Source organism: Lissotriton vulgaris, chromosome 1_1 (assembly GCF_964263255.1).
Source record: "Lissotriton vulgaris chromosome 1_1, aLisVul1.2, whole genome shotgun sequence".
Classification (NCBI taxonomy): domain Eukaryota; kingdom Metazoa; phylum Chordata; class Amphibia; order Caudata; family Salamandridae; genus Lissotriton; species Lissotriton vulgaris.
This window is the reverse complement of record NC_141685.1, coordinates 1,525,290,835-1,525,435,013: the sequence shown is the minus strand read 5'-3', so window position 1 is coordinate 1,525,435,013 and position 144,179 is coordinate 1,525,290,835. Positions and strand designations below refer to the sequence as shown.

Sequence of the window (144,179 nt, the reverse complement as noted above, 5' to 3'; positions counted from 1 at the left end):
TATCGAAGGGTGTGATCCCCTTGCCCTGACTAGAAAAGGTGTGTCCCTACTTGTCAGAAGTGCATACCTCTGCCAACTAGAGACAGCCGGTTCTAACACGGGGTATGAAGTTTTCAATTATTAATCAGATGTAGGAATCTGGGACTTGCATACAATATACAAAATGCCTCCACACTCCTTTTCATCCATCCTGATGTGTACACAGCTACTTGACCTGCTGTGACAAGTCCACATAACATATTTTATGTTACCATACCCTTGCTCATAGTAAATTCAGGTCAATTATGCACATGAATGCAAATGCTTTGCATTGTGTTTTGAGATACATCCTGCCCAGTGGCCTTCAATCCATGATTATAATTCTTAAAGTGCTAGTGCATCTAAAATCATAAAGTGCCCTAACCCTACTAAATTGCAGCTGCAATGAAGATCCAAATGTGTACACAAATATATTATACCTAAATACTTTTCCTGATAAAAATTATACTACTGTTTCAGCTGAAAAGAGAGTGCAAATGACCAGAGCATGAGATATAGAGTCCTATAGGCAAGTGAAGAAATCCTCACTTGCATTCAGGGCCAGCGGTACTTTGCAATCTAATTCTAATATGTATTGGGTCTCTAATTTGCGCAAGAGATATTCCTGGCTGCCACCCCTTCTACGTGGCAAGACTGTGTCAATGGCAAAATATTTCAAGAGTTGTATGTCACTGCCATTTTATTCTTTGAAGTGCCTTGCCACTGGATACGCAGCATCATTGTTGGTTATTGCTCACATGAGCTGGAGTATCCGTTTGTGAACCTGCAACTTAGTGCTACCCACATAGCGCAGGCCACACGGACACTCCAGCACATACACTGCGTATTCCGTCTTACAATTAAAAACTTGTGTAATTGCAACTGGTTTCTGTGTGAAGGGGGTGGTATATGTTTTGATGTTGTACCCTTGCTTACACGCTCTACAGCTAGAGCATTTAAAGAACCCTGTTCTGCTACTGAGCCAATTTCTGGGGGTGGTGATCTCAGGGCTACTCTTGACTAAAGCATTACTCATGGACCGTGCTTTCCTATACGTGATACTTGGGGTTGCAGAGATTTGTTGCCCCAAGATAGGATCATTTAAGACTAGTGGCCAGTTTTCATTCACTATCTTTCTCTGAGGCCTGTGCTGTCGATTGAACGTCAGCACCAGCCTTGTGGGCTGGTCAACTGGTTGAGAAAGATTGGCCTCCTTTTTGGGACGGTCAGCCAGTATCTCTTAGCATTGTTGTTTATTGGCTTTGTTAATGGCGGAAGCCACCACACTCTGAGAATATCCTCTGGCCAAGAGCCAGTCCCTGCAAGCTTGCTGGGCCTGTATACAGTCTATTTCCGTACTGCCAATTCTTCTAATCTGCAGCATTTCCCCGTAGGGAATGCTGTTGATCAAATGAGGCGGATGATGACTAGAAGCATGCAGCACCTATGAAGGGATGTCTCTAGCCTATTGTTGGAGGTAAAAGCCTCCACGTCCGGAAAGATTATGCTCTCCTTACTCATTGTTGCTGTAAACTGCAAGTTTATGCTGTTGTTATTCAACTCAGAAATAAAGTCTTGCGTATCATTCTCATTGCCCTTCCACACCAAAAACAGGTCGTCAATGAACCTATACCAACACAGAACATGCCTGAATAGTGTGTCGCTATGTGTTGCCATGAGAACCCGCTCCTCCCACATGCCCATATGGAGACAGGAATAACTGGGAGAAAAGCAGGCCCCCATGGCAACGAGGGAGAGAGAGAGAGAGAGAGAGAGAGAGAGAGAGAGAGAGAGAGAGAGAGAGAGATAATTTATGATTCTACCTATGGAATACAACATTACTGTGCATCCCACAGTGTGACAAGGTAAACATAACTCAAGGCTTAATGCTGTAACTTGGCAACTGGTGTTCAAAACCTGCAGCCCAACCTGCACTAATAGAATATTGTCCAGAACATCATCAATACAAACGGCAAAGTATAAAGTGCAAGTGCATAGAGCAAGCAGGGGTAGGTGGGAATATACTTTAAAATGGCAGTTGAAGGGCATACAGTTTCGAAGGGTCAAGGGCAAAATGAATTCTCTAAAGAACTCAATATACAAGTCTGCAGTGCTAACTGCTCAATGCTTAGTAGCAGCTATATATACATGTTAGCTAAGAATCACAGCTAAAAACAATAGCAAATTGCCAGTTTTTACTAACCTATAATAGGGGCATATTAAAAAAACATATCCTTTACTACTCCCTGTACACTTGAAATCTGTATAAATGGGGCAGAACATTTATAAATACTAGCAAAGCTTTTCCCGTTCCCAACTCTTTTTATTAATCTTCTCTAGCCACATTTGCAGCTTGGGTGGGTCAACAGATTTCCATAGAGCCGTAATAGTTGACCTTGTCAACAGCATTGCAATGTACTACCAATGCAGGGCTGAAAGCGGGCTAACACATAAATGCTTTGAGCAGCGTAGGAAAACAGCATTCACATCCACTGAATAGGATTTCGCCAAAGAATCCCACAACACTTCCAAACCATCTTCCCCAATGTTTTGAACACTGTTGCAATCCCAAATAATATGAATCCAGATGCCTGATTCAGGTCATCAGGGGCATTGATCAGTTATATTAACATTTCATTTATGTAACAAAGCTGGGGCATATAATTGCATTTTACGAAAATTAGGGCTGGGCAAATCCTTGAAGTAAGGGCAGAAGCTTCCAACCACTGGGCCTGACTTAAGTTCACCCCATTCTCATGTGTCCATTTAGTTTGTGTAAATCGGAACTGGGCCTGAAAGTTAGTTCCTTCTAAGTACAAACACTTTACCCTTTGGGTCTGTGTTTTAAAACCTGCACGTAATAAAAGAGCGCCCCAAATAACTAGCGGGTTGTTTTAATTTGCAATGGTTGTTGATCTTTTTTTAATGGATGTAATCTGGAGTCAAGCTATCCAGGCTGATGAAGGCTGATAGCCAGAAACCGGTCCTTGGATGCTTGATTCCGGTCTGGGAAAGACATAGCTTGGTAGTTCGGACTGAACTGTTCCCATGAGGCACAGGGTCAGAGCTGATTTGCATATAGCCAGTGTCTAACCCAGGGTGGTGTGGAGTGAAAAAAAACGATGGATTTAGGCCCAGATCCTTGTACTGCGGTGAATGCATGACATTGTTCTACATTCTGTCCATCAACTGTGTTTTTTGCAATTTTCACCCCGAGTGTGCTGGGTATACTCAGACGTGAGTCCCAGGCTCTCCACACCACTGGAGTCAAGCTATCCAGGCTGATGAAGGCTGATAGCCAGAAACCGGCCCTTGGATGCTTGATTCCGGTCTGGGAAAGACATGGCTTGGTAGTTCGGACTAGACTGTTCCCATGAGGCACAGGGTCAGAGCTGATTTGCATATAGCCAGTGTCTAACCCAGGGTGGTGTGGAGTGCAATAACAATGGATTTAGGCCCATATCCTTGTACTGGGGTGAATGTATGACATTGTTCTACATTCTGTCCATCAACTGTGTTTTTTGCAATTTTCATCCCGAGTGTGCTGGGTATACTCAGACGTGAGTCCCAGGCTCTCCACACCACTGGAGTCAAGCTATCCAGGCTGATGAAGGCTGATAGCCAGAAACCGGTCCTTGGATGCTTGATTCCGGTCTGGGAAAGACATGGCTTGGTAGTTCGGACTGGACTGTTCCCATGAGGCACAGGGTCAGAGCTGATTTGCATATAGCCAGTGTCTAACCCAGGGTGGTGTGGAGTTCAAAAAAACGATGGATTTAGGCCCAGATCCTTGTACTGAGGTAAATGTATGACATTGTTCTACATTCTGTCCATTTACTGTGTTTTTTGCAATTTTGTTATGTGACTGTTCTTCCTTTTATGAATTCTCCTATTCTGTTTTCTAAAAGTTAGCAACTTGTCTTTAGAACTTCCAGCAGATGGCGTGGTGTTCTTAAGTGGAGAATATTCAAAAGTCTTGAAGTTTTTTTTTGTAGAATTATAGCTGGCGAGTTTTTGAAAAGAAACACAGAATAGTGCACTAACTTTATTTCCTCTTTTACTTGTTCTTCCTCTTATTGCAGGTTATGCCATCACAATGCCGGGGTTACCAATGGGCTGGTTCAGGAACAGCTGCAGCCATGGAGAGGATTCACCGCCGTCACTCAACGGTAAGTCTTTTCCACAATGTGGGGATCAGAGAAGTCCAATGAGCTGCTCAGAGATGTCTGGGGGATAGCAGATGTCCTGGGGCCTAGTGAGGAACCTTGGATCGGGGTGAAGTGGGGGAGAGGGTACGATGTTCCAAGAGAGTGGGAGGGAGGAGAAGGATTCTCTTTTGTGGAAATTTACCCAACACCTGTCTGGGGTTTGGCTGAGTATTTATAGGTGAGCAGTTCTTTCTAGAAGGCAGTGTTTCATTATCACGCAATGATTTTGGAAAGTCTCTGACTACAGGCACAGGGATAATTACCAACAGGTGTATAATTGGTGCCACATTATTCACTCTAGAAAGTACCAGACTGGAAAGTCCCTGTATTGGTAGCACTGAATCACCCTGACTACAGGCACATGGATAATTATCAAGTACATGAATAATCACAACAACTGGAAAAAGGTAATCAGTGAAAAGAAGCATGTCAAAACATGTGGAACAAAAACACGAGGCCTTTTAGTCAAACCTAGGGATAATTATAAGCACATGGAACATTGCAAACACGAAGATAGTCTAAAAGTTTGGTAAAACAACAGTGATACCACACTTAGCAAACATACTTGACCTAAGGGGTGTGAGATTGAGGAGCGACTACATGATTTATAAAGCGATAGGTTGTTGAACATATGGTACATGCTTGGATGCAGGAATTACTGGTTGTAACACTTATGTCCCTGGCCACGGGCTCTGCACGGAGGGAGAAGTGTTCTGCCATGTTATTTTTAGGTAGGGGGGTGCAGTGTGATAGTGTTTACTGTAAGGAAAACTGGAACTTCTGCAAAAGTGAGTAGGGTTACCACTGGGAACATTTTCCCTATTGGTTGGAGAAGGAGCACTCACAAGCCCCAGGTATAAATGTGGCACCTATGGTACCTTCTTCAGAACATTATGAACCAGTGGAAGATCGGAAGAAGGATGGCAACTATTATTGAAACCTGTGAGAAAACTCAAAGGGCTTAGTCTGCTCACATTTGTTCTCAAACCTAAGAAGTAAATTTTAAGGGCCAGCTGGCTAACGCCTGTTAAGCCAAAGGGACACAGCAAGTGGCAACAAGCCCTTACCCTTAAGAGCCCTGCTGACCAGTTCCAACTTGACCTACCCTGGGTCCTTCTGGTGTCCTCTGTTGAAGTGAATCGTGACCCCCAAGTGTGGTCCCAGCACACTTGGCTGTGCCAAAGTGTACTCTTCCTAACACTCAGAAAAACTTGGGACTCAGAAAATGTTTGTCTGCAATGTTCTCGGTAGGATTAAAACAAACCCATCAAGTCAATCCGGTGAAGGTGTGTTGCCACTGGGCCAAAGGTTGAGGTTGCTTCTGCTTAGAGTTTTTTATAGCATAAAATCCATTTCAACAGGATGTCGCAGAGAATGTATCCAGCCTCGTGGAGCCCTGTTTGGATACAGCTTGCAGCCTGGCTCCACTGGAGAAACCAGAGCACCCAAAAAAAGTGACTACATCCAAACATAAAATTTTTCTCTGGGCGAAGGCTCCAAAAGTATTTGGCGACGAAGGGTTCATCCTTGGGAGTAAACTTAAAATTTCCCTCACTCTGAGCTTCCCTGACAACAGTCAGTGGCCTCACTTAAATCTCATATGATGGGTATCCGGCCTCATTGATCCCTTCTCAGTCATATCCTGCAGCGTTTCCCGCCTTAGGATTTTTGGCTTCCATTTCAAAGACTAAGTCAGAAAGTAAAACTACCAACTGGGTCACTCCTGGTTTCTATATCTAACCTATCCTCCTTTGCAGTCAGCCTTAAATCACACCTATGTCCCGGTCAGGTGCAACCAGATGACTGCTGTTGGCGCATGATGCTTTTTGGTGCTAGTTTTATCTAGAATTTTTTTTAAATCGTATCACTGGTTTTCCCTATTGAATTCTTGGGTTTTTTGTGTAATTTTATTTTGTTTTACTCAGTTTTTATAAATTTAAGAGGGCTTTTTATTGAGTTGTGTTTTTGACTCTTTAACAGTTTTTTTTTTGTTTTTCTTTTTGGACCTCATACACAGGGCATTCTTGATGGGAAACATACATCCCTTCTCATCTGGCCAACTTGTCCCAACCCTGGCGTTAAGGCCTATGAAAAGTGGAAGATGGAATTCCCTCAAGCCGGTACTGTTTTCTTAATCCACTCCGGTTCACACCACCAGCAAGACCATGTTTTACTTAGGAGACAAAGAGCCAAAAGAACCCAGGCAAAATCATAGGACCACAGTTACTTATTTCGCCAGGCCACTAGGGCCACCCAGATCTTATCGTAGCTCGTACTATCACAGGCCATATCAGATTCACTTGTAAAAATTATATGTTTCAGGCACTCCACAAATGTTAAGGCATTTACAGCTTTCCAGGCCCTGCATATCTCTTGCCTTGCCAGGATTATGACATAAAAGATACATTTGGAGGCATGATCGTTCAGGCGGTAATCTGTTGTAAGGCCAAAGAAAATTGTCCTACGATTAACCTCCACTTGTTGATGGAGCACATCCTCCAGGAATTCTTGTACATCAGTCCAATAGTGGGAAATCCCCGGACAGTCCAAGAAAATATGGAGATCGTCCGCAGGCGGGTGCTTACACCTAGGGCACTCGTATTCTTAGCCCGTCACCTTAGCTAGTTTTCCAGGTGTCCAATATAGCCTATGTGCAGTATAAAGATGATTACTTTTAAGAGCAGCGGGTTTAACCACTGCCTGCAACATAGTGAAGGAATCCACCCAGATGCCCCCGGTATTGTTAGTATTGGCACTAAGGACACTACCCCATAGTTTTTGAAGTTTGGGTTCAATCACTCCCCCAGCTTCAAGAAGGGCCCAATACCAAAAGGAAATCTCCTGTTTCCATCCTCCCCTCCTTGAAACCGAATCAAATTTGGAGCTTACTTCTTCATGGTCCCAGGAGTTCGTTGCCCACCATCCTAACAGCTGATAGTACTTAAATCTAGTGAGTGTGCCACCTGTTATACCCGAGAGGCACTCCCAGCTCAACAGCTGCGATTTCTGGAGATCACCCCAGAGTAGAAAGCCTGCCACCTTCAGTGGCCGGGATAGTTGATCTCTAAGACAGTCAGGGGTGCCCAGGGAGTCCCAGATTGGGACCTGGCATGCATAATAAGGACATTTTAAGACTTTTCCTAATGTAAAGCCAATTCTTCAAAGCAGCACCCAGCATCTTAAGCCTGAATTTCTTGTAAAACTTTGGGTCTCCAAATTTGAAAAGAAAAAACTCTTGCCCCTGAGGGATATCATGTAGTAAAGCCTGAAACAATAAACCCAATGAGGATGCATCCGTCTTGTTAGCCAGAATTCTAAAGTTTTTAAAATGAAATGTGTTACAGTATATAAGTAAATCTGGTAGAGTCAGACCACCCATGTTTAAACTTCTCCTAAGCTTTTTCCAGGAGATTCTAGGGGACTTAGTGTTCCAGATAAAAGAACCAATTTTTCCCTGCATTTTCGCAATATCCGATGCCATAAAAGATAGCGGAATTGAATTAAATAAAAAGGTTATCTTTGGCAGGATAATCATTTTTATCAAGACCACCCTTCCGAAGATGTTTAGACGGAGGCTTGACCACAACAGAACCTACAGACGTCTTTAGAAATCCTAGTCCAGTTGATCTTAGATATATCTTCAGATTTCTGGGCCAAATGGATTCCAAGATCCCAAGATACCTCATTCGAGGCTTGATCCCTTGTGTTTCCACATCTTGATTCCATTTCATAATCTCTGTCTTATCTCTGTTTATTCTGTAACCCGAGATTTCCCCGAAAAGTTTGGCCTGATCTACTAGTCTGGGGATAGCTTCCGTGGGATTGGTTGTGTACATAAGCAGATCATCAGCATATAAAGGAAATTTTAGCTCCAGATCTACAATTTTAAAAGGTTTAATCAGAGAGCTGGACCTAAGCTGACAGACGAAAGGTTTGATGTAAAGATCAAACAATAGAGGTGACAAGGGGCACCCCTGCCTAGTGCCACTGGAGATGGTAACCCAGTCCCTCAGAGCTCTGTTAACTAAAATTTTTGCCTGAGGGCCAGAATAAAGGGACCTGACCACCGTAACAAAATTACAAGGGAAACCAAAACTAGACAGGGATTCCCATAAGTATGATCAGTTCACCTGGTCAAAAGCCTTAGCGGCAAAATGGCAACTAAAGTCAGTGGGAGCTTCTTATCCCTCGCCACATCTATTGCCCCGATAACTTGGAAAGTTAGTTCATTCAACTGCCTACCGGGGATAAAACCCCTTTGGTCCTGATGTATTATTGTTTTAATAATTCTTGCTATCCTCACTGCCAAAACTGCCCGCAAAAATGTTGTAATCTGCATTTAACAGCGAAATTGGTCTGTATGATTACATTTTTAACGGATCTTTGTTGGCTTTCAAGATCAGAGTTACTGTGGCTTTGGACCAGGACTTTGGGACGGCCTCACCCAACAGATATATTCTGTTAAAGAGATTTGTTATCACAGGGACTACCTTATCGAGTATTACGAGATATACCTCAGTCGGGAGCCCATCCGGGCTGGCTACCTTACCCCTGGCCATTTTCTTCAGCTGAATTTTCACCATCTGTTATACTGGAACGCAAAAATGCCCTATCTGCCACAGACAGCTGGGGGAGAACTAACTGTTTTTTTTCATCAGAGAGGGGTCCACAGACACCGGATCTGGCCTGTGGAGGAACATGGCGGCGGGCTAATGCCGGTCGCGGGAGCTCTTGATCAGACCAGGAGTTACCCCGAGCAAATTGACCTTCTTTGGCGTGGATAGACCTGATCCTGGAGGTGAGAGTGGGGGGGTTCTTCTGCACACGCTATTGATGATGCCCAGTTGATTTTTTTCCCTTGTTTTTCTTCTTTTTTCCTCGTCGCTTCGCTTGTGTGTGGTGCGCATCGGGCTTTGAGATCCGGGGGGCTAGATCCGCATGGGAGTAGAGACGGAGGTGGAGGCGGAGCCAGAGGTGCTCGAGTTGTACGGAGGCTATGAAGAGTATTGGGCAAGACTTTGGAGGAAGATCAGGTCAGCGGTGCCAAAAATTGATTTCTGTGCCCCTGAGGGGCAAGGAGCTGCTGCAATACGGTCAGTGGGAGCAGGGAGGGGCCGTATACAGCAGTATCTTCAAAGGCTCATCAGTGTGCCGCCATGAAGGGAGCTGAGTGTTTTTCAGGTCCTGCCCATGGAAAAGGACTCTACTGACACAGGTTTTGAGAGTATAGATACCGTTGCGAAACAATGCCCAGCCACAAGTCGCAGAGCTAGGGGAAAGATAGCAGTTATAGAAGATGGGGTGAGAGAGCGTTTCCTGCCAAGAACAGGTACCAGCTTTGATCCCAGTTAGATCTGCAGAAAAAAGATTTACAGGTTGCCCAGGAGTCAATGGGAGCTGTTGTCCCACTGACTCCTCTGAAAAAGAAAAAAGAAAAAAATACGAAGGTGGGGGAGATTAAAAAACGTAAGACCCTGAAAGATCTCACCCCCCCTAAAAACCATGCCTTCGCTCAAATCCTATTTTAAGATAATGGAGCAAATGGCTATCTCTAAGGGGTGGAAGACTCCCCCTTTATCTTCCTCTATACAGTCTCCCCCCTCTATCTCCATTGAAAATCGGTATTCTCCCTTAACCTGCGACACAGATATTGGAGAGGAGATCTCCCTTACATCAGAGATATCTAATCTCCCGGTTTCATCTGTGCCTACCACCCCGACTCAGTATCCAGATTTAGACCCCGATCCTACTTTTAGTGCTAATATTAACACTTGTACAGTAGTCGGCTCTCCATCAGTCCTATGCTTAACATCGTGTACTGATGTAAAAGGTGGGGAAAAAAATAAACCAAGGCGCTCTTGAATAGCGGACAATCACAGCTGGAGCTGCTGCTACAGTCCCTTAGAGGGGACTTAATTTCTAAATTTGAAATTTCCGAGGCAACCCAGAAAGGAATCCACGAGAAGTGTGAAAATCTGAAACTAAAATGGATGATATCTGCAAGCAAACTGGGGTTTTGGAAACAGAAGTGGCTACACTCTCAGAGGTAGTTCATGGGCATGCAAAATATATAGTGGGGTTAAAGGCGCAGAATAAGTCACTCCAAATGGACATCGAGAGGCTCGAGATTCATGCCAGAAGGAACAATTTAACATTTCTGAAGATTCCGGAAGGGGCAGAGAGTAGGGATGTTAAATCATTCATTTGTAAGCTTCTCAGGGAGGGAATATAAAATGACAGGCTAGATCTAGACCTTGAGAAAGAAATCCAAAGGGTCCACAGAGATCCCTTTAGGCAGCACCCTGATAGGAAAGCTCCTAGGAAAATTTTAGTTAATTTCCACACTTATGCAATCAAGGAGCTGATATTGGGAAGAGCGCTTACTGACACGTCACTCCAATCTGATTCTGTGAAATATCTTATCCGCTCCGATGTGGGCAAAATAATAGTACAAAGGCAATGGGAGCTGGGGTCTAGAATGCCCGAGTTAAGGAGCCTGGGTGCCCATGTCCAGATGAAGTTCCCCGCACTACTGAAGGTGATGTGGAGAAACAAGCTCCACAACGTTACTACCCCCAAGAAGTTGATACATTTATGATCCTAATGAAAGAAAACTCCCACTAAGGGGCTATCTAGTTGGGGGTTAGGCTTGAAGCTGAGATTTTAGCGGAACATTACATGGGGTCCTCACATCTTATATGGTTAAGCATAAGGAGAAAACAAATTATTTAAATAGTGTAGGGAGTTAAATAAAATGCAGATTGGAAAAAAGGGAAGGGAAAGAAAGTTTGTATATAATTATAAGAGGGTTACAGCATGTTAGGTATCATGTTTCACATAAGGGGGGTTTGGTCCTGGTGTCGGGTCAAGGGTGGTCCCAAGTAGGCAACAAGGATCGCCAAAGGAAAGCAGCGTGTGTTCCTCACGAGCGGTTGGGGGAAGGCATGGGGGAAAGGGGTAATTGCGGGAAAATAGAAAAAATTAATCCTCATACAACTGTGAAGAAAGAAAATTACAATAGCCATGTGGGAACAGATGTTAGTCTATGTAAGGGAGTCCTAAGATGAATAGCACTATTAATAAAATAAAGCTAATCAGCTGGAATGTGAATGGGTTAAGAGATCGGAGAAAGATGTCTAGAGTGAGTGAATTTCTTAACAATTGTAAGGCCCATATTTGCTTTTTAGAAGAAACCCACCTAGAAGCACTGGAGTGCAAGTTGGGGTTCGGCAAGCTTAGTTGGGTCAAAGATCTTCTCTATTCCGAACAAAAGGGCAGCACCAGGGGAGTTGCAATAATAATCAGAAGCAATGCAGGGATCAAAGTGGAGAAATTTGAGACGGACTAATCTGGGAGGTGGTTGGTGGCCTCAGTATCAATAGGGGGCTCCCCACTGGTGTGTGCAGTTTACTATAGGCCGAATCAAGATAATCCAGGGGCCCTCCTGAAATTAAAAGCTAGCCTTTCTGGTACAGCAGCACCCATCATCTTAGGGGGAGATTTTAATTTGATATTTGATGAATTATTAGATCGCACCTGAAAAGCAAAATGTACCCCTCCTCGTAAATCACACCTGGAGCTCAGAAATATCATTAAAGAATTCAAACTGTTAGATATTTGGAGAGTCAAAAACGGACGTAAAAGGGATTTTTCCTTTTACAGTCGGAAGTATAGACATCACTCCAGAATTGATTTCTTCCTGCTGGATCAGACCATCTTTTCAGCAGTAGATTCCATCTCATATATTCCAGCTATACTTTCTGATCATTCTGCGGTGGAGTTGTTCGTTAACTTTAAACAAAAAGAATGCCAGAGAAGGTGGACTCTGGATAGATCCCTATTACTGAAGGAGGAGGTCAAGCTGGATCTAGTGACCCATTCAGAGGAATACTTTAGGCATAACTGTGGTACTGCAAATGACCAGGTTGTTTGGGAGGCTTTTAAGGCCGTTTTAAGAGGACTATTAAGTACGATGATGATTCGGGAAAATAAAGCTAGGAGAAGGCTTGAGGAGGAGTGCCTCTGTAATATTAAGGAAAAAGAGCAAGAACTCCAGAGGGCCTCAGTAGCCTATCAGAATATAGTACCACATTTGCAAAGTGAGTTAGATGGACTGCGGGCTGAATTTCAAGCTAGTATGGACAAGACTTTAAAAGAGAGGTGGGATGCTAGTAAGCTCCGAAACTTCTCTTATGGTGAACGATGTGGCTCTCTTCTTGCCTAGAAAACCAGGACAGATAGGGTAGGAAATCAAATTAAAAGTCTTTCTTTGAGTAGTACAGGAACCATTTTGTATGATGATGACCACATTAGGGAGGAGGCCAGAGTATTTATGCAGGATCTGTACAAGGAAGACACTGACTTCACACACCAGTGAGCTAAAGAATGGTTAGACTTTTTAACTGTTATGGTATTTCTAAATGCTTTACACATTTTCTTAAGTTAAGCCTGTCTGCTCTGTGCCATATCTACCATTGGTTGAGCTCAGGTTTAAAATAGCCAAATCATGTGTAATGACCTGATAATTCTGCCAATCACCAGGGCATACTGACCCTATCCCCTCTCGGGACCCAAAAGGATATAACACTTCATAATACTTACCTAAGAAAGGAATAATACTAATAATTACCTAGAATATATATATAGCTATTCCTGAGGAGCTCGCAAACAACGACAACGCAGGCAACAACAATACCAGTGGCGACAACAACGCCAACAACCTGGGAAAAGAACGCAAACAACACCACTCAGTAAAACAACGCAACAAAGCCCACCCAGGTGGAACTGTATAAACAACGCATACCCCTCTTAACAATGCCTCGGGTGGATTACTTATCAGTTTTGGTTTCCCTGGAATAGAGCAGAACATTCCGTTCGTCAATTACCTGCAGGAAGGGAAACTTACCATCCTTCCAATGCTACAGCATTTGGGTCAGAAAGGCCCTGACCTCCCATCTCAAGAAACACAAGCACATAATGATATATTTTGGGGTTTCTTTATCACACAATGATAGTAGGACAAAAGAAAGAAATTACTACTATGTCACGATAGGCCTTCTTCAGATCAATCCCTAAGCAATTGCTAAAATGCAATCAGTATGTACACATACAGAGCTTATATGTAAATAAATGTATGGAACCTGAAAATAAGAGACAATAGTTAGATAAGAACAGTCAATAAATAAGAGTTAGTGGAACACCTCACCAAGTTTCTACACATCCTGTTTCCACTTCGCAAGAGGGGAGTCCGTTTCTCCAGCCGAATCAGGATTCTCTGTTCCACCGTAACAGCTACAAGTCTGTACTGTGATGAGCTACTGGTGGTTGAGACCCAAACACCCCCTTTTGTACAGGTGGAAACCTTGGTCGAAACTTCTAGCAAGCCTCGCCCCCTGTTCCCATCAGATTCCGTACCACTCCACGCCAAGGTCACAGCTTCAGCTAGCTAGGCAAAATTAGAAGGTCCCTAAAATACCTATCACTCCCGCAAGAGAGGGGTGGCCTGGTAGCCCCTAATATCAGATTCTACCAGTGGGCATGCCTAATGAGTCAGATGTCTATATTCTTTGAAACCTCTCCTGATTCCATTCACTCCTCAGATCCCCCATCTATCTTTGAATTACTAGAGGGTAGAGATGCTCATGGGTTGTTGCTAAGCCGAACAGAAAGAGGATACTATAATAGAACTACATATAAAATTATGGATGGAATTTGGAAAACTTTGAAAGCTATCCAAAAGGCATTATTAATTCCTAAAATAAACTATTACACACCAATGTGGGATTCTAATATCTTTCCTCAATTCAGTAGTGATAGGATGGGGGCTATATGGGAACTATGAGGAATTAGAACAATCGGGGACATTTTTGATAAGGGCACAGGGAAATTACTCACTTTCAGTGATATTTAAGTTACATTTGGTATTCCTTCTACCCACGCGTTTAAGTACCTCCAGATTCACCAAACAATGTATGGGATGAGACCACGTATTCATCCAGGTGGTAAAATCAAAATAATTGAGTATTTGCTAGGAGGTGGAGCTCGAATTAAAACAATTTATAAAGCCCTTATAGACTCGATACAAGACGACATGGATAAAGTTGAATCATCATGGATGATGAAATTAGGGGATCCTGATTTTGATTTAGATAGAGCTCTCCAACTAGCGAATAAAGTATTTTGCTCTACCAATTTAAGGGTACAACAATATGAAGTCCTCTTTCATTTGTATTTTACTCCGTCCAAGCTTTTTTAATGGGGCAAAAATGAGGACGATAGGTGTCCAAGATGCCAGGAGGGACCCGCCGACCTAATTCATATATTCTCTCAATGTAAAAAAATGAGGGGAATCTGTGTAGAGATTGAGGAGTTTTTGGAGCTGTTAGGTATCCATGTTAATCTATCCGCTACACGTATGATATCTGGTCTTGGTTATAATCCTGAACTTGAATGGGATAAGGAGGCCTCTGTGTTCACATGCCTAGCAGTCCTTCGGATCCTGGTGGCAGCAGGATGGAAGGATAATACTGCTCCTACTTTTCAAATGTGGCTAGTTAGGCTGCTAGGCATTCACAATATTGAAGCTGCTCTCTATAAAAGAAGGGGAAGAAAGATGAGGGAGTGGGGCCTTTGTGTCTGGGATCCCCTCGCTGCGTGGAGAGAAATCCCTTGAAAGGGTATTAATTGTGTTGGTGTATATATATGAATATATCCTCTAAGATCTATTTTATCTCTTATCCTCATATTAAGCAATCATGTAATGTACTTTTTATGATCCCTCGATCTCTAATCAGTCTCACTTTTGATTTTTGCAGTTGAAATGCTTTTCTATGAATTAATTTATTTAATGCATTGTATATCAGGTATAAGAATGACAAATATTTTTTTTAAAAAGCCTGTCTGCTCTGTGCCATATGTACCATTGGTTGAGCTCAGGTTTAAAATAGCCAAATCATGTGTAATGACCTGATAATTCTGCCAATCACCAGGGCATACTGACCCTATCCCTTCTCGGGACCCAAAAGGATACAACACTTCATAATACTTACCTAAGAAAGGAATAATACTAATAATTACCTAGAATATATATATGGTTATTGCCGAGGAGCTCGCAAACAACGAAAATGCAAGCAACAACAATACCAGTGGTGACAACAACGCAAACAACCCTTGAAAACAACGCAAACAACGCCACTCTGTAAAACAACGCAACAAAGCCTACCCAGGTGGGACTGTATAAACAGCTCATACCCCTCCTAACAATGTTCCGGGGTAGATTACTTATCAGTTTTGGTTTCCCAGGATGAGAGCAGAACATTCCCTTCAACAATTACCTGCAGGAAGGGAAACTTACCATCCTTCCGATGCTACAGCATTTGGGTCAGAAAGGCCCTGACCTCCCATCCCAAGAAACACAAGCAAATGATGATATATTTTGGGGTTTCTTTATTACACAATGATAGAATGGCAAAAGAAAGACATTACTACTATGTCACGATAGGCCTTCTTCAGATCAATCCCTAAGCAATTGCTAACATGCAATCAGTATGTACACATACAGAGCTTATATGTAAATAAATGTATGGAACCTTAAAATAAGAGACAATAGTTAGATAAGAACAGTCAGGAAATAAGAGGTAGTGGAACACCTCACCAAGGGGCTTATTACCAAGTAATAGCGATAATTATCGCTATTGCTTGGTTAGAGACAAAAAATTATCGCTGACCTCCGCCGATTTTTATCGCAGATAAACCTTGGTATTACCAAGGTTTATCGCAAATGCGATAAATATCGGCCGCAATGCATGAATATCGCTGAAAAGTCAGCGATATTCATGCATTACCGAGCTAATGCTCTTAGCCATGTTATCCACCTCCCATTGGATAACATGGCTAAGAACTGCTCAGGGCAGGTGTTAGCTTTTGAAGATATTCGCGCTCAGCGTGAATATCTCCAAAAGTTGGTAATAGGAGATAGCGATGTTAGCGACTGTTTCCAGTCGCTAACATCTTGGCACGCCCACTTTGCATGTCATTAGTGATAAATATCACTGACATGCAAAGCGGGGACCAAGATGGTCGCTATCTCCTACTAGCTGTCGCTAACTGGTGTTAGCGACAGCTAGGTAATAGGGAGATAATTTTATCTCCGCATTCTTGGCTTTTAAAGCCAAAAAAGCGGAGCTAAACCCCCTTGATAATATGCCCTCAAGTTTCTGCACATTCCGTTTCCACTTCCCCAGAGGGGAGTCCGTATCTCCAGCCGAATCAAGATTCTCTGCTCCACCGTAACAGCTACACGTCTGTACTGTGATGAACTACCAGTGGTCGAGACCCAAACACCCTCTTTAGTACAGGTGGAAACGTTGGTCGAAGCTTCTAGCAAGCCTCACCCTCTGTTCCGATCAGATTCCGTACCACTAAACGCCAAGGTCACAGCTTCAGCTAGCTAGGCGTCTGTTATGACTCCGAGGCAGAGCAAGCACATTCCTCCGACAAGAACCGGTTCTTACTAGTAGTGCGAAAAACAAGTGAGAAGTAAAACATGACTCCTCACCCAGAAAGGCTTAGAAGATGGCGACAGCTTAGAAAATGGAGTCGCACAAGCATAGGCCAATATTCCCGCAAAGAGCCCGAATTAGTATGCAAGATGGCATTAGAGTATGCCAAAGCCAATAAGTAAGCCCGGCCTTTAAACAAGATACAGTCAGACACAGAAAGAACATTATTGAGTCCTATTTTACAGCTAATCTATAGTATGCGGGCCTGCATAGCAGTATATTAGAGCAAAATATTCTGAGATGGTAGTGGGCAATGGTCATATTCGAGACAATTATCCCTCAAAATGGCTCAATCACTACATCATGGGATTTTTATGTCAAACCAGGTCACTTTACAGTTTGCCCTTGCATTATTAGCTCACCCCACTTCTCCTGGGTTATGCATCTTGTCTTTAGTTAGCCCGCCTGAAAGGCCTGGGATTCTTTGGATGAGGCTTTGAAAGAATAAAATGATGTTGCAATGGTACTGATGTTTGTCTTCTCTTCTATGCTAATACTATATATCTTTAATTGTCATAAATTGACATTTATTAAATATCATCCCATGACCATACCATTTGGTATTCGCTGGTAATTAACCTTAGAATTCCGGGCGGCAGCTGCTCCAACCCCTTGTGAGTTGTCAATTTCAAAGTTCCATTTATCAACAGAAAATTCAAGAAATACCAGTCATATGCCCAAAACTAATACCTAGGGATGGGTCAGATCCAAAATAGACAGCTAATAAAGAAATAGTATGTTGTAAGTAATTTTATTATACAAAAAGTGTTTCATGCTCATATCATCTATGACCTAGATATATGTGATGCATTTTTTATTAAAGTAATTTTATATCACATCTGTTAGACCTGGCACATTGGCGTGGGTCTGCCTTTCATTTTTTGCTGTTGCCTCATGTGTTTTTGCTGGTTATAGATGCTTTGGGCCCTATGCCACTGCTTTCCAGTGCCACAGTGTAAGTGCTCCCTATGGTAAATTGGTGTATGGATTAGTGACCCCATGATTGGATGATTTGGTCTACTTGTCAGATCCTAGTACAGTGCACCAGGACATGTAAATTCAAATGCTGCTGGTGGGCTTGCAGCACTGGTTGTGCAACCCACAGAAGCAGCCCTGTTAAATATGTCTCAGGTCTGCCATTGCAGAGCCTGTGTGCAGTCTGGCACTGCCCTGCTGACTGGGCAAGTGCACCCACTTTCCAATCCCTAAACCTTCCCTTTTCTTCATATTAGACACCCCTACGGTAGGCCCAAGGGCAGGGTGCATTGTAAGTATAAGATAGGACAAGCCCTGATGTATGTGACATGTTCTAGTAGTGAATTACAGCCATTTTCGTTTTCACTATTGCAAGGCTACCTGTTCCCGATAGGGCATAATGGGCAGTTTGATTATTACATATTATATAAGGCTTGGTGTAATTTGTGAAGTAACGCTATGCGTAGCTAAGCGAGGTGCACTTTGCAGGCTACAAGTAGCACTACAAGAACTGTGTAGTACCCTGTTCGCACTGTGCAAGATGCCATTTTCAATGATTGCACAGTGCGGAGAAACATCCCACGCTTTCCAATAATTGAAAATAGCATCTTGCACAGTGCGAGGTGTAGAGAATCTCGCTGGGAGGTTTGTTTTCCACGCTCGCGATCGGCAACTTGATGTTGCTGATCGGCAACGAGAAAAAAGTCTTGCCGGGTTTCATTTTGCTTGCTACGCGTGTTTGCACTGTGCTACGTGCAGTTCACGTAGTGCGAAGTAGCGCAAACTATGCAAGCGTAGCATAGTACTTTGCCCAGGGTTAATCTTATAATCCTAACTGACTCAGGGAACTAGGTAGAAATTCGAGTTTAGTATGCCTGAACTCAGAATGATAAAATGCATCTTTTAGTGAAGTTGGTTTTAACATTCTGTGTTTGAAAATACAATTTTTAGAAAGTAGGTATTTCCTGGGCTAACTATCCAAGCCTGCCTGTGCTAGGTTGTGTATTCCTTGTCTGGAGTTTGAGTGACAGGGGCTGGGGGATTCCAGGAGACAGGGTGAGTCAGCACAGTGCTGAATAGAGAGATCTACATCTAGATGGGAGGGAGGAGTTGCACCTGGGACCTGAAAAGGGCTGTGCCTTCCCTCCACAATGCTGGCTCCACCTCCTGTGGTGTGTCTGATGTCTCTTTCCTGCACTGTGAAAGGAAAGAAGGAGCGAACTAAACAAAGTGCTCCAGGACTTACCAGAACTGGTTTGGACTAGGCAAAGGCCTCTCTGCCTTCAGAGAACAAAGAGAAACTGTGGATAAAAAGGGGGACCCAGACCCCAGAGAGTTAGATCACTTTTGGGAAACAAGAAGAAACCTTTTCTGAGGAGAGGAATCAGAGAGACTGAGGAGAGACTATCCTTAGGTTTAAGTGCTATGTGGGGGATTGGCCTGTAGTGGTTGCCTGACTGCCAAAGAAAGGAGAGAGGAACTTTGTGTGTACTTTCTGCAACTTGTGAAGGATCTCCAAGGGCTTGAGAAAGAGCGTGCCTCCTGCTGAAGTCTCAGGGACAACAGACTTCAACCACCAGCTCCCCAAGAGTTCTTTGGAAGTGCCTGCAGTTGTGTTGGGCTTTCTGAAGGACTGCGTGTCGCAAGGAGCTGGAAGCACGACTCATGAGGATGAAGCGTATCGCCGCCGCAGCTTCTGCCGTCACATCACTGAAGAAGGGTGTCTCCGCTGTAGCTGTCGCATGGCAGAAGCATCTAGCATCCCCGGAGAAGAGTGTCACCGCCGCAGCCGCTGCCGTTGCTTCACTGAACAAGGATGTCACTGCTGTAGCTGCCACATCGCATCACAGAATCGTCTTGCATCACCGGAGAACATTGCCGCAGCCGCTATCATTGCATCACTGAACAAGGGTGTCGCCCCTGCAGTTGTGACCTCACCGGAGCGTCCCCCATCACCGGAGAAGCGTGTCATAGGGCCTGTCACGGTTCAAAAGAATCGCTGAGTCACCGCACAGCCGTGGGGTGTGCACGCATCTTGTTGCATCAAGACGAAGATGCCATCTTTGTTTACATCACACCAGATCTTTATCTCATCACGGCGCTGCATGCTGCATCGCCACCGAAGTGCAGTGAGAAACCGATGCATCACCGTTCCTACATGTAAGGAACCGACGCATCACCTTCCCTGCAACAGATTTGTTGTATAGCTTTACACATCCAAAGGTACATTGAACTCAAAGTGTTGCATTTTAACATCTAAAGAGAACTAAGCTAATTCTACCATTTTAAGTACAGTATTGAGCATTTTTTTCGTTTGTGGTCTTGTGATAAGTCTATATAAAGAATACCTATTTTTGATATAAAACTTTTGTGTTGTCCATCTAAAGTGTTATTACTTGATTACTGTATGTGTTCACAAATGCTTTACACACTGCCTCTGAGATAAGCCTGTCTGCTTGTGCCAAGCTACCAAGGAGGTGAGTAGGGGTTATTTTAGGAGTGTACCCCCTTACTGTGACTAGATGCAAGGGTCCCTATTTGTCCCTATCTATGCCAACTAGAGACCCCCAAATCTAACAACATCATACTATGACTACATTTGTGTGCCAATTGTGTGAAAAATCTCATTGGTTTGTTGCAATCCTGCCAAGCAAAAGTAAGAGAATTAAACCAAAACTAGAATTATCCTAGTCTTTTCAATACACCATCTTATAATGGTCCAAATGTCATCTTGCATTTTAGACCAAACAATTGAAACAACATATCAATATCTAATCCAATCTAATGGCCATCAAAAGCTGATATAGGTCTATTTTTCTTGCCATCTTGTAATGGCCTAGGATGCCATATGACATGTTCAACAGTCTGCATGCATCGATGAATATTGTGGCCATCAACAAGTGTTTTAAGGTATTTCCAATGCTAGCCTAAAGAAGTAGGCCTCACAGTAGTGAAAAACTAATTTAGCTGTTTGTCACTACCAGGACATGTAAAACTTAAAATTAACTGACCTTCCTTGTAGTTGCAGATCACCCCACCCTTAAGGCTACCTAGGGCCTACCTTAAGGGAAACCTATGTGTATTAAAGGGTGGTTTAAGGCTTGAAACATGGTTTTAAATGTCAAGTCAAAGTGGAAGTAAGCTATACACACAGGCCTTTGCAATGGCAGGCGTGCAACAGGTTTGAAAGGCTGCATGTGTGGGTGGCTATATGCTGCAGGCCCACTAGTAGCATTTAGATTGCAGGCCCTGGGTATATGGTATACCACCTTAAAAGGGACTTATAAAAAGAAAAGAAAATATGGCAATTAGGAATATACCACTGCCACCATGTTTAGGGAGGAAGCACATGCACTTTAGCACTGGTCAAAAGTGGTAACGTGCTCAGAGTCCTATAGCCAACAAAAAGATACAGCAAGAAGTGGAGGTAAGCAGGTACAAATATGGGGGAAGACCACCCTCAGGATGACAGGTCTAACAATAACCATGCACCTCTCATGTAGTGCATGGACACTGCACCTTCCATGCACTGCAAGGCATGAGGTAACTGCTTAAAGCACCTTGTAGTGCATCACACAATCTTAGTACAGCTTAAATCTCTTTTATCAGGGATCTTATTTAAATACTCACCAACTGTGTCAGTTTGCTATAAGTAGTCAATTTTAGGGGCTACTGGAATGGATCTCAATTGTTGGTTAGGACTGTTTCTAAGTGTTTTATCAGCTTTTAAATGTACTTTTTTACTGCTCTTTTTAAGCACTTCTTGTCCTTCACACCTTTCTTGTTTGTGCCCACATTCTCTGGTTAGGCTGACTTGTAAGCCTACCTGCCATTATTCCTTCTGCTTGGTTTTACACTGACAGTGGCCATATTGCTCAGGGTGCTAAATGTGGTGGCGCCAAGTGTAATTTGCAGAGCATCAGGTGACTACTTTAGGCACCCTACAGAGCATCAACACAAGGCTCACCACAGGCAAGCCTCTATGTGCTGTTGGAGCTTCTTTTGTGTGCTGCACTAGCCATGCTGCGTGGTGCACCACCTACTGTCAACCGTACCTGTCTTCTCTTCGGGTAAGCCTGCCTTGCCTCCTACACAGGAGATGCTCTCTCTCAACTCCTGCTATAGACCGGAATCCTCAGTAATGGATATGACTGGCACATTTGCTTCCCATCCTTTCTTACGTATGCCCTACTGCTCCACCTCTTGCATTATGCGCTCAGTCTTTTTGGTCCTTCCAGCTTCAGACCCTCCGCTCCCATTGGTGGTTGAGTCATCGTTTTCGGTTTTAGCAAGAAGACAATCAGCTAATGCTGTTATATTGGATGTATGACGATACAAACTTCTCTATAACAGCGCAGTACGTTACAACGCGGTCCTGACAACGCAAGTCATTACATCGACTTGGGCTGGAGGGTGCTGGTCATAGGAACAGTGTGAATTACTATTCCAACTCCAGTCTACATACAGTAAGGAAGGTGTTGGAGTAGTAATTTACACTATTCCTTAGTCTAGAGTGCCCTCCAGTTCAAGTCGATATAACGACTTGCGTTGTCAAAACTGCGAAGTTACATACTGCATTGTAATTGATGCGTGGTAAAGGATGTGTCCCATGTCAGCCAACAAATAGCTAATTCCACCATATCAAAATACACTCTGTTAACACCTGATCACTGGTCAAACACTCTCTTGAGGTGCATGACCTTTCACTCAGTTATTCATTAGATGTACTCTTCGTTACAGAGTGTTGGAACACAGAGGCTTCACCCCTGACCAATTTAAAGCTATCCATTCTCCTCACCTTGATAGGAAAGGCGGCAGCTTTGCCATTATTTTTAGAAGGTCTTTGAAAAAATTTCCTCTCAGCTTAACTCTTTTCCTTGTGCTGAAGTATTTGAATTTTATAGTCTGATCTCATCATCATTATCTCTTGTGAGCCATCTCTGTTATCAGGCTGCTCTTGCCAGGCACGACTTTGGAAACGTGTTTGCTGACGTTTTTGCTTCCCTTAGTCTTCCTTGGTCCTTCCCTATTAATGGCATTCAGTGAATTTAACATATGAGTGAACACACCCTCTAGTTCGGACTCTGCATTATCTTAACTTACAAAAAATGTTATGGTGTTATGTTAATTAATTTGTAAAGCATGCAAATATCCAAGGGTGTCTTGGCGCCAATTGGGTATGGCAATATAGGCAAGAGGAGAGTACTAGGCACTGAAAAGCCAAGTTTTAGCAGTTTCCTAAAATTCAGCAAGATGAGAGCTGTTTTGATATTTATAGGCAGACCATTTCAGGGTGCTGGGGCTTCAGAGGAGAAGCAACTGTCCCTACAATGATATGAGTCTCTTAAAGCTGGGGCAGGAGGCCATCAAGATATTTTTAGATCGCAATAGGGCCTGCCCATATGGCCAGCCATTGTTTGGACCTCATTTTCACTCCTATTGTTTGATCTTGTGTAATTCATCTTCCCCCTGTGCATCGACTGATCCGTTTTTGGGTCGTTTTCTGCTAACATTTCCCCATGGCTGTGGCTAGGTGTTCTTCTAGGTGTCCTTTATTAGATTGCCTGGTCCACACTATCTGCCAAAGGTTTTACAAATGCTTTTTTTAAAACCGTGTGTTCCTCGTCAATTCACACCTCTATTTTTTAATAAAAAGACTTTACGGATTTGAATGGCTGGATACTGTTAGTGTTAGCCCTAAATACAACCATCCGTTTCTCATCCTCTTCTACCACTGATCTCATCCTACTGCACTCTGGTATACGGTAGAATGCCGGTGGCGCAAAGACTAATCTCTTGCCAACACAGTACCTCTTCAGGACGAACTTTTTTCTTTTTTTTGGTTTGGATTTTCTCAATTTAGCGTCAGGGCGCTTTTTAGGTGATCAGGCACTGTACGAAATGACTAAATACATGAGTTGTGGCAGTCAGCTGAGCTATTGGGCCATACCTGAAAATTTCTTCTACGTGCGTTTCTTTTTAAATTTTGCACAAAAGAGATTGAGCACTAGAAAAGCCCAGAAAGGTGCACACTCGGTTTACTCCCCATGGAGAAGTTCTGGGAGTGAATGAAAAGGCATTGGAAGCCTTTATGTGTTTTGTCAATTCAACAGATGGCTGCATTATTAAAGTGTCACAATGATATATGTTGCAAACACTTCCCGAGCTGTGAACATTGTGACATGAATAAACGAATGCTATTGAGACCTGGTAATTTTCCTTTACTTATACGTATAGTCAGATGTGCACCCACATCTAAGCTTTTAAGCTATCCTTAAGTGTCCTTGAAGTGCTAATTATTTCAAAGATTGCTACTTTTGCCTTCGTATGTTGGTACCGTGCTACAGAGCTCCCAATAAGTGACCTTCGTCACTCATTCGTAAGTGGACGTTAGAATGTTTCATTCATGCTGTATTAGCGCCATTAGATTGCAACATCTGCACTTCACATGTAACAATGCCACCACGGTGGACACAGTCCTAAATTAGCCTCCGAGATCACGTGAAAGCGTGGTATCTTAAAAGCGAGATATATATTTCTTTTACGTTCGCGTGAGGAAGTAGACATTTTTCAGTGTAAGTATTTAGCGGAGCTGCTTCAGCACCCTGGACAGAGCTCTCCGCATTGCCAATGTACGCCGCGCCACCTACCGGTCATAAACTGTAGTGAGCTGCTATAGCTGCACATCCCTCAACGCCGATCTCCAGAGGCACACCGGTCACGAAAGTTGTGAGCTAGTCTAAAAGAAAGCATCACTGCTGCCAATCAGCGCGGAAAGCACTGGGGTTGACAGAAAATCAATACCACCCCGCCATAAAGGAAAACCGGGAGGTGAGTTGTAAAATGAGAGATATAAAACCAAACTGCTCCTCAAGAAAATAACTTGTATGAACGGGAGAGATGCCGTAATCGCCAGTGCTTTGCGGCACACGGTTAGATTACATTTTACGAGTTTATTTCCAAACACCTGTACGTGGCGTACAGGACCCTTGAAAGACCCGAGGGAATGACAGAGCTGTCTTGGTTCAATAGCACTTGTCACTGTATTCATAATAGTTATTTAGATAAAAATAACACGTAGCATCCTGGGCAGATTTCTCACAAAGGGCTTACAAGAGAATACATAGTTCTTCTCGTGTTTGGATTATGAGCTGATGTGCCCTCGTGGACTCTTGGGCTTGGCGGGGCTGGGAGGGAGAGCAGTAAAGGGGCACCATCTATCCAAGACGGCACTGCCCTATTCACGATACTCATTTTTTTAAAGTGCAGGCATTATCTCTTAGACGTATTTGCTCCTGAGAAGTTACGGTATGATCTCATTAACATAATTACCCCTCCCCCACCGAGAAGGACCTGAAGCATACTTGGCAGAAGCTGCCCGTTTAAGCAAGAATACAGGACAGGTGTCCTACTTGAAAGATGTCGATGTCCAGATGCACCTGCTACGTGTGAGGCGTCTCACACGCACACAAGCCCCCCCACGCAAAAGCCCGTAGACGAACGCATCTCTCGGAGACGGGCGTCACTCACTCACGCACTAGGCGCGCCCGGCTCCCGGGTGGAACGAGGCGTAGGCGGGGCGGGCTATTCATTCAGAAGTGGCACGCACCCGTCCCATGACGTCACTCGGCCGCTTATATAGTAAAGGAAAGAGAGGGAGCCCCCTTTATGGTCCAGGCGTGCATGCGGGGTGGAGGCCAGCGCAGCAGCAGCAGTCAGCTCACAGCCCTGTTCACTCCTTCATGGACCTCAGCCTCTAAGAGTCCGGCCATGGCGTCTCTGCGGATCCCCCTCGCGTGCCTGGCGCTCCTGGCGCTGACCTCCTGCGGCACGTGTGCAGGTACTGGGGTGCCGTGCGCTCGTCCGTCAGAGGCTGGGTGGTGCGTCACCAGTGGGTCTCCACTGACAAGGGGACGTCGGTGGGGCTTCTGAAGAAGCGCGGGGTGCTTCTGTTTAAGATGCCGCGAATTTGCCAAACTAATTATATTTAGTTTGAAGGAGACGCGCAGCTGCAATAAACCATCTATAAAAGTACCGAGTTCTACTTATGTCTTCCTGCCCGGGTGGCTTGTCATATCTTTTCTATATCTGTGTAGGTTTTACACTGTCAATGCTGCTGGTTACCTCCACTGCTCAGTTTAGGTTGCGTGGTGCTTCGTGCTCGTCGTGTGTATTGGAAAATGCTCCTCTTCCCAAAAGCCACTGAAATTCGCTTCCTTTCATCTTGTTGAAATAGAGCATATTGGAAGATGTGACCATTTTGTAGCGAGTGAATTCACTTTTCTCATATAGCTCAACAAGTGAACTGGCTGGCCTCTAAGCACAGATCTTTTTTGTTGTTGTTTTTTTTGTTGCTGAAAGGAGATATTGAGTTCAGTGCGATAGAGCGATTTCCACAGGATCCCACCAGGTGGTTAGACACAATACCACTTTTATTCCAACTCCTCTATTGCAAGTAAAAGTGTCTTTGTTGATCCATGCGCTAAGTGATCTCTCATTCACAATGCACAAATAGTGAAATAACCGCATGCCGAACCAGTTACCCTTTTACCGAGAAATACCCAGAAGGACGCCCAGCCTGAGTAAATTACGCATAGACAGCTAAAACACAACTTCCGACAAACCCAGCTTGAAATTCTTACATTTTAAAGTACGCTATGCTGAAAAAACTTGCCTTTGCTTTATAACGATCCAGTTAACGGTCAAGTTACAAGTTAGCAATAGTCTGGGGTTTAGGTTCAGGGCTTGGGGACTGTGTTGTGGACAGGGTATAAAGTTGCTTTTAGGGCTAGAAGACTAAACTAAATGTAGGGTCAAGGCTAGGGATTGCAGTAGAGCTTGCTTTAGGTTAATGGCTAGTGTCAGGCAGACAGTTACTGTTAGGTGTAACTTCTGCACATCTAGTTATTGCCGATCTTAGGGCCAGGTCTAGGGTTAGCTTTAGGGTCAGATTTAAGGGGCCGATTACGATGGCGATCGCGGATTTCCCGCCATCATCCTGATTATTCGCACTGCCAAATTAGGATGGTGGTGGGAATAGGAAAGGCACCGTGGCGGACGTAAAGACCGTCTGCCGCTTTTCCGCCGGTCGACGCGTCGACTGGCGGAAAAAGCGGGTTTAATATGGTGGCGGTGTCTGGAAGACACCGCCATCCATATTATGATGCAGGCTCAGAGGAGCCTTTCCATGGCTGCATTGCCTCCATGGAAAGGCTGGCGGTTCCTGCTCTTGGTGGCCCGCTGCGGGTCCCCAGGGTGTGGGGTGCACATGGTGGGTACCTATTGTACCTCCCTGCTTTTACATGTAAGATGTGGCAGGCACCGCACGGTGCCTGTCACATTGTGCATGTAAAAGCACAACATGTGTATTTTACATTGCGGAAGGTGCTGCTACCAACCCCGCCGGCCGCAATGTAAAATAGACAGGGTGCGCACGCCACACTGGCGGGCGCATCATAATTGAATTGGTGGGACTGCCTCAACTATTGCGGGCGGTCCCTTTAGGAGGTGCGATGGCGGGCGGACGTAATCAGCCCCTAAGTTATGTGTCAGGGCCAAGATTAGAGATATTCTTACGGTTATGGTTAAGCTTAGATTTAATGCTAACATTAGATTTATTTTTAAGATTCAGGGTGAGCTTTAGGCTTCTTAGCGTTGGTTCCTTAAAATAAATGATTTGCCTATTCATTTTTTGTTCCTTTTGGAATCTAATTTTAGGACTAGGGTCCTAGCCATTGCAATCCATCGATCATCTATTTACATCTTGGCATTTTGTTTTTAATATATTTGTTTGTAGACACTACAGTCTAAGTATTTCTAAACCAGCAGTGGTAGGATCAGGCACCGGACAGTGAAGACAAAAATCAGAGAGGGAAAAGCCAATCGGACAGTGGCATGAAAGCAGAACAAGGACCTTGTGCATACTATCCTTGCAGCGTGCTTACAGTGGGCATGCTGTTTTAATGTTCAGTGTCCTTTGTGTGGTATGTTACATAAGCTCATTCTACACCCTTTCATTACCGCGTGTGTGTGAGCTAAGCTGCAAAATGTCCCCATTCTGCATGGTACACCTGGATTCATGGGCTTGGGTGTAATGATAAGGAATATTTTTGTAGCTCCTACCACAAGTTGAATGCTTTCTAAGCATCGAGTCAGAGGTGTAATAATTATCCATCCTAAAGATAGTCCTTTCATCAATCCAGGAGGATAAAAGGTCGATTGAGTCCCGCCAGGTTTCACAGGTGGGTTTTGTAGGTTTCTACGCATGCACTTAGCCGACCGAGCTGCATTGTCAGCAGGTGTTGATGCCTTTGTTGCAGTTTCCAATACTGAGTACAAACACTTTCAATGTCCCTTTAAGTGTTATTTCTACTGGTTTCAAAGTTTAACAAGGTCAGTGTTCTGAGTCATGGACCGCTAGTTTCTAGGCAGGTACTTTAGCCCACTGAGCTGTCTCACCAGTAGGTTTGGATGGCTTATAATTCGACTAACCTAAATGCATTCATTGGGCAAGGTTGGACCAAGCCCTGGGGAGCTTAAACTCTAACTGGGCAATTGAAGGATAGTCACACGACTAAACAGTCTAGCGACAAAGTTGTGGTCTATGAATCTATGGCACTCTCCTGACTCCACACTTGAGTAAACCGTGTGATCCGTTGCAACGGATTTTCTATTCTGCCAGACCTCGAAACACATAGACAGAGCCCCCCCCCCCCCCCCCCGGGTATTAGGCGCTATTTTAAAAAGCTTGGCATGGAAGCTAGGTCAGCACACGTTTAATAGTAAAATAAAATAAAAATTGACACTTTCGTCATCTGCCAGGTTCTAAATTTCATTTCTGTGGTGTTGGAACAAGTATTTACATTTTCAAGCTACTGTGGTACCAAGGAATTATATTTTTTCTTCACACATATGCGCGCTGGAAAGAATGAATCTCACACATTTGCTCCTTCAATTAAGAGACCAAACACTGCCCTCAAACACGTGCCATGTTTTGAACATGTTTTGCATATTTTGCATATTTAACAAGCAAAGTGACCCACACCTCAGCACACTGTTTGCACACCAGTCTCATCTCATCACAGGTGCTGCATTTTGGTGTTGTTCTTGTACTGAAGCCTTACAAACACATCCTCATAACATTAGTTGCCTGGCCAGACAAGAGCACGTTGCTTACTAGCAAAGGTACAGCTTAGGCATTTCGAGGACATTAAGTGTCCCTTTCGAATTTTCACAGCAAGGAAGAGGTTGTCAGAAACCTAGGGGTGCCGCACCCCTTTGCACGCGCAATCCTGTAAGGATAGCGACATTCCAGGCTGGCATCATTACTGCTGGAAGTGGAGAAAGTGTACTTCGGGATCCACAAACAGGGGTGCATGAGGGGCATCCAGAGGGTGGTGGAGGCACAAGGGGCTGTCACGAAGAGCAGAATCTCACAGTCAACATACACATTTTTTTTAGCTCTGCCACAAGGAAATTGGTAAACAGGACAAATGTGACAGTAATTCTGTTTTGGTTTACTTAATTGTCACAAATAGCTGCATTTTAAAACACTATATGGGTTTAATGCATCTGCTGCAAAGATCTTTGTATACCCAACAGGCTGTGTTGTGTAACAACAGTAAATTAACTATAGTGGTCAATGGAGTTGTTGGAGAGATTTGTATGCAGCATAGTCACTGTTCTGACTCGTCATAAAATAGCTTAGTGTGTTAGTGTGCCTGCTGCAAAGCAAAGTGTGTAACAGGCAGGTCACAGATTTGTATTTTATGTAGATGTCCCAGTGTATTACTGTTTCTGTTGCAAACATCCTGTATTCGCTAGTAGGTCACAAAGGGCAATCCCTGTAATATAGCTTAGTATGTTAATTAGTTGGCCTCAAGGAATTGCATACTTACTGCAAAACATATATTTAGAACTCCTTTGTCCATCAATCTTCCATTATTCTGAGGTTGATAAAAAATGGTTCCTTTTGGTAGTGAGTAATGTTTAGAATCATAGACGAGTAACAGTGAATTACAGGGATGATTTTCATTAAGGAGGTCAGACTACCATCAAATAGAAAAGAAGAGGGGATCTCCATTTGTCTGTGGTGTCCCTCAGAACCCTAAGGTGAAATACGTCTCCTTATTTCACTTTTTCCCCAAATATAATTTTATGTTATGTGTCTCCCCCAAAATCATCTGGTCCTGCTGTTAATTACTATTCAGGGGCAGAGGAGTATTAGGGGAACCATACATAACACAGTCTTTCATCCATCTCCAAAATGTAAAAAAATACCTGACCTCTTGCAATCCACACCCACAACTCTCTGTGCCGCCATGCTGCCAGACAGCCCTACCAGAGCAGGCTTGGGTTCCTTTATGAGGTAGCACCAGTGGGTGAACACATTCTGATAGCCATCATTGCCATGTCACAGCAGTGAGCTGCTGGATTTAGAATTCAGTCAATCATGCTAGTGTCTCTCTATCAGAGCCATACGTAACAAATACTTTTTTAGTAAGTGATATATGAGTAGCTGGTTGTGCAGTTACTCTTACAGCCAGATGCCTGTAGCATTGTTCCAGTGCATGCACATCTTTTACATACGAATGTTAGAAAAACAAAAAAAACTGTCCTCAAATCTCAGTTTCTCTCTTAAGCACTTCTGAAGTGGGAAGCTTTGTCTTTCCTTCCTGACATCAATGTGTTAGGCTCTAACTAGCTCCCAGTCAGGAGAAGACTTTAACAAAAGGAGTGCTGATGGCCCTATAGTGAGACATTCATGTGCCTGACTCCTGCAGCTTGATGCACATGAAGCACACAACATGCCTGTTACTGCGTCAGCATTCGCACAAGATCAGCCCATTTCAAGCAAAATTCCACGGACCTGATAATTCTCGCCTCAGTGCCTATTCCAATCATGGAGTCCCACTCTGCAACTCTGGGCAATAGCTTGCTTAATCTCCACAATGGCCCCCACAACGCTAAGGATTCCTGCCCTCCACCTTGGGGGTGCCCAGGAGTGGACGCCACACAGGGTAAGCCAGGATGGGTTCCACAGCGGTATTCGTACAAGCGCCTTGAGACTCTTGCGGGTGAGTAGTGCGCTATACAAGTATCAATTTACATTTTTACATTTACATTTATTTTGTTTTGTACTCCATAGTCAGTGGCCTCCATCCCTGAGGTGTGATACTCTGACAAGAGGGACTGTGGCTTCTCAGTCGCTTGACAAGGTTCTGTGAAAATAGCCAGTTGAGCAGGATTGCATAAAATGCATTGTTGTGGACCTACTGTTCAGGATTAAATATATTTAATTGGAGAGTGTATACAAATGCACCAACACAGCTGGCTTAGTTAGGCTGGTGCTGGTGACTTTATGCAGTGACATAGTAGAGTTACATAGATTGCAGTGATACACACACAATAAGGTGCCACCGTGCCAGACCACACTGATTATATCGTTCCTGGACAATTAAGTAGCACCCTTGCCTGATTACATGAATAACGTTTACTAGTGCCAAAATTATAGGATTACATACATTGCTTGGTGCTGGTGCAACCATGCACAGACACTGCTGGATTCTATGCACTCCAAGGTTGTACCAACATTTGATCTAACCAACAGATGTGGAATGTCTTTTCTGTACTGGTCAGTCACCTGGCTTGCCAAGCATCACAAAGGGCCTTTGTGCCGCTTACTCCAAAATGTCTAGTAGCTAGTCCTCGCAGTCCACGCTCTTGTTCCCTACTGGGTCACCCTGCACCCCCTATTACTCCATGGGCTGCTCCCGTGTGCTCCTAAATCTGCTAATGGGGCCAGCATGGTGGTTTTACTGGTGATGGGGGATAAGGTCACCCCTCGCAGCCTTTTACATGTAGACACATGTATCCCATGCCCTGCTCCTTCCTGCATCCAGAGCAGTAATAATTAGTGGAGCAGCAACATTTGGAAATATTTAACAGCATCTCTCCTGCGCACCCTTACCAATGGTCAAAACCCGCCTATAGGCTATCATCTTTTTCAGCAAACAGACATTTATTACAGCCTTTTAACAATTCAGTACTAGACAGTTGTGGAATATTGGTCCTAATGCTGTCCGAGAGACTACCAGGAAATTAGCCAGCAGTCTATGCACCCTGAACAACTCTGCCGTCTCATCCGCTTCGACCGGCCTGTCTATTGCCAACTGCACAGACTGCCGACAGCCAGATTACCTGCACGACGCGCTGCTGCCGTGCATTTTTACTACCGCATTTGTACAAACAGACAGAGCAAAACTGAGTTTTCCGCTGAACAACTTGCCGAACACATACATTGTTCTGCAGTAAGTCATTGCCCATACCGCTGTCATACTGGCTGAGGCAAATATCTGTGAAACTTGCATAGTACATGTGCACTCTTTATGCAGTCTGCCCTCTAGTTTATGTTACTCGTCTCATTACCACTGCCCTTAGTGCTTCAATACCAAAGCCTCTTTCCCTATCCAAGTATCTCCCTTTGATACACAAAGAATATCCCTACTTCGTCCGGACTCCTCTGAGTCTCCTCCTGTATCACACTGCGTCCCAGCCTCCGCATCACATTGACAGTGTATGATTTCCACTGCCCCCACACCACCCCCACCTCCCCCAGCTCCCCATCCACTCCACTCTCTCTACAACTCATGGAAAACATGATCCCTACTGTCCCTCCACACCTCGCCAGCTCACCTACACAGGCTCCTCTCCACAGCATTCAGAAAATTCACGATCTCTCCTGCTCCCTCACTCCACCCCAGCATAGGGTTTTCATCACAAACTTCTCTAATCAATGTTACTGTATTGCGAATCACGGCTTTATTTTCACAAGTGCACATTTTACAATGAACCCTCTGCACTTGCCCTGTAAATAGAAAGTGCAAGAAACTTCCACTGGCAAGTGAGCGTATGTGTCTCTGTGTGATAAGTGGCGAGAGTGTCAGTGTGCATGTGAGAAACTGGCTTGAGAATCTACTGAATATGCAAGAGAGAGGGGTGGGTGAGGGTTCAAAGTGTACAAGAGGCAAGAGCTAGATGGGGCGCAAGGGAAGGCTGAGTAGGGGCAGGGTTTTGAGGTAAAGTGGGTTGCTGTAAGTGAGGATGTGAGATGAGAGGGGGTTTAGTGAGTGGAGGATGTAAAACCGTGTGGGAGAGAAGTGAATAAGAGGAGGGCATGGGAGAGAAGAGAGTGTTAGTGATGGAATGGTTTTCATCATAATATTAGAACTTGAGTGAAAATAAATTGTGGGGGAAGAGGGAGGAAAAGAAAGAATAAGATGTGACAGTCTTGAACCAGAGGAAAGTGGGAGGGAGAGTGAGTGAGGGCGGGGTTCACAGGATGGACAGAGATTGAGAGTGAAAAAGAAGGTGATTTGTAAGCAGAGGGTGAGAGAAGAGGAATGTGAGAGAGAGGAAGATGGTAGGAGGGGATGGGGAGCGTGTGTGTGAGATGCAAGAGTGATGAAAATAAGGAGGAACTATAGAGAGACAATGGTGTGTGCAGTGAACATGACAGTATGAATAGTGGTGTGGGAAGTCTGTTGCACTCCCAGCAGGGAAGGTCCTATTTCCCTGCAGTATGAATTGTAGCACCATTGGTAAAGAGGGTGGCACAAAACCTAGCCCCTTCAGCTAGTTTGGCAAAAATTGCAATTCTCCTATTAACAGGACTAGAGAATCTGGATTTCATTAAAGACACAGAGGCTGACATTATGCATTATTCTTTTAATGTAGTCCAAGCAGCTGCATACATCACAATATGAAAAGGTTCCAGAATAGAACAATAGCAACACATAAAAGGCATAAGCAATCAACAATCTGCCTCTTTTAAATGTGGTGATAAGTTTAAAGCACAATGGCAATGTGGTCGGTTCAAGAGATGTAAAAAAAAGAAGCTGCATATACACTTTGATATTCTGTTCATCAATTCGTAAAGTGTATGTAAATATGTATCAAGCCCTGTCATCACACAGAGAGGAGAGGACCTGCCGCCGAGACCGTCCACGTACTACGCGCCATATCCTAGCGCCAGCACCGTCTGGTTTTTGCATTGTATATCGAGTAGAAGAATTCTGTCTGCAACATCACTCACAAACATACCAGGACCGCCCTCGTGTGTATCCTGTCTCGTGCCTCTCCTCCAGCATTCCCAATCTGGTTACATCTCGGATCTACGGACCGACTTTAATACACGTTTGCCTGCTTACTTCACCCTTACCAGGAGTCCCAGCTGGGATCCCTGTAAGTTTTTATTCACTTTTACTTCATGGTGCCACGTTTATTCGCTCACAGAGCAGCGCAAGCCCTTTGAAGGTGTCCCGCATTGACCAGTCCTAAAGAGACCTGACACCATTTTTCAGGTCGAAACACCGTCGACAGATAAAAGGAGACAGTCTGGCACAACATTTGCTTATACATTCCAACTGCTGTATTTTGATTGCTTATATATTACTTAGTCCTCTCCTCCAAACTAAAATGTGAACTTGAAACCTTGTGTTTTCTACACAGTATTATGTCTCTTCTTAGTAGTTTAGGTTCCTTTTTTGTAACATTCACTTGGGACACGCCATCACCTGTGTGAATATTTGTTTGTATATAAATGTTGTGGTTATTTTGCATTAACTGTTGATACATATTTACATAAACTTTATGAATTGATGAACAGAATCTCAAAGTGTATACTCAGCTTCTTTTTTTGACATCTCTTGAACCGACCACATTGCCATTGTGCTTTAAACTTATCACCATAAGTTCTTATCTATCCACAGGAGCCGTTGTTTTCCTTAATACTTTACACCCAGGCTCCAAAAGTAGGGTTCCCTTGTTTCCTTTCCCTCTTCTAAATGTGGAGGAGAATGAGTTTATGAAACTTGAAACTTCAATCTTCTGAAGAACCAGATGAAGGAGAAGGAAGAACGAAAGGTAAGTCCAAAGGTCAGACGACTCGCAGTTAAAGAGGGTTACCTGAAAAGAGAGAGAAATGAATACCTCCTGAATGCAAAAAAAGGTGTAAAACTTATCACGCTAATTGAGAAGTAAAGATACATTGATAATAAAAAGAACATTAATTAACTGTAATGAGGAACATTAATACATACAAAGACCACAAAGGGGTGGGAATGGAGGGATAATGTCAGCCTCCGTGTCTTTAATGAAATTCAGATTCTTTAGTCATGATAATAGGAAAATCGCAATTTCATTACAAGAATGGAGGCTACATTATGCATGTTGGTAGCTTTGTAAAACTACAACAGACATATGTTCGATAGGTTTACAATAGTGACATGCAAAGGTGCTGGCATTCAAACAGTCAGCTGTTTTGAGAATGTCATCTAACTTACCTCCAGACCAGAGAGATTTACTGACCATAGCACCTCTAAGGGAATGAGCTTGAAATTTCTTTAACTCCATAACTGCTAAAAACATAGGAGTCGTAACCCATCTAGCAATAGAGGACAACTTTATACTTATGTGTAGTTTTACAATGGAAATAAGTATTTGGTTCACACTCGGCGGCACGAAGAGTAAACATTCGGTGATCGTATTCTCTCATGTAGTCCACAATGCAAAGTATTGGGCATAAATCAAAATGAGGATAAAAGATCGAGTCAGGCATAATTTGTTGGCCTCAAGGAATTGCATACATACTGCTAAACATATATTTAGAACTCCTTTGTCCATCAATCTTCCATTATTCTGAGGTTGATAAAAAATGGTTCCTTTTGGTAGTAAGTAATATTTAGAATCATAGATGGGTAACAGTGAAATACAGGGATGATTTTCATTAAGGAGGGCAGACTACCATCAAATAGAAAAGAAGAGTGAATCTCCATTTGTCTGTGGTGTCACTCAGAACCCTAAGGTGAAATACGTCCCCTTATTTCACTTTTTCCCCAAATATAATTTTATGTTATGTGTCTCCCCCAAAATCATCTGGTCCTGCTGTCAATTACTATTCAGGGGGAGAGCAGTATCGGGGGAGCCATGCATAACACAATCTCTAATCCATTTCTAAAATGTAAAAAAATACCTGACGTTTTGCAATTCACACCCACAAGTCTCTGTACCGCCATGCTGCCAGACAGCCCTACCAGAGCAGGCTTGGGTTCCTTTATGAGGTAGCACCAGTGGGTGAACACATTCTGATAGCCGTCATTGCCATGTCACAGCAGTGAGCTGCTGGATTTAGAATTCAGTCAATCATGCTAGTGGCTCTCTATCAGAGCCATACTTAACAAATACTTTTTTAGTAAGTGATATATGAGTAGCTGGTTGTGCAGTTACTCTTACAGCCAGATGCCTGTGGCATTGTTCCAGTGCATGCGCATCTTTTACATACGAATGTTAGAAAAACAAAAAAAACTGTCCTCAAATCTCAGTTTCTCTCTTAAGCACTTCTGAAGTGGGAAGCTTTGTCTTTCCTTCCTGACATCAATTTGTTAGGCTCTAACTAGCTCCCAGTCAGGAGAAGACTTTAACAAAAGGAGTGCTGATGGCCCTTTGCCTTTGCATTGCTGCCGGACGTTTGCAGTTCGATCCACCTTGTGATATTAGAGAAACTTGCTTCGACTAGATGCGGCATTAACGGTTGTCCATACTGACTTGGTGGACTATTTAGATTAAGCCTCGTTATCAACTGCATGAAGGTTGAAGATTATTTCTTCATCAATGCTTGGTGTTTAGACTACCCTCATTACCATTTGGTGGCCAATTCACCTTCATTTAAAGCACTTTCCGATTTGGTCATCGCTTAAGAAAACCGTGATCACTACCTTTCAACACCCATGTGTGGCGCGGCTTAAAATAAATAGGAGCATTTCCAGTATTCTTGATAACACAACTTCGTGGTTGAACCCCTTGTTTTCATCTTTAAACTTGCAGCATTTTGACTGAGATTACATTTGGTCCTATACAGCACGTAATTGACATCAGTCCTGAGGATGGTCTCGAAAAGTATTCTTTAGGAGACCGAAACGTCGACATTCATCTTATCCCTTTATTGTCTTATTAATTTTGACCTGGGATAGCTGTTTTTTTAGGTTCTATTGTGTCACCTACCAATTTTATTTTTCTATGTACCTGCAGGCCTAATTGTTATTTGAATTGTTTTCATCTGTATATGACATTATTTACCACTTACATTTGTACAATCAGCCAGAGCAAAACTGAGTTTTCAGCTGAACAACTTGCCGAACACGTACATTGTTCTGCACTAAGTAATTGCCCATACTGCTGTCAGTCTGCCCTCTAGTTTCTGTTACTCGTCTCATTACCACTGCCCTTAGTGCTTCAATACCAAAGCCTACGACCCCTCTTTCCCTATCCAAGTTTCTCCCTTTGATACACAAATAATATCCCGACTTCGTCCGGACTCCTCCCAGTCTCCTCCTGTATCACACTGCGTCCCAGCCTCCACATCAAATTGGCAGTGCATGAATTCCACTGCCCCCCACACCTCCCCCAGCTCCCCAACCACTCCACTCTCTCTACAACTCATGGAAAACATGATCCCTACTGTCCCTCCACACCTCGCCAGCTCACCTACACAGGCTCTTCCCCACAGCATTCAGAAAATTCACGATCTCTCCTGCTCCCTCACTCCACCCCAGCATAGGGTTTTCATCACAAACTTCTCTAATCAATGTTACTGTACTGTGAATCAGGGCTTTATTTTCACAAGTGCACATTTTACAATGAACCCTCTACACTTGCCCTGTAAATAGAAAGTGCAAGAAACTATCACTGGCAAGTGAGCGTATGTGTTTTTGTGTGATAAGTGGCGAGAGTGTCAGTGTGCATGTGAGAAACTGGCTTGAGAATCTACTGAATATGCAAGAGAGAGGGCTGGGTGAGGGTTCAAAGTGTACAAGAGGAAAGAGCTAGATGGGGCGCAAGAGAAGGCTGAGTAGGGGCAGGGTTTTGAGGTAAAGTGGGTTGCTGTAAGTGACGATGTGAGATGAGAGGGGGTTTAGTGAGTGGAGGATGTAAAATCGTGTGGGAGAGAAGTGGATAAGAGGAGGGCATGGGAGAGAAGAGAGTGTTAGTGATGGAATGGTTTTCATTCATCATAATATTAGAACTTGAGTGAAAATAAATTGTGGGGGAAGAGGGAGGAAAAGAAAGAATAAGATGTGAGAGTCGTGAACCAGAGGAAAGTGGGAGGGAGAGTGAGTGAGGGCGGGGTTCACAGGATGGACAGAGATTGAGAGTGAAAAAGAAGGTGATTTGTAAGCAGAGGGTGAGAGAAGAGGAATGTGAGAGAGAGGAAGATGGTAGGAGGGGATGGGGAGCATGTGTGTGAGGTGCAAGAGTGATGAAAATAAGGAGGAACTATAGAGAGACAATGGTGTGTGCAGTGAACATGGCAGTATGAATACTGGTGTGGGAAGTCTGTTGCACTCCCAGCAGGGAAGGTCCTATTTCCCTGCAGTATGAATTGTAGCACCATTGGTAAAGAGGGTGGCACAAAACCTAGCCCCTTCAGCTAGTTTGACAAAAATTGCAATTCTCCTATTAACAAGACTAGAGAATCTGGATTTCATTAAAGACACAGAGGCTGACATTATGCATTATTCTTTTAATGCAGTCCAAGCAGCTGCATACATCACAATATGAAAAGGTTCCAGAATAGAACAATAGCTACACATAAAAGGCATGAGCAATCAACAATCTGCCTCTTTTAAATGTGGTGATAAGTTTAAAGCACAATGGCAATGTGGTCGGTTCAAGAGATGTAAAAAAAAGAAGCTGCATATACATTTGATATTCTGTTCATCAATTCGTAAAGTTTATGTAAATATGTATCAAGCCCTGTCATCACACAGAGAGGAGAGGACCTGCCGCCGAGACCGTCCACGTACTACGCGCCATATCCTAGCGCCAGCACCGTCTGGTTTTTGCATTGTATATCGAGTAGAAGAATTCTGTCTGCAACATCACTCACAAACATACCAGGACCGCCCTCGTGTGTATCCTGTCTCATGCCTCTCCTCCAGCATTCCCAATCTGGTTACATCTCGGATCTACGGACCGACTTTAATACACGTTTGCCTGCTTACTTCACCCTTACCAGGGGTCCCAGCTGGGATCCCTGTAAGTTTTTATTCACTTTTACTTCATGGTGCCACGTTTATTCGCTCACAGAGCAGCGCAAGCCCTTTGAAGGTGTCCCGCATTGACCAGTCCTGAAGAGACCTGACACCATTTTTCAGGTCGAAACACCGTCGACAGATAAAAGGAGACAGTCTGGCACAACAGTTGCTTATACATTCCAACTGCTGTATTTTGATTGCTTATATATTACTTAGTCGTCTCCTCCAAACTGAAATGTGAACTTGAAACCTTGTGTTTTCTACACAGTATTATGTCTCTTCTTAGTAGTTTAGGTTCCTTTTTTGTAACATTCACTTGGGACACGCCATCACCTGTGTGAATATTTGTTTGTATATAAATGTTGTGGTTATTTTGCATTAACTGTTGATACATATTTACATAAACTTTATGAATTGATGAACAGAATCTCAAAGTGTATACTCAGCTTCTTTTTTTGACATCTCTTGAACCGACCACATTGCCATTGTGCTTTAAACTTATCACCATAAGTTCTTATCTATCCACAGGAGCCGTTGTTTTCCTTAATACTTTACACCCAGGCTCCAAAAGTAGGGTTCCCTTGTTTCCTTTCCCTCTTCTAAATGTGGAGGAGAATGAGTTTATGAAACTTGAAACTTCAATCTTCTGAAGAACCAGATGAAGGAGAAGGAAGAACGAAAGGTAAGTCCAAAGGTCAGACGACTCGCAGTTAAAGAGGGTTACCTGAAAAGAGAGAGAAATGAATACCTCCTGAATGCAAAAAAAGGTGTAAAACTTATCACGCTAATTGAGAAGTAAAGATACATTGATAATAAAAAGAACATTAATTAACTGTAATGAGGAACATTAATACATTGAAAGACCACAAAGGGGTGGGAATGGAGGGATAATGTCAGCCTCCGTGTCTTTAATGAAATTCAGATTCTTTAGTCATGATAATAGGAGAATCGCAATTTCATTACAAGAATGGAGGCTACATTATGCATGTTGGTAGCTTTGTAAAACTACAACAGACATATGTTTGATAGGTTTACAATAGTGACATGCAAAGGTGCTGGCATTCAAACAGTCAGCTGTTTTGAGAATGTCATCTAACTTACCTCCAGACCAGAGAGATTTACTGACCATAGCACCTCTAAGGGAATGAGCTTGAAATTTCTTTAACTCCATAACTGCTAAAATCATAGGAGTCGTAACCCATCTAGCAATAGAGGACAACTTTATACTTTTGTGTGGTTTTACAATGGAAATAAGTAATTGGTTCACACTCGGCGGCACGAAGAGTAAACATTTGGTGATCGTATTCTCTCATGTAGTCCACAATGCAAAGTATTGGGCATAAATCAAAATGAGGATAAAAGATCGAGTCAGGCATAGTCTTAGTTATTCTATAAATCGCAAACTTGGCACCAAAAATGTTAAAAGATCTATTCGTAATTTCCAGGGATTTGACATCAGAGACCCTTCTGCTTGGAATTAGGCATAGAAGAGTAGCCAGCTTAATTGACAGTTTTTTTCTATTTAGGAGAGAATTGGCAGGCCAGATATAAAAGAGATCAAGGATTAGCTTGACATCCCAGAGACTTTCATATTTAGGATTAAGAGGTCTTCTTAAGCGAATGTTTTTCATGACTGTAAGCATTGACATTTTTTCCTACCGTTTTACCATTGACGAGTACATGGCCTGCAGAAATAGCCGATCTATAGCAATTGATAGTGCTACAGCTAAGAACTCTTTCAAATTATTCAACAAGGAAGTTAACTATGTCAACAATAGCTACCTCCAAAGAATCCAGGTTCCTTTCCAGGCACAAACGTACCCAGATTCTCCAAATGTTGTTATATCTGTAGTGAGTGCCTGGGGCCCAAGACTCTCCGAGGAGAGTTGCAGCTGTTGCCGAAAGTCCTGAGATTTCATTGGATCTCATGACACTCTCCAGGCAAGAAAGGTTACACCCCCACTCTGAATTGGGGGTGAACTCCTCCATCTATGTCTGTAAGAGGATTCTCTAGGGTAGGAATTAAGAAGTTCTAGAGTGGTGGGGAACCATGCCTGAGATGGCCTAAAAGGGAGATATTAGGGCAAGGAAGCACTGATCCTGTATCATTCTCTGAAGAACTCTCTGAATCCTGGCAAAGGGAGGAAACACGTACACCTTGGCTCCTTTCCAAGATTGTAGGAAGGCGTTGACTGCCCGAGCACCAGGGTGGGGCATCCAGCTGAAATAGTTCTTCAATTGAAAGGTAAGTCTACTCGCAAATAAGTCTATCTCTAGGGGACCCCAGATCTTGTTCAGTGTACTGAACACAGAAACATTGAGTTTTCAGTCGCTGTGATCTAGCAGGAATCTTGAGTTTCAGTCTGCAGAGATGTTCGATTTCCCCGGGAGGTATTCCACTTTTAGAGCGATCTTGTGTTCCAGACAGAACATCCATAGTTTCTTTGCTAGATTCAAGAGGTCCGCAGATTTGGTGTCTCTTAGATGATTTATATAGGATACCACTGACATGTTGTCGATCTTTAGAATGACTGACCTCCCCTAGAGATAGTGTTTGAAGCTCATCAAGGCATAAAGGCCAGCTTTTAGTTCCAAATAATTTATGTGGTGAGAGGATTCCTCTTGGGACCAGACACCACCTGTTTTCTGATTGAGCAGGCAAGCTCCCCAGCATCGGATTCTAAAAAAAACTCTGGTTTTGACCCAAAGATTGCTTTTCCATTCCACGCGTCTAGGTTCGCAAGGCACCAGGCTAGTTCTGATGAATGTCTGACAAAATGTCGATCCTAAAAATTTCGACATACAAAAATATCGCAACAAAATTATCGATGTCAACAATATCGACATTCTATCTCCAACAAAGTAAGTACAAAAATATCAAATGTCAAAAATATTGTAAATAAAAAATATTGTTTTTTTAATTAAAAAAAGATGCAAAATAAATTAAATAAGACTTATAAATGTAATAAACATAGTTAAAAATAGTTTATAATATTTAAAATTAATAATTAAAATACATAATTTAATAAAAACAATTATCAAACATATATTTATGATGCATATATATACTTACTTAATAATAACTTTTAATAATTATTTTATCAACTTATAATTACATTTACTAGAAATTACAAATACATCTAAACACTTAAAATGATAATATAAAAAATAAATAAAAATGTAAAACACATTAAAAAAAGTAAGGAGAATGTTGGATAGCGTAGGGGTAAACATTACTATTCCAACTCCAGAGAGTGCAACAGTAGGGAAAGTGTTGGATAGTGTAGATGTTAAAAACAACATACTTAAAAATAATAGCGTAGGGGTAAAAATTACTGTTCCAACTCCAGAGAGTGCAACAGTAGGGAAAGTGTTGGATAGCGTAGGGGTAAAAATTACTATTCAAACTTGAGAGAGTGCAACAGTAGGGAAAGTGTTGGCTAGACTAGGGGTAAAAATTACTATTTCCACTCCATGGATTGCAACAGTAGGGAAAGTGTTGGATAGCGTAGGGGTAAAAATTTCTATCCCCACTCCAGGGAGTGCAACAGTAGGGAAAGTGTTGGATAACGTAGGGGTAAAAATGACTATCCTAACTCCAGTGAGTGCAACAGTAGGGAAAGTGTTGGATAGTGTAGATGTTAAAAACAACATACTTAAAAATAATAAAAATATTAAAAAATATTAATGAATTAATTATTAGATAACTATAAACTATTTAAAAATACCCCAACATTTTTTAAAACATAGTTAACAATGAATAATTAATTACTAATAAATTATTAATAATGGCCAATAAATACAAATGTATTAATAATAATTAACAATTAAAAAATATATAAAACAACATAACAAGAACATATTAATTAAAAAAATAATTACCAATTAACAAATATTAACAATTAAATGCCAGAATAGATTTGGAAGTGTTAAAGCAGTTTATGAGATGCCAGAAAAAGTGGATTTCCTTTTTAAAGGTGGGTGAAAATCCCCTTGAAAGGTACAGGTTGAAGAATGTCCTTTAACGGTACTTGTCTTCAAGTAATCCCCTATTTCTTTTCTTTTTTTAATGGAATTAGAAAAAGACACTTGCAGTAATTGAAGATGGAGCAGCTGATCACGCCAAGTAACTAAAACTCGCTTGCTCATGATCAACTGTTGCTATGCAATCAATGTTTAATCCGGCCTCAAGCGCGATCACGTAGGCGGTCAGCTGGAGGCCCGGGAAATAGCGATTAGTGAATAGGCTGCTGGTAATGGGTGGACGTTATGTCCCAGTTGCCAAGGGCAATCCTCTTCGCGATATAGAGCCGCGCTAGAGTTCGGGGCCTGCATCGGGGAAGAGCGGAGTTTGCGGGAACCTCAAATCATAATATTAGAGCAAAGAAGCGGAAGATTAAACATAGTAAGAAAACATCTAAAAACTTTAAATCTGCAAAAATCCTGAAAATAATCAAAGGCAAAATATATATTACAATAAATATACAACTAAAAAAAAGCATATTAATCTGGACTCCGCTAGTGAGGGTGTAAGGAGGTCTCCGTAAATTGGAGATCGGTATTGAAGTAGTGGTAAAGGGGGGGTGGGATTAAGCTGCACACAAGGGTACTTAAAAATAGTGATAAAAGACAATTATTGGTAAGAAGAAAAGTTGAACTTATCTGCTTGGAGCCGCATTTAAAAGAGGCAGATTGTTGATGGCTCATGCCTTTTATGTGTTGCTATTGTTCTATTATGGAACCTTTTAATGTTGTGATGTATGCTGCTGCTTGGACTGCATTAAAAGAATAATCCATAATGTAGCCCCCATTCTTGTAATGAAATCCTTTAACTGTCCTCACAAGCCAGGGATGGTGCTTGATGAACAGACATAAAAGCCCTATGGCTTAACAGTAGCAGGAGTTGCAGTGGCGATGACACTACTCACAGGAAAGCTTCTGCTGCTGCTGGGTTGTGCTTGTTCTGCATGGAAAGGAAGCTTGCGCTGCTGCTGCCTGATCTGTTCCTGGTCTGTGAGGGAAGACAGCTTGCACTGCCTGTTTTGTAGGAGTTCTGCATGAGTGAGGAAATCCTGCAGCTTCCACCTATGCATACTACATTTGTGTGGTGCTAGTAATGTATGAAATACTGCAGCCCCTGCTACACCTATCATGTCTGTTACAAAGAACATGTCTGTTATAAAGAAACACATGGAATGTTCAATGCTTGATCTCATGCGTGATGCAGGTCAAATAGGCACTTCCAGAAATTGGTGGTAAATATGTATACTTGGTTTTACATGAGAAACAGGTCGAAATGGACTAGACCACTTTGTAAAATGTAAAAACTCTGCTTCTTTTTGAGCTTGTGTCATGCGTGAGTCCTTCAGCAAATACTGACTTTATTGCCAGCAACACTTTGCATGTTGAATTTTCCAGTCCCTTCTGACAGTATTAAAAACACATGTCCAGGAATGAAACATTCTTGGAGACAATTAAAGGTTAATCAGCGAAGTGCTGACAGAGTGGGGATTGCATGTCATGTGCAGACGCTAGAAACCGTTGCACTGTGACCGTTGTTGCACTTTTACTAACACTAACAGGCAAACGAGGTGTTAAATTAGGAAGATGAAAGATGTCATGTTGGGCCTGAATGAAAATTGCATTTCCAGGTTGTCATATACTGCACACTTATGGGCCGAACCTGTTTTCAAAGAGTCAGTCGAAGTATAGACAGATTTATGATTACCTTTGACAACCACACTAAAAGTGCTTGAGGCTAATCAATTATTCTTTTTTCTAGCCCTCTTACTGAAAGGAACTTTTAAAATGGCATTTTTCTTGGTTACCATCCATTGCACATTGTCCGGCACATTTAGCATAATAGTTGTTTAAAATGATTCATTCCCTCCCCCGCCTTGTGTCATTTGCCCAATAGAGGGCTATTCTCAGTGTGAATCCCAATGCTACAGGACAAAGATTGATGCTCCTCTAAAGCCCACTGCCCATTACAGTGAGACTTGCCAGGGGAGCTTGCTGGCCCTATGACAGAACCACCTGCAAACACAACCCGTCTTGTGGACATGCAGCACAGAACGGTTGGAATGCTACCCACAGCAATCACCAGTGGAGTAGGCACTTCGCAAGCATTCCTCCCATCACCTTTTCTGCGTGTGTTAGTTGTAATGCCCTAAATGACCGAGGGTATGTCCAGACAAGGTTCCCTAGCATGCAGAGCAACATGATCAAAGCTATACAACACCTAGTGAGACTGAAACCGGCCTGGAGCTGCTTTGAAACCCTTCCAGAGGAGTCCTCGCCTGGGCGTTTGAAATGAACTGATCCCAAGAGGAGCTGGGTCAGTAATGATTTGCATAAGGCAGATATTTGCTTGGTTTTTCAGTATCAGCACATTAGTGTGATAGAGCAGATAGAGGGGGCTATTGCTGTAAAGTAGTCTTCATTCAGTTCAATGCAAGCCCTTGAGTGGAGGCGGAAAGATACAAACAGCATGTAGCAATAGGGGAAAATGCAAGCACTTGAGCGGGGTAGAAACATACAACCAAACAGCCAATAGCAAAAGGGGAGAGATGAATACTCCACTGAGCCAAAAAGTCAAGACGTGGTTGACAAAGTCTTGGAGGCATATTGGCTGAAAATGAGACTGCAGGAGAGGTCGGTCTTGGCGATTACTACAGATATGGATGAGGGGCAGAGCCTGTGTCAAAAAGGTAAACCTACACATTTGTTAAAGTTTAGATTTGTGTGGTTTTTACAAAATTACATTTTGATAGTAAGTTTGCAACCGCGGAGCCTCCGCAGCAAGGGAAGAGAACTCCAAACATCGGAACATAGGACATGCCTATCTTTTGAATGTGCTGAGTTCTCCGTCCGAGAGCGGAGTCTCCAGAGTTGTGAGCTTACTATTAAAACGCAGTTTTGTGAATACAAAAAAAGTAAACTTACACAAATGTGTACATTTTCCTTTGTGATGTGAAATAGGCCCTGAGTATTTACAAGATAGGGAAAGCATGTCGGAATGCAGGGGGTAAACGTCGTTGGATACTTTAATACTCTAAAAAATAAGTGACCGCCTACACATCCAAGCACCACTTTGCTTTTGAAGTTGTAATAAAACGTATTACGCCAGGTACATAGAAGCATGGCTCGCTAAGACGAGCCAGACTCACCCTACCAATGTTAGTAAAACTTGGGTGAAGATGTAGTCTCACCTGACAGCAGAGTCTTAAAAATGCCACCCACAGCTCTCGGTGTAACTTGAAATGGAGGCTTAATCAAGAAAGTAATCCGATGGCTCACCCTGGGTAGATGATGCTCCTGGCATTCCAGTAACCGCAGACCTGGTCAATTATCAGAACTACACGATTAAGAAACCTATATTTTTCTGATAACAGCGGATGACAAAGAGCCCTGCTATTCGGCTTATATTACATCTTTGGAAACCTGTATGGAAGAGATTAGATTAGCTTCTGAAATGACATGAAAAAACATGTCTGACATGGAATCCTCACATCAGTTCTGTTTGACGTCCATCGAGATAAGCATTCTGTGGGATAAGATCAGCTTCTGTAATGACGGCTTCATATCATGGAGCATGTATATCTCACAAGACCAACAGAGGAGCTGAGGACCAGCTGTATGGCAGGGAACCTGGCCGACGAGTAACAGTGGGAAAGACAAATAATGACGCTAAACGGGGACAGCGATTGATAACATCTGATTTTTCAATGGGATGCCATGTTGTACGCGTCCTGTTTCGAATCACTGTATTCAGAGATGATACTATTTGGAATGAGTCACGACTTGACAGGTCTTTTACTCCACCGGGCATTTTTCCAGTGGGCTGGAGATCTTAGAGGCCGGTTTTTAGTGCAGTTGTCGCGCCTGGTGCTGTGGCTTCACCCAGCTCCTCGAGGTTAATTGTAGCAGGCAAAAGAAGCAGGGTTAGACTGGCTATAGGGGCATCAGGAGTTTCCCGGGAGGCTGGAAGGGTGGGGGTGGTTTTGCAGGAGTGGGGGCCTCTTTTGTTACTTGGGGCAAGAAGAGAGAGGGAGGGAGGGGGGAGGAGAGAGATGGATGGGGGAGGAGAGAGATGGATGGATGGATGGATTGATGGATGCATGGATGGATAGATGGATGGATGGATGGATGGATGGATGGATGGATGGATGGATGGATGGATGGATGGATGGATGGATGGATGGACGGACGGATGGATGGATGGATGGATGGATCAGGGCCAAATTGGGAATGCAAACCCCCCTTGGCAATTCAGTCGGACGAGCTATGAGGGTGGGGGTTGCTTTTGTTACAGGGGGCCAATATTGCAGCTATGCTGCAAAACCGGCCCGGTAGCTAAATCAGCCCCAGGGGTCCAAAACCGGCCCCCACCCTGGTAGCCCAACGGGGAACGGATAGACAGGAATGGATCGATGTCTGCGGATGAGATGGTTTGAGCATTTTTGCCAGGACAGCTTCTATTCCCCAGTCCGGCTCCGAATGAGGTTTAAAAAATTGACACCATGGGGTCTTTTGATTGAAAATAATACCTTTGTACAGATGATGACATCACAAGAAATGACATTACGTGCAGATCAAAGGAAGGGACCACATAGCTTCTGATTCAGATGGTATCATGACAAATAAATGCTGTGACGTAAATGAGTGCCCCTTGGGCTGTGAACAATCATGCCTTACATCGTTTATGACATTCGCTGGATTGGCAACTATTCCTGGTAACATTTCAAGTTGGTCTTTTGCAGCTGGTTTCTGCTGGTCCAGCTACCTGCATATAGATTTCGGAACATCTTCTAAACCGTTTTAAATACATTTCCAACTGCCTCTTGAAATTGGTTGTTGATGTCTAATGCTGCATGTTGGTTCTAATCACATATAGTACAATTTTAAAGAATACATTTGCCACAATTGAATCCAGTTTAAAGCTGGCCCACAACTGTAATGTATGATTAACCCCTTCCATTGCTAATGACGAGCTCAGCTCGTCATGCAGCACAGTGCTCGTGTGCTTATGACGAGCTCAGCTTCGCAAACATTATTTAACCACTGATCACCAAAGTAGAGCATGCAACAATGACAAGCACTTGTAGAGTCAAGCAAAAACAAGGCAAAAGAAAGAAGTTATAAGAGGTGTTGTGGGACCGGTCTTGAAAAATAAGAGAAAATGAGTGAAAAACGCTAAAAGAAATCTCATTCCTTTTCATTCAAGGTAAAACATGTTTAATGGCTTTAATATCCTTACAATTGAACCAAAATAAAATGCAATGCAGTTATCATCTGAAATGCAGAATCTAGTGGCATACTCACACATGGCATTAGACTAGAATTAGTAATAGTGCCTCTGCGGAAAACTAATCACACGATGAAGAGGCTGGAGCATGCAGCCGTTAACATTGAAACAAAACAAGTCTAATTACCCTTCAGAGATCGTGATTGAGAGGCGCAAAGGGCCCGCGTTAGCTCATCCAAAGTACTAAGATGTACTTGAAGGCAAAGCTATCCACATGCACAAGGAGAGGCTTAGCTGGATTGTATTATAAAACACGCTTATTTCTCAGTGTAGTGTTGCTGACTGACTCTTTTCAAGTAATTCATAAAAAGACATCTCAGTTGCTTTTCCTGCCTTGGGACTGTCTGTCTCCAATGGCCCTAGAACTATCTTTGCAGCAGGCACATTAATCCGCAGTCACCTAAATGTGGAAAGCTTTGAATACCAGCAAACAACTAAATAAAGTGTACTTTAAAAAAAAGTTGCTGCAAATAGCAGGAGGTTTATTTTTTAATTATGTAGCTATTTATGGTGCAATGCTACATTTAGAGCCGATTTATCTTGCTACATCAGAGCGTTTTAGAAAGAACATTGTATGAAGGGTAACTGCTAGGTTATTCAGAGACTGTGGAACAGAAATAAACAAGACATTAGGACAGCACTCAAAATCTAGGCAAGCAACAGCTTTGCAAATAAAAAGAAAATAAGAGCGCGAAAAATGTTTTCATGGGATCGTTGGATTAAACAAATCTTGAGATTTTTAAATACAGCATTTTATAGGGTTAGTATCCACTATTGTACTCGGGAAGGCGTTTTAACAGGAAGCAGATGATCCTGAAAATGATTCAGACTGGCTTTTAACTTTAAAGTTACATGTCCTAGGTTGTGTGGGGAAATTCTCTTTTTTTAGGGGGCCACCCTGACATTTTATATGGGACCGGGTTTAACGGCCTATTTCAACCCATACCACTATATAACTTCTCAACTGTCCCCAAAGCATATCCTGTCATCCCTTAACATTGTGAAACATTTGCCAGCTACAGCTGACATTTTATAGTTTAAGTAAGGCCAATGAAATATGACAGAGGAGAGCATCAGTGACATAAAAGTTAAAAGTCATCTGTTGCCTGGAGCGTAGATTTACATTACCCACATGAATTGCTTTAAAAGCATATCTTTAGGACAACTATAGCAGCTCTGAACTGCTGTGGCCATAGCTGCAGCAGGCACATGTAAGAGGAAACTGTTATGAAAAGTATAAAAGGCTGCTTTTGCCATTAGCCAAGTCACCGCTAAGTAGTGCATTTTTGTTGTAAAAAGTAAAATAAAAGAACTGCTACTTTGTGCCAATGCTAACATGGCTTAAACCCGTATTTTCTCATTGAGAAGTTGTTTTACTTAACAATGTTTTACTTAACAATGCTGGGATCCTTCCACCCAACTAATCATCTTGGATTTCCCAGGGTGGATTTATTTCTGAGACTGCTGTAGCCTCCAAAATGTGTCAGTTGGTCTAATAGGTCGAGATGGTAGGTGTTGTTGTGAATAGTTTTGAATGCTATGACTGCACATCTGATTTTTGTTCTTTTGTGCATTTTTAAAATGTTGACTATTGGTTCTGTGTGATATGCGTGTAGGTCAAGATTGGTATTTTTCTGTAGAAGTCTGACTGCTGTGTTTTGAATCCCAAATAAATGGTGTCATGAACCATGAATTGTATGAATAAATGAAAAGGGAAACATTTTTTCACTCAGAGTAAGAGTAGTATGGCAACTTATTTTTTATCTTTTTATCGGGCAGGGTGTTTGATGACCACTGCCTTGAAGGGAGATGAGGTGCTGTTTCACAGTCAGGTTAAAGGTGTTCTCCCCAATAACATGGTTAGAAAAAGAAATAGAATGATGGTATCTTAACCCATCTTCGTCACACACTTCAAACCGTCCAAAAGGCTACTGCCAGGCTCCTCCTTGACCTCCCACACAGAAACCACACCACACTACTCCTCGGAGAGCTCTACTGGCTCCCCTTCCAGAAGCACTGCATGTTCAAACTCGTCACACATGCAATCAAGTCACTACGCAACACAGGACGTGCATACCTCAATCACATACTTTACTTCCCCCAACCCACCAGACAACTTCACTCAGCATCACTCTCACTCACACACACATGCGGCATCCACAGAAGCATAATAAAAGGTTGATCATTCTCCAACCAAGCTGCCAAATCATGGAACAACCTCCCCCAACACATCAGTGCCTCCTCCTCACTTCTTGAATGTCACAGGAAGCAAGACCTAGCTAATAAATTAGTCATATTTCAGGACCAGCAAGACTGCTTGTATTCAGGCCCATCCTCACCACATACCTACACTCACCTACTTAGTGCCTGGATACCTTCCCAGGTGAAGCAGCACTCTACAAATCCACCTTACATTACATATAGCACTGGAGGGACATGCACCTTATCTGGGTAGTAACATGGCTCTATTTGAGTTCTTGTGCATGCAAATGGAGTTAGCGTTTGTTCTTCGAGGCCGTTGTGAAGTATTTGAAGAATTTCTTGTTTATATTACCACTAAGACTCTAGACTTCATTCCAGTAATCTCTTTTGAGATTTGATCCATTTCAGGACAGGAAACAAAGCAATAATGCTATCCCTAACCCCACTCACCCTCAACAGTGTGGTATAATATGCTAGTATTCCTCCAGCACTCCCTGACTTGTTTGCTGATGAGGATAAGATTAGATGCTACCTGGGTTGGCGTCTCTTTCATGAAACAAAGGTTTTCTCCTGCCAGGCTTGTGGTGAAACATTGCTTCCATCTTAGGTGAGCAATGGAAGATAAGGAAAATGATTCCCAGCTCAGTTTGAAGATATAGTGGTTACTTACAATGTTCTCCATTTTATTTGATTCTCAAATGCACACACCAATTGGGAAGCTTTGCTTTTTGCCGGTAAGTATTCTAAACTTGCATTTCCGTCCTATATGGAAAACGCACAAGAGCTTTGGAATACTATGCACATGCATGTTACGTTGAGTGACATCCGCAGGTCAGGGACAATAGGGGCTTTCTGGTCATGAGATTCTTGGCACCTCGAAGCCTTCCGTGTTAAGAAAATGTAAAAAAATCTGCATGTATAAGAATACCACTTCATGATGATGTAATGAAGGAACGTTTGAAAGATTTGAAGGATCCTGATAAAATGTACCTCCCAAGGTTTATGGTAAATTGTACCTTTTGGAAAAAATTGAAGACAGTATACCTAATTTTATACAAGAGGACTCGTTAGTTGCAAACATGTTTGGAACGTCTTCCATGGCAGAAAAAAATATCTTAAAGGATACTGAAGTAAAAAAGGTGGAGCGAGCCATTAGGAAAGTGTATTTTGTGTACATTTAGCATTTAGGGCTGGAGAGTGTAGTGCTTACACTTCTCAATCTTTACTGTCTGACGTTAAAGCTATTCTGGAGGATATATGTCATCAATGATGTCATTTGACATGTCATCAGTGATGTCATACATGATGTCATAGAACATGTCAGGAGTGATGTAATATGTGAGTTCGTAATCATTGCATGCTGGGGACAAGATTATAGTTAGTCGGATAACTATAACTGATACATTTCTGTGTTTTATTTTAGTTCAAAACATGAAGGTTGTCACTAACGTATTCACCTAACTATAATGTTACTTTAACCTTTGTTATTTTCTGTGAATTTCAAAGCTAATGTTTTTAAAACCAAAAACAGATCTTTTTTATCACACTTATATTGTTACTTTAAACTTTGTTTTTGTGTAATATATATATATATATATATATATATATATATATATATATATATATATATATATATATATATATATATATATATATATATATATATACTTGACACACACTCGAATCCACAAAGTGAATAATAGACGGCACTCCAAGTCGGTATTTCACTACGATGAGTTTATTGACAGACCCCCCTGCCCCCTTGACAGACGCGTTTCACCGTTTCGGCTTCGTCAGTGTCAGTTACAGTTTCATTTCAGCCACCATTAAATCCCCTCCCTTCCCTAAGTATAGAGAAAGGACTAACTCCGCTGACAGTTTTGCGGCCACCATCTTTAAATGTGCAATGTTGTAATTCTTACACAGATGTCAAACAGTAATACAGGGGAAATGGTGAGCTTCAAGTGATAGTGCACATTTAAAAATAAGACAACACAGAATTACCCGTTATTATCTAATACATTCTACATTCGTGTGCCTAAGTACTCGTACGTTTAGAGAGTGAGGTGGAGGTGAAAGACAAACCATCAAACAAATTATTTACATTAATGTCTTTTGTTATTCCCAAGCGCCATGCTATAGCAGTCCATGTGTTGTAAAAATATGACCGTTGATCCTATGTTCTTCACGATGGATATATACATCACCACTATGTTTTATTCATTCATGAACATCATTACATGGCATCCTCTTCCACCTCTCAGGCTTTTTATTCTCTGTTACACTTGCGCACATATTATCATGCCCTGTATGGGCCTACAATCATTGTTGTCAGTCCCCTTATCCTACCTTTGCGCCCTCTATGGGCGTGTTACCCAATGTTTATCATAGTCAAATATCAAAATCAGTCATGTGAGGGAGAGGAGTTCGGGATGGCAGTGAATTCAACAATGCATTATCTATAAGGATTCATTTTGCTGGTAGAAGCATGTTATTATACCTATTGGTGTCACCTATACAGTTGAACCATGTTATTCTAGGTGGACCCACAACTCCTCATCATTGTAAAGTCCTCTAGGTTGAATACTCTGGAGGTCGATGATATACCTGGACTCTAGTGCCCTTAGTGCCCTCACTTTGTCTCCACCCCGCTCTCTTTTCCCCAGTTGGTCAATGAGGTAAAAGGACAATAGATCCCTATTGCTCTTATGGTGGGATTCAAAGTGGCGTGCCACCTGGTAGTTTTTGTCCCTGTTAGTGATGGCACGCATGTGCTCCAAGATAAGTTTTTTTGCCGGATTAATTGTACTCCCGATGTATCTTTTGGAGCACGGGCATTCCAGGCAGTAGACTACAAAATCCGAATTGCAATTCAAGAACTTTGTAATCTCTCTGATGGGTCGTGGGTCATTGGGTCTCCCTTCATACTTCGTCCGCTTTTTACTGTACTTGCATGCTTTGCACTGCATGCACGGAAAAAAGCCCTGGATAGATTTGGATTTGGAGGTTCTAGGGGATTCCTCAAAGTGGCTTATAGTTAGGTGATCACCAAGAGACTGGCAGCGTCTATAAGTTATAGACGGCCTGGGTGGTAGTTTGTTTATCATAATAGTGTCCGTTCCTAGGATATGCCAGTTCTTGTTGAAAATATGTACTAGTTCGTTAGATCTCATGTTGTAGCTAGTGATCATTCTTGCTATACCTTCGGGTTCAACCTCCCTGACTTTGGTTTTAATGAGGTACTTTCTCTCTACTAGCTCCACTCTACTCACTGCACTTGTTAAAAGTGGCTTGGAGTACCCTCTATCCTGGAATCTTAATAGGGCCTCATCCCGTGCCTGTGAGAAATCTTGAGGATCTGACCAGTTTCTCTTCAGGCGTAGTAGTTCCCCAAATGGGATGTTCTTTATCATGCTCTTGGGATGGTGGCTTGCCGCATGTAATACGGTGTTGCCCGCCGTTGGTTTCCGGTAGAGTGTGGTCTGTAGGGAGCTTCCAGTTACAAAGACCTCTAGGTCAAGGTAGTATACCGACGTCTCACTGATGGTGCGAGTGAATCTTAAATTCATATAGTTGTCGTTTAGCCTAGCGACATAAGCCTCGGCCGAGGCTCTGTCCCCACGCCAAACGACAAACAGATCATCAATATATCTGACCCAAATCATGATGTGTTCCAGCCATATTTCGTTGGTCCCACCCCAGGCCACGTGCTTCTCCCACCAGCCCATGAACAGGTTCGCATAGCTGGGGGCGAAGCACGTGCCCATGGCGGTCCCTCTTATTTGGGCGGTACATGCTTCCTGCAAACAGAAAGATATTGTTGTGGAGACAAAACTCCATCATCCTCAGTAGCATACGATTATGTTGATGGTATTTTATATTTTTCTTGCCTAAAAACCACTTCACTGCAGAGATACCCTCCTGGTGTCCTATACAGGTGTATAAGCTGGTGGCATCCAGGATAATGAGAAACATATCAGGTTCCCATTTGATACCATCAATTTGTCTTATAAAATCCTGAGTATCCCTGACATAGGAAGGCAAGTCTTTGACAAAGGGGGACAAATACGTATCGATAAATCTTAATGTGTTCTCCAGGAGGCTGCCTATAGAAGACACTATAGGTCTGCCACTCTGCCTGGGGGATTTTTAGTGTCCTTATGCACCTTTGGAAGGTGGTAAAATGTCAGAATATTCGGGTGCTCACAATGCAGGTAGTCAAACTCATTTTTATTGAGCATCCCTTCATCCCTCCACCCTTCCAGTAACTTGTGATATTCAATAAAAAAATACAATATATATATATATATATATATATATATATATATATATATATATATACACACACATGTATTTGTGTGTATATGTGTATATACATGTACATACCTATATGTAACATAAACATATCTGTCTATCTATCTCTATGAATAGATACAGAAAATAACATGTTTACATATATATTTATATATATTTCAAAGGTACATACACAAAACATGTTATATACAGAAAATAACATGTTATGCATATTTACATATATATTTATATATATATTTCAAAGGTACATACACAAAACATGTTATTACTATCATTTTAATTTAGCTAAAACAATAATTGTGTTATATTCGTTTTTAATTAATGTTAACTTTACCTCAAATTCAAATATTTTTGCAGATTACAATGAATTTATTTGCATCTTAAATTTTACATACATTTTGTTATAAAATGAATTTTAAAATTACTTTAAAACAATGAAGTAACTTTTGCTTATTGTAAAATATTTTATTTAAAAAAAATCACATATTTATGTATCTCAAATTAATACATATATCACAACATATATAAGTATAGATGTAAACATATATTTACACACACATATCACAAAGTTTCTTCCAAGGAAGAAAAATTTCCACTTTTCAAGTTGTGGAATTAAGGTGGGTTATTCGTGGGAAGTGACTATTTACAAGGCCGCTGACCAAATAGTGCAAAATCTCTGCTATTTTCCCAGTGGCTGGCGAAATAGTTCATTATCTCTGCTATTTACCTGACAAAACGCAAAATAGTACAGATGATGTACAATTTGAATGGTGGACAGATAATTAGTGTGAAGCATGAAGAAAAAAGCGACTCCAAGCAATGATAGGGTGGTGGCCATCTTGTAGTTGGGATGCAACATGTATGAAATGTGTGAAAGTAAGTGCACATACCAATGTACCACAGTTTATACAAAGGTATGTCCATGGATTAAGCTAAACTGTTTATAGGTGAAAAACAGTAGAACAACTTTGAAGAAAAACATTCATGTTATTTTAATATTCAAATAGGAAATGCAAGAATACAATTTCTGTTTTAGGAGTGTCAAGATATGGCACACAGATATTTTGCTCTGCAGTCAAGGATTCTTTTGCCAACTGCAAAGAATAATCAGTTTGGTTTAAAAGCATGTTACATACATATTTTAATGTCTGATGCAAATACATTGGATTGTTTAAATGTTCATGATGCTCCTTTTGTTGATTTTTGAGAACTAGGCTCTTTGGGCCTCTTTATGGAAGGCTTTTGATAGCTTCAGGCTTATTTGTAAAGGGTGTTTCTCTACCTTAGTTTTTCAAACCTTGCAACACACCTGCAGCAGACAAGCAGCAGCAAAAATGAATGCAGCAAGATAGGGCCACACAGAGAGGGATACCTCCAGTAGATAATTAGTGCTTGGGGGCACTGTGCTTTGGAATACTTGCAGGTATTGAGTAAGACACAGTAATGGGGCTTCTGTGGAATGGGGAAGTGAAAGCGGGAGACATGTAATAATGCATCTGTTCAGTTTACTCAACTGCCTGCTGATTAAACATTTTTTTTACACTTTTCACCCAGTAGAATTGGTTTGAAGCATAGATGCTGATTGCTCCCATGTCATGAGTGGCCATTCAGCCACACTGACATTTTAGTCATCTGCACAATGTATCTTGATAATGGTAATTTTGTTTCTTAAAATGCTACAAAGTATTTTAAGTGTGCAAGGTTATGTCTCTACTGACAGTGATTTCTCAGTTATGCCTAAAAAATTATAAACAAATCTGAGTGGCAAGCTTAGAGGCTGTACCTGACTAAAGAGTTTGTGGAGGGATATGTCAAAGGTAGCCGTAGGACCTGTAAGAGGAGCATAATACCTGTAGGAGAATACGTGCCAGAAGATGGACCACAAAGAGGGCTACAATTACCAGATTTATGCAGACCAGGGCAAGGGAGACCTAATCCAAGAAAACCAGGGTTACCAATGCCAAAGTAGACCAGGAAAAATAGATCAGGAGGAAAAGGACAAGGATAAATAGGACTGAGGGTACAGGAACAAGGGTGAGAAGGATCCGAAGGGCCAGGAGCAAGTGGAACAGAGAGACCTCGACCAAGTGCATAATGACCAAAGGAAAAGAAGGGCCTGAGGCTGGAGGAACAGAAGGCCCTGGAACATAACAACAAGGAGGATGAGGATTATCTCAGTGTATTGGCCATGTCTAGAGGCATTCGGATAACCAGGGCTAGGAGTATCAGACCCAGGTAGACAAACCAAAGAGGACCAGCACCATGAGATCAATGGAAAGAAAGATCTGACATGGAAGGGCCCCAACCATATCAGATCAAGGAGGACCAAGAGACCAGAAGAGAATAGACTAGGATCCAAAAGACCAAGACCGGATAGGATTAGGGCAAGCAGGACCAGGAAACCCTAGATCCAGACCAGGCCAAGTGGGACTTGGATCAGAAAGTGTATAAGGGTTAGCCTCACAGGGACCCTAAACCAGGTAACAAGAACTCCTTGAACCTCGATGGCATGCAACAAGGGAACTAGGAGTACCGGTATCCAAGGGGCATGGAAGACCAAACCCAGGAGGACCACTAGTAAAAAGACGATGATAAAAAGCACCATGGTCAGATAGGCAATAACAGGGAAACCAGGAAGATTAGCATGGGGCAGGATGAGTGGGGGGCCAGGAGAGCTAGGGAATCCAAGGCCAGTAGGACCAGTGTCAGAAGACCTGATACATGAGTACTGGACAAAGGAGTACCAGAACTTACACCAGGACTATGTGGACAGGGGGCCATGATCAGAAGTGACTAGGAACAGAAAACAAGGGTACTAGACAAACTAAGGGAGCAGGCCCAGGAGAACTGATGGATGAGAATTAGGGGGAGGAGGTTAAAAAGGTTCAGGACCGGGATTCTGTGAAACAGGAGATGCAGGATCCAAACGGCCAGGGACAGGAGTACATGGGGATGATGTCCAGACAGAGCAGGAACTAGAGGTCCAGAAGTGTCTTAGACAAGCATGAGCCAGCGGTCACGGACCATCACAACTAGGAAAGGTTAGTATGATCTTTGCAAGGGTGACAGGGTGTCACTTTGACACGCTGTTGCACCCCTGATTTTGGCTTGTGTGCCATGTGACACTCATACATGCCCTTAGGGCATGTATGTGTGCCACATGGCACAGGAGTACATGCACAGATGTACATGTACACAGGTATTAGTTATTTACCATGCAATAGAATTACATGGTAAATAACGAATCGGTAATGGCCTGTGGCACTGTTTTCAGTGCCACCTACATCTGGATGTACCGATACGGTAAATTTAGCAATTCAGTATTTTACAGAATCAGTAAATTTATCGAATCGGTAAATATACCGATTCAGTATATTTTAAGGCCCCTACATCTCCATTAGCAAATACTGGTCGTTAACGGCTGAAATCGGCCGTTACCGACCGGTATTTGCCGACCTACATCTGGCCCCTAGATTGTACAGTTAGGATGATTGAAACTAAATGCCCTGATATCCTTTATATTATTTTCTCACTCTCTAATTTTCCAAATGTGGCTATTATTAACGTCTACACCCGTCTGGTTAGGTATGGTCAGACTTCGCAGGTGTTAGACCACCTTTTTTCTCTTCTTTTTATGTTACCGGATGGAGTTGTTCCCATCATTGGTGGGGACTTCAATTGCCACTTTGAACCTTTGAATACTGCTTATGACTCTGTTACAAGTGATGAGGATTCCTTGTGGGGAATCACAATGTGTAACCACTACCCAGTAAGGGCTTGGACACCTCTAGCTTTGCAGCTGACCACCCTTACTCTCAGTTATTCCCTGAGAGCATGTAATGGTCGCCTATCTGCTGATATGTCAGGGAAAAACACTTTTGAGAGGATAGGTTATTCATCCGCAATAGATTATATCCTGATCAATGTGGAGATGTGGTATAGGATTGTAAACTTCCTAGTACACCCACATGCCGAAAGTGATCACAAGCCGTTGGTTGTCACCTTGGAGTGGCACCACTCGGCAGAGAGGCAGGCTGCGATGACCTCCCCTCCCCCTTCATTGCTCTCTGTTGATGGAGTCAGAAGGATTCGTTGGGGCACCTTTTTGCAATCCCCAGAGGCGAAGGCGTCCCAGTATAATCCAATTATACATTTTTTGGTTAAGGCAAGTGTACTTGCAGATAGTAATGGTGCCATCGATTTGCTAGAAGCGCTGGGGGAAAACCATGTGGCTAAGGTCAATACTCTAGCACCGTTCTTTTATAGTGTATCAACCTGTAAAAATATCCCTAACAGAACTAATAACCTCTGGTACAATTGGGCATGTAAAGAGGCAAAGAAATCCCTCCTGACTCACCTGCGAAAGGGTGACACAGTATGAATAAGGGAGGCTAGAGCATCTTTAAAAAAATGTATTTTGGAAGCAAAGCAGAATGGTAAATTGACAGATGGCAGATAATGCAGAAAGCCCTAGAAGATAAGGATACTAGAGGATTTTGGAACTTGGTAAAAAAAAGAACGACTGATGGCAGCAGTGCCATCAAACCAAACCTCAGGGAAGAGGTTTGGCGCTCTCATTTTGAACAAGTTTTATTCCAAGCCTCAAGTAGAAGGCATTCCTATGGGGCTGTCAACCATTGATCTTATCTCTGTACCGCAGGTAGATATACCCCTTTGTTCACTGGCTGAGGTTACAGTGGCCCTGTCGAAAGTTCTCCCAAATAAGGCACCCGGGTTGGATAGGATCCCTGGAGACCTGTTTAAATCTGAATTGGTGGTATGGGGCCCATATCTGCAGTGCCTACTTAATGCAATTCTTTGCAGCCTGACACCCTCGCAAACGTGGGCAGGTGTGGAGATTATTCCCATCCATAAAAAAGGCTCTCCCTTAGATCGGCAAACTATAGGCCAATCAACCTTATCGATGTAAATCAAAAGATCTTTGCTCGGGTCCTCTTGGGAAGACTGCAGAGTTGGATGGATGACCATAACATACTTACTACTCTGCAAGCAGGTTTTAGGTATAAAACCTCCACTATAGACCAGTTGTTTAGACTTCAATTAATCTACTGGAAAACGATATTGCTGGAGGGAGGTTCTCTCTATCTAACGTTTGTGGACCTTAAATCCGCATTTGATATGGTAGATAGAGACCAATTATAGGATCTTTTGCTTGAAATGGGGGCCCCAGTCTATCTTTGTCAACAGCTCAAACGCTTACATGAAGGGTCATTTGCTAAAATAGGATTTGGGAAAAGCAGGGAACTCTCTGTGCCATTCCCTGTAGAGAAGGGAGTGAGACAAGGTTGCGTGCTCGCACCAACTCTTTGCTCGCTCTTCCTAAATGGACTTATTAATGACCTTTTAGCTGTCAAAGATAAAGACTCGCCAAAGCTTGCTAACAGTAGAATTCCAGAATTAATGTTTGCGGATGACACGCTGCTCCTGTCTAAAACACCTCTGGGGATGAAGCGTGTCCTAGATGAACATGGCGCGTTTTGCAACAAAAGGAAATTGGAGGTCAACATTTCGAAAAAAAGGTATATGGTCTTTCATGCAGATTCCACCAACTGTCCCCACCCCAAAATGGATTTAAGATCCCTTGAAAGGGTGCCCGTTTTTGATTATGTGGATGAGAGAATGGAATGGGGTCCACAGATCTCTAAGGTGAACCTAAAATTAACCCAAGCCAGTGGGAGAATTTTGAAAGTGTATAGTAGATGTGCGGTTAAAGTTATTGGCCCACCAGCTGAAATATATAGGGTTCAGATAAGGGCTGCTTCCTTATATGGTGCAAAACTTTGGGCCACTGCTCAACTAATAGTTTGACTGTCACTGAAAATCCCTTTCTATGGAACTTACTGGGCTTACCCCAGAGTACCCCGTTAATCCCATTGAGGAGACTTGGGATTTCGCCCCATGGCTGACCTGATTGCCTCCCGTCCACTACTCTATTGGTGTTGGTTATGGAGTACACCAGAGTTGGTGGACTATAGAGAAGAACTAAAGTCAGTCCTGTCAACCTTGGGAGCGAGTACAATCCCCTGGCTGTCATTCATTAGGGAAACTGCCTGTAAAATAGGGAGAAGTGATCTGTGGTCTGCCCCAGAGGAGATTTGTACTTCTATCTCTAAAAAATTATTAACCTCTGCTTTGAAGGAATTCAGATTGACAATAATCATGCAAACAACAGAGTCATCAAGTTTAACCTCTAAATTCCTGGATGTTAAATCGCATTATACTCTGGAGCCAGCTTTAGATATGATACAACCCCTTGTAGCCAAGAAATTGTTTGTCCAATTCAAGCACGGGACGCTCCCCCTTTTTGCATTTACTAATAAGTGGGTGGGAGCTAACAAACCTTTATGTCCCGGGTGCAACGAGAAAGAAGAGACGGAGATCCATGTGATCTTTTTTTGTCAAGCATCCCATTTGTCCAGACCAAACTGGATTCTTCAACTCTGTAAGAATTTAGGAGCAAAGAACTACAGAGAGGTCTATAGATTACTAAAGTATGACTCGTATCCGGTTGTTGTCGTTGCCATAGCGAAATTCTTATTTACTATATGGTGTAAGCGCAGATGTTTAGTGAGATCTTTGGATTAGGAATTTGTATGCGTCGATATCCTAACGGTGAATTTTCCCGACTCCAAAAGGTAATAATCAATACTGTATTTATTTTTACCTTTTAAGCTAGCCTCTTTATTTTTTTTTAAATCTAAATTTTTACTATTTTTTATGATGATAGTATTTTAATCTGATTTTAAACACTGCTATTTACTTGTTCCTCCCTAAAAGTCACCAAGGGCCAAACTCAAGCGGGGGAGCTCTTCTTTTTCATATTGCATAGCCTCTATTACCAAGCATTTAAATGTGTAAAAAACAATTACTGAAATTAATTATACCATGTAAAATGCTATCTTATCTCTATGTGATTTTTTGTCGTGCGTTTATGGCAGTATTGTTGAAATAAAGTTTTTATCTGACTGAATGACTGGCATATTTTCTCTCTACATCACATGAATAAAGAGACAGCATTCATCACTGTGAGAGTATGATTGATGTGAAGTAAACATTATCAGGCCCCCCTCTCTTTTTGTTTCTTTTACATTTGGTAGGTACTCAATGACCTCTATCGAACTTGGTGAGCCAATGCCACACTCACCTAGGCCGCGACAACACTCAGCCTCCACTATTTAGGTCTTGAAGAAAGCCCCACAACCAATTTGGGCAGTAATATGGGGCTGAAACATGTCAACGACTCCCATGGACATTCCAGTTCGTTAGACTAATAATTGTCTTCTCACGTACAACACAGTTTTTATCTCCCTCCATTCCGAACTGAATAAAGTTACAGTTCAGGTAATGCAAGGTCCTTTTAACTCACCTCACCTCACCTGAGCACTTTTCACTTTTTCATCACTGATCGCTACTGCAATAACCAGTAGTTTCTCCTCCGGGTGAAGGATAGAATACAAAAAAGAAACCCAATGATGATGCTGTTATGTTATCAATAAAGCAGAGAATCAAGATATACCACTTCACAGCCTGTGTACGTGAATGAGTTTTTTTTAATAAGGCACAGAAACTAAACCCTGGTTACTCAGGTACAAGTGATCCATTCCCCTTTGATATTTTGTATTATAACAAGGAAGCTGCATGGATCGCAGCTTCTTCTTTCTCCCTCTCATTGATCAGACACACGTCCATTGCAGGCCACCATCTCTGCAATTGCAGTCAATCACAGAGAGTAGCAAATTGACCCCTCTCTAGTGAATATTAATTAGGCAGGGTGTTCTGCAACCCCCTGTTATTCAGTATTTTGTGAACCAGTCAGTTTACAAAATATAATTCCATTTACAAAAAGTGTGAGTGGAATTTGCGACCACTTTTGTGAAGGAAAAGGTAATACATCAAAACCCTAACTTTCATAAGTAGATGAATACCTATTCACTCCTTGTTTGAAGTTCTACCTGTTGTACATAACTGCTCAAATCTGTAAATGGCATAATAAAACTGCAACCTGGTAAATCGTGAAGTTTGTCTGTCATTTGCATGGCTAATAGGTTGTACCTAGCCACCAGGGGAATAATGACGTTTCTTTTTAAAATATTTGAAAGGACATCAACAACACGAAGCATCATTTCTGCTATTTAGCTAGCTGCCAGGTAAATATTGAAATTTCAATGGTACTTGTCAGGTTACTGGTCAGGTAATATATAATTTCTGCTATTTATCCAGCAGTCACATAAATAATTATGTTTATGTGTTATTTGCATGGCTGCTTGCCTAATTGTACCTGACTGCAGTTTTGTCAGCAGCTGCGTCAGTCAGTGAAGTTTTTTTGTTTGCTTGACTGCAGACTAAATATAACAAAATCTCTGCTTTTTAGCCGACTGGGCCAAATATATAGTGAAGTTCTCTTGCTATTTGCATAGCTGCAGACGAAACTGGACAGAATCTCTACTATTCGGACAGCTGTTGGGCAAATGGTGAAGGTTTCCTGCTCTTTGCATGGCCACCAGCCAGACTGTGCAGACTCTCTACTATTTAGCAAGCAGCTGGGTAAATAGTGATATTGTTCTACTATTTACATGTCAACTGGCCAAAAGAGGTCTATTCTTTAATCAGTGGCTGAATAAATAGTGCCTTTTCTCTGCTATATTCAAGGCTGCCAGTCAAATAGTAAATCATTTCTACTTTTAGCCAGTGGCCAAGTAAACTGCAGAAAAAATCACTATCTTCTGAGCTGCAGAATAAATAGCTGCTACATTATTTGTAATGCATATCGGCAGTAACCCACCTTTCTCAAACAGTGCAAATCGGTTTGTGTATGGTGAAATAAATAATGAACTATAATAAACAAAAACAAAAATCTTCTTTGCATTTATCAAAGTCTGATATCAATACCGCAGTAACGTTTAGCCACAATGTTTATAGAAAGAGCGCTCACGTTTGGTCCTTCCATGCGGTTCTAATCCATTGAGTTTGTAAATGTTCACTAATAAAAAGTAGTTACCCAGCTCAAATCTTGTTACTGCCTATTCCAAAAATATAAGCCTCACTGAGCAATTAATGGAAACTAAGAGAGCCTATCTTTCTATCCCTATCATATTCTGGGTCATGCTGCAATGATGCAGAAGCTAACAACCTGTACTGGTCATTGAGATAAATAAGACTCCCATTCAGCCATATCAGCAATATTGCCAGCAAATAAAATGCATCTAAATGGCTTGTACCAATTGTGTGGAAAATGTACTTAATGATTATGGATATATAGTATTTTTCGCTTACATGAATACCATTCTCTTAAAGACTGGTTTGTTCATTGTGCTGTGGAAGAGTTACTAATAAACATTACACTAGGGATTAAAGAAAAAAGAAGAAAGCACAGCCTGCCAATCAAACTCATTACACCATACATTTGTGGCTAAGTATTCCATTTGCTCGATATCATTCAATGTTACAGGATTACAATGGTTATGAATATCACATTGTGTGGTTTAGCAATATAGCTGTATTGATTCACTCACTCTCTCCTCCCTCTATGTGGCACCTTGCTCAAGAGCAGTACAGCAGCACCTCACTTGAACAGTGCATGCTATTTTATCTGCAGAGGACATAACATTGTCAGTTACTTTGTGTGTATTCCACCACTGGAGTGATTACACTATGCTGTCCTTTTTGGATACTGTGGTGAGGTTTGTAGTATTGTCAGCAAGTTTCAAGTTTAGTTATTTGTTTGATTAATTAAAATCTTACAAAAGTAGCTAAAATATCAACAATTTTAAAATTATAAAACAATATGTCAATTCCATTAATTTCCAAAACTTGATAATGTATCATACACATTAGGTTATAAGATAATTAATCATTTGTGATTATGATCAAGGATTTGAATATATATTTTACATGTTTGCACCTTACAGTAGTTAGTCAAGCAAAAGCCTCTTTTTTCATACTGCACTAAGGAATTTAACATATGCTGTCTTCATTGGTAGATCTTCTGGATTTAGACATGCAATCAGGGCTTGCCTACATGTCCTTACACCACATTTGTTAAACAATTTCTTTAGGATAGTTTTTCTTTCATTAACCAGTTCAGGACAAAGACACAATAAGTGTATAATGTTTTCTTGTCCCGATTTGCAAAGCCTACATAGTTTGTCTTCTTTAGGTCTTTTCCATGGTGGTAAATGGCATAATCCTGCAAATAACCGAACCTAGCATTGATAAAGATTTGTTTATTTTTCTTAGACCATGATGTTTCCAGGTATTTTTGCACCTTTTTTTCTTTAAATCCATTTACAATCGGCCATGCATGATTTCTTTTCACAAAGATGTCTTTATCCTTTATCAAGGAAAGATGGTTAGTAAGTTTGTTTATTGTTTTTTTGAAGCTCGCCTGTGTGATAGTGGTGTTCCAAATCGATGTTATACCAAATTCTTCAACTGCTCTTTTTAAATAGGAGCAAACATATAGCTTTCAGTTATTTTTTACTTCTTGCGACAATAAGCTAGACATTTCGTTATCCTGATCATTTTTTATTCTGTTCCATACATTCAATATATGCCCTTCCCTTGCATAAAGTTGATTGTTTAGCCCAAACTTTAACCTCACCTGGGCTTGTGAGGCATTCTTCGGGAGAGAGAATAAAGATCCGTATGTTTTAGCGACAGTGGTATTAATGATCTCAGCATCATTCCCATTGATTGCCTCACTACCATATATGGTAAAGTGGGCAGTAGTTTAGCAGCAACTATTTTGAAGAGTGGATGATAAGACAGGTCTCCTGTGGTTTTCTGAATAATTCTAAATGCCCCGAAAAGAGAGTTTGCTTTCCTTGTAATATCGAGTTTGCACTATTGGAGCATCACACTTGGTGCAGTTCAACTCCACTGTCAGCTAAATATATGGATTTATCACTCTGTAGGACCTAGCAGTAGGGGTGAGTGGCAAACTCCGCTCTGCCGGTGGCGAGTTTTAGCAAAAATGCTGGTGCCCGCCCCTTTAGGTGCAATAAGTTATATTTGCAACAATTGTTTGCGCAGTGAATTCTGAGCATTGGAGCAGGAAATGGTGATACTGGCTGCTGATGGAGTCACAGCATTGTGATGCGAGCAGTTAGAAATGCTCTTCTTGGCTTTTTTACATCTACTGTTGCACCGCTCAGTGCTTACAAGGTCCAACCTAAATTGTACTATGAATCTGATCTGCCTTCGAGAGTTGGACGTGCTAAGGGAGGTGCAGCATTCTCCAATTCACTGGAACGCTGCCAGACCTCTGCTTTGGCATAGGATTAGCATTATATAAAATCCCATGATGGTAGCAGCTCTCCCTGTGGCCCATCCCTGTTCAGTGAAAGTCAAAAGGCCTCAAGGGAATAGCTCTGGCAGTTTCCTTTTTGATGTCATCAAACTCCTTTCTCCAAAGACATTTTTCATCTCTTTTGAGCAACCTCCTCACATTACATGTTTTCTCTCCACATTTGGATAAAAAATGGGAATAGAATTCCAACATTCTGAAAAATTCAGCAATTACGCCCACTAAACTCTTCTTTGGTTTCATCACTTGTCCAGAAATTTTGCATCTCAACTAGTCCACACTCTTGACTGCAAATCTGCACTTATTTCCTCTTAACATCATGCCTTTATTTTTCTAAGCAGATAAGACCATAGCAATGACTTGTCATGGGAATACCAGTCTTGTCTAAAAAAAGATATCATCCTGAAAAAATCGGATGTTGAGTATTCCCTTGCACAGTGCCCACACAACTCTCTGAAAAACAGAAGAAGCCAAAGCGAAACCAAAAGTCATGCGTTTAAATCTAAATACACCTTCTGGAGTGGTAAGCGCTGTAAAATACCTCAGCTCATGTTTAAGCGCAATTTGGTGATAAGCAGATGTCAAATCTAAAGTTGTGAACACCTTGACACCCTTAGGAGAAGACAGCATCTCAGTTATATTGGGCAGAGGATGCCTATCTACCCAAATTCGATTGTTGAGGTCCCTTAAGTCAATGAACATCCTCAATGCACCATTGGCCTTACTTGCTAGCACAATGGGGTAGAACCATTCAGAACTCTCCATGGCCTCAATATTACCTTGATCACATAAATTGTTTACTTACTTCTAACCTCCTTCCTGATGGTTAGTGACACATGTCTCACTTTGTGTACACTTGAACATGAATATGATTTGAAGAGAGACACATACGTTTTCCCAGTTTTTTCTAATAAAAGTTCCAGAAATGCTTTCAACCAACGGCATTCACAAACAGTTACCACAGACGTCTTTCAACAACCCCTGCTGCGGGCTATTGGGATCAAGGATTATCCCCAACTTCCTTTGTTCCAGCCACCCCAATTGACACAATCCAACTTTGGCCAAATATACATAGGGCGGCGCTTTGTTCCAATTAAAATTCAACAAACCATCACATTTTTCCATGACCTCCATGGATTTCCCTCCATACACAATTGGTTTCATGTTGGACTAGCAATGAACTATAATTTTCTAATCTTTCCCACTCTTTAGTATTTAAAAAGTGAAACAAGATCCTTAATCAGCCATCAAATTGACAGAAACGTTAGCTACATTCACTAGACAAAAACAGTGTTTTGATCTTTCCAGATTCACTTTGCATCACACCTTCGTCCAGACCATTGTCCACATCTAACCCCCCTATTTTGTACACAAGACACGTCATTCTCATAATCAGATTCAGAAATATCACCATTGATGATAGTGTTTTCAATTAAATTAATCTGTTTGGATAGGCTCTTGTTGTTACCAGATTTACACACCTTAGCGAAATGCCCATTTTTCTTGCAGTTCTCACACTTTCTATCCACAGCAGGACACACTGGAAAATTCCCTAAATGATTCCTATTTCCACATCTGTCACATTCCAGGACTTTTCTTTTAGTGTCCCACTTCTTTTCCTTATGCTTTACAGAGTCCCTTCCCTGGATAAAATGTACGTGTGATCCAAGAGACATCTGTTTTATGTAAGTCATAGTAGCTTCAATGCTACTAGTGATTTCAGTAGCTTTATCCAAGGTAAGGGTATCCATGGTCAACAACATCCTTGAATCTTTTTATTCTTAGTTTTTTTCACAGTCTGATCCCTGATCATCTCTTCCTCAGACATCCCATAACTACAGGCAGCAGGTAAGATTACTAATGCGCTGAATTAGGAATCAATGAATTCTCATACAACTGTTCTCTAGACAAAATGTGTGCCTTTCAATAGTGATATTTTTCTTTTTCTTGAACCAGGTATCCAAAGTTTTGATGGCCCTAGCATATTCAGCCAACACATCCCTCTCCCCAAGGTACCGATGTTAGTTAGATGTTTTAATACTTTCCTGCCCTTGGGACCCAAGAAATGCCTTAAAATAGCATATTTCTGCATTTGTGTAAAAACTCCTCATTCTATGGCCTCCAAATACACTTCAAAACCCTCCTTCCCTTGTTTCAGTTCGATTTGTGGAGACCCTGGGGTTGCCAAAAAGGCAGGAGAAGGAATGAAGCTGCGCTGCATGTTATCCTAAGTGCAGTTTAAATTACCTATGAAATACAAGTAACTTACATATGAAGTCACACTAAAAAAATATAATTGCACAACAAAATATGCTGTGTTTCCCCAAATGTCCCAAAATGAAAGGTGTGCGAATCACCGCTGTCTGTAGGATACGCACATCAGGTGCATGTGCAATGCACAAAATATTTTGTCATACCTTACATATTGCTCTATTCAACACAACCAGTCAGAAGGTGTGCAAATCATAATGATTTGCATATGTTCCGAAAGTATGTCCGTAAACTTACAATAAATGATGTACAAATCACCGGGATCCACATACCAGAAGTAGCGAAATTAGACACTTTAAATAAATGTAAGACTAGAATCTTTTGGCATTACAACTTTTTCAAAGGTCTTATATGCTTCCACATTCATCGGATGCACCACAGTGGCTACATCTTGAACACTACCTTTCATTAACAAAAGCAGGTCTTTCTATTTTATATGGCTCTGAATCTCATCCCTGAGACTCCACTAATCCTATTTTGTTGGCTATGCGTGCCACTTGGCAAAGGGCAGACTGCTTACTGGGCTCACATCCTCGTCTCCATAGGAAAGCACCATTATGGAATAATTCTGCAATTCGTATTAATAGAAAATCATTTTTTTGGCCTATTTGGGAAGCAGCAGGGGTTTCCACCCTAGATCAACTTTTTTCAAAAGGTAATATTAAACCATTTGTCCAACTGCAGGAAGAATTCCATTTGCCTGATATTCAACTTTCAAAATATAACCAGTTACGACAATCCTTACGAAGAAGTCTAGGACCTCAACCATGGCACTTGCCTGACTCACCAATTGTGACATATCTCTACACTTGGGGTAAGATGAAAAGAGCTACATCTGGCTTCTACCAAACTCTCACTTCGCATCTCTTTTCTCAACCCTTATCGCAAACTTTACATACTAAACGGCAAACCTTATTATCGGTCTCTTATACCGATGATGAATGGTCTGACATTCTTAGCAATCGTGAAGCAGAATTGAAATTTGGCTTATTCAAGATTCTACATGATTGGCACTGGTCACCCACAAAACTGCATAAAGCTGGCTTGCTTCCCCATTCTAACTGCTGGAGATTTGATAGTACGTATTGTAACAGTTCTCATATCATCTGTGGATGTCCTGTGATCCAACCCTTTTGGAATTATGTAGGTAAAACCTTACGCTCCATGATGCCTCTACAAATTCCACTTTCGCATGCTACCATTCTTCTGCATGATACGCGTCAATCACAATCACTTTCTAAGCCACTAGCCCGACTTTTACACACAGCCTTAGCTACTGTCAAAATCTGAATATTAGGGCAAAGGAAATTGCCTCCACCACCATCACAAGAAACTTGGATGGTGGCCGTGATCCAAACTGCTTCCTACGAACGTATTATATACAACATACAGGATCAATCTGATTTCTTTCTTCGAATAGGGTCACCTTTTCTAGCTTCAAATACCAATGCTAACGTTAATGACCCTTCTACGCAGTAATTTAATTTCTATTTCCTCTTATTCTCATTAATTATTAATTATTGGTGGTTATAAATCTTAACACATATTGTATATATTCCATGCTGAGCATGGAAAAGGTTATCTACTATTTGTTGTTGTTTTTAATAGCTATTCACCAGAACTTTTACATGTAATTCTGTATCTTTTATTACACATATTTACACATGTGTGTTTCTCTGCATACACTTACATTCCCCACAATATGCTTATCGTTTTCATTTATTGTTTGTACATTTCTCTATATTATCCATTTTGCTCTCTTTTTCTATCCTTATCTCGTATTTCTCTTTACTACTTCATCTCTCTTGGGTCCGTAACAATATATTCATATACGTGTAATATAATGTAATTTATTTAATTTTGTTTATGTCACAGAATATTACTTTTTTTTCTTTCTTTGAATCAGCATAATTCATTTATGTTATGGTAAGTATTTATCGTATTTTATCTTACCTTATCTTACATTATCTTATCTATCTTTTAGGATGTCCATTACTTAACCCTTATATTCACTTTTTACCTATTCGCATTGCTTTTCTAGAGTGTCTTTTTCTCCTTGGAACATACTCATATTGTATTATGCTTCATATGCTTCATATTTGTAAATTTTTCACTTATCGATTTCTTTTGTGATTCCTTCTTTCCTTATCTCTCTCGTCCCCCCTTCCAATAATTCCATTTTTTATGGCCTCAATATAATCTAAATATTTGTCCTTGCTCTTATACGTTTATGTATTTAATAAATTATATAATATGATTAGTTATTCAGAAAGTTTTACTGCATGCTTATATATAAAAAATCTTATATATTTATTGTATGATCATACATACAGTTATCATAATATATGTTTTTTTCTATTTATAAATTTCAACACAACATTGAAACACAAAAAGAAAAAAAAAGACTAGAATCTTTTCACTGCAATCTGCTACATAGAGCTACCTTTTTCCTCAAATGCAGCCTTGTAGCTCTAGTAATGGTGTGCAAATCTCTGCAATTCGCAACAGCATCATAGTTATAGTAGTTCAGGTACAGTATTCAAGAGGGCGGGAGTATGGAAGAAAAGTTTGGCGCAAAGTAGGGAGGAGGATTTAAGTGCCAAAGCGGTTAAAAAATGGCAAAAGCATGAAAGCTTCAACTTAAAGGATACATCCTGGAAAACCCTAAATAAATTTAACTTCACGGCTCTTAGAGGTGCCAATTGGAGACGTATGCTTTTCTTTAGCAAATGGCTGTTGTATTATACGCCTGCAGTCATGTCAAAAATGTATAGTAATACGTCGCCTACTTGCTTTAGATGCACTCAACCGGATTTGGCTAACTGGTCGCATATCATTGCCTTTTGCCCCAAAATTAAGGTATTTTGGGAAAATATGTTTTTATATTGCCTCAATATTTACATTTTACGATTGTTAGTTATAATAATTTAATTATACTTGGGGTTGATCCAGAGCTTAATTTGGACGATTCCTTAGTGAAGCTCTTGTATATTATTGTTGCAATTGCCAGATCTCTGATTCTTAATTACTGGAAAACAGAAATAATTCCAACAGTAGATGAGTTTTTTCAAAAAATTAATAGAGTTAGGAGTAATGAATATCTGTATGCAAAAAGGATGGGAGCAGTGCATAATTTACTAAAATCTGGAAGGATTATTTTGACTGAGAAAATGTTCGACACTGGATATTTGGAATATAATGTTTATGTTTAAATATAATCCTTTATGCTTTTTGTACTTATTTGGGGGATTTAAATGTATCATTGCTGATTATGCTTAGATTTAGTTGTGGGATTGTAAATCTTTTGGATATTTTGTAATCATTATGCTATTGAATCTTTGCCAAGAACTCAATAAAAATATTTTTTTTAAAAATAGTTACAGTAGTTGTACAAAGTTCAAAATTTCAGCAGCACAGGTGTGTGGATCACTCCTATCCAATGTCAATTACAAATCCTGCGTTGCATCTGGATTTCAGCCAGGTGTGCAGATCACTGTAATTCACTGTAAACTGCAAATGTTGTGTCGCATCTCTGCGGCTCCTACGCGCAGTGCCATGATGCCAGGCAACCAAAGGGCACAGCAAAGAGTGTCAGGATTGGCCTGGAAACGTTGTCTCCAATGTGTAGGCATCATGCACACGTGCACACCCTCATGCAAAGCTCTCAAAATGCGAGCACTCCCAATATTTGTCGGGCTCCAATTAAGCAAAAATCCTCAAGCCATGGAAACTAAGACATCCCAGAATGCAAACAAATGCTTCCGGCCTCACAGCATGCAGCGTTGAAGGTACCAAAATCTGACAAAATGCTGACATATTTTGGATTCTTGTGCATCAGTGGTGCCTTCACCAATAGTTAACCGTTTCTCCTCCTCTTTGTCACTAAAAGGAAGTACATGGGACATCAGGTACATGTCCACTCCTTTATTAGGGTTCATGCAAGTAGATGGAAACACAACTGGCCAGGCACTGTAACTACCGGTTTAGCTCTTATCATAACATTTCAAGAATATCACTGGATTCTTACCATAGAATCCATTCCCAACAGAATTCCGCACCTCTTCTCATTTTGTCTTGTTTCTTAATATTGCTGCGCTGTTCGAGTGCCCTTTATTTATATTATCACCTAGGTCGTTGCTTGGATGGGCAGTCACATTTTGTAATATTTACGCATGAGCTGAACATGGTGCTCCTTTGATGTACCTGTGTGTTGTCTGCAAAGTGGAGCCTTCTATTATGCAGGGTGGTATTTCATTTGGCTAGGAAATTCATCTATGCTTTGGTGAAGACCTGAATTTTTGTCCTTCATCCCTGCCTGATGTCTTCTCCTTCAGTAAGAGCTGTCATGCTTGTGATGTGGTGTCACAGGCAGTGTTGTCAATGAAACCGATGCAGTAATAGGTGGTGATAGAGAGCAATTTTCTTTGTCACTCATTTGCTGTATGTGTTTGCTCTTTTTCTACTAATTCACTAGCCTTGCTATATGAGCACCGGTTTCATTGAGCATCTTTCTGATAAGCTGTGTCAATTGATTGTACTGGTATAGTTGTGTGATGTTTGACTGACCAATGTCATCCGTAGTGTGGATTGATGATATGGTCCTGTTGGGTGTAAGTTTCTACTAAGGCTCATTTGTTTAGTATCTTAGACAGAGAGGGTGACAGGATGTATTGCTCCATGGGGCTGTCTCTAACTCATCAACAATTTGCTTTCAATGTTATTTATTATACTAACGAAAATTAGAAATTTCATAATAACAACTTCTGATATTGTGATAAAATTACTAGTCTCCTCAAACTTTTTCATGTCAAGGTTTAGATCAATTTTACAGTTTCGACATTCTGAAAGATAGGGGACGGTATTCTTAAACTTTAGAACACCATCTATGGTTGTAAGTTTTTTAAGTGTTTTGCAGCTTTCAAATAAAGACTTAAGCGGAGAGCTTCCGTCTAATTATATTTTAAAGGGAGAAATATGCCCAAAACCATTCGTATTGTAATGAATATACAATTTCTGTTTTAATGGTGCAAATTATTCCTTTTTTGTAAAAAGAAGATTACAGTAATCTTTTTAGTTGTTGCTCCCAGTTATACATAAATAAACTATTGTACATTCATTTTATTAGCATGCAAACGTGGTATCTTATGTCGTACTGTTGATGAACCTCATGGCTTATAGGAGACATCAGGAGGGATGCTGTATGTACATCATAGAACACACTTGTAACTATGTTTTGTGTTCTTGTTTTGCAGATTCAGAAGAGGATATTAAAGCCTTAGAAACAGATTTATTGAACAATATGTATTCTACAAAGGTATGTGTGTTGTTTGACAAGTAATTAAAGCTGAGAGATCTTATACAAGTGAGAAGCGGACGTCACCATAGGAATACGTTGGGCCCGATTCACTAATACAAATGTTAAACACCGGAAGGAGATTTTGATCGCTCCTTGCATGCACTTATTACATTTTTTAGTATTTATCGGCATTCCCAGTAGCACATCTTCCAGGCTTACTACAGGGATAAGCAGTGACAATTATTGGGTCTCAGATCACTGCTCTGTGGATTTCAACAAAGCATATAATTCCACATAAGGGAAAGTCACGGCTGCAATGGAAGATTATTAATGTACATCCTGCATCAGTCAGGCTCTTCTTTGATACATTGTGGCCCAGACTGGGCAAGACGTTGCACTAGTGCATTACTAAAAAGTATGCAAACGGACGCAAAATAGTGATTTGTTATTTGCTTTCGAGCACAAAGCTTGTTTTGTGATTGAAAGTTGCATAAAAACTGTGCACTGTTTTGCATTACTTTGCTCTACAGGGACATCCCTTGAGTAGTATGTGGGTGTTCCTCTGCTACTCTCCAAGGCGTTTGTTGAAAATCCCTGTTTAATGGTAATGGTAGACAGAGCTTTTCACAAACAAATTACTCTTCATGGATGTAGTCAGCAAGTAGGAGAAATGTTTTCATGTGAGCTGCACTGTATAGCACATTTGCAAATTAAAAATAGTTTCATAGCTAATTTAAACAGAGTTTTGTATTAGAATAGTGTCCTTCCAGTATAAAACCTTTCCTGAACTCATGCACATACCTTTGAACTTTTCAACAGCTTGATTTTTCATTGGGTTATTGTTTCAATATTAAAACTTACATGAATCTATACTTGTGTTAGAATTAAAAAAAATGTTAAAATACTCAGTTTGATGTGGTCACTGAATAAGACATTCGTGAATTGCACTTGTATATACGCTTTTTGTTTAATGAGAAAGACACACGATTTTTACTTAAATGTGAATTTATTTAATTAAATGCTTAAGTGTGCTACTGTCAGATAATTGAAAAATCTATATGTATAAAGAAAGAAAATACAAATTTAAGGTATCTGTTGGATTTATTTTCTCAACAGTGCCTCTATGTGTATTTAACTTCCACATTTTCTGCGCTATCTCTGTGTGGACCATGGTATTGGATATCCTCTGAAAGTGAGGTCAGATGAACCATAAACTGGTATTATGTTTGATTTCGGACACCCCAGAATACATTGGTGAATGCAGTGCAGTCAGCTGCACAGATTCAGATGTAGGTAATCTCAATTTACCTATTCTTAAGTACCGAATTTTACCGATTCGGTATTTATGAATAGGTAAATGGGATGTAGATAATTTTTCAGTAACAATAACCGAATCGTTAAGATTCCGTAATTAGGAATCGGTATTTACCGTATCCGTAAATACCGATTCAGTAATTTCCATTAATTCCTCAGGGCCTGAAGGCCCATTAGAATGAATGTGAATTACCGATTTGGTATTTACCTATTCAGTATTTATCGAATTGGTAATAGGGGGAACCCTTTCAAGGGTTGCAGAGTGTCACATTGACACCCTGTTGCACCCCTGAATTGTGCATGGGTGCACATGTGGCACACATACATGCCCTGAGGGCATGTATGTCTGCCACATGGCACTGAATAAATGGGACAAAATTGCTTTTTAAAAGGCATTCGGAATTTACCACCAACTAATAGTTGGTGATAAATGCAGATTCAGTGAACTGCTTTATTAAACATCTAGTGATGTCCCAAACAAAGTTGGCGATGGCAGGCATTCTTCTCCGGCAATCCTGGCGGGGGCGGTGATGTAAAATTGCAACTTGAGTCACCTTCACGCAGTGGACTGTGACAGACAGCCGTATGCTTTCTCCCCACACAGTCTCGCACTCATGTGAGTATTTTCGACCATCTGGGGAGGCGCCACGTTGTCTCTTCCAGAAACTACACTACACTGTTCGCAAGTTGAACGCAGTGCTCCTGAACTAAAGGTGTGCCAGAAAAACGGTACTTGCAAACAGTTCACATCTCCAAACCAAATCCCATCCCAGAGGAACGGGTACGACACATGCTCGGTGATTCAAGTGAAATTTATTAAAAGAGGCTCTGTTGCTGAAATAGTGAAATGTTAGGGCAGACACGTTTCAGCCTTGCGACTCTCTTCAGTGCCCACTTCACTACAGATAATATGTCGCCAGGGGGCTTATGATTTCAAAGTTCAGAATGGTCTTCTCTGATTGAAGCATCTTGTCAGCCCAACCTCGTCGGCTTCTACCTCCGCCTCTCCTGCGACAGTCCATGTCGGAGTTATCATATATATATATAATTCAATGAAAAAACCATAGGTTTCAGGCCTTATATAGTTAGGAATTAGCATTTAAAAAAACGTTGAAATTCACTCAATTAACTATAAGTTTTAGGGGTGTTATAGTTAGCTGGACATTTCACTCGTACAAAACCATTGAAATTGCTCCTTTATAGTTAGTTGGACTAACTATATTTCGCGCACCCGCAATCCACTGCTGATGATGTCACATATTACATCAATCATGACATGGTCAGTGACATCACTGATGACATCACTGATGACATCATCCAGTGAATGTGGTTTGCTTCGTTATTTAATTATTCATTATATATAGCAATTTGCATTGAAGAATGAGTGGATATATAAAAACAAATATTTGGATTGAGGATTTTATAGCAATGTAATTGACTGTTTACTTTAACAATGTATAGTGTCTCACTAAATATAGTGGATAGTGGCTAAACTCTGTGAGTATCTGTATCACTTTGTCAGTTGTTGTGTAAACTGGTTCTCCAGTTGATTACTAGCTATGTGAAAGTCTATATTACTTATTAATTAGTTAACTGAGTCTTTGTATAGGAGAGTGAATGCGTGTGTGGTTCGGTGGGGGGTGTGTGAGTGCCTAAAGATGTATGAATAGTTGATTCAGTAGATATTTTAGGTTAAAACTACATGTTATAATAGTTGTTTGGGTGAGTGAATATCTTTATGGGAGTGGTGATGAGCAAATATATTTCTCTTTGGTGCATGTCCAACAAAGTAGAAAAATAAAAGGCAGTGTATATGTCAGTTTATATGTCAGTTTTTGTATATAAATAAGTATTCATAAGACTCAATGATTCTGTAAGTGACTATATGGATGACTGTATACTTGTAATAATTATTTTACAATACAGTAAGTATGACTTACTATGTAAATGAATAGATGAAGTGGTGTTTTTATAAGTGTGCAGCTAAGTAAGTATGCAAGCATGATCCATTCTTTGCATAAGTGAGTAGAATAACTTCATATTTTAATAGGTTGTGTGCTGGTGTGTAATGACGATATAGGTGTATAAGTATTTTTCATAGTGTTCTATTTTTCATTGACAGCATGTATGATTGAATCTACAAGTAAGTGATTAGATGTGTGTATACATCTAGGAATCACTGAGTGGGTTTTTAGATACTTGTATTGCTGTGTCAAAGGATTCAAATATGATACTCTGTATTTTACAAAGAGTGATGAAAGATTTTACTAGTGTATGAAAAGGTGTATGTTATTGTCACATGGATGATGTCATCAGTGATGTCATCAGTGATGTCATTTGAGATGTCATCAGTGATGTCACTGACCATGTCATGAATGATGTAATATGTGACATCATCAGCAGTGGATTGCGGGTCCAACTAACTATATAGGAGCGATTTCAATGGTTTTGTATGAGTGAAATGTCCAGCTAACTATAACACCCCTAAAACTTATAGTTTATTGAGTAAATTTCAAAGGTTTTTTAAATGGTAAGTGGTAAGTGGTGCACTTTCCACGGCCAAGGCTGCCGTGCAGTAATGTTGAATACCAATGCCCTGGTGCGGGTGCGCGATATATAGTTAGCGCTTATAACTATATATGGAATTTCAATGGTTTTATGCGAGTAAAATAAGGTTTTGTAAATGCAAATCCCTAACTATATATGGCCTAAAACCAATGGTTTTTTCATTGAATTTTCAAGGTTTTGTAAATGCAAATTCCTAACTATATATCCACTATAACCTATGGTTTTTTCTGTGAATTTCATTGGTTTTTTAATAGCAAATATGAAAAGCTTTAAAATGTCAAGTACGTGATAGATAAAAACATTTTCGTATTTATGCACGCTGATGTGCTTTGAACGCTGCACCCCCCCCCCTCCCCTCTTTTGTCTTAGTAGTACTCTCTCTTTGCAGATACTGAAGGGTAGTTAACGCAGGCCTTTACCCCCATTGTAATCCGTCGTGCCTGCTTGTCTCTCCATTTGATTGATTGTTGTCCAAGCATTTACTGTTTTAGAATTGGTTCTCTTTGGATCATTCTCTATTTACAAACAAGCACAAAGTCGCAATACTCTGTTTAGTCTTTGCAGATAGTGAAAAATCGTGTAAAAAAATAAAAGTAATCGAGCAAAATCAGTAGGCCACTAATTGGATCTCTTTTTGACCTCGCTAAAATAGAAATATTAGGAACAACCCTTCATGAGAAATACGAAAATAGTGAGATGAACTGAGCTCCACACCATGAGGGCTGCAAGACAGCTCGGCTCCATCACCCATCCCGCACAAAATAACGACAAACCCTATGCAAATATTAAAAATATAGACAACACACCAGCAAAGAAACAGGGTAAAACATTTTATTAAAAAACTATTTACATAAAGTTGGTTTATAAGATGATGTCAGTAGTGGACCGATGTGTGAATAGGTCGAAAGCAGCACAAGGCTCCAAGATCCGGATGGCAAGCTCCTGGATGTTGGGTGCCATAGTTCAGAGTTCTGAGTTTGAGCCTTTTTCAATGCCTGTGCTTTGTTGAATCAAAATGGCGGCTTGACACAAAGCTGACTCAAGCGTTGCTACTGATGCTATGCAGACCAAAACTGGTTTTCAGTTTGTACATTTTTCTAGATTTTTCAATCCAAGTTTGGTTGACTTTGTAGAACGATGGCTTCAAATTTTCAACATACGGTGTGGTGGCGCTGACTGGGAGGGGGCGCTTCGCTCCTGCCCCCTCCCCAAGTAAGATTTTCATACGTGAAAGTACGTTAATGGTTTTGGTCCCTGAGTTGCTTCGATGTCACTGCCATTCTCAATGGCATAAGTTCTGGATGTTGGGTGCCATAGTTAAGAGTTCTGAGCAGTGCTTGTAACACTGTCTGAAGCTTATTTCCACCTACTGCAGCTTCACTATTCTCAAAGTAAGTGAGTGTCGTTTGTGGACCTGACTGCATTAGAAAACAATGTGATATGTTACCTTTCTAAACAGCTTGACGGAGGCCCCTGAGGGGCGGTGTAATGGCCATGGACTCGGAGAAGACGCTTGGCTCCGACACCCTCCCCAAGTCTTATAGCACTGGTGTAGCCTGAGATCGCCCCCGACATAGGCGGCCGGCTCCCGGGGTCCGGCAGAACTTTTTGCCTTTTGATGACTCTTCAATTCTGAACCTTGTCCCACAATCTGTTTGACCTGAAGACACGCTGTAGTGGGGCGCCCCTTTACCGTTTCAGTTGCCATTCCGCCCGCTTTTGCTACACTGTGCCTCTTCCGCCATTCAGCTGTTTACCGCCCGCTCTTGCGACTACAGCGTCTCGCTCATCATGTAGTTGAGTTGCTCCCGCTCTTGCGGTGCAGAGATAGGCGGCTGCCACAGGACTCTCAAAATGGCGGCCGGCTCTTCGGTTTTGGGCCTGGTCCACTAAAATGGCCCTGGGACACCTTTGAACTCGGACGCTTCCCTGATAGGGCTTGGGTCCCATTCTCGAAAAGCGTCCCCTCAGCCGTGAAGATTCTACAAAAGTCTTGGGGGCCTCCGACTCCCGCAGGCTTCTGGTGGGGAGCGGCTGCCATGATTGCTCGTGGAATGGCCATGACGGAGCTACGAGACCCCAAGACTTTTGTAGAATCTTCACGGCTGAGGGGACGCTTTTCGAGAATGGAGCCCAAGCCCTAGCAGGCAAGCGTCCGAGTTCCAAGGTGTCCCAGGGCCATTTCAGTGGACCAGGCCCAAAACCGAGGAGCCGTCCGCCATTTTAAGAGCCATGTGGCAGCCGCCTATCGCTGCACTGCAAGAGTGGGAGCAACTCAACAACATGGTGAGCGAGACGCTGTAGCCGCAAGAGCGGGCGCAACTCAGCTAGATGGCCGCCACCTGGGGAGGCCCGTTCACGCCGCCTCCCCCACGCCCCCTCCCCCCCCAGGCCGCCGCACGCCAATTTTCGGAGCAGCATTGTAGGATACCAAAACCAGTTTACTGGACATCACCTGGGTGCCTGTCGTACATGTTGTGTCAGCCATGGGACACTGGACACAGTCCCATCAACATCTCAACGCGTTCTGCTGCCTTGGGACTATTCGCACAACAGACCGCTACTGACGAGGCCTCCCCCCGCACCACCCGGGACGCCCCACGCTGTTTTTCTGTGCTGCATTGTAGGATCCCAAAACCAGTGCGGCACCCAGGCGACATCACCTGGGTGCCGTCCAGAACTCTGCACGTTGTGCTGCCTTGGGACTATTCGCACAAAAGACAGCTTCTAACCATTGTTGCTTTTTGAGTTGAAAAATGTTTAAATGTTTTTAGTTTTTGTTCCGTTCATTATAGTTAAAAGGTAATAAAGTTTTATAATCTTACTTTGTTGGAGTGTTATCTATTTTTTTTAAAACGGGTGAATAGGGCCTTGAATCGGGTTATTGTCATGTGTGGGCTTTGGAAGTGTGCTGCTGCAGGATCGGACATTTCAAACTCAAATGCACGTTCTTTTTCTTACCTTTCCGAAGCATGGAGCGCAATAGCAGGCAGAGAAAGGGTGATGCACGTGTTGAACACTACCTGACCTGGCAAGTTGCTGGCAGTGCCCCCCCGCACGCTCCTGAAAGAGGGCACACACACACCGCCGCCCCGAGTACTTCACAAATCTTTAAAAGACCATGCGCTTGTTCATGAGGCTTAAATGGTTTATCACCTCTTCTAGAACCCCTGCATCGACCCTCTGACGTTTCCTGGAAAAATTACCATGTAACACAATACCAAGCCCTGTCAGCTGAAACCCCCAAGGAATCGTGGGGCATATTATCAAGGGGGTTTATCTCCGCTTTTTTGGCTTTAAAAGCCATGAAAGCGGAGATAAAATTATCTCCCTATTACCAAGCTGTCGCTAACACCAGTTAGTGACAGCTAAAAGGAGATAGCGACCATCTTGGGCCCCGCTTTGCATGTCAGTGATACTTATCACTAATGACATGCAAGGTGGCGTGCCAAGATGTTAGCGACTGGAAACAGTCCCTAACATCGCTATCTCCTATTACCAACTTTTGGAGATATTCGCGCTAAGCACGAATATCTCCAAAATCTAACACCTGCCCTGAGCAGTTCTTAGCCATGTTATCCAATGGGAGGTGGATTACATGGCTATGAGCATTTGCTCGATAATACATGAATATCGCTGACTTTTCTGCGATAATAGCAAGGTTTATCTGCGATAAAAATCGCCGATGTGCGGCGATAATTTTTGTCTCTAAACAAGTTAGAGACAAAAATTATCGCTAGTTGTTCGTAATATGCCCCCGGGTTTTTGCTTGCAGAAATCGGGAGGCGGGAGACTAGCACTGAAATCAGTAGTCACACGCCTGAATCGGGAGGGTTGGCATGTCTGAATTCTCTACAGCTGGGGCCATAAACTACATCCGCAGGGGTAGGTGATAGCCTGGGATCAGCCTGGCATCTAAAATGGCTGCCGTGCACGACAAAATTGTGGCATTGGAAAAAAAGCAAGATGGCGCAGCCGCTGGAAGAGATGTATCAACATATATCAGCCTCCTCAGCCACCCTCAGGAAACATAGGGGATTAGGATACGTCTCCCGCACCCCCTTATACCTAGTAATTTAATTAACGAAGCACAAAATGGCGAATTCCCGTTTCGCTACCAGTTTGCGGCCCAGTTCGCGGCCCGTGAAGCGCTTCTACCGTGAAAAATCATTTTTTTTTTATTTTCCCCACGGGACCCTTTAATAACCCCAACAACATTCCTAGGGGGTCAAGAGGGTGATACCTTGCCCCCTTTCATTAAATTCCCCCTTCGTTTTTCACCTCTTCTTCTCTCTCGATCCTACCGAGAGACAAGATGGCGGCCGCTCCGGACTGTCACGCAGCAAAAAAAAAAAAAGCTCACGCACAGCCGCTGGAAGAGATGTATCAACATATATCAGCCTCCTCAGCCACCCTCAGGAAACATAGGGGATTAGGATACGTCTCCCGCACCCCCTTATACCTAGTAATTTAATTAACGAAGCACAAAATGGCGAATTCCTGTTTCGCTACCAGTTTGCGGCCCAGTTCGCGGCCCGTGAAGCGCTTCTACCGTGAAAAATCATTTTTTTTTTCTTTTCCCCACGGGACCCTTTAATAACCCCAACAACATTCCTAGGGGGTCAAGAGGGGGATACCTTGCCCCCTTTCATTAAATTCCCCCTTCGTTTTTCACCTCTTCTTCTCTCTCGATCCTACCGAGAGACAAGATGGCGGCCGCTCCGGACTGTTTAGAATGTTGACAGACACCGGAGAGCCAATCAGCTTTCTGCGCGCAAAGTTCCGAAACGTGAAAAGTAAGCGGACCGGATCGCTGCCCGGAGCGCTGTTACAGATATATATCTTGATTTAAACGTTAATTTCTCAAAATCCACTGAAGCACATATATTGAGACCTAGCAAAGGCACATCAGGCTAACAGTCCCTACAATTTTGCCAAGTTTCGTGCAAATCCATTCAGCCGTTCGAGCTAAAAGTGAGTCCAACCGCCCTATGGAAAAATGAATGGGAAAAACGCGTTTTGGGACCCCCCTTTTTTCTCGGCCCCCCCTTGACGAAACCCGACCAAATTTTCAGGGGCTGCTCAGAAACAAAATGTGCCATTTTCCTGAAAATTTCAGCCGATTCCGTCCACGAACGCCAAAGTTATTAGACATAGAATTTTCAAAAATCCCATAGGGAATTAATCCTAACTATATATACCTACTGGCGATAGCCAGTAGGTAATATATATATATATATTCACTGAAAAAACCATAGGTTATAGACTATATATAGTTAGGAATTTGCATTTACAAAACCTTGAAAATTCACTGAAAAAACCATTGGTTATAGACCATATATAGTTAGGGATTAGCATTTAAAAAACCTTATTTTACTCGCATAAAACCATTGAAATTCGCATATATAGTTAGTTGCGCTAACTATATATCGCGCACCCGCAATCCACTGCTGATGATGTCACATATTACATCATTCATGACATGGTCAGTGACATCACTGATGACATCACTGATGACATCTCAAATGACATCACTGATGACATCACTTTCGGGGGGATTCATCAAGCGGGGGCCAAGATAAAAGGGGGGTCCCAAAACGGGGTTTCCCCATGTTAATTTCCATAGGGCAGTCAAACTCACTTTGAGACCGAACGGCTGAATGGTTTTCCACCAAACTTGGCAAAATTGTAGGGGCTGGTAGCCCGATGTGCCTTTGCTATGTCTTAAGATATGTGCTGCAGTGGATTTTGAGTAATTTAGGTTCACAAAAAATATATATATCTATAGGCGCGCCCCGGTACGCGCACCGGGGAGTGCACTGGGCGTGCTACGCGACTTGCGCACTTAAAGCTGATTGGCTCACGGGTGTCTGTAAACATTGGAAACAGTCCGGAGCGGCCGCCATCTTGTGTGTCGGTAGGATCGAGACACAAGAGGTGGCAAAAAAAGGGAGAAATGACCATAAGGGGGCAGGGTAGACCCCCCTGACCCCCTAGGTTTGATGTGGGGGCTATAATAGGGTCCAGAGGGGCAAAAAAATAAATAAATAAATTCGATTTACGTGTGGGGAGCGCCCGGTACGCGCTCCGGGGAGCGGACCGGGGAGCGTAGCATGGGGAAAACCCAGTTTATTTACTGTGTCACCTCTACGACTCTTTCTTGCGTCAATATGTCCCTTTTGCATACATTACACCTGACGTAGGTATAATGTGGCGCAGGGGCTAACAAAGTGACACATCTACCTAGATGCGTCACTTTGTAAATATGACTGAATAAGGTGCATTATTTACAGCACTGGTGCGTCACAAAAAGTGACCCACCGGTGGCGTTAAAGAGATGCATGGCCTCATAAATGAGGCCTTCAGTCTTCTACTCATGCGTCATATTAAATTTATGACGTATTATGTCGGAAGTTCTTACAGATACGTCAGTATTTCAGACGTATCCGTAAGCGCAAAAGTGATGCATTGCTGGAGTGTGTCTCAAAAATTATGCAACTCCAGCAATGCATCCTTTCACATGGGGCCTGGCCCCATGTGAAAGGGCCTGCACGCCTGCTGTGAAACAGGCGTAAGGTTTGGACGCAACAGCGTCATAAAAGTGACTCAGTGATATCTCATAGGTTTCACTGCGTCACCTCTACGACCCATTCTTGCGTCAATACGTCCCTTTTGCTTACATTACACCTGACGTAGGTATAATGTGGTGCAGGGGCTAACAAAGTGACACATCTACCTAGATGCGTCACTTTGTAAGTATGACTGAATAAGGTGCATTATTTACAGCACTGGTGCGTCACAAAAAGTGACGCACCGGTGGCGTTAAAGTGACGCATGGCCTCATAAATAAGGCCTTCAGTCTTCTAGTCATGTGTCATATTAAATATATGACATATTATGTCGGAAGTACTTACAGATACGTCAGTATTTCAGACGTATCTGTAAGCGCAAAAGTGATGCATTGCTGGAGTGTGTCACAAAAATTATGCAACTCCAGCAATGCATCTTTTTTTACCCTTCCACACCCCCGTTCCTTTTCAACATTTTCTTTGAATATCCACATTCCCCATATTCACTCTCCTTCTCCTTACTTTCCTTCCCAACACTCACCTTCTTTCAGTCCCCCTACTTCACTTCCTTTCTCCTCTCATACCTTTCTGTTCTTTCTTACTCATTTTCCTTTCCATTATCAATGCACTCCACTTTACTTACTCTTTTTCATTTTTTTAAGAATGTAGCTCTTTGATGAGAATTGGAGGTAGTTCTGAAAAGAACTTTTTTTTTCTTCTTTTTTCTTTTTTAAGAACGAACGAGCAAAAAAAACAAAATAAATTAGGGCTGGGAACGGCAGCGATGGTTCTCCAATGCTCGACCCATGAGCAGGACACTTTGCTCCCCAAAGGTAAGGAGTTGATCGCAGTATCTGCATTTCAGGACACCTTTGTTGAATGCAGGTTGTATATTTGGAACCAGCTCCTGCGATAGCCCCCTCACAGAATTAGTTGCTCCTCCGGTGGATGTAGAGGCCCCATCACTGGGAACCTCTTGTGCCAGAGCCCTGACACTTTCCCGGGCAAAATTCTGGGGGTGCCTCCCCTCCACATGGCGTATCATTGTGAAGTTCCCAAAAGAATATTTCTTTTTGGGGTCACCCCGTGACAGGACATTTTTGCAGATCCTGCACTCCACTTTTGGAGCATTCACCTTTTTCTGTCCTTCTGGTATGGAAATTTTTTTCCAGATGAAATGCTCTTTCACCTTTGGCTGAGGAGGCTCTTCATCGATGAATTCAGGCTCATCTTCACTGCTGGATTGTCTGGCAGCCATGATTAATCAAGCAAGATGGAAGAGAAAAAAAGGCAGGTCTTTCAGTCACAAAAGTGAAAGAAGAAGTGAAGGAAATGGGTGGGGATTTCATTCTTTGTAAAAAAAACTGTTAGCAACCAATGAAAAGTGTTATTTTAAGGTCACATGACTTGACGCTCTGACGCTGCGCGCACCGGAGCGCTTCCGGGTGCGCATATGCGGCGCGAACGTAGGTGCTTCCGGGGCGCACATGCGGTGCGAACGTAAGCGCATACGCGGCGCGAACGTAGGCGCTTCCGGGGCGCATACGCGGTGCGAACGTAGGCGCTTCCGAGGCGCATACGCGGCGCGAACGTAGGCGCTTCCGGGGGCGCTTATGCGGTGCGCCGAAGTGACGTTTTGATAGTTTCACGGAAATGCAAAATTATTTTCATTTCCTTATTCAAAAAAACTGCTTTTATATGTATGGTACTAAATGTCTTGCGTAATCACTAACTTTTCATTCATATTTTTTTACACGAACGCAAGTAGCGCTCTGGGTGCGCTTTCCGGAGAGCTTACCGGTGCGTGGACCCAGAATAATACTAATTAATACTCACACAAATCAGCAAATTAAAAAAAAATCGTAGGTTACAAACTCGATATAGAAAGGAATTAGCATTTAAAAAACCTATAAAATTCACTGAAAAAACCATAGGTTTCACACCAGTTATAGTTTGGAATTAGCATTTAAAAAACCTATTAAATTCACTGAAAAAAAACATAGGTTTCACACCAGTTATAGTTACCTGGAAATTTTTTCTGACATAAAACGATTTCAATTCCCACGTTATAGTTAGTTGGACTCACTGCAATGCACTGCTGATGATGTCACATATTACATCACTCATGACATGGTCAGTGACATCACCAATACATCTTCAATCTATAGTCAGTTTTAAATTCCAAAAATGAAGCAGTGAGAAAACCCACTTAACTTACTTCTCAGTACTATGCCAGGATCTTAAAACGATGATGTCAGCCAGTATCGATGGGATTTTTGATGTTATGCCCTCCTAATCAGAATATGACATACAAAGGCGCCTGAGCACATAAAAGCAGAATACAGTGCTATGTATTTTAACATAAAGGTGTTTTCTCTGTGCATGATAAGTGTGCATTCCCGACATTCTGAATGTTTCACCTGTTGAATGTCCACTAGATCCAAACTCTATTGTAGCACCTTTATTTTCTCCCTCACACAAGAGCCTTTCTGTGTCCTAGTCTGCTTGAATGAGCTAGTGATTGTATCCAACCCACATAGATGCCCACATGCATCAAACTCCCGTTTTGCGATTCCAAATTTGCGATTTTTACCGAATCGCAAATAAGGAATCGCAAAACGGGATGCATTATTGAAAGTGCATAATATTTGCGATTCGGTAAAAATCGCAATTTTTACCGAATCGCAAATATTATGCGAATTCCAATTTGCGATTTCGCAATTCCCATTGATTCCTATGGGCCAAAAGGCCCATAGGAATCAATGGTAATAGCGAATTCGCAAATTGGAATTCGCAAAATGTTGATGCATTCCATGGGTGCAGGGGGGGTCCAAAGGACCCCCCCCTGCACCCCTGAAATGTATTTTAACATGGATGTTTCACACACACATGTCCTAAGGACATGTGTGTCTGTAACATGACAATGTTTAAAATGCTAATTTGAGCATTTTAAACATTTTTCGCAAATTACGTAATTTGCACTTTATCTTTAAATTCGCAATTTTTTTAAGAATGATGCATTGCATTTAAGGAATCGCAAAAATGCGATTCCTTAAATGCAATCACATTTTAGAAAATCGCAAAATTAGCGATTTTAAACAAAAACAAATGATGCATCTCAAAAAGCATTTTTGGAATCGCAAACGGCCGATTTTAAGGAATCGCACCGTTTGCGACTCCAAAAATGCTTGATGCATGTGGGCAAGAGTGACTTTAAATTCCCCACCCAGGGCTAGTGGTCCAACAGGGGGAAATCCTCATCTATGATTGTCCCATAGCAGCTGTTCACTAAGAACATATCCCGACCTCTCTCAAGGTAGAGCAGTGGAAAATGAATAATGTTTTGCAATTCGTAAAAAAATAAGCATATACATTCAATTATTTTCTTCTGACAAAACGGTCATAACACATATGACATGCCAAGGAGGAATTCGTATCATGGTTATTTTGCAAAATGACTTTTCGACTTAAATTTCTAAAGGTCTCATCCACAGGGTTGCAAGTTCATCACACTGTTAACCAACATTTGACTTACTCCTATCGTTTCATGAAATTCTTTAGTTGGTCGTTTTAGCATAAGATAGAGTGATACAGATCTACAGTCAGTTTGATGGAATGGCATGGACAATGCATTTCCTAAAGTGCAGGTTTCAAGTAATCCAACACATCAAAGCAAAGGATTTCTCTTCACCTAGAAGCCATAATATAAGCAAATCAAAGTTCAAACCATCAGGATCTGGTTCCCTTGCAGAAGAACTCCTTCTCACACTATCATTAAAACTGTAACATTTTTCTCTTTGCGATTATGTGATGCCAGATCCTGGACCCATTTAAAATGGGCTTCTACAGGATGCTCATCTCAAAATCATTTTTCCTTGCTTCTTTTCATATCACTACTCCTGTGAAGGAAGGACTTAAATATCCCCATACTATTCCTGCCTGGCAGAGTTTCCATATATATCAAAACATGTTTGACCTGTAATTTACATCTCAAGCTGTGACAGCATCTAAACTGTGATTATCACTCAGCATCCAAGGTTTCCTTTAATGTTATGCCCTCCTAATCCGAACATGACATATACAGGCAAAATAGTAGATAAAAGCAGAGGAAACATCCTTCCTCTATACAGTGCAATGTATTTGAACATAAAAGTATTCCCCCCTGTGCTGGAAATGTGTGTATCCCTGACATTCTGAATGGTTCACCTTCCATGTCCACTGAATCCATATTCTTTTTTCTCTTATATTATTCTGCTCTCCTGCCCACCCGGCTTTACACCATCTTCCCACACTCTTGCTTCTTCACCCCACCACCACTGTGGCCCAGTCTCCCTGCCATCCTTAGGAGTTTACTGATTTAGCACTCTGTGGAATACATTGTAACTTTATTTCCCTTTCTAACACCCGCTCCAACGCTCTGTGCACAGGCGTTTATGTCGGTGTTTTGTACTGCTTTATAAGCAAAAAATATTTTTGTAATGAAGAAGAATCCAGCCACACTGACCAATTCCTCTCCATTCCCTGTCTAATTGATCACCTTTCCTATCTATTCTTCTTTTTTTTGCAAGAGTTCCTGCACTTTAAGCACTTCTTCGAACATCAAATAGTCCTCTTTCAATTTAGGGCGTTGCACTCTTTGCCGATGTGCACCAGATGCTTTTAGAAACTCTTACCCTCTACTCTAGGAAATAGTAATGAAGTTTGAGATAATCCATCTTTCGTTTGTCGTTCAAGCAGAATTTCATGAGCATTCCCAATAGTCAGATCTGTCCACTGTGGTCAAAGGTTAATCAATTAAACTTCCATTATTGTCTGAGCTAAGTGTATTCTTCCATTGTGATTTCCGTATCAGCATCTGCCAGAATGCTAAATAAATAAATTAAATTAAATTGTTGTGTCTTATAAAGCGCACTGCTACCCGGAGGCCTCGTAGCGCTATAGACCGCTGGGGAACCCGTCCTGGCTTTCCCTGTGAGATAGTCCCTCCTGGGGGTCTCCAAGGTGAAACCAGGCATCCCCGGCGTTTGTGTGGGGCCGTTGTGGAGATGAGGCAAGCTAATGCCCAGAGTTGCCGAGTGTGCTCCCTGGTCGGAGTAGGCACCGATGCGAGAATTATCAGTCCGCTGATCCTGGTCCAAGACCCTGCCGCGTCGGGAATCGAACCCTGGTCCCGGGCCGTTCTCTGCACTCGGGTCTGCCGCCTCTAACCAGTGAGCCACACCTCTCCACACCTAAGAAATGACGATTGGACCTCTGGAAGTGTTTTACTCTATAGTATTCACCGTATTCTCTACTGTACTAATGACGCCTGCAAACTGCTCCATTTTCTCATCTAAAGTCTCCAGTTTGTTCTTTATATTTCTCTTTTTGATGATTTTTGCATTTTATTGGAATTCTGTACTTCTAATAGGATATTCAGTGAAAAGGTCCATATCAGCATTTTCTATTTGCCATTCCTTCTTTTCATTCCCCTGAAGATTTCAATGTTCTTTTTTCTCAGTGTTTCTGTTCTCCTTTCCAGTATCACTGTCCCGTTTGAGCCAAATTTGGTTTGCATCTTATCTCTACCTTTGGATTCAGGGTGATACCTTGCCCCCTTTCATTAAATTCCCCCTTCGTTTTTCACCTCTTCTTCTCTCTCGATCCTACCGAGAGACAAGATGGCGGCCGCTCCGGACTGTCACGCAGCAAAAAAAAAAAAAGCTCACGCACAGCCGCTGGAAGAGATGTATCAACATATATCAGCCTCCTCAGCCACCCTCAGGAAACATAGGGGATTAGGATACGTCTCCCGCACCCCCTTATACCTAGTAATTTAATTAACGAAGCACAAAATGGCGAATTCCTGTTTCGCTACCAGTTTGCGGCCCAGTTCGCGGCCCGTGAAGCGCTTCTACCGTGAAAAATCATTTTTTTTTTCTTTTCCCCACGGGACCCTTTAATAACCCCAACAACATTCCTAGGGGGTCAAGAGGGGGATACCTGACATAAAACGATTTCAATTCCCACGTTATAGTTAGTTGGACTCACTGCAATGCACTGCTGATGATGTCACATATTACATCACTCATGACATGGTCAGTGACATCACCAATACATCTTCAATCTATAGTCAGTTTTAAATTCCAAAAATGAAGCAGTGAGAAAACCCACTTAACTTACTTCTCAGTACTATGCCAGGATCTTAAAACGATGATGTCAGCCAGTATCGATGGGATTTTTGATGTTATGCCCTCCTAATCAGAATATGACATACAAAGGCGCCTGAGCACATAAAAGCAGAATACAGTGCTATGTATTTTAACATAAAGGTGTTTTCTCTGTGCATGATAAGTGTGCATTCCCGACATTCTGAATGTTTCACCTGTTGAATGTCCACTAGATCCAAACTCTATTGTAGCACCTTTATTTTCTCCCTCACACAAGAGCCTTTCTGTGTCCTAGTCTGCTTGAATGAGCTAGTGATTGTATCCAACCCACATAGATGCCCACATGCATCAAACTCCCGTTTTGCGATTCCAAATTTGCGATTTTTACCGAATCGCAAATAAGGAATCGCAAAACGGGATGCATTATTGAAAGTGCATAATATTTGCGATTCGGTAAAAATCGCAATTTTTACCGAATCGCAAATATTATGCGAATTCCAATTTGCGATTTCGCAATTCCCATTGATTCCTATGGGCCAAAAGGCCCATAGGAATCAATGGTAATAGCGAATTCGCAAATTGGAATTCGCAAAATGTTGATGCATTCCATGGGTGCAGGGGGGGTCCAAAGGACCCCCCCTGCACCCCTGAAATGTATTTTAACATGGATGTTTCACACACACATGTCCTAAGGACATGTGTGTCTGTAACATGACAATGTTTAAAATGCTAATTTGAGCATTTTAAACATTTTTCGCAAATTACGTAATTTGCACTTTATCTTTAAATTCGCAATTTTTTTAAGAATGATGCATTGCATTTAAGGAATCGCAAAAATGCGATTCCTTAAATGCAATCACATTTTAGAAAATCGCAAAATTAGCGATTTTAAACAAAAACAAATGATGCATCTCAAAAAGCATTTTTGGAATCGCAAACGGCCGATTTTAAGGAATCGCACCGTTTGCGACTCCAAAAATGCTTGATGCATGTGGGCAAGAGTGACTTTAAATTCCCCACCCAGGGCTAGTGGTCCAACAGGGGGAAATCCTCATCTATGATTGTCCCATAGCAGCTGTTCACTAAGAACATATCCCGACCTCTCTCAAGGTAGAGCAGTGGAAAATGAATAATGTTTTGCAATTCGTAAAAAAATAAGCATATACATTCAATTATTTTCTTCTGACAAAACGGTCATAACACATATGACATGCCAAGGAGGAATTCGTATCATGGTTATTTTGCAAAATGACTTTTCGACTTAAATTTCTAAAGGTCTCATCCACAGGGTTGCAAGTTCATTACACTGTTAACCAACATTTGACTTACTCCTATCGTTTCATGAAATTCTTTAGTTGGTCGTTTTAGCATAAGATAGAGTGATACAGATCTACAGTCAGTTTGATGGAATGGCATGGACAATGCATTTCCTAAAGTGCAGGTTTCAAGTAATCCAACACATCAAAGCAAAGGATTTCTCTGCACCTAGAAGCCATAATATAAGCAAATCAAAGTTCAAACCATCAGGATCTGGTTCCCTTGCAGAAGAACTCCTTCTCACACTATCATTAAAACTGTAACATTTTTCTCTTTGCGATTATGTGATGCCAGATCCTGGACCCATTTAAAATGGGCTTCTACAGGATGCTCATCTCAAAATCATTTTTCCTTGCTTCTTTTCATATCACTACTCCTGTGAAGGAAGGACTTAAATATCCCCATACTATTCCTGCCTGGCAGAGTTTCCATATATATCAAAACATGTTTGACCTGTAATTTACATCTCAAGCTGTGACAGCATCTAAACTGTGATTATCACTCAGCATCCAAGGTTTCCTTTAATGTTATGCCCTCCTAATCCGAACATGACATATACAGGCAAAATAGTAGATAAAAGCAGAGGAAACATCCTTCCTCTATACAGTGCAATGTATTTGAACATAAAAGTATTCCCCCCTGTGCTGGAAATGTGTGTATCCCTGACATTCTGAATGGTTCACCTTCCATGTCCACTGAATCCATATTCTTTTTTCTCTTATATTATTCTGCTCTCCTGCCCACCCGGCTTTACACCATCTTCCCACACTCTTGCTTCTTCACCCCACCACCACTGTGGCCCAGTCTCCCTGCCATCCTTAGGAGTTTACTGATTTAGCACTCTGTGGAATACATTGTAACTTTATTTCCCTTTCTAACACCCGCTCCAACGCTCTGTGCACAGGCGTTTATGTCGGTGTTTTGTACTGCTTTATAAGCAAAAAATATTTTTGTAATGAAGAAGAATCCAGCCACACTGACCAATTCCTCTCCATTCCCTGTCTAATTGATCACCTTTCCTATCTATTCTTCTTTTTTTTGCAAGAGTTCCTGCACTTTAAGCACTTCTTCGAACATCAAATAGTCCTCTTTCAATTTAGGGCGTTGCACTCTTTGCCGATGTGCACCAGATGCTTTTAGAAACTCTTACCCTCTACTCTAGGAAATAGTAATGAAGTTTGAGATAATCCATCTTTCGTTTGTCGTTCAAGCAGAATTTCATGAGCATTCCCAATAGTCAGATCTGTCCACTGTGGTCAAAGGTTAATCAATTAAACTTCCATTATTGTCTGAGCTAAGTGTATTCTTCCATTGTGATTTCCGTATCAGCATCTGCCAGAATGCTAAATAAATAAATTAAATTAAATTGTTGTGTCTTATAAAGCGCACTGCTACCCGGAGGCCTCGTAGCGCTATAGACCGCTGGGGAACCCGTCCTGGCTTTCCCTGTGAGATAGTCCCTCCTGGGGGTCTCCAAGGTGAAACCAGGCATCCCCGGCGTTTGTGTGGGGCCGTTGTGGAGATGAGGCAAGCTAATGCCCAGAGTTGCCGAGTGTGCTCCCTGGTCGGAGTAGGCACCGATGCGAGAATTATCAGTCCGCTGATCCTGGTCCAAGACCCTGCCGCGTCGGGAATCGAACCCTGGTCCCGGGCCGTTCTCTGCACTCGGGTCTGCCGCCTCTAACCAGTGAGCCACACCTCTCCACACCTAAGAAATGACGATTGGACCTCTGGAAGTGTTTTACTCTATAGTATTCACCGTATTCTCTACTGTACTAATGACGCCTGCAAACTGCTCCATTTTCTCATCTAAAGTCTCCAGTTTGTTCTTTATATTTCTCTTTTTGATGATTTTTGCATTTTATTGGAATTCTGTACTTCTAATAGGATATTCAGTGAAAAGGTCCATATCAGCATTTTCTATTTGCCATTCCTTCTTTTCATTCCCCTGAAGATTTCAATGTTCTTTTTTCTCAGTGTTTCTGTTCTCCTTTCCAGTATCACTGTCCCGTTTGAGCCAAATTTGGTTTGCATCTTATCTCTACCTTTGGATTCAGAAGGTAGGTCAAATAGGTCTGATGTAGATAATGACCAGGATACTGAACGCACTTTCTGTTGCATTCATAGATAGACTGACTTTCAGTCCCAATTTAGTTAAGGATAAAAGTAGTTGGAGGTGGCATCTTCCATCATAATTGGCTCTGGACGAGAACTTTGGCTGCTACAATTTTAGCACAATTTTTGCTTTATCAATATCCTTCGCGTTGAGCAATGACCTTTACCTGATGAATGCGCTGATCACTTTCTTTTCACTCATGGAAAGTCTATTCTGGAGCTGCAGTTAGGACAGACTTATCTTGCAGTACTGGCATTCTGGTAACTGTTCATATTTTTCAGCCACTGGCCTGCTAGACATTTCAGGGGAGCACTGCCATTTATTTTACCTCTCGATCTCACTAGTTTAACCGAATTGTGTGGAGATTTATGTAGGTCATTGGAGGCAGTCTTTTCTCTAGGTTTAATAAAGTACCAAGGGCCTCATTACAACTTTGGCAGTATACCCTCCAGTTTGACGCAGTCCCAAGTACACTCACCCACCATATTTGGATGTTACCAATGTGCTGGCAGTTTGATGGCGGCAATCACCCAATGGAGAGAGACAGTCGTGATACGTAGCCCATAGCTTTCCCCACAATTTCATTACAAATATAATGTTAATGTGCATAGGTAAAAAATACACATATATGCATGGGACATATGAAGACAGTGCATGTGTGACAATGTCCAGCAGCACGGGTATAGGGCGATTTGAAGAGCACAGGAATGTATGAGTACCTTGTATATGTCTTTAGCGACTGCAGTGTGGATTTCCTGCATGAACAAGTGTCAGCTGCAAAAGGGGGACCTGAATGTTGAGTTCCGTGATGAGAAGATGAGTGGAAACAGGACAAAGGGTTAGTTTTAACTGTATTTCCTGCATGCCCCCCAGGTCAAGTGTGAAGGCCCACCCGCCACAGGCGGCTTGACTGTAAGGCACATCATAATCTGCATGGTGGGTATAGTGTCCAGACTTCTTCCATCAGCCACTGCAGCCTGTTACTCTGTCGCAGTGGGGTTTAGAAATTCTAGCGGTGGTGGCAGGAACAGGGCGAAATTATGTGTATGGGACTGCCAACATTGAAATACAGCTGGGAGACCAACAAACCAGCGGTGGGGGGACCCTGACACAGCCACAGCGGCAGTCCAGAGACTGCCAAAGTCAGCCAACATTGTTTATGCGGTTTAGGTATTGCTATTAACTTGAGGACATCCTTCTGATGGTACACAGTCTAAATATCGATTACTAATTGCCGACCTACACAAATATCGAGTTGGAAATATCGAAGGTACAGAATTTCGATGTCAAGAATATCGTTGGACAGAATATCGACCCTTAGGTAAGTAATATCGATATTATTTATATGGATGTAAGTAATATCGAAGTTAGTAATAACGATAGCATATATATCGATGTAACTAATTTCGATGTTACTAATATCGATATTTGTATTATTTTTATGTATTTAATTATGTATGTGGAAAGTTTTTGTTAAGTATTTTTTTTTTAAACTATATGTGTATTATTTTTATATATTAATAATGTTATTTTTAAGTAAATGTTATGTTTTAGTACCGGAGCGGGTTTTGGGTTTGTAGGGGAATAGGGTGGGAAGTAATTAAAATATACATAGTTGATTAATAATTTTTAGGAATTATAAATTAATTTCAACTAATTTTAGTTTTTATTTCTGTAGCGGGTTGTGGGTTTATAGGGGAATTGGGTGGGAAGTAATTTAATTGTAATTAATTAATGATTTATAATTTTTTTGTTGTGGATAATTATTTTATTTATAATTAATTATTAATTGGCAATTGATTATTTAAATTGATAATTTATTTTTTTAATTGGTAATTAATGTTTTTAATTGTTATTTAATTTTTTTAATTGGTAATTCATGTTTGTAATTGGGAAATAATTTTTGTAATTGGTAAGTAATTATTTAATTGGTAAATAATTTTGTTAATTGGCAATTACAATTTTTAATTGGTAATCATTTCTTATTAATTGGAAAATATTTATGATTAATTGGTAATCAATGTTTTTTAAAAAGTATTATTTGGTATAAAAAATAATTTTATTGTTTAATAATTTTTAATTGTGAATTAATTTAAGAACATATTTTTTTATAATGAAAAATATGTTATTGTTTAATATTTATTATTTGGTGAGTAATATTTATTAAATAATATTTATTGGTATTTGTTGTTAATTTATTGTTAATTAATTATTCAAATGTAATTGCTTTTAATAATTATTAATTGTTTGTAAATGATGTAGATTTATTTTAAAATGTAATTATACATTATTTTAAATATAAAAATAATTTATAAGTATGTTATATTTAAATTCTACGCTATCCAACGCTTTCCCTACTGTTGCACCCTCTGGAGTTGGAATAGTAATTTTTACCCCTACGCTATCCAACGCTTTCCTTACTGTTACACTCTCTGGAGTTGGAATAGTAATTTTTATCCCTACGCTATCCAATGTTTTCCCTACCGTTACACCTTCTGGAGTTGGAATAGTAATTTTTACCCCTGCGCTAAGCAACGCTTTCCCTACTGTGGCACCCTCTGGAGTTGGAATAGTAATTTTTACCCCTACGCTATCCAATGTTTTCCCTACTGTTACACCCTCTGGAGTTGGAATAGTAATTTTTACCCCTATGCTATCCAACGCTTTCCGTACTGTTGCACTCTCTGGAGAGGAAATAGTAATTTTTACCCCTACGCTATCCAACGCTTTCCCTACTGTTGCACTCTATGGAGTGGGAATAGTAATTTTTACCCCTATGCTCTCCAACGTTTTCCCTACTGTTTCACTCTATGGAGTTGGAATTGTAATTTTTACCCACCCGCTATCCAACGTTTTTCCTACAGTTTCACTCTCTGGAGTGGGAATAGTAATTTTTACCCTTACATACTTAACGCTTTCCCTACTGTTTATTTTTCTGGAGTGGGAATAGTAATTTTACATTCTACTCTATCCAATGTTTTCATTACTGTAGTTTTTTGGACTTTAAATCGTAGTTTTATTTATTTATGTATTTAATATTTTTTGTATTATTTTAGATACTGTTGTATTTAATTAAGTTTAAAAATATTTAAAGTATATTTAATTTTTTTAATTTATTAAATATATTTGTTTATTTTTATTTATGTTATTCTTTTAGGTGTGTAGATATTTTTGTAATTTATAGTATACTTTAATAATTTATAAGTAATTAAAATAATTAATAAAATGTATTATTAGGTAAGTATATATTATATGTTATGTTTATTTTTAGTTAAAGTTATATTATTCAATATATATTATTTATTAATTTTAAACATTATATGTTTAAATATGTTTCTTTAATATAAAAGTATTATTTACTTTATTTTACTTTTTTTTTAACAGAAAAACAAAACATATTTTAATTTACGATATTTTTAACATTGATATTTTGGTTTCGATATTTTTGTACTTACCATGTTGTAGATAGGGTGTCAATATACTTGCCTTCGATATTCCAGTGTCGATGTTCTTTAGGTCGATATTATGTCCGTCGATATTCTGTCATAGATTCACTTCTGATGAATGACCTGTTGCCCCACTTGGTTTTCTAAGTGCTCTGTCTCCTCTATGGCTGCCATTTTGCCATTATCTATTTCAATGTGCTGGGGACTCTTTCATTTTTCTAGGCCCTATTTCTGTAGATATGTTCATATTTTCCTGAATTCTTTGATGGGAAAGGTCATCTCCTTTATTTTGCACAACAATGTACAAACCAGCCTAATACCTACATACCCAACTCTGTGGACAGTGGCACTGGGCAGAGTGTATGCTAAATTCTTTATTTAGCACTAATTTTGCACCTCACATTGGTATCCTTAAGCGTATTCATTGCCAAACATGCCCTGCCCACTGGAAGACAGGGTATTTAATGTGTGTGCACTCCACTATTCCCCTCATTATTCTCATGCTCATTTCATCTTAAATTGTCCATGATAAAGGTTTCCCCCTTCTCTGTTTTACTTTTTAAGTAACCGACCTAGATGCATGAGTCGAAAAAGCACTTCCCAGCAGCTTCAGATATTCAGTCCCCCATCACTATTCTGAAATCCCAGAGCCTTTTGTCTTGAGTGTTGACATCAGAGTGCTGGTTCTGCCCCTGGGTTTCTTGAGCCGTGCTTCTGAATCGTTACTCTCTTTACATTTCTACTGGGAGCCACAGAATCAGAGAGATTCCCCAGGGACCCCGGATTGTTTGAGGGATCAACTTAGTCAGCCCCTGAAAGCAGGGGGTATTTACAACTGGGCTGACTTCAAGCAGGGCTTACATATGATGAGTTGGAAAGCCATGAACAATTTGTCTAAGGGGCAGTTAACAAGATTTAAATATTATCAACTGAGTTCCTGGAGGGTCACACAAGATTGGGAGGAGGAAGAGGAGACAAAATGTAGTAAGGTGACAAGAATTGACCAGTGAAAAAAGAGATGTTGTTTTGGTACTGGGCCTTTTTGGAAGCGGATATGGAAATCATAAAACTCAGGAGTTTGGAGAGGGTGATCTAATGCAAATGTGGCGCGACTCCTACGATATTCTACGAACAGTAGTTAAACCAGCATCACTCAAAAGCAATTACTTATTCACCACCTATAGAGTGTATTGGTCACCTGCGATGCTGTCTAAGATCTCCAGTCACTCATATAATTGCCCTAGATGTATGCTGATAAAGGCAGATGATATCCATTTATTCATGTTATGTCCAAAATATCATCCTATTGGAACTCTGTTTGTTACTTTATTGGGGAAACAATCGGGACGCAGATTTCAGTTAGTACTCGCCTAATATTTTTCAAGTTAAATTCGGAAGAAGTGCAGCTCTCAGCGAGTAACGCAAAGTTTCTGTTTTATGTGATCCTCTTGGCAAGACAGTAGATTTGTAGATCATGGAAATCGAGAAGTTAACCAATGTTTATTGAGTGCTTTAGGAATATCATATACACCAGTGAGTCTGATTTAGCATGTGACCCTACGAGTGAGAGGAAAATCTGGGCTCCATTGGTAAGGTGGAGGGAAAAGGCAATGTGAGTCCTATGATTTAGCCAATCTTGCTGTCGGCTACGGTCTCTCCTATGTGGCAGTATCAGCGGTTTTAGGAAATGGAAGTGGATACAGCAGCACACTTGTGGGTCACTACTTTTTTTTGCCTCATGGGTCACCGGTCAAGCTCCCCTTGTAGGACCTAGAGGGATTAGAGTACATCCTAACAAGAATGTTGGCAGAATGAGGACAAAAAAAAGAACCAGAGAGAACAATATCCACTTGGGCCACCCTCTTCCCGTATGGCCTGCACTGCTCTTCCTCCACTTGGCTCTCCTTCGCCAAACTATTTGTTCCAGCAATCTTCGTTTTGTTCCCCATCATTTTCCTTCCCCTGGTGTGCTTCATTAACTTAGGCAGACCATGTCATCTACAGCTCAGAACCTTTGTAAAGAACTCAGGTAAAATCTTTTACCCTGCAGCAGTGGGCTTAGTTTGATGTGCCACACAAGTGACATCTACTCATTTAGGGATGTATTTACATGTCCCTAACGCTATCACAATGTCAATTTTCAGGTCGTCGTAGTGGCGATGGGGGCATCGCCCTATTTACATGACAATGTGAAGCTACTTAATGTGGCTTCACGCTGCCTTGTAAATAAGACCCTCTTTCACGCTACACTTTGCGTGAATAGAGTGGGCAATGGGTGTTGTGGTGAGCGTTCCACCACAACACCCATTGATTTTGACGCTGCACCCTCTTTACAAGGGAGGCATAAAAAGGAGGCAGTCCCAAAATTAAGACCAGGGAAAATCTGTTCTTAACCTGCCGAAATGAGGTGAAATTTTAATTTCTCCTCGTTTTTGCTGTTTTCATGTGTGTAGCGTTGTGCAGCACATATAGAATCAGCAAACCGCCATTTATTGTTTATGTGCAGCAAGGTTTCCCTTCCTGAACATAAACAATAATTTAAAAGAATTGACGTTTTGCATTATGCAGCACACATAGAAGTTGTAAACCGCCATTTAAGGACCTTCCTGTACATAAAAAATCTTCCGCTTAACGTAGACACCCTTCCACTATGGTGCAAGGGTGTCTGCGTTGGCGCTAGGCTGCTAAATTTTGCTCCAGCGCAGGGGAAAATGCAGGGCTGCACCATATTGTTGTAAATATGGTGTTGCCCTAGCGTTTCAGAAGTGGACTAACGCCACACTCCATCACTTCATAGGAAACATGCCCTTTAGTTTCTTCTTTTCAGAACTGAATTCTCTTTGATCTGAAGCAAAAGGTAGAAGTAGCAGCATTAAACTTCATTGTTGGCACACTGATTATTAATATTTCAGAAACTGATCCAATCTAACCACCATGTGACATGTTAGTTACTCCTTCACTCATTTCTTTTCATTGGACTGAGCTGCACCTTTCAACAGTGGTTCTAAATAGCATGATACTAAGGGGCCTATTAGGATGGCGGGCGGATTGCCTCCGCCAGGGTAGCGGTGGCCACCGCCACCCTGGCGGAGGCAATCCTCCCGCCATCCTTCCCTGCATTCCCCCCGTCATATTACGATGGCGGAGGGGACCGCTGCGGTCGGAAACACCGCCCGCCTGTTTTCCGCCCCCGTCGCCTAGCGGCCGGGGCGGAAAACCTGTAACATGGTGGCGGTGTCTTGTAGACACCGCCCGCCATATTACAATGTGCATTACACAGTGCATTTCCGTGGCGGCAATGCCGCCACGGAAAGGCATGCGGAGACTTCCTGCGGGGGCCCCTTGCGGGCCCCCTGGGAGTCTGTGGCTTGGGGGGTGCACATGGGCGGTACCTATGGTACCCCCCGCATGTCAGAGTGCAACATGGCAGGCACCGCGCGGTGCCTGTCGTGTTGCGCGTTGCCAAGCAAAACGTGCACTTTTACCATTGCGGCGGGCGGAGATTCCTGCTACGCCCGCCGCAATGGTAGACATACAGGATGCGCCCGCCTGTGTGGCGGACGCATCCTAATACAAATGTCAGGACCCCCGCACTGTTAGCGGGCGGTCCTCTCCTCGGTTAGGGTGGCGGGCGGGCAAAGCCCGCCTGCCATCCTAATGGACCCCTAAGTCTTCTGGGTTCTGTGATCTCTTTACACTAATTAACAATGGTAGTAAATGGTGGAGTCTGTGACACTAAATTTTATTTTAAAAGATTTACATTCATTTAAATCAATGATATACATACATTTTAATAACCAATGATTAAATAAAAAGAATCTTTAGGTAGAAATGTTTTTTTTAAGTTAAACCTCCGAAAATATATCTAACGTCAACCCTGACTGATGTGTCTCCCTATGATAAAATATGGGGAATTTATTTTTAAAAATTAGGTCGAAAAGAAATAACGTTATTAATAAAAATGAATCTTATGTGTTTACTTTAAATGTGAAACATGCTACAAAATGTTACAGCACTATTAAATGAATTGTAAATAAAAACTATAATTATTGGAAATATATTAAATTAAATAGATCTATTTTTCTGAAGTTTATATTGAACAAACTCCCAGCTAAGGAAAATAACATTATTTGTCAATGTGCAGTAATAATTATTAAAAGTGATGTATTGAACTAATTAAAATTAATTTGGTTATGTTATTGAAATATTACGTCAGATTATTTTTGTAATTTCAAAATAAGTTATTAAAATAGTTTATAATTAAATCCTAAATATTTACTATTTTTACTATACTTTTATGAACATTATTTTTTATTTATTTATAGTTGTAACTATTGTAAGTAATTGAATTCACCCTAACATTATTTTCTACAGGGGGTTTATTTTAAATGCCTACATCCATTACTTTCTATGGGAGGGTGCAGTACTGATGTTTGGCCATGGTGTACCTACAGACTATTTACTTCTCAGTTACTTAAACAAGGAGCTTGTTAATACCAAAAAGTATTTAACTTACTCAAAAGTGTAACCTTACTCAAAAGTGTAACCTTACTCAAAAGTGTAACCTTACTCAAAAGTGTAAGTTACCTTTGTAGATCTGGCCCACAGAATTTAAATACAGTTCCTGAGTTGGCAGGCTTTAGGATAATTGAGCGCTGTGACATCCTTGGAACTTAAGGATATCTGGACTTTCGTTACGTGCAGCCCATATTTCATATATGATACTCCAAAATGGACTGCTTTTGACAAATCAAAATTGCTCTGTATAGGACAAGATGGATTTGGTATGAAAATAGAAACTTTTTTGAATAATATTTAAGGAGCGGAAGGGAATGGTATTTTCCTGTTATAATAGTACAAATGGAGATTGACAAAAAAAACTACTAACTATGATATTATGTTAAAGGGCACAATGACTTTTGTTCATGTCAGAAACATAAGGAATCTGAATTAATGTGATTGAAAGAAGGCATAAATAGAACCTCAACAAAGCACCGGGTTTAAGATGATGATTATACACATATCTCAGGATTTCTCCAAGTTAATGCTTAAAAAATGTAAACAGCATAGGTCTAACACTGTGAGCAGGGATTCCTATGTGTCTGCTAATGACTGTTTCTGACTTGCGCTGTCTGAAGTTCATGCATTTCTGAGTCATATGTATAAACATTAGGCACCTCAAAAGCAAAAAAAAGCAGGCTGCTTACAGCTGAGGCAGCACCGCTCTTCTTGATCTGGTTCCAGGAAGCTTTGTTGCAGCTACACAGCAGGGCATCTCCCATGTGAAGCTGCTTATCCCTGATCAGAAACATGACTGCTGCTATGCTGAAGGCACTGGTGCCATGATCACTTATCTTCATGCTATCTTCTCTGACTTTTAGGTGAACAAAGCAGGAGCCCCCTACTGGAAGACGACCCTGCTACGTATCTGCAGTCTCATCAATAACAGAAACAGTCAAGCAGAGGAAACAGGCGAGGAAGCAGACGAGGAGCTCGTTATGAGGAAACAGTTTCAAAACACTGTTGATGGGTTTAACTTGGAAGCCATGTTGACAGTAATTCAACTTCAGAAAATATGCCACAGCAGGGGACTGCAGTACTGGGAGGTAAACAAAGAAGTACGCCACTTGAATCTTGGACCCCAAACCTCCTCTGAAAATGTGTCATTATTTTGATGTTTTTGATCCATGAATGGAGAATATATAATACGATGGAAAAATATTCACTTGCTTACAACGTTAAAAAAATTACACTGATTTGTGGGGTAGGGATGTTTATCCCAGTATCAATAATTAGCCAGAAGGATAACTGCAGTGAGTCACCACCTGCTGCTGAATTGTGTCCAAACTAGACCAAAGTTTGAATCCTAGGTTGTCAACTCTTCATTTCCGTATCTGTAAAGTGCCTATCAGTGAGCTGTTATATTTATGTGCTCTTTTATCCTGTCCATGACTGCCTTGACAAGCACAGTCATCACGGACAGAAAAACAAAGCAATGGTCCTCCCTGCATGCAAAAGGACATGGGGACAAATTTTCGACAAAGTGGCGTAGGTCAGTGCAGCAAATCCTTTTGCAGTGCTGCCCAAATATAATTGAAAAGGCAGGAATGAACCAAATTTACAAGATACAGTGCATTCCTGTCCTTTCAGCAGTACCGGCACACATTTTGTAGCTATGCGTCACTGCACGCACCCTTGCACCAGGGCACAAGGGTGTCTGCGTTGTTAGGACAATTGTTTTTGTGCAGGAAGGTGCTCCTTCCTGCACAAAAACAATAACAAGCAGTATTTGTATCTTTCTATGTGTGCTGCAGAATGCAACACACATCGAAAGATTAAAAAAACGAAGAACATTTCTCCTTATTACGCGTGCTTTAGGGAAGCACAAGGTTTTGGCATTGCCCCAGGTTTAACTGATGTTGTAAATCTGGGGAAGCATCAGATTCCATGGGTGTTGAGAGGGAGCACCCACAGCAACACCCATGACAAGACAAGGACTTACGCTGCCTCAGCTGACTTCATATCTACAAAGCCATGCAGGGTGGGTTTATGTGGCCTTGCAGATATGCCCCCCTAAGATTATAATGTAAGCACAAACCTAGAGTTCAGCAAAAAAAACTGGGGGATCACTGGTCCATTTTCAAAACATAACATAAAATACCACACCACAACACATAATTGATGTTATTAAACGTAACCCTGCACCCGCATTCTGGACCAATCCTGACTGGCTAATATTTGGAAGTGAGCGTAGAATCAAGAAGGTATGTAGGCACGACGCACAACACAGGATTTAGAGAAAAGGGTAGTGTTTATGGGGTAAATTTCTTTAAGGTAATTTTCAGGTGCTCCAGCAGGTGACGTAACTGTCCAAATACGCCAAATAACTGTTGGAAGGTTGAGTGCACTAACTCAAGTGTAAATGCATCACTGCATGTGGGCACTCTGTAGTGGTTCATTTGTAATGAAACTATCGACTCCAATGAATGTGACCAGTAAATGTACAATTGATGTTCAAGATCAAGGTTGGACGAGGCAATTATTTACCCTTGTGTTTGATCCTGCTCTTAAAGCACCCCGGATTATTTACATCCCTTCGAGCACCAGTCACAGCACCATCACGTTACAATTTTGTCGGTTTCACTCTAGGCACTAATCCTGTCCCGCTTGAGAACCTAACGTTTCCACTTCACTCACCGTTTATATCACTTCTTTTCGCGATGGTCACTTTTCCCCCACCCACCCCGCACACCCTTCACCCCTTCACATTTTTCCATAAATGCATGACACTCCGCATTATCCGAGAAGCATGCATCAAATGCATCACCGATAGGAATATGTTTTGTATTATTTAAAGACCGCATTTCCGCATATTGATGAGCACATAATGTTTGCATTCTTTTTTAGCGCTCCTTGATAAAGGGCCAACCGGCTCGAAATGCATCGGAGCTCGCATGTTTAAACCTTGGTTTCATCATGAATTATGAATTTGGAAAAAGTTTGAACAAATCGGAATCTGAGAGTGTATCAGTTTAAAACTTGCAAGTAAACCTTGATCTTGAACATCAATTGTACATTTACTGGTCACATACAAACGAACCACTACAGAGTGCCCACATGCAGGGATGCATTTACACTTGAGGTAGTGCACTCAACCTTCCAACTAATATTTGGAAGAACATTTCTCAGCCCCAAATTAGAACTTACTGACAGATAAATCAATGATATTGCAGCCGTAGAACATATTTTAGAAATGGAAAAAACAGTTTAAGAAAGCAAGAATAGCAAAAACGTCAGCATTGCAAGATTCTAATTGTTGGGTAAAGTGGGTTATTAGTAGTGGTACATAAGCATCTACCAATGGCACCAAGGCCACTAACACAGTCTAGAACTCAGTAGAGGTCTCAATAAATTATTCCCATGCTCAACCCTGAGCCTTTTTGCTGCAAGCATGCAGGCTTAACTTAGGAGACAGGTATGCAAGGCATTTAAAAACATCAATTTGGTTAATAATTAACACACAGTGCACAATAGAAATCCAACACCAATTTATAAAAATAGGAAATATTTGTATTTTTAAAATGACACAAAAAAAAACAATGTAGTTAGCCGGTATAGATATGAATTTGTAAAGAATACACACTTTCTAGCACTAGTCACATCATGGAGTTTTCTTTCCAAGTTGCTCCAAACTTCTGGAATTTCTACCTGAAGTTCCTCTTGAGGGTGCACATGGTCCAAAACACAGTCCAAGGGTATAGAAGCTTCAGGATGGTCCTTGAAAGTTTGGGACCACAATTACCACAATGCACCTTGACATACCCACTGGATGTGCTCCAGGCAGGGGACTCTTGGAGTTGATGCAGGTGAGCTCTGTTAACCTGCAGCTTGAAGTTAGTCAAATCTTTATTCCTCATGAAGCAAGGTAGTTCCAGATAAAACAGCAGGTGCAGTCAGTCAGAAATCAGGCCATGATGGTGAAAATCAATGTCCTAGCTTGGCAATCCTTCTTCTTTTAGTTTCAAGCAGCAAAACCGAGAGGCTCCGCACCCCTCATGCATGTATTCAGTGTTCTCTGAGGAGAAGCAGAAATGCAGGCCTGTCCTATGAGGTACAGGGCAACACCCCAGAGCATGATCCACTACCTTCAAACTGTGGCATTATCTTCTCCCAGAAAGCACTATTTCCCCAAGATTCTGTATGGCTGAACTCCCAGCAGAGAAGCAAGAACTAGTTAAACCATCCTCCTGTATGGCTCACTACATAGCTCTCCTCCCAATACCATCTGCAAATTATTGCCTTAAGCCTATCATCTGGCTGGGTAATAATGGCTGGAGTATAGATGCACCTGAGATTCAATGCCTTTCTAATTCCTCATTTGAAGCTCATCCTTTATGACCCCTAGCCCTTGCTCTGTAATTCTTGTGTAGCAGAGCTCTCTCCAACAGATAGCCTCTCGCAGGGTGAGCCACTTATCACTTCATCTAAGCAGACAGGCTACTCCTGTTAGCTCTGACCAATCAGCAGAGACCACAGGAAGACTACATTTTGGCTTACAGACTTCTGTTCTGTATATTTTAGGAACTATTGCAAATGTATCCTATACGGCTAGTATCTACAATAGAGAAACTGCAATGTGCAATTTCCCCATCATCAGGGCATATAAAATAAATTGTATAAGGCCACTGCGTTTAGTTACATGACACCTAGGGGAGACTTTAAGGGTCCTGCATATGCAAAAGTGTAGATCCTCACTCCACAGTGCTCCAAGCACTAAAGTTGATTTTGGGAGGCACTTTTATAAGATGGGGACAATGAAATGTGCACTTTCCCTATCCCCAGGCCATATAAAACATCTTTTATTAAGGTCCTACTTATAATGACATGGCCCCCTGCCCCTAGGACACCTAGGGGACACCCTGGAAGTACACAAAATGCCCAGATATTGTAGTTTATCATGTTTTAAGTGCCCCTACCATCATAGTCAAGTTTGAACACAATTTACATTTAAAGCAGTGCTGCAACACAGGGCTGCTTTCAAAATTACCTCAAGCTCTCAGAGGTGCATGGATACAAGTGTAACAAAGGCTGCTGGCCTCTAAACGTCCATGCACTATTATGTACTAGGAACTCAAAGACAGTTTTAATCTCCCTTCCCTTTTTTGTACTTGGGACTTATAGGGTAGGTCATTCCAATTATAAGTGTATCCTTATATATAGTGTACCCTCATGTATAAGTGTGTGTTTTCACTGTGTTTTCAACGGGGCACTGGTCCTGGGTCTGGTTAGTCAGAGCCTAGGGACAGTCAAAGTCAGTTGCCACACGCACCAGTCAGCACAAAATGGGGGTGCACAGAGCACACAGTATGACTTTGCAACATAGCCCCAAATAAAAGGTGGAGTGTCACTAACATACACCCTGGTAGTCCACATCAGCTAAGTGGAAAAACCTGGAAAGTCCATCCATATTGGCTTGGGCAACCCCAGGTCTGTGTTTCACTGCAAAGTCCATTCCCTGTAGCGAAATGGACCACCTCAATAGCTTTGGATTCTCTAATCTCATCTGCAGGAGCTATCTGAGAGATCTGTGGTCAGTTTGAACATGAATATAAGTACCAAACAAATATGGTCTTAGCTTTTTCAGGGACTAATTAAAGCAACTGCTTTTTCAAGGCCTTCCTCATACACCTGTGGCAACACTGCCCCAATCACTTGTTCTGACGCAGCTGTCTGAACTACGAATTATTTTGTGTAGTCAGGGGCCAGTAACCCTGGTGCTCAACACATAGCATATTTCAGAGTGTCAAATGCCTTCTGACACTCTGGGGTCCAATTTGTGGGCTTCTTCTTAGAAATCAGTTCTGTCAGGGGAGCCACAATGGTCCCATAATTCTGAAGAACCCTTCTTTAGCACCCAGTCAATTAAGGAATGCCCTGACCTGTGTCTGGGTAGTAGGAACAGTCCAATCCAAAATAGTTAGAATTTTGGCCTGGAGAGGCTGTACATGGCCTCCACCTACAAGGTGGCCCGGATACACAACAGAACCCTGCCCTATTTGGCACTTACTGGCCTTAATAGTCAGACCTGCCTGCTGCATGGCCTGAAGCACTTCCTTCAGGTGGCTTAAGTGATCCCCCCCAGGTAAAACTATATACAGCTATATCATCTAGATATGCTTCACTGTACTGCTCCTGCCCAGCCAAGACCCTGCTCACCATCCTTAGGAAGATGGCATGGATATTCTTTAAGCCAAATGGCATTAACTTGAACTGATAATGTCCCTTTGGTGTCGAGAATGCCAACCTCTCCTTTGCCCCATCTGTGAGGGCAATCTGCCAATAACCTGAAGTCAAATCAAATGTAATCGGGTACTTAGCATGCCCTGTCAATTATCTCATCAGCTCTAGGTATAGGGCGAGCATCAGTCTTTTTTAAATACTTTTTATTAAATTGAAATCCATATAACAAGAAGTTTTTTATCCATACATACATCCAAATAAATTCATTAAATATGACTAATAATTCAGAATTGGTAAATAACACCGATTGGCCGGAAAGCAGTACATCCTAAAATCAATAGAAAGGAGACAATATATACATTAAAGCCAGTATTAAAAAAAGAATAAAACACATAATATCTTGGAACATCATCCACTGCCAATAATTAACACAAACTAAACCATTGATTAGACCGTAGAAACCTTAATGATATACAGAGAAATCAGCGAGTATGGCCAAATACTATTTCATCCTGTATTGATTAATATTGCTATGTTAGAAGAAAATATGAAGGGCCTCATTTATGAGGTTTTGCCATAGGGAAGCGCAGTAGGCCTTCCTGTTGCTCTTCCCTACGGCAAAAGAAAAGGGCAGGAATGTGCCATATCTATGAGATACGGCTCATTCCTGTCCTTTTTCCCTGCGCCGGCGCACAATGGGCTGCCTACGCCAGTGCAGGTACCTTTGCATAATGGTGAAAGGGTGCCTGTGTTGCGGGGATAATAAATTTTTTTTGTACAGGAAGGGAAACCTTTCTGTACAAAAATAGTCACAAGTCTTTTCCTCTTTCTATGTATGCTGCAGACCAAAATAAGTTATTGAAAACATTTTGAAAACCTTTTTGTACTCATAACATTAACACTGTGACCTTATTTTGTCTTTATAGAGTCTACAGACCATTAGGATTTATCCAAATAAATTTGTTGCAGTAATTCCTGCGCTTCAGGGACATTACAAAATACGTCAAATCTGCCTTTGACTAACACTTTTAACTTGCTCTGTTGGGCAATTATTGCCTGCGCACCCTGTTCCTTGAACATATGTAACATTTTTACAAACTCTTTCCACCTTTTGGCTGCGGAAATCGACATGTCTGGGAAGATGCGGTGTCGAGGTGAACTGTCGCTGTTTGATGGCCTTGGCTAGAATTTGTCCTTAACCCTGAAATCACCAAAATTAACCAAAATAGTCCATGTAAATTTAGAATTGAGAAGGAGAAGCTGGCACCCGATGTGCTCGCATAAGAGTCAGATCACTATTAAACTCTGGGAGGACATGTTTTTAAATAAACAAATCAACCCATTGTATAGTCTGTTGGCCCTAGAGGCCCTCCGGAATACCCAGAATGCGGAGATTAGAGCATCTAGAATGATTCTCTAATTCCTCCAGTGTATACTCCAATGCTGTTCTCTTGACTCTGGAAGACGACAACTTTATTATTCAAAGTTTAAACTTGGTCCTCCAATTGCGAAATCCTAGTCTCTGCTCCAAGAAGCCGTGCTGGGGCCTGAGCCATGGTTTTTTAAATTTTAGTTAAACGAGCAAGGATTACATCGATTTCAGCGGATTGGGAGGCTTTCAGAGCTCAAATCTCCTCCAGAATCAACTTAAGGAGGCTCTTGACGTCCCATTGCATGGAGAAGGATCTGTTATCCTGGAAGGAGATGTCCTGAGTCGATTTTGGCCTTACTTCAGACTGCAAAGCCTGTGGGTCAGAGGATATAGACTCTACTGGGATGGTTAAGACAGCATCTTCAGGAGTAGATCGATCAGATGAGCTCCCCCAGGAGAGGGCACAAGCAGGGAAGGGGATGGAGGGGGAGAGTGGCGTCCAGCCGTCCATCCAAAGGATCCCTAAGACTCCAATCCTTACACAAATCCAAAGTGTTGTCGACTAGAGGGTGCCCCTTCCCTGCTGCCTCCTGCTCTGCAGATGACAAACTGGGATTAACTTTGAAAAGTAAAGGATACTTTTTGAGATCCTTGGTTTCCCCAGCTGAATCGATCAATGTCAGTGTCTTTATTTTGGTCGGATCTGATGGGATTGAGGTACCAGCCTTAGAAGAGGCAATGGAGAAAGGGCTAATGCTTGCATCTAGGTCAACAGAAGCTCCTCAAAGGGGGTCTTGTTTAGAAGCCTCAGAGCTTGCCATCTCAGCAGTTTCAGTATTCAAGTCCAGATCTTTCCTAAGAGCCGCCGCGCGGTTTGCCCGAGCAGCAGCCTGACCAACTCATTTTTCCACCCTTTCACCCAGGCTTGGAGAGTCAGAGTGGGCTGTTACAGTTTCTTTAGCTCCTTTGGTGAGATTTCGCATAATGTAGTTACCACACTGATCCCTTAATAACGTGGCCAAAAGTAATGCCAGCGACCCTCATCCAAGTGGCATAGGGAACTCCCAAACACCGGTGGGTAAGGAAAACACATGCACTTACCCCCTCTTGGAGAGAAACCTGGAGGTCCCAATGGCATAAAGAAAGAAAAACGAAAAAGAAAGGCTGCACCTCCAAGGAGCTCAAGTGCCAGCACTACAGGAAGTATCCAAGAAGTATTCAGGCTCATGGAGCATGCAGACTAGCCGATAACTTCCCTCAGGTCATTATTGAGCTGAAATGGCATCAGTATGTTGAAAACCAGCATGTTGAAAATCTGCTATAACCATATAGCCAGGGTAGGCATACTTGGTAAATCTGGGTTATTCGGGAGAGCAGAAAAAGTGGCTCGTGTTACTCTGATCCTGTGCAGCTCTAGTTTCCCAGCTCCCGCTGGCGCATTCGCAGAGCTTAGCGACTCGGCTGCATCCCGTGGTTCAGCTGCCTCCCGTGTCTGGCGTCAGCTCTGACTGCGGGAGTGGAGGGGTGTGTGGCTACAGCATACTCAGGTGGTAGCATGCATCCAGCTGAGCGGTCCAGTGAGCATCAGTCTTTGTGATTGCAATCAGTCCTCTGTAATCCACACAGAACCTTAACTCTTTCGGTCCACCCTGAGAATTAGCTTTGGGCACAAGCACCACTGGGCTGGCCCATGGAATGTCAGAAGGCTCAATTATCCCAAACTCCAGCATCCTAGCTAACTCAGCCTTGATGTTGGCTCTAACATGGTAAGACAACCTGCACAGTTTATGTTTGACATGTGGGCTGACACCAGTGTCAATGTGGTGTATACACCCCTCAGTGATGCCTGGGGTCAAAAGGAACAGGCCAGCAAACTGCTCCAGCACCTGCTTGCAGTCTATGTGCTGCTGGTCTGTCAATGTGGGAAACAGTACAACTCCCTCCACTGACCATTCCAACACATTATTAGAGAAGAGGTTAGGCACAGGTTCGGTTCAGTTTCAGTAACATAATCTGATCAATTCTTGCAAATATACATTCACTCACTTATCTAATTTTTCTATGAAATAAATGCAAATCAAGTAAATAAGAGGACATGACCCATGTGTTGAAAAATCACACAGCAATGATATGACAGTTTTCAGCTATCTTCTTATTATGGTTATGCTTAGCATAGTTGTTACTGTTCTACGCGGTCTACATAACTTGTTTGTTTTCTGCAGGTCTAAAACAATTTCAGCTACAACCATTTCACTCTCCCACTTTTCAGGAAAAATAGCCTTTTAGTATGGAAAATATGTTGTCATCCAATTTTAAACCAAATGATGCAGTTTCTAACGATCCCAATGAATTTATGTATCTTTAAAACATGTTTTAACTATTTTTTTGTATTCAGGTGACTTTCAATAAATAATCCTGTAGCTTGCCTTCAATTACCATTGCTGTTTGGGGTCCTAGGAGCATGGTACTGGATATCATCTTGAAGACATATATGTTGTTAAGGTGCTAAATTACTGGCTGAGGTCCCAGAGCAGCTGGATTCTGATCAAGGTTTCTCCTTTGGTCAAAGCGTGTCATCAGTACAACTTCATGTTGAGAACAAGGCTAAATAAATTACTAAAATTCAACAGCCCACTCTCATTCCTACTCTTCATGTCAATACTATTTTTGACAAAGCTCAATCACAAATGAAAACAAAATTAAAGTAGGATAATTTAAATAAAATACAGCAGAGTAAGTCATCCCAAGAGCAACTGTAAATGGGACAATGTGTCCCTCCCAGGTAGATTCCCTCAAGGATCCTCGCTAAAAAAATAGGTAATCCTCAATATATATCTCGCCAATGACAACCACTAAGGAGGCATGGTACTGACAGGGTAAGTGGGGAGTACTACCACTTAGGAGGCATGGTACTGATAATGTAAGTGGGGAGTACCATCTAAATAAGTTCAGCATTTGCACACACATGACGAAGAGCATATGATGTATGGAGTGACTTATTCAATGAGGATCAATAGCAAATTAATTAAAACAATTAATTAATTAAAACAAGCATTTCAGTTTTCTTACATTCTAAAGATGAGAATGGCAGGATACCATCTCCACAATGCAAATTGTCCAAAAATTTTTGTGATAAGCAAAGATGAAAGGTGTTTCACAAAGGCTATTTTTCTTTAAAAGACAGCAAATGCTAGGAACAAATTTGCATTTCCCATAAAGTTTGATTTTTGACTCCTTGGCATTAGCAGGTATCAAAAATGGAATGTCTCTGCCCGTTCTTTACAATCTATATAATAGAAGTGGCTAGTATCACAGAGAATAATAAAGGATATAATAGATTTGCAGTGGCCCAAGCGATTGCACCAATATCCATCCTTGAGCCATTCATATTTTTGCACCAGATTTCAGTACAAGCAAGGAGTAACTGTATATTGCGCAGTTGACATATTCACAAATAACATTCCTTTCACACTCTAAAATATGAAGAAAGTAAGAACTCTCTTGCATTTATCTGCTATTTAAAGTGATATTTTACACAAATTCGAAATTTAGATGAATATCAATAAAAACGGTTGTGTTTCTAGGGCCGCATTATACATGTAGCACATTTGCCTTCATTGCACTGGGCATACCATTTAAAAAGTGCACCCAGCACAATAAAGGAAAATGCGCTGTAATATGATGAATGTGCTGCCCTCAGGGCAGCTGTGAACTCGTGCTGCCCTGTGAACAGTGCATTCATGTGAGAAATTGAGCAGCTGCTTTGAAGTCACTCCGTGTTTGCACAGTGCAGGCGGCACCCGCCTGCACTTTTAAAGGTGATTAGAGATCCCCTTGCAGGCGGGTGCAGTCACTGGCCAGCAAGGGGATGTCTTTGGGTCAATAGGACCTCCTTTCCCCCTCTAGAGGGCTGTTTTGGCACACTGCCTGTGCGCTTCCTGAGGGCTTCTTTGCCTCTGTGCCTCGTCTGTAACACGGCCCAGGCGCAGAGCTAAAGGTATTCCCTCGTTTGTATGGGGCAAATACCTATGCAAATGACGGAATGCCCCTGAAGATATCGTCGGCGCTCTATGTGCACCAGCACTATCTGTATTACAGAAGGGGCCACACAAGCGTCTGCTGCCTCTTCTGTAATACCAAAGTGCCCCGAGGGTGCGCAAAGCGGATGCAAACGTCCTTTATGCCCCCGGGGCACTTTGTGTAATACAGCCCCTATTGCATTTGGGTCAGAGACTTCTTTTGAAATTATGAAAATGACAAATAGATACATTCTTGTGACAAATGTATTCTGGTAATGAAGTACAATTTATAACTTATCATTTCACAGTACATGCTAGACTTTTCCCTGGATATGTCAAGACAGGGGTTTTGTCCTACGGGGCCAGGCTGGACATTATACACTTTGGAAAAAACGAGGGTGCCTGGTCTCGGATTTAAATGCTGTCTTTTACATACATATTTTTGTATGTAATATTTTGCATAATATGTTTATAATGTTTTCACCAAATGTGTATAATTTCTGTTAAGGTTGTGTTCAAACCTCGTACTACTATAAAATGTTGCAAAAAGAAGTAAACATTTGAAAACACACAGGAGCTTTCTAATTAATTTGAAGCTTCATGATTGCTGAAAAATAAAAAACAGCATTTAAATCCGAGACCAGGCACCCTCGTTTTTTCCAAAGACTTTTCCCTGGAGCACATTTTCAAAATAAATTCCTGAATAAATAGCTTTTTCCAGCAGAATCTAGAGGCTTTATTGATAACCGATTGTCATAAATATGACTATCAATTGAATGAAACCTGCTAATCATTCAGAGGCAGATTCATGAAAAAGTCACTAAAAGCAGCAAGACAACTTGCTGCACTTCGCTGCACGTACTGGAAGAGAGCAGGAATAGGTATTCCCATGCATCTACCTATGGATTTTGGCGCATTCTTTGAGTTACAAAGACTTGTAAATCTGGGAATGCGTCAGAATGGTATTCCTTCCCAACAGAGATCTAAGGAGGAGAAATATTTTGATATCTCCTTCTTATTCCCTCTTTCTACGTGTGCTGCATTCAGAAGATGTAGAAAGGGGAAAATGCCTCAAAGGATAGTTTTTGTGAAAAAAGGTGTCCTTTCCTGCACAAAACAAATCCTGCATGTTACGCAAGCATTGCTACTCAGTTCACTGTATGCCAGCACAGGGAGAGGGCAGGAATGCACCATATCTTAGTAGATATGGAGCTTGCACCACCCATGGAATACCTTCTTAATGCAGAGTAATTAATAGGAACGATTTCCTCTACCTCGGGCAATAACCACGCCCCAGACCAAAATGGTATAAAAGGCTGCTTTATTGGACAGGTAGGCAATATACAATATAAATACATACCAGATAATAATATGAAACATTTCCCAAACTAACACCCCCATCCTCTAAGCCATATCCCCCTGTCAACTATTTCCCCACCTTGTTCGGCCTAAACCTCCTCCCCAAACGCCTATCTCCATCCCTGCCTACCTCTTGACTCCAACTTCTCTCCCCTGCTTCCCTCTTTCCGAACCTATTCCTAATGCCCCCACCCCTTCCTGCCTGTCTTGCTTTCCTCCAAATCTGCCACCTGTCCAAGCGACAACGACCCGTAACGAACTTTAATGCTTATGAAAAAACAATCATTGGCAAAGTCATACAGAAAGTTATACAGAAATTATACGAAAAAGAGGGTGGGAGGGCAGGCCAAATTTTGCCAGCCCTACCTCTCCTTTCCTCCCGAAGTGCAAAAAAGAACGCTGGGAATGCCCGCGCTCGCGCTATCGCCACCAACCAATCCCTGCGGCCCCCCCACCCGCGTGACAGTCAAGGGCGTTCCATCGCCTGAAATAGCCCGTGGGCGAACACTCTGCGAGTGTCACCGCCGGGAGTCCATCGGGCAATAAACACGCCCCAGACCAAAATGGGGTAAAAGTCTGCTTTATTAGACAGGTAGGCAATATACAATATAAATACATACCCGATCATAATATGAAACATTTCCCAAACTAACACCCCCATCCCCTAAGCCATATCCCCCTTGTCAACTGTTTCCCCACCTTGTTCGGCCTAAACCTCCTCCCCAAACGCCTATCTCCATCCCTGCCTACCTCTTGACTCCAACTTCTCTCCCCTGCTTCCCTCTGTACGGACCTCTTCCTGATGCCCCCACCCCTTCCTGCCTGTCTTGCTTTCTTCTAAATCTGCCACTAGGAAAAACCCGATCACAGGTGTTTTTCCTGTCCCCCCACCCTGTCGGTTAGCTGTGAGGAGAAAAAAGTTTGTTTTGTAAAAACCACTGTCGCCAAACAGGATAAATCTCTATTCCAATGTGATCCATGTGCCAAACAATAAAAAAGTCATATGCTGTCGCCATAACAGTAAAGAAACACCTTCCAAAAAATTATATACTTAGCAAAGAAACTACCACCCCAATAAAATCTGAAAGTTAACTAGACATAAAACTAATAGAACAGTAAGTATAAAACTTTTTGGGGAAGGAAGTGGTAGGGGGGAGGAAAGAAAGAAAAAAGGAAGGGTGAGGTGGGAGGAAAATGGGGGAAGGAGGGAGTGGGGGCGGAAGGGTGGAGAAATAAAGATACAAAAAAGATGTAGTTAGACTAAAGGGGCCCATTCACTGAAAACAATTTTTTTTTTTCTATTGAGTTTGTTAAGCGCGACAGCTACCCAAAAAGGGTTTCCCGGCACTAGACAGGCAGGGTGCTTGAAAGACACCAGATTCTGAAATTTACAAGAGCATTTATAGGTGGAAATATATTGGTCGAAAAGCCATGTCTTAATGGCCTTACGAAAATGGGCATAGTTGTTTACGGTCCATATATTCGGAGGCAGAGAGTTCCAAAGTGTGGGGCCTATAAAGGCAAAAGACCGGCCACCCATTCTAGCAAGTCTGATTCTGGGCACAGAAAAATATGCCAGAGAAGAAGAACGGAGGGTTCGTGGGGGATTGTATGTATTGACAAGGGACTGAAGATAACGGGGAGCTGCACCAGCTTTGATCTTGAACATGTAGCTTAGGGTTTTAAATTTAATGCGGCTTTCAACCCTGAGCCAATGTAGTTCTCGTAGGGGACTGGAGATATGACTGGATCTGGGGACTTTGCACAGCAGTCTGGCGGTGGCATTTTGTACTAACTGCAGACGTCTGGTCACAGATTTGTTGGCCCCTAAGTAAAGGACATTGCCGTAGTCCAGCCGCGAGGTAATCAGGGCCTGGATCACAGTTTTTTGGGTGTCGGTGGGCAGCATCTAGATAATTTTTTTTAAGCCAGCACAGAATTGTGAAGCAGATGGCTGAAACCTTATTAACCTGATGTTGCATAGTCAAGGCGTTATCAATGATAAAGCCTCGGTTGCGGACAGATTCGGATGGGCAAGGAAGGGGTCCCATCTCAGAAGGCCAATGTTTGGAGCTCCACAGATCCTGTTTTTGACCCAGAATTAAAAATTCGGTTTTACTTCCGTTCAATTTCAGAAGATTATGGTTCATCCAGTCTGCAATTTTCCTCAGACCTGACTGTAGGAGGTCTGAAGAGCCTTGGTCAGATTGCGATAGAGAAAAAGCGATCTGGGAGTCGTCGGCGTAAGTAAAAAGAATGAGACCTTCTTGTTCCGCTATTTGGGCTAAAGGTTTGACATACAGATTAAAAAGAAGGGGGCTAAGTACCGAGCCCTGAGGTACACCATAGGGAGCCTTATGGGTCTTGGAAGTAGCCGAGTTAGAGAAGATTTGGAAAGTGCTGTTTGAGAGAAAAGAAGCCAGCCAGCTCCGAGCAGATTTGCCGATGCCCATAGAGGTAAGCGTTTCTAAGAGGATGGTGTGAGAGATGGTGTCAAATGCGGCACTGAGATCAAGTAAAATCTGTGCCACTGTGTCTCCTCTGTCTAAAACCTGGTGTAAGTTCTCCGTGACTCCCAGCAGAGTTGTCTCGGTGGAGAAACCGGGACGGAAACCAGATTGTGAAGGGTGAAGTATTAGATTGTCCTCAACAAACCGGGCAAGATGGTAGTGAAAGTGTTTTTCCAATATCTTGGAGAAGGCAGGCAAAAGAGAGATGGGGTGGAAATTGGAGGGGACATTGGGGTCGGCTGTAGGTTTTTTCAAAAGAGGTAATACCATGGTATGTTTCTATCTAGCCGGGACCGTGGAATCCTGTATGGAGAGATTGAAGGGTTTTGCAGATATTGGAAAGATGGCCAATGTCAAGTTGTCTAAGTATTGAAGTGGGAAGTGGGTCATTAGGGGATCCTGATTTTAAACTGCCTAAGATCTTAGTAAAAGTCTCCAGATTAAGGCTTGGCCATGCATTCAGGGTTTCCTGAGCGTGAGGCACAAGGGGGACAAAATTCTGTTTTGGTGATTGCAGAAACTGAGCTCTGTTGCACTGCTGTTGAGCTATGTCTTGATAGATGGCGTCAATTTTTTGCATAAAAAACTGGGCTAGCTCTTCACATTGGTTGCTGTTAAGGGGAGGTGGTTTAGCTGAGGTTTCCGAGGCCCCTAGCTCTTTGACCAGGGTAAAAAGGGTATTAGATTAATTAGCGGCCTCAGAGATGGTTTTGGAGACGTGGCTGGGCCTCGCTGTGGCGCATGCCTTATGGTATGATTATAATTCTTTTATGTAGGTGACTCCTGACTCCAGGGAGTAATTTTGTCTCCAGCTCCGTCCTAGTCTTTTACATTTGGACTTTGCTAGTTTTAGCGATTCATTGAACCAGGGGGCTGGGGTCTTATGTATATTAAACATTTTTTGAGACTTGGGGAGACTGGTGTTAATAGCATCTGTAAGCCAGACGTCAATCATGGCGGATGCATTTTCGACATCCTCGGTCTTGGTGAAATCAGGGGGGAGGAGAGCATCCAAAGCATGCATGAAGTTATTCATGTCTAACTTTTTCCAGTCTCTTTTTCCAATGTTAGTGGTTACACTGTAAGTGATTGTGGTTGCAGGAGAAGTGATGTTAAAGCGGAAAAGAAAATGGTCAGACCAGTGGAGAGGAAGTGCCAGAAAACAGTGAATGTGGGGAAGGTTAGAAAAGATGGGGTCAAGTAAATGACCGGCTCTATGCGTGGGTCCTGAATTGTGCAGTAAAATATTCATGGCAGCTAAGTCAGCTATGAAGTTGCTGCCTATAAAGTTCTGGGCGTTTTGTAGATGCAGATTAAGATCTCCCAAAACTGAGAAATTAGGTGCATTCATGAGTACCAGGGCCACGAGATTGGGAAATTGAAGGGCCCACAAACTTGAGGGCCCAGGTGGTATGTAAACTAGTAATCCAGTGAGGGTGAAATTTGAATGTAGAGTAAGTTTGAACAATGCAGCCTCGCAGTTAGGAGAGTTGATCGGATCAGGCTTGCATTGAAAAGTGTTTTTGAAAACTATTGCAATGCCACCTCTCATTTTATTATTAGGTCTATCTGCTCTGACAATCACACAACTGGAGGGGAGAGCCTCCGCAATGTCAGGGCCCGAGCTATCGTGCAGCAATGTCTCCGTGAGAAACAGAGCATCAGGTAGTTTGTTTATTAGGAGATCAAAGATATCCCTTTCATGTGTAGCTAGGGAACGGCAATTGAGGCTAAGAAAGGAAAAGTTCAAGTCGGTTTTAGTGGCGGGGAGAAAACGGCGGCACATTTAAGGAGAGTCCAAGAAGAATTTGCAATTTTTGCAGACTCTGGGGCACAGGGTATCTGGATGTAAAGTATTGCAGCCTTGGTTTCCCTTTTGCCTCAGTGCATGGAGTTGGGATGAGGTGTAGGCAGTTATTATTGTAGGGGTTTGGGCAGGGGTCGTGGCCCCTGGACCCGGTTGGGCGCAGACGGGCACAGACAGGCTTGCCTTTAGCTCGCCACCGGCGTGCCCGCTGCGTGCGTCCGCTGTACTTGTGCTTGTTCTGGGCCCTAAGTAGTCTAGCGGTCCCCAGACACTGCAGCGCTAACCCCGAAATCCGCCGGAAGTGTGGAATGAGGTCTGAAGTTTCCTGTGTCAGCCCTCCGAGCAAGCGGCACAAGCCGAGTCGGACCGGGGCTGCGGGAGATTGACAGTCACTGAGGTAAGATCTAGCCGTGGTCTAAAAACACAGTATACAATTCTAATTCTAAATATGCTGTCGCTAAAACAGCACAATCTTAACACCATAGATTGACATTTAGAATCCCAGCAATCATTTCCCGTATATTCAACAGATAAATTTCATTGCCAATGAAAGACAGATGAACTCCTTCATGTCGGAAAAACTGAAAATCTGCCCTATTAACTTCTTCATGCACCAACCAAGAAATACGATTTATAAAGCAAAAACATTGGAGATCCCGATATACTTTCCAGCGTGCCCTTTCTATTGCTTTGAAACTGTCCGCCGCTTTCCACACTCTCCGGGGTAGAAGAGCTGTCAGGATGAGACGATATCCGGGCCAGGACTTTAAGAAGAGTTTGAGATCAGTCTTCATTACTATTATCAGCCCCAAACCTGACAACTGGACCAGGCCATTCTCTCCCAGATGTATCAAAAGGAAATTTGGCATTCTTTTAGATTAAAATTCACTGACCAGCGGCCAAAACTGGCCCCATTTCATCCCTCTCTTTCCCAACCATGATAAAGAAACTGCATCTGAAGAAAGACCCAATTCCTGCCAAAATGTCGTGTGTCTGCCTGTATAGCTGCCCACTTGATGAACGAATGGCCAATTAGCCACACTTGCTTGAGCGCAATCTGAACACCTAAAAAGAAATTACAATTAGTATCCTTCAGCTTACATGTTAGGATCCAACTGTCTGATGTAGCGCATAAGCAATCGGAGGACTAGCGCCCTAATTTTTAATGTCACCAACAGAAAAACCCCACCTGGACGCTTCTGAGGCCGCCCAATGCGAAAAGAGTGTGCACCAAATCTTTTGGGGTTCTCACCAGTATTCATCAGAGATTTTCTCAGTATGGCTAACAGTTATGAAGCTTGAAGTTGTGAGCCATCTTGATGACGATAGAGAAATGTGGAAGATGCACCCCCTATACTTAAAAACTCAGACCAAGCATGCACGGGACATAGTAAACCTCCCACAGCCTGCCATATTATCATGAAACCTCTACCTGTCTGGTCAGTTTTCGAGTATTCTAGAAAAAAGTCAATGTGTGCATGAAATCGTGAAACATATCTCTTAAGGTCATCCTGAATTGCAGTACCAAGCAGCTCTGCAACCCTGAAAGCCCCATAAAGGCGCAATACCATACACAATTTATTCAAATGGAACTCGAAATCAGAAAAAACAAATCTTGGGCAGGACTGTGATAATCTTGCATGATAGCTTTAGCGATATAGGATCCCTTTGGTGTGAAACCCTCCTTCTTGATTTAGCCCAACCCTGCAGCATTCCCCTAGAATCCAGAAGGATTTCCCGTAAAAGGAGATACCTGCTAATTTACCAGCTATAGTAGCAGAGGAAACAGTCTTCTTGATATTAAGCATAATAAATCGTATTATGTCCTCTCTACGCTGTTGCACACCTAAACCAGTGCAAAATCTAAACATAGCACCTGAATCTAAAAATTTCAGCCAAGCTCTTCTGTAAGCTAATTTGGTGCTTTTTGCTAGAGAGTTCTCGACGAGCTGATAAGCATTCATATCCCCAAATTCCATATCTCACTGGGGAAGGATCTGTAGCAACTTCAACATCTGTCTGTCTTTCGCCTTTTGCCCGTTTATTAAATCCACCACTGTCTTGTTGTCAACATTGAATAGAACTGTTTTATTGGACAGTTTGTAACCACTATGAGTTGGTAAAATTCTAAGAAGGCAATACTCTTTTTTGCAGCAACCCAATAATCCCGCCATTCCTCCGCACACCACTTACCATCCCAAAACAGGCCGAAACCAGGAGCACTAGATGCGTCAGAAAAAAGCTGGAATTTCCAGCCAAAATTTTTGTCCAGGGAGCAAAGAGTTATGCCATTAAAATCTGATAGAAATTTTGACCAAACCTCAAAATCATCTCGCATATGTACTGATAACCGTATCCTGTGGTGTGGAAGTGTTATGCCTGACATAGAGAAACCCAAGCACCTGCAAAACGACCTGCCCGCCCGTATGACCTTACAGGCAAAATTGAGGTGTCCTAGTAGCCGTTGTGCTTCAACCAAAGTCAGTGTGCGTGCAGTGCGTTAAGGGTCCAAAAGCCCTGTTATATCTGATATCTTCTTTTGAGGAAGCCTAGTTTGCATCTTGATGGTGTCTATCTCAATGCCGCGATATGTAAAGGCATCAACAAGGGTCTTCAGTTTTGTCCTCTGCTAATGGCAAACCCACTGTATCTGCAAACCGCTTGATAACATGTAAAGCAGCGTCGCATTGGTGAGAATCAGCTGCACTCATAAAGAGAAAATCGTCCAGATAGTGTGTAATGCCCTTATGTCCTGTGTGGAAAGAAAAACACCATTGAAGAAAAGAACTAAAGGCCTCCAATAGCTTGCATGATATGGCACATCCCATGGGAAAAGCCCTCTCAGCACAATGTTGCCCTTTGAAAAATATGCCCAGTAATGAAAAATCTGATGGATGTACTGGCAATAACCTAAAAGCAGATTTAATGTCACATATGGCTAGCTGTGCCCTCTCCCCCGTGTCCCTGATCATAACCAATGCCAAATCCATTGATTCAAAATGTACCATGGAGTCCTCCATGGAAATAAAACCGTTAAAAGAGGAACCTTGTGGCCATGATAAATGCCGAATAATCCTGTAGGACTCTCCTTCGGTCTTCTTTGGCACGACACCCAGCGGGAACACAATCAAGTTTTCCAAGGGGCAATGATTAAAAAGGACCTGCCATCCTACCCTCTCGAACCTCCTTCAATAATTTTCTCGAACTATGTCTGGGAAAATATTGGCAGATTTTAAATTCTGCGCAAATCTAGGGCTTCTTGGGCCTTGATAACCAAGCTTGAAACCTTCTCAAAAACCCGAGTGTAGTAAAGCCGCCGCCTGTCGGTCTGTGTAGAACTGTAACCATTTACATAAAATGTCCACCTTGATTGGTGTAAAAGCCCGTATTGTCAAACTGTGTTTGAAAAACTCTACCCGGCAAACCGTTCCCCCAATGAGTCTGTTCCCCGAAACATTGCGAGACTGCATGTCTTCCCCCACACCTGGAGCATTCGTGCTTGTATTTGCAAGGGTTTCTAAGGCAGTATCCTTCATTAAAATTCCAGCATGCACCGGAACCCATGGTCTGAGGTCTATTCCATGCCCCCCCATGGTGGGCCTAACCTGAAAGGGCCGGTAAGGGACTGCCAAACCATTAGGTGTGAGCAGAGATGGGGGTGGCCTTTGGGGTACATCCACTGTATCCAAAGCTCGTTATCCCCCATGGCTTATCCGGCATTATTGTTAAGCGGGCCCTAGACTCCTCATCATAATGAAGCCATGCGTGCCCCCCCAAATTCAGTCGCTGCCTTCCTAATGATATCAAGGTACTCGAATAGAGATACTGATCTTTCAGGAAATGTCTCACAATATACACTGGCAAAAATGAGAAAGGCAGAGGTCCATGAATCTATATTTGTTGGTACCCTCAGCCTTTTGAAAAGTGCCCAAGCTTCCTCTTAGGATCCCTCTTCTTCCATATTTTATCCTTCGTGACGTTGCTTAATTGCGCACCTAAAGGCATGGAAACACCCATATAAGGTAAACGCTTGAAAACGCCATTTGCGGCATTGTCAGAAACGGTCTTCTTTGCCATCTTTTCCTATTCTAATGCTGTAACGTGGTTGGACACTGTGAATCCCTCTTTATTCTTATGACCGTAACTGTGCAAAGGAGCTAAAACATTCTGTGTACCATCAGTACCCTCCATCCAATTTTTTTACTTTTTTGAATGGCGCAGATCTCTCGTCATCCAGTGGAATGGGAAAAGTCGCTGAACATTCCCTGTCCTTCTTACTTCCGCCGTTGCAGGACGCTTGATGCCTAGCTGAAACACTCTTACTGCCCTTTTTTGTGCCTGGCAGCATTAAACCCACGTTGGACTGCGAAACGCCAGATTTCGCAGCCAAAACCATGTCAGTCTCCGTTAACTGTAAATAGTCTGCCTTGATCGGTGATTTCTCGCGGTATCCAAAACCATTAACCAGATTCTTCAGGGCCTCTGGGAGTACTAAGCTGATCGGATACCATTTAATTAGAAATATACAAGAAGGGAGTAACACTTTTTTAATTTTCTTGAATCTGCAGCTACCTCATAGACACGAAACAACTGCTCATAGGTAAGGCTTGTGTAACATCGCAGTTTGGGGCATAAACATTTTTATACATAAAAGAATTTCCCTTTTCGTTGGTTAAAATAGGAGACCAGCCCCTGTCAGACCTCAAGTCCTGAGAAAAATCATTCTTTCCCACCTTACTCATGCCAGAATGGGAATGTTCGAGCTAGGAGTATAAACTTTGGCAGGTATGCTGGGCCTATTTTCTTTCTGACCACCAGGTGGAGCACTGGTAACATTAGAGGCTTTATAGGAAAAAACCTGTTTCAGTTGTGTTCGTTTTGTAAAACAAGCTCTCTTGTTGATAGAAAAAGAGGGTACTGTTTATTTATGCGTTTTTATATAGTGCGGATTTAACCTGAAGGCGTCAGAGCACTTCACAATAGGAACAGTAATGATACATGAGGAGAAAATTAAAAGTGAGCAAATTACAAGTGAGCAATTTACAAAAGCAAACGTTAAGTTACATGAGGTAAAAGTGACAATTGCGAGCAAACAAAATACAAGAGGACTTGTTGACTGTGCGTGTGCGCACCTTGTCCCCCCTCCCTTGTGAAGCAAAGGACATTTTCCCAGCAGTCGGAGACCCTGTAGCCGGCACAGAAAACAAGCGGTGAGCAGGGTTGTATTGGGATTGAAAATCAGCTCGCGCACGCCCCCAAAAAAATCGGCCCATATTTGTATAATCACTCCTCAAATCACTGCTATGGCGTAATCATATAAAAAAAACTTTAGGAGGAGGGGTAAAAAAAATGCACGCGCTAGTTTACAGTGGTGAAACAAGTTAGGCCACTTCTACTCAGGCCCCCTGCCCCCGCTCAGTATGTGCACACATTAATGGGCTGGTCAGCGAGACAAAGGGAGTGACACCTCTTGCCTGTTGCTAAACGGAGGTAATGAGCGCCCATCCGCCTCTAGAAAGGCCACTCAGACACCTACTGGGCCGCTGGCTGTATTCGAACAATGGAGACAGAGCCCAAATGACCACCCCAGACTGCTAAAAAAAGAGGCCCACAGCACACTCGGACACCGGCCCCTTCGGCATTGCCCGAATGCCCGAGTTACCAATCCTACGCTGGCGGTGAGTAACTTTCACCTAAAGTGGAAAATTGTGAGGGGTCGCCCCTCGGGGAGTGTGCTGGCGAGCCCTCGCTTGAAAAACAAGCAACCATGGCTGCTGACACCATCCTCCGCACGGCGCCCCCCCTCTCCAACCCGACCCATGCTTGGGACATGAGTCCTCCCACCCCACCTCAGCAAGCATACGGAGCGCTTCTTTGACCGAAGCATTCTGCTCCATTGAGAAGAATATGCGCACAATTTGAAATAAAAGCACCTCATAGCGACGCCCCAAATTTTGCCAGCCCTACCTCTCCTTTCCTCCCAAATTGCGCAATAGAACGCTGGGAATGCCCGCGCTCGCGCTATCGCCACCAACCAATCCTTGCGGCCCCCCACCCGCGTGACAGTCTAGGCCGTACAATCGCCCGAAATAGCCCGGAGGCGAACACTCTGCGAGTGTCACCCCCGGGACCCCATTGTGCTACTCTGAATTTACTAAGTCTTGCGGAACCATGCAAGATGGCTTTAGGTGGTTCAGTAAATCTCACTTAAGCCCTTGTGTTGCCTCGCTTCACCTTGCTGTTCAAACAAGAGCTTTGTAAAATCTTGCCCTCAATACATATTTTGTTAAACGTGTATATTTAACTGTAAATAGTAAATATTAACACTATATTAAATTCGGGATTGCACTAAAATTCTTCATCTGTTTTTCTGAATAGGAGGTAACCTATATTATGGAAGCATCAGAGAGAGGCTTATTCCGGCTTTCAACTTATTTCTATGTTGATACTACTCAACATCCTAAAAAGGGAGATTTTTGGGTCCCAGTTAACTTTTTTCCAATGTGGGGTAAACACCATGACACAATTACAGTGAGAACTGAGATACGACGGGTTCTGTATGTGGCTGTAGAAATAATATTTTAAAACAAATTGGCAAGTGACTAATTACCGTGTAGCAGTCTGAAATTACAAGTGGATCCTTTTTACAATATTAGTGATGTTCTTAAAATATACTGCAAATTATCTTGCACCAAAACAAACCTAATAGACGCATTCTGTGCGAATGAGGCAAAAAACATGGCCGTAACGTGCACTTTTCCAGCACAATCTTGCACTGGAATTTGCACGTACAAGCCTACCAGTGCAAAGGACAATTTGCACTAACCAGCTGCAGGAAAATGAACAGTTTCCAATAGTGGGTGCAAACGCCGTTTTTGAACAGGAAAAAGGTGTCCTTCGCGACGAAAATGTATGTCATCTACCCTGATTCAATAATTTGGGTACTGTTTTTGTATAGCTGAGAAAATAACTTCGCAGACACGCTGATAACATACAGTCTACTTAACACAGCACTCCAAAATGTTTACCGCTATGTTTGTTCTGATTTTGATGTCTTGCAGTTGCTCCAGCAAGACTTTCTGGATCCAGGCAGCACAAACCACGAAAAAGAAGAGATAATGAAGAGAAAAACTCCTTATATACTAAAACGACAGGTCCAAGTGAGCAAAACCAGACGACCCTACATACTGAAAAGAAGTTCCTTTTATTAACAGATTTAAATGAAAAGTGTATAGCCATTGTAAAAGTAACTGTGATTTGCAACTATTTTATTGAAAATGTTAAATCATTGTTGTCAAATATATTGAAAAATATCATATTAACATAATCGTCTTTTTTCAAACTACTGCTTCTTGAATGTGATTTTTTTTCAATTCAAATTCGCTTGACATCTGCCGTGCTTTTGCGAATAAATCTAGTGCTAAGCATGATGAAGTATTGTACACAGATGGGATTTCAGAATTTAAAGTTAAGACTGTTCAGAGCTTTGAAAAGATGTGTGGTCTTTGAGGGGGTCCATATAATGCAGTGATTACTAGTGGATTCATCTTAAAGTGGACACTCTAAGAGCTGCCGAACTGCGGTATATAGGTTGTTATGACCCTCATTAGATCCATCTCAATGTCTCTTAAACATCTTGTGAGAACATAGGAAATTGGTTGCACTGGTCAAATCCGTGGGAAATAAGAATCGCATAATGGCAGCATATTTATTCATATAGCATCAACAGCGTCTAAATATTGTATACAACCTATAGGCAGTTTATTTGGGTCCTTTAGCCATAAAGGCAACTAAACTTCAACACGCCCTAAAACAAAATGATTGCATGCTTCTGCTAATCAAGTGTTTGTTGTTAGCTTGGGAGTTTTCACAAAAATTAGCTACCTTGATGTAGTGAGAGATTCTAATTAACTACTGGGACCTATTCCTTGATGCACAGGATAATGTGTGATGATGGGCCTGAGTGTGTTGATGCCTGTATAATCTCTTGTGTGCACAGGCATCCAGATGTATGCTGATCTTGATAAAATAGATGTCTGAATGTTCGTTTCTGAGCAGAGAGGCATTTGTGTGTCCGTATTTTGTGTGCTTTGCTGTATACCACTATTGGCTTTACCAATGCTGGATGGTTTCAAAACGTAACAGCATCTGATTCCCTAAAACACTCACAAACAAGCATATTCACTGGTAAGAGCGGTCCTCTGCCTTCCACATCCACCTGTGTGCCTATGCGTCATGTTACTATGACACGGTGGCGCACACACTGGCAAACCACGCCCCAACATGGCGCCCGCCTCTTTAATGATGCATCTCCCTTGCATTCCACTTTACAGTCAGCCAAATGAGGGAAGCACTGCAGGCGGTCAGGCAGACGCTGCTCTTTGATAAAGTAAGTTTTGCCCTAATCTCATGTATGGTGTGTGAGTGTCTTGTCTCCACTGTGGGTCTTGCACCCAGTATTTTGGGACATTCTGTGTATACCTGCCTGATGATTTACTGTCAAAGTGGCAAACCAAGACTCATACCGCAGACCATTACTGGTAGTAGCTGACTATCCTTGTCCATGTGGAATATTCACAGAACAACCTGCTTTTTTGAGTCCCCTCTTCTCTTGTTTATAAAGAAATCTACGTGCGACATGTTCTTACAGGCAGAAAATGCCTCTGTTCTAGTGCTTATGCTTGCAAAATATATGATTTTTTTTAAGTGAATGACTGCAGGAAACATAACCCTTGGTTCTTGACCATTGTGAAAGCGACGGCCCACAGTGGGGCAAGTCAGGATGCATGTATGTGTTTTGTTTGTATGACCCAAAAAGGACCATATGTCCTGATTGCATTCCTACACTGAAGTATTTATTACTGTCTTTATGATAACATTCATAATCATGAGTTTTTCTCTCAAATCTTTCCGTAGTCACTACATTCCACTAGGTAAAGGTAAGAAATCGTTTCACCTGCATGGAGTTGTCGATTAGACTTGAGTAAGGATAATTTTTTTGATTAGCCTTGATGAATGCCCTTGACCTTTTGCAAGGATACAAAATGGGCAGAAACATGTTGGCAGGCGAACACATGAGAAGGCTTCCTCAGCCAGAAATTCAGGATCCAGGATTCGAGCCTAGGGTCAAAGAAAATAGGACAATTTTGTGTTCATAATTGTCTATCTTTGGAGGAGCTCAAGTTGCAGTTGGATAGACCGGCATTGGCAAAGCCAATAGCAGTAACTGACCATCTTAAAACTATAGCAAACATTGTTTTCTATGCTTGGAAGATGGACTCCACATTGCTTAAAGCAATATGACAACGTAACATAACAGCAATCTCGAAAGTATGAAAATGTAGTTTCATACTTTCAAGATCACCGCCACCTGGTGTTATGCAACGTGATGACACCACAAGTGGGCATTTTTTAAAAATATTGTTTTCTACATTTTCAAGATGGTCACTATGCTCAATGATGTAGGAGGTGATGCAAAGCATCAACCCTTCTGAAAATTTGAAAATGTAATATATGCCTGCAAGACAGCTGTTGGGTAGCTTCACCACATCACGTTTGCAATGTGGTATGCATCTTGGAAGTTTGTAAAACAATGTTTTCTCAACTTTCAAGCACAGAAAACATAACTTCCTAGAGCATTGACATGGACAGTCACTGCCATTGCATTTTAAAATCATCTGATTGCACTTTAACACCTTGCGCGCTGCGGGTTTTCCCGCTGTGCGCTGACTTTTTCAAAAAGCCGCGTTACATGACGAGCTCAGCTCGTCATGAGCGTACGACAGCCGTAACTCAAGACGAGCTGAGCTCGTCATGAGCGTGGAAGGGATTAAAATGATTTGACATTGGCAAATCCCATGAGCAGCATCCAACATGGAGTGGGAGATGGTCAGAGGTGAGTGTGAGAATAATGGGTGGGAGTGACGGGGTAGGAGAGGATCACAACACTGGTGAAACATCCAAGGTATCATCAAATGTAGTGCCTGATGATTCGTAAAGGACTAGTGGGAGGAAGAGTAGGAGTAGAAAGACAAAGTGCAGGTGGTTTGAAGTACAGGAACGAGTGCAAGGATGCTTCTAAACATTAAAGAAGAGGAAGGAGACAATGAGCACTCCAATGGAGTTCTAAATAAAGAATTAAATGGGGAAACAAAAAATAAAGAGTGGATCCTTGATGTCAGCAGTGGAAGCTTACATTTTTGTATCCAATGAAAAACAAGGGTAAAAAAGTTGTACTCCAGAGGTGGGACAAACACAAAATGAGAAGGCAAGCCATCCAAATAAAGAGCAGGGGACTGAGAAGGCCTAAGAGCCAGTCATGAGCAAAGATCTGGCCCAAAGCCGGCTCTATATATTACTCTATATAACGCTGCCTGCGACAGACAGCTGAAGCTTTCTGTAGCAAGATTGCAAAAAGACAACCTGACTATTTTGTCAGCAGCCATACCAGCTCATTTCAAACCACAGAAATGTTCTTCTTAATTTAATAATATCAAAATGACAGGTATTACCTGACATTTCTGTAGCTGATTGTAACTGATTTCAAACTAGCCTTATATATTACATAGCTCCAGTTCTAATATTACAGTTCGAGACACTTATTGTTTTGATGATTTTTTTTGCTCTTCCTCCGACAGGTGTTGAGATATTGGTTTCCCTTTGCCTGGAGCGTGTTCTAACAGCCCCTCACGGAAAAGGCTGGGCTTCAGATAAATAAATATGAAAATATATATGAATATATATATATATATATATATATATATATATATATATATATATATATATATTACCTACTGGCGGTCACCAATAGGTAGTTACAGTTAGGACCTAGTTTCCATACATTCAACATTCTATTGCGAATAGCTTTGGCGCCGGTTGATGAATCTCCACCAATTGCTCAAAGAAGATGGCCCGCTCCGCTCCTCTCCTTCCCTGAAAAGTCTAGGGAAGATTCGTCAAGCCGGGGCCGAGAAAAAAGGGGGGTCCCAAAACATGTTTTCCCCATGTTTATTTCCATAGGACAATTAGACACGCCCGAACCGCTGAACGGAATTACACCAAATTTGGGAAAATGGTATGGTCTGGTACGCAGATCACGCTTTTGTTTAATTGGTGTAAATTCCTCCAGTAGTTGCTGAGAAAATTAAAGTCGAAATCAATTATATATCTATAAGCGTGCACCGTGCGCGCACATTGCCGTGCACGAGCTTCATGCTGATTGGCTGCCGCTGTCTGTCAACACTCCAAAACAGAAATTGAGGGCAGCCATCTTTGTGCCTCAGTAGACTGAGGCACAAGAAAGCAGAAAAAAAGTGTAGAACTCAAAAAGGGGGCAGGGTAGAAGCACCCTGACCCCCTAGGCCTGCTCAGGGGTCCCACATTAGTAGTTTTTTTAAGTATCAGAATGAGTGTCTGTATGGTTCGGTGGGGAGTATTACTTAGGGCACAGATTCATGAATGACTGACTCACTGTTCGTATGTGTTTTGAAGACAGCATGTGTGCATGACTTTATAGGTGGATGAGTGTGTGTATGGGTGTGCTAGTCAGTGTGTTAGTGAGTGAATGACTGTCTCAAAAGTATCTTTATGAGTAACTACATATGTTTTAAACTAGTATAGGTGAGTATTGATGTATATAAATGAGTATATGTGAGAGCGAGAGATTGTAAGAGTTCCTGTATAAATAAGTATGTGTTTGTATAAGTGATTGTTTTAGAGAGTAAGTATGTGTACGATTCTGTAGAAATGAGTGTAGTGGTGGGTGTATAGCTGTATATGCAAGTAAATGGATGTTTGATAGTTTATTTGCATGTGTGAGTAACTCTATAGATGAGTGTCGGTGTGTAATGAGATGTATAGGTGTATGAGTACATATGATGAGTGAGTACATGTATGAGTGCCTATATAGAACTGTTAGTGAAAGACTGGATACATATGTAGATTTTTGAAATACTGAATAGGTTGTTCTAACTGGAATTGGTATCTCCATTTTTTTGAAAATTTTACTTTCTATTTTTGATCGTGTGTATCAAAGCAGAGGAGGTCTGCCACAAGGATGATATCATCAGTGATATCATCAGGGATGTCATTTGAGATGTCATCAGTGATGTCATGAGTGATGTCACTGACCATGTCATGAGTGATGTAATATGTGACATCTTCAGCAGTGCATTGCGGGCGCGTGAGTTATAGTTAGCTGAACTAACTATAACAGGTGAATTTCAAAGGTTTTGTATGAGTAAAATGACCAGCTAACTATAACTGGTGTGAAACCTATGTTTTTTTTTTAGTGAATATATATATATATATATATATATATATATATATATATATATATATATATATATATATATATATATATATATATATATATATATATATATAAATATGAATAAATATATAATGCATGCTATTTTTTAAACACACAAACTTTTAGTGTGTGTGCTTGCACATTTGTGTGTTTTATTGTAGGTGTCCGTGCTTGGTTTAAATAGGTCACCTGTGTCATATGATGTAGAATAGCTTACTTTGTAGTTTTGTGACATCAGAAAGCAAATAACCCCCCGAGTGGTAATCCCAATGATCTGTCTGAACAGGAATGCCACCAACAAACAGCCATTGTAATTATTTACAATTGTTTGTTTTCACTTTTTTAGCAGCACATTTTAACATCGTCGCCCTATCTAGCAATGAGACAGTCATAGGTGGGAAACTACAGGCACAAATCAAGGTCACAATGTGGGACAGATGTCACCACGCAACAGTTTGCACTGAGATTCTCAACCAACCCCAAAGTAGGTGACAAATCATGTGAAAGCATCCACATCTGTTTCTCAAAAGAACACAATGTTCTATGTAAATAGGGCCCTGGCAGCACATCAATGGAAATGTAAGAAACAAACAACAAAACGAGTGTGCCATGACAGCACATATAACGCCTATTTCACAAGCACTAAATGAAGAAAAGCAGTTCAGATAAAAACCTGTTACCATATGCAACCAGCAATACCCCCACAAACAGATTTGACTGTCTGTCTATTCACAACAAATGCAGCACCAGTAATCAAGCCATAGAAAGCAAATACAAACTCCTGCACAAAACCCCCTCATGCGATGTCAGGTCTTTACACGACTTGAACAACACACGACCCAAAGGAAAAAGAGGATAATGAGTAGCAGGCTGCACATTGGTTAAGAGCCCTCGACGTTTCAACAATGTGAAGGGAGATCCTGATCGTCCAGGTGAGGTAAAACCCAAAGAACAGAAAACATACAGATGCTGAGAATGTACCTGTGGAACAGGGACAGCACCAGTGCTACTGGGAAGACCTAATGCCTAAGACGAACATGGAGAATGGACCTTGGTAACCGGTATGAAGTTACTGACAATACTAAGATTTTGCACATGGCCTTCAATCCAGTGTATATTTGCACTGATGAATGGGTTGTCCCAACCACCTTCTTTGCAAATCCCAACATAGGCCATATAAGCACTGCTAATGCATGGTAACGAGCACATCATGCACTGAAGGAAAACCTCTGTGCCACTTTGGGTTTCCTGAATGTGGCATAGGCCAGTTGAACACCCTCTCGTTCCACTGGTCCCACCATAGGCACAGGAGTACATCTAAGAAAACTTTAAAATTCAGAACACTGAGGGCAAGCTGTACGACCCTATCCATTTTTGAGTCGCAAATTGCATCGTTTTGTGACCCGCAATTTGTGACTCTCAAATAGGAATTTACAACAGTGTCTCAGACACTGTTTGCAATTCCTAATGGGGTTGCAATTCCCTGCCTCAATATTATTCATGAGGCAGGTGCAATTTACGACCCCATTAGGAATGGCTAGCACTCCCAGGGATGGTGGTCTGCTGGCATCAGCAGACCACCATGTCTGTGACTGCTTTTGAAATAAAGGAAAACATGATGCATTTAAAAAAGAATAACGAAACGTTCCTATTTTATTTTTTAAGAGTAGGCAGTGGCCCGTGGGACCACTTCCTGCTCTTAAAAAATATTTTCGCACACTCACAAAGTCGAAAGGGGTCTCCTGGGGACTCCTTTCCATTTGTGAATGGCTTACTACCAGTGCTTAATTTGTAAACTAATCAGTGCCAGGGCTCTGACCAGGAGGCCACTGAAGCTTGCACCACCCATCGCCCTCGTCATTGCTGCTCAAACAACTACTAACCATCTCTCTCGCATGTAAATACAACAGTTCAGATTAATCTAGGTCCCCAAAGCTAAAGGAATGGCTGGGGAGACAGGTATTAGCAATTTTTAATGTATAATATTTTCCTAAACAACTGTTATACTGCTTATCTCTAAATTACATGAGCAGCGCCACCATGTGGCAAACTGCCCTAAGTGTGGTGTTGACAATTAGGTGTCGGTGCCGAGCATCGGAAACCAATTAAGCGCCGGGGCACAGCACCAGAAAGCACTGGCTCAAATGAAGCACTGCTTACTACCTACTTAAAGTAGGTGGTATACTGCAAGTGTTTTGCAACTACAATTGCGGTCGCAAAACAATCATACATTTAAGTGAGACTCCCTATTAGGAAGGAACACCCTTGGCACGCCCCGCCCTAATAGTGAGTCGTTAAACCCTATATTGCGAGTTGGTAATAGGTTACCAACTCGTAAAATAGGGTTTTACATGGCCCAGACTAATTTTTGGGTTGCAAATGGGCCAATTTCTTATTTGCGCCCTCAAAATATGGTCGAACATCTGGCCCTAAGTGAAGACTACATGTAATGCTGGATCTACGTCACATGAGTATACCACATTTTCCAAGTCCAACCTTGTTGCCACATTTCCATAGAATAGACAGTTTTATCATGGAGACTTTACAGCCTGTGGGACTTGAACATCTGCTTTGTACGCACCTAATTTTGTCCTGTGCCCTGAGTGTAGAAACATGCAGGGATGGAACTCCCTCAGAGGCTGAATATCTAGTGCAAAAAGATATAAGTTCCACAGCGACCACTGTGCCCTCGGCCTGGTTGCCCCCACGCTCCCCGCCTGCTGCCTGCCTCTTACCTGCTGCCTGCCTGCCTGCTGCCGATCCAACCCGGCGCCCCAGCCGCCGCAGGGCCGCCCGCCTCGATCGCCGATCCAGCCCGGCGCCCCAGCCGCCGCAGGGCCGGCCGCCTGGATTTTCGCGCCGGTTTTTGCCGCGACCCCGCCCCCCCGCCTGCCGATAGGACCACGTGCTCCCCGCCTCCCGCCTGACCCGCCCTCCCGGCTCCCTTCTTAAGGGGACCCCGACCCCGGATTAGCAGCGACCACTGTGCCCTCGGCCTGGTTGCCCCCACGCTCCCCGCCTGCTGCCTGCCTCTTACCTGCTGCCTGCCTGCCTGCTGCCGATCCAACCCGGCGCCCCAGCCGCCGCAGGGCTGCCCGCCTCGATCGCCGATCCAGCCCGGCGCCCCAGCCGCCGCAGGGCCAGCCGCCTGGATTTTCTCGCCGGTTTTTGCCGCGACCCCGCCCCCGCCTGCCGATAGGACCACGCGCTCCCCGCCTCCCGCCTGACCCGCCCTCCCAGCTCCCTTCTTATGACGCCCCCTCAGCGACCGCGCAGCGGACGCGCGCAGCGGGAGCACCGACTGAGCGCTGAAGGTGCGCCAAAGGTAAGCCCGTCTGCGCCCGTCCGTGCCTGGACCGCGCCCAGTGCCAGGACTCCTGGCCCCCGCAGATCCCAGCCCACCCGCCGGACCTACGACGCCGCCACCCTCATCGCACTCAACGACGGACGAGTCCCGGGATGCTACTGTGCCACCCCGAGACGCTCCCACGGACCCTTCTGCTGCACCGCCTGCAAGTTCACCTCAATCCGGACCTGCCTCGCACCAGCACCCGCCAAGACGAACACCAGCAGCAACCACCTCAAGTGCATCCTGCTCAACACCCGCTCAGTCCACAGACACACCATCGAACTCTGGAACCTCATCGACACCACAGCTCCTGACGTTGCCTTCCTCACGGAGACCTGGATGAACGCCTCTTCAGCGCCCGACATCGCCATCGCCATCCCAGAGGGCTACAAGATCACCCGGAGGGACCGCACTGCCAACCAGATGGGAGGAGGCATCGCCATCATCCACAGGGACACCATCCGCATCACGACTTACACCGACGACATCCTGACTACCGCCGAACACCTACACTTCCAGATCCACACCGACCCGAAGACCACCCTCAGAGGCACCCTGATCTACTGACCCCCGGGACCACGCACACAATTCAGCGAGGACATCGCCGACTTCATCAGCCCGCATGCCCTCCCCTCCGCTGACTGCATCCTCCTGGGGGACCTCAACTTCCACCTGGAGAACAACAACGACTGCAACACCACCACCCTGCTCGACAACCTCGCCAACCTCGGACTCAAGCAGCTGGTGACCACCCCCACCCACCTCGCCGGACACACACTCGACGCCGTCTTCTCATCCAGCAAAGACATCACCTTCAGCCACGCCACAGGACTCCACTGGACGGACCACAGCTGCGTCCACTTCACCTTCAGAAGAACGACGATCCACCACCACCAGCAACAGGTCGCCCGTAGAAACTGGAGCAAGATCACAGTCGACCAGCTCGCCGCTTCCCTGAGCCAGCACCCTCCCGCCAGCTCAGCAAACCCCAGCCAGGTCACCGACAACCTCACGAAGTGGATCAGCAACTGCGCGGACGAACTCGCCCCACTGAAGACCCCGCCCAGCAGACCCGGCAGCAAGAAGGCCCCATGGTTCACCGACGAACTCAAGAGCTCCAAGAAGAACTGCCGAGCCCTCGAGAAAGCCTGGAGAAGGGAGCCAACACCGGACAACATGACCACCCTCAAGCTTGCCACCCGGAAGCACCACCAGCTGATCCGCGACACCAAGAAAACTGCATTCAAGGACCGACTGGACAACAACGCACACAACTGCAAGGAACTCTTCAACATCGTGAAAGAGCTCTCCAACCCCAACGCCGGAAACAACGACATCACCCCATCGCAAGAACTCTGCAACTCCCTCGCCTCCTACTTCCACAACAAGATCGCGGACATACACAACAGCTTCAACACCCAACCGACGAATGCCACGTCCGACAAGACCGAACCACCGCCCCACACCACCACCCTCCGCGCCTGGACTCCTATCAGCACCGAAGACACCGTCCGCATGATGAACTCCATCCACTCCGGATCTTCGACCGACCCCTGCCCTCACCACGTCTTCAACAAGGCTGACGCTGTCATCGCACCCCACCTGCGGGACATCATCAACACCTCATTCGACACCGCCACCTTCCCTGAGACCTGGAAGCACGCCGAACTCAGCGCTCTACTGAAGAAACCAACAGCGGACCCCACCGAACTCAAGAATTACCGCCCCATCTCGCTCCTCCCGTTTCCAGCCAAAGTCATCGAGAAGACCGTCAACAAGCAACTGGCCGCCTTCCTCGAGATGAACGGATCCCTCGACCCCTCACAGTCTGGCTTCCGAGCCAACCACAGCACCGAGACCGCCCTCATCGCTGCCACCGATGACATCCGAACCCTGATGGACAACGGAGAAACAGCGGCCCTCATCCTCCTAGACCTCTCCGCGGCCTTCGACACCGTCTGCCACCGCACCCTAGTGCAGCGCCTCTACAACGTCGGAATCCAGGAGAAGGCACTGGAATGGATCATCTCCTTCCTCGACGGAAGAACCCAGAGAGTCCGCCTACCACCGTACAAATCAAAGGCCACCGAAGTCATCTGCGGCGTACCCCAAGGATCCTCGCTGAGCCCAACCCTCTTCAACGTCTACATGAGCCCCCTCGCGGCCATCGCACGCCAACACAACCTGAACATCATCTCCTACGCCGACGATACCCAGCTGATCCTCTCCCTTACCAACGACCCCGCCGCCGCCAGAGCCAACCTTCACGAAGGAATGAAAGAGGTAGCCGAGTGGATGTCGACCAGCCGCCTGAAGCTAAACTCGGACAAGACGGAAGTCCTCGTCCTGGGATCCTCGCCCTCCGCCTGGGACGACTCCTGATGGCCCCCCGCCCTGGGAACCGCACCCAAACCGACAGACCAGGCACGCAACCTGGGCTTCATCCTGGACTCCTCCCTCTCCATGACCAAGCAAGTCAACGCCGTCTCCTCGTCGTGCTTCAACATCCTGCGCATGCTACGGAAAATCTTCCGGTGGATCCCCACCGAGACCAGGAGGACTGTCACCCAGGCCCTCGTCACCAGCCGACTGGACTACGGCAACGCCCTCTACGCCGGAACAACCACCAAGCTCCAGAAGAGACTCCAACGGATCCAGAACGCCTCAGCCAGACTCATCCTCGACATCCCACGACACAGCCACATCTCCGGACATCTGAGAGACCTGCACTGGCTCCCCGTCAACAAGAGAATCACCTTCCGTCTCCTCGCCCACGCACACAAAGCTCTCCACGATCAAGGCCCGAGCTACCTCAACAACCGCATCAACTTCTACGCTCCCAAACGACACCTCCGATCAGCCAGTCACGCCCTCGCCGCCGTCCCCCGCATCCGAAGAACGACAACAGGAGGAAGGTCCTTCTCCTACCTGGCCGCCAAGACTGGAACTCCCTCCCGACCGACTGACCCAAGACCACCTCGCCTTCAGGAAGAAGCTCAAGACCTGGCTGTTCGGGCAGTAGCAGCACCCCCCCCCCCCCTAGCGCCTTGAGACCCTCCGGGTAAGTAGAGCGCTCTATAAATGTCTATGATTGATTGATTGATTCCGAGCATGCTAGGTTTTGAAGATGGGTGTCCCCAAACTGAGGACCATCAATGATGACTCTTCTCCTGGAATTGGATTACCCACACATAACATTATCCATGTTGTTCTAATTCGAGGGAGAAAACTAATGGCGTTTTCTGCCTTCTCAGGGCAGATGGAAAGTATCAGGTGGAGATTTTGGCGGGTGAGGTTTGAGTGGGGAGTTGGGGTCAGGGAAGACATTAGGCAAGGAGGGAGGAATGTCTTTTCCCTCTTTATGCCACGGGGTCTGGTAGGGGTAGCATTGTCCTAATGTTTGCAGCTCTTGGATCCTGGAAAAGGGCCTGTTATTTCCAGGTCTAAAATTATTAGGTCGGAGATTATGAACCCAATATTTCCCTGGGCAGAGATACTTGGAATTGGGGTGGCTGAATTTCATCTGGCATTAACAGTGAAATTCGACCACTAAAAATAAGGGGCTTAGGGCCCGATGTAGGTAAACTACAATTTACCACTTCTTAAATACCGAATCATACCAATTTGGTATTTAAGAAGTGGTAAATTGGAGGGGGGGAGATGTGGGTATTTCAGAATCGGTAAATACCGAATCTGTAAGATTCGGTATTTACCGATTCTGTAAATACCGAATCGGTATCCTCCATTGATTCCTATGGGCCTTGAAGCCCATAGGAATCAATGTGCATTACCGAATCTGTATTTACCGATTCGGTAATTACCGATTTCTGCAAGGGTGCAGGGGGTGTCACTTTGACACCCTCTAGCACCCCCAATACTGGCTTGTGTGCCATGTGGCACACAGACATGCCCTAAGGGCATGTCTGTCTGTCACATGGCATAGGTGTGCATGCACACATGTGCATGCACACCTGGATTCGGTATTTTAACACCCAATTGGATTGGGTGGTAAAATACCGAATCTGAATGGCCTGTGGGACTGAAAGTAGTCCCATCTACATCCCGATTTTTTAAAATCGGTAAACTTACCGATTCGGTATTTTTCTGATTCGGTAATTTTACCGAATCAGTAAAATACCGAATCGGAGAAAAAAAGGTCCCCTACATCTCAAAAGGCCAAATACCGGTCGGAAACAGCCGAATTCGGCCGTTTCCGACCGGTATTGGCCACCTACATCGGGCCCTTAGTGGTTCAGCCATGTAGACAAAATTTAATTATATCTCATCTGCATAACATGATCATTCTGTGAAGCATGCATCATTGTTTAACATAGAAATTTAATTTGTGTATGTATTTTTATTTATCATACTGCCCTAAGAAAATCTGAAGTTCAATTTTTATAGGAATTGCTTGAAGCAAATTCCTTTGGCAGGTACTAGTAGTCAAATATAGCCCACATTGCAGTGCACCCCAGTCGAGCACTTTATAATTCAACATATACTCCTCTTGAGTCTCACCTGGTTAGGTTACTCCTACCTTGCTACCCTCATCCTTGTGGGACTGCAGAATGTTTTGGTCATTGTCTTCCTACCTCACCAAAGATTAAGGTCTACACATGCACATTAGGTTAGTGGAAGTCCTGTAATGGACTGCAAATGCGTATGGGTCAAAAGAGGACACTACCTGACTTCCTCATAACCTTCAGCAATATGAGACACTTTTCTTACCATCATCAACTCTTTTAAGATCTAAAAGGAGGAGACTGTTCCACCTGGTGCAGCTGCTCCCTCTTTGCTATGCTCATTCTGTAAGCCACCTTGAGGAACGCAAGGAAATCATTATCCTCGGAAAGGGCAGAAACAAAGATGGCCCCTTCATTAGAGTGTTGGGGCTCTGCTGGCTCCCAACTTGCACTCTCCTAAATAACATTTGTACACAGAAGAAACATGCTATTTATAATACATTATAGTCAGAGCATTGCTTGACTCCGTACAGGTCAGACAGTCAGGCACTTTCCGATAGCACAATCGCATTGTATATCAATCTCTGAATGACATCATTATACAGGGCTAATCTCTAAACTGCCCTATGCTCCAAACAAATTGGCATGGGGAAACGATTGGCCTCACTGAACTGATATAGTGAAGTCCCAGACAGTTGTCTGTCTACCAGGCTACCAAGGCCTGGATGGTCACCATGTTCTCAAAATGTAATCCCATTAAAAATGAAGCACATTTTCTCCTCAGCTGTTTCTTCTTATCCTGTTCCTCTCACTGTTTTTTTGCCCCCAGTGCAATCCATTTTCTGTGATCGTCCAGAATCTGAGCGCTAATTTTTATTTTTCTTTGAGTTTGGCACATGAAAATGCTTCTGTTGCAACAACTTGCCTATACCGGCTCTTCAATACTCATACATTCAGAACACTTATCTCCATTTGTTCCTTAAAGTTACTGTTGAAAACTCTGGCTATGTCTTGCATCATCTACTATTCTTCTGAATCAGTGGGTCTGCCCAAGTATTTAATAACACAGGTACAATATATTCAGCTCCTCCTTAGGCTGGTCCACTTTGGGCTGCTGTCTTGCCTCTCCTTCAAAATACTACAACCCCCACACAATGGCCCAAACATTACGAGGCACACGACATAAAACACAACACCTAGAAAGGGGTTTCACTTTACAAAATGCCAAAGACTCTCTTTTTAGAATAAGGCTTGGGGTTTTATTTATGCAGTGCTCTCTAACAGGAAGGCTTTCCCAGATATCAAATGAGTAACATTCAAATGAATATATATATATATATATATATATATATATATATATATATATATATATATATATATATATATATATATATATATATATATATATATATATATATATATATATATATGTATTATATGCAACCAATTATATCACACTTGGTAAATGCAACAGTTAAATGCATGAATAATAATAATGAATAAACAAACAGCAAATAATACTGGACGTCCTGCAAGAAATCAGAAAGATTTATAGATATCTACACTGCATACATCAAATAACTACTTTGGATGTGAACTCTAACTCACTCACACATTACAAAGAAAATACCTAAAATGATCTTAGCCACTGGTCACACATCACAATGGCAATAATCAAAACTCAAACACTTCACCTGGTGCAAACACTTCATCTTATCCCACTCCAGACCAGGGGATTTAACAGCTGGGGATAAGAGCCTCAGCAACCAGGGTTCTGCTGTACTAAATAAGACTTGTCTGTCCCCATTCAGATTCCAAAATTCTGGATTCTAAGTCATCAACCCTCAGCTTTATAGTTTCAAAACACACTAGAATGTTTGAGAGTCTTTCCCTCTGTGCCAAGGAAACTTACTGGAACTGTATAGTTTCCATGCAGGCATTCCAGAGCAAAAGGAGTTCCCACGTTCCCTCTCTGTTCCAGCCTTTATCTTAATAAAGCTTACAAAAGCCTTCCAGGGTACATTAAACAATCTCTCTGGAAAACAACTTTTAACAGGATTAACCCAAATAACTTGCAAACACTCTGGGGGCCTGTCTGTGCACGCAGAAAAACTCAAGTAAGGCAGATTCAGAATTCAGGATGACATGAGGCCATGTCAAAGCCAATAGTAAGAACTTCATAAAACTTCCCGATGTACAACACAATGCACATTTGTGCACCACTGCCTATAGCATCACATATTTCAGCTCTCAATGTACAACACAATGCACATTTGTGCACCACTGCTCAGAACACTGCACTTCGAGACCAAAAAGTACATTCCACACATCTCTATCATGCTTTCAAATGCACATCCCACATATTCTGTTCTTGGCAAGGCTGTTCTACTCTGTGACAGCTCCCACTGTAAGACTGCAAGATTACAAGAAATAACCCTTCAAGATAAACAAGGCATATGCAGGATGTTTTACATTCATGCTAGGGAAAAATGAAACACCAAAAGACAATTAAATTGATGGTAGTCAAAGGTCATCATGTGTGCTAGCACTTCAGCTGCTTAGTGCCTACACAGCTACCTTTGAACTCAAAAGACGCTCAATAAGGTGTGACAGAGTGAAGATCAGTTTCCATATCCATAGAAGCAACATGGATTTCCCAGGTAATCTCATGCATTTGATTTGGCAGAGGAAGAACCCACTGAAGGAGTAGTTCTGTATCCCAAGCACACGCTTATTGTATATTACAAATATGTTGATAGTTATTGTGAAAACAATCATAGGACGTTATTTATAAATTATACAAGAATGCCTTTAAATCGTCCGTATTCTTCAGTTACATTCTTTTATTATTTAACCTCAGAGCCAACACGTGTTTCTTCGCTGTTGTAGTAATCCCGTGAATTTGTCAGGGCTGTCAAAAGGCATTGGAGTCAAGTCAAATCTCGTGTCCAGTTATACTTCTGTCCCTGTCCATCAATAATGACATGAAAATATTTAACACTTCAGTATGGGTTTTCGTATCAAAGTCTTCAAAATTAAGGAAACCTACTGCTATATATGTAGTAACGTTATTACTGTGTTCGGTCAAATAAGTCAGCTACATCCCATCGAGTCAAAATTAAGTTTAAAAGAAAAGAGTTTACCAGTGCACTTACCCCTAGTCTCAGCAATCCCAATGAGGAGTACTTACTTGTGGCAACAAAAGGAGTTCTTGGCCCCCATTGACCCTCAGAAGCCAAGGGGTCGTCATCCCTCAATCATTAGTGCACCAGAAGGCTTGTTTTCAGAGTGATTGACAAAGGGGATGGAACTCCCATGAGGTCTCAGCACTCATGCTGTGGGAGACTTACTTGTGACAACAATAGAGGTTCTTGGACCCCAACAGCCATCAGCAGCCAAGGGAAGTTCATCCCCAACCAGTAGTGCACCAGGAGGTGCATTTGCAGAACGAATGAGAAAGGGGCGGGCCTCCAACAAGACCTCAGGAATCCCGCTGTGGGGGACTTACTTGTAGCAACTCTAGGGGGTTTTGGCCCCCAATGACCCTCAGCAGCCAAGGAGACTTTATCCCACAATTAGTGGTATGCCAGGAGGCTCCTTTGCAGAGTGTTTGGGAAAGGGGGCTGGACCACCGAGGAGGTCTCAGCAATCATGCTGTGGGAGATTTACTTGTCACAACAATAGAGGTTCTTGGCCCCCAACTCAAGGGAAGTTTATCCCCAAACAGTAGTGCAGCAGGAGGTGCATTTGCAGAGCAAATGCGAAAGTCCTCAGAAATCCCACTGTGGGGGACTTACTTGTGGCAATAGTAGGGTTTTGTGTCCCAATGACATTTCGCAGCCAAGGGGATTTCATCCATCACCCAGTAGTGCACCAGGGGGACCATTCTCAGAGTGGCTGATAAAGGGGCAGCGCCTCCGATGAGGTCTGAGCAATCCAGCTGTGGGAGACTTAACTGTGGCAACAATAGGGGTTATTGGCACCCAGTGGCCCTCAGCAGCAAAGAGGAATTCACCAGGAGGCCCCTTTGCAGAATGTTGAGAAAGAGGACAGGGCCTCCAAAGAGATACCAGCAATCCTGCTGTGTGGGACTAACTGGTGGCAATAATAGGGATTTTTGGCCCCCAACGACCATCAACAGCCAATGAGACTTCCGTCCCATGGCATATGTGTGTTGTGAATTGTTTTTTTCGATGTATTCTCATAGAGTTTTACACTACATATAGGTTAATTGCTTGTTCCCTATGATAAAATAAAAATATGATAGTGTTCTGTGCCCAGGTATAGGAGGAATTTGGGTAAACCCCTTGTTTTTGCAATGTATATTCCCCAATGACCTTGATTATGCTTCACTTTATCAATTCCAGAAATCCAATCAGATATCTATATGTTAATTGTCCTACTACAAAAACGAGGACAGTCATCCATTAATACAGCCAAAATCATGTGCTACATGAAAGCTATCAAAAATGTGTGAGCGGAGAGCTAACCAACAAACTAGTGCGCTTCTTTAAACTCCTTCCTGGCGTGCAATCCCATGCAGTCTGCTGGTGTATACAATGAAGTTGGGTTTCCATTCTTCACAAAGGATTCCCAATTTTGATATGGATTTTATTAAGCACAAAAGTCACTGTACACATGGGAATGGTGTATTTTATGCACACTACAACCAGTTGTTTACTTTATTGTTATAGCCCTGAAGAAGTCGTGTGGAACTCCCTATACAACAAAACATGTGTTGGCTGGGAAAACAAAAGAAAATGAAGAATGCGGAAAAGATGACTTGTGCATTATATTGTATACTTGAATATGTAATAATATCTAATGTGAGCTCAGGGTTATGGTTACTATGTACTGTTACATTTAAGGAGGTAGGGTGATTCCTCCTTCCCTTGGAGCACAACAAAATTCAGTATTGTACAAATCTGTGGTAAGTGACTGCCAGGAATCAACCTGGTAGATCATCACCCTACTTTGAATAGACTTACACTCATGTATCTACTTACAGAATCACTCATACTCTAAAGCACTCAAAGATCTACACAGAGACTCACACATCAACTCACAGACTATCTCAGAGACTCACACACCAACTAACAGACATACTCAGGCACTCATATACCCACTTACAGCCTCACTCATACTGTCTCACACCCAATTACAAACCAACTCATACATCTACTAAGGCACTCACTCACACAC

The 144,179-nt window shown here is 42.4% G+C and overlaps 1 protein-coding gene across 2 annotated transcripts; it reads left to right on the top strand.

Moving 5' to 3' along the window:
* Positions 1-25,429: 25,429 nt before the first annotated feature.
* On the top strand, positions 25,430-126,285 carry NTS (neurotensin). Of its 2 annotated transcripts, none has more exons than XM_086936827.1 (4): positions 25,430-25,601; positions 73,526-73,587; positions 102,430-102,654; positions 125,917-126,285. In XM_086936827.1, exons 1-4 carry the CDS (start codon positions 25,430-25,432, stop codon positions 126,064-126,066), a joined length of 609 nt encoding a protein of 202 aa, XP_086792953.1. In that variant the 3' UTR covers positions 126,067-126,285. The 2 variants fall into 2 exon arrangements, with proteins under 2 accessions (XP_086792953.1, XP_086792958.1); XM_086936832.1 differs by having other exon boundaries at positions 25,436-25,601; positions 102,430-102,666.
* The last annotated feature ends 17,894 nt before the right edge of the window (positions 126,286-144,179 follow it).

Bases quoted from the DNA above. Each gene is read 5' to 3' on its own strand.
- NTS (XM_086936827.1), top strand. From the start codon at position 25,430: ATGGTCCAGGCGTGCATGCGGGGTGGAGGCCAGCGCAGCAGCAGCAGT. The intron at 25,602-73,525 runs GTACTGGGGTGC...CTTGTTTTGCAG, and splicing joins CTCCTGCGGCACGTGTGCAG to ATTCAGAAGAGGATATTAAA. The intron at 73,588-102,429 runs GTATGTGTGTTG...TCTGACTTTTAG, and splicing joins ACAATATGTATTCTACAAAG to GTGAACAAAGCAGGAGCCCC.